The sequence below is a fragment of the Mobula hypostoma genome, chromosome 21, assembly GCF_963921235.1.
Source record: "Mobula hypostoma chromosome 21, sMobHyp1.1, whole genome shotgun sequence".
Classification (NCBI taxonomy): domain Eukaryota; kingdom Metazoa; phylum Chordata; class Chondrichthyes; order Myliobatiformes; family Myliobatidae; genus Mobula; species Mobula hypostoma.
The window spans coordinates 45,056,061-45,159,357 of record NC_086117.1 but is presented as its reverse complement, the minus strand read 5'-3'; the positions used below and the strand labels follow the sequence as shown (position 1 = coordinate 45,159,357).

General features: G+C 45.3%; 4 protein-coding genes across 6 annotated transcripts; 1 reads left to right on the top strand and 3 right to left on the bottom strand.

The window, feature by feature from the left end:
• The first annotated feature begins 4,018 nt into the window (after nt 1-4,018).
• Nucleotides 4,019-28,121, top strand: trub2 (TruB pseudouridine (psi) synthase family member 2). Of its 2 annotated transcripts, XM_063073890.1 has the most exons (8): nt 4,019-4,181; nt 12,796-12,927; nt 14,248-14,322; nt 18,819-18,880; nt 19,662-19,743; nt 22,569-22,641; nt 25,860-25,996; nt 27,823-28,121. In XM_063073890.1, exons 1-8 carry the CDS (start codon nt 4,046-4,048, stop codon nt 28,113-28,115), a joined length of 990 nt encoding a protein of 329 aa, XP_062929960.1. In that variant the 5' UTR covers nt 4,019-4,045; the 3' UTR covers nt 28,116-28,121. The 2 variants fall into 2 exon arrangements, with proteins under 2 accessions (XP_062929960.1, XP_062929961.1); XM_063073891.1 differs by lacking the exons at nt 18,819-18,880; nt 19,662-19,743.
• A 30-nt stretch (nt 28,122-28,151) lies between these two features.
• coq4 (coenzyme Q4 homolog (S. cerevisiae)) lies at nt 28,152-49,829 on the bottom strand. Of its 2 annotated transcripts, none has more exons than XM_063073892.1 (7): nt 49,681-49,829; nt 48,108-48,278; nt 46,425-46,521; nt 39,793-39,898; nt 34,942-35,071; nt 31,970-32,063; nt 28,152-28,761 (listed from the first exon to the last, which is right to left on the bottom strand). In XM_063073892.1, the coding sequence occupies exons 1-7, from the start codon at nt 49,769-49,771 to the stop codon at nt 28,584-28,586; spliced, it is 867 nt and encodes a 288-aa protein (XP_062929962.1). In that variant the 5' UTR covers nt 49,772-49,829; the 3' UTR covers nt 28,152-28,583. The 2 variants fall into 2 exon arrangements, with proteins under 2 accessions (XP_062929962.1, XP_062929963.1); XM_063073893.1 differs by having other exon boundaries at nt 39,793-39,895.
• Nucleotides 49,830-51,333: 1,504 nt separating this feature from the next.
• zgc:101858 (uncharacterized protein LOC449555 homolog) lies at nt 51,334-88,124 on the bottom strand. The gene is made up of 8 exons (XM_063073888.1): nt 88,007-88,124; nt 86,368-86,538; nt 78,172-78,350; nt 76,121-76,214; nt 63,712-63,781; nt 58,832-58,868; nt 58,060-58,123; nt 51,334-51,714 (listed from the first exon to the last, which is right to left on the bottom strand). The coding sequence occupies exons 1-8, from the start codon at nt 88,034-88,036 to the stop codon at nt 51,556-51,558; spliced, it is 804 nt and encodes a 267-aa protein (XP_062929958.1). The 5' UTR covers nt 88,037-88,124; the 3' UTR covers nt 51,334-51,555.
• A 3,630-nt stretch (nt 88,125-91,754) lies between these two features.
• ppil3 (peptidylprolyl isomerase (cyclophilin)-like 3) lies at nt 91,755-102,488 on the bottom strand. Its single transcript, XM_063073887.1, has 6 exons — nt 102,433-102,488; nt 102,259-102,333; nt 96,903-96,996; nt 94,026-94,093; nt 93,811-93,929; nt 91,755-92,702 (listed from the first exon to the last, which is right to left on the bottom strand). Exons 1-6 carry the CDS (start codon nt 102,433-102,435, stop codon nt 92,576-92,578), a joined length of 486 nt encoding a protein of 161 aa, XP_062929957.1. The 5' UTR covers nt 102,436-102,488; the 3' UTR covers nt 91,755-92,575.
• Nucleotides 102,489-103,297: the final 809 nt, after the last annotated feature.

Below are 103,297 nucleotides of genomic sequence, written 5' to 3'. Positions count from 1 at the left end.
ACACATTTTAATTCCACGTCCCATTCCCATTCTGATATGTCTATCCACGGCCTCCTCTACTGTAAAGATGAAGCCACACTCAGGTTGGAGGAACAACACCTTATATTCCGTCTGGGTAGCCTCCAACCTGATGGCATGAACATCGACTTCTCCAACTTCCGCTAATGCCCCACCTCCCCCTCATACCCCATCCGTTATTTATTTATATACACACATTCTTTTTCTCTCTCTCCTTTTTCTCCCTCTGTTCCTCTCACTATACCCCTTGCCCACCCTCTGGGCTTCCCCCTCCCCATTTTCTTTCTCCCTAGGCCTCCCATCCCATGATCCTCTCATATCCCTTTTGCCAATCAACTGTCCAGCTCTTGGCTTCATTCCTCCCCCTCCTGTCTTCTCCTATCATTTCGGATCTCCCCCTCCCGCTCCCACTTTCAAATCTCTTACCAACTCTTCTTTCAGTTAGTCCTGACGAAGGGTCTCGGCCCAAAACGTCGACTGTACCCCTTCCTATAGATGCTGCCCGGCCTGCTGCATTCACCAGCTATACTGCATGACTGTGTTTAGAGGAGCACAAGGCCACACTCATGCCACATAATTCTGCAGCTGCACCTGCAGTGTTGCTCGCTGGCCCGTGCACAGCAAGTGCAGTGTTTTATGCAGCTTTCCACACTGGGCTATGCAGTGTGGTGCTGCAGGAGGGATTAAATGTCTGTCGGCGTGTTGGAGGGTGATAGAACTGCTGGGGGCGTGCGCTCTCTGAATCAGGATTTTGGAGCTGGCAATGTCCGTTCAATATCTCACACACTCTCTGTGTCTCTGTGCAGTCCCTGCTGAGCGTGTCTTCTTTGAGCTCTGAGTCTATTTACCAGTCAGGCGATGGTGCTGGAACAATATCTACTGCTGTGGAATGAAAGGCTGAAGTTTACTCTGCACTGTCCCATCACTCACTTCAAGGTCAGGGACAACAGAGTTACACACAGAGTAAAGATCTGTCCACAACATCTTGAATTACATTCCCAAGCTGATCAGCACAGGTTCAGATGGTGGGCCATTGTCTGGGCCAGCTGCTTCCATCCCCACTTCTGAAACCATATCCATGCCTGGCTGATTCAGGAGAGGGAACACACAGTGTCCACTGGCTTCCTTAGAGCCCTCTGGGCTCTGGTGGGCATTACACAGGCTGTAGTGCATCCTGCACAGTGAGAATCACAGCATAATTAAATAATAATGAGTTTTGTAATTTTTAAAATTTATTCCTTTGCGGATGTGGGCGTCGCCAGCTAAGCCAGCATTCATTGCCCATCCCCAGTTGCTCTTGGCAAGACCATAATATCACAAGACATAGGAGCAGAAGGTGGTGATGAGCTGCCTTCTTGAACCGCTGCAGTCCCCGAGGTGTGGGTACACCCACAGTGCTGTTAGGGAGGGAATTCCATGATTTCGACCCAGCAACAATGAAGGATTGGTGATATGTTTCCAAGTCAGGATGCTGAGTGACTTGGAGAGGGATTTCCAAGTGGTGGTGTTCACACGTATCTGCTGTTCTTGTCCTCTTAGATCAGGGGTCCCCAACCTTTTTTGCACCACGGACCGGTTTAATATTAACGATATTCTTGTGGACCGGCCAATGACGGCCGGCGGGGGGGGGGCGGGGGGGTGGTGGTGTTCAAGTTCACAGAGGAAAGGTGCAGCTGACTCATATCATTTCATATTGTTTCCTCGCGGCCTGGTAGCACATGCTTTGCAGCCCAGCACCGGTCCACGGCCCGGTGGTTGCGGACCACTGTTTTAGATGGCAGCGGTTGTGGGTCTGGAAGGTGCTGCCTTAGGAGCTTTGGGGTGTTGTTGCAGTGCACCTTGTCGATAGTACACACTGCTGCAACTGTTCATTGATGGTGGAGGGATTGGATGCTTGTGGAAGGGGCACCAATCACGTGGGCTGCCTCGTACTCGATGGTGTTGAGCTTCTTAGGTGTTGATGGAGCTGCACTCATCCCGGTGAGTAGCGAGTATTCCATTACACTCCTGACCCGAGCCTTGTAGATGGTGGACAGGCTTTGGGGAGTCAGGAGGTGAGTTATATGTCACAGGATTCCTAGCCTTTGTCCTGCTCTGGTAGCCATGGTGTTTATATGGCTAGACCAGTTCAGTTGTTGTCAATGGTAACCCCCAGGATGTTGATAGTAAGGGATTCAGTGATGGTGATGCCACTGAATGTCAAGGGACGATGGTTAGATCCTCTCTTGTTGGAGATGGTCATTGCCTGGCACTTATATACAAGTGCCTGGCACAAATATATAAATCAAGTTACTTAAACATGATGGAACAGAGTAAGACTGCCTATGACACAGTACTGGGTCGGGTACAGCACTAGCTGAGTGTGAGGCTGAGACACTGACTACAATGAGTGTGGACCATCTCCTGCACAGCTGTGTGGGAGAGTGCGGAGCTGGGAGTTATGAGAGTTGGCTTGAGAGAGAAAACGAGAAATGAATTCACTTTCCAGCTATTCTTGCTGTTAGGAAGAGGAGAAGGAGGAAGTTTTGCAAGATTAATGAAGGAAGAGAAACATTTGCAGTATTGTGTGCAGTTTTGGTCACCTACCTACAGGAAAGATGTAAATAAGGTTGAAAGAGTACAGAGAAAATTTACAAGGATGTTGCTGGGTCTGGAGCACCTGAGTAATAGGGAAAGATTGAATAGTTAGGACTTTATTCCTTGGAACATAGAAGATCGAGAGGAGATTTGATAGAGGTATACAGATGCAAGCAGGCTTTTTCCACTGTAGTTGGGTGGGCTAGAGGTCCTGGGTTATGGATAAAAGGTGAAACGTTTAAGGGGAACATGAGGAGAAACATCTTCACTCACGAGGATTGTGAGAGTGTGGAATGAGCTGCCAGCCAAAATGGTGCTTGCAAGTTCAATTTCAAAGTTTGACATGTTTGAATAGGTACAAGGATGGTAGGGGTATGGAGGGCTATGGTCCCATTGGGAGTGGGCAGTTTAAATGGTTCGGCATGGACACAGTCGGTTTCTGTGCTGTACTTTTTTTATGCCTCTATGACTATCTATGGTGACTGCAGCAGACTGTTGGTGGAGGAAGAGGAGGCTGTTTATTCCCATCCATTAATGCTGCCTGACCTGCTGAGTTCCGGCAGCTGCAGAATCGCTTGTGTCTAGATTTGATAAAAGATCCCTTAGAAAGTAGTATGGTCAAATATTGTAATATGTTTGAAAGCAAGTTACTTGGTTTGGAAGCAGCTATGAACACCACCCCGTGGAGAACAAGGCTGGAGAAATAGATGTGGGGAACAAAGAGATGACAGAGGAGTTGAATAAATATTTTGCATATCTTCACCTCATGGGATGAGATATGATGCACATCCCATTTACTCTATGACTCCGAATCTGAAAAATATCAAGGAAGAACTAAATAAAATCACAATTACGAGGGAATTAGTATTTGGTAAAACCAGTATGACAAACAGTAAATCTCCTGGCTTGATGGCGTTCACCTGACGAATTGGTTACCAAAACAGCAGGTGCATTAGCTGTAATTTTCAGAAAATCCTTGAATTCTGAAGGCATCAGGAGGAAATTGGATAGGAGCTCCCTTCTTAGGCTGTAAGTATGTGAACCCACTCAACAAATGTCAGTCAACAAAACATTTTCTGTTCTTCCATTAGCTTATGACGTTGTTTCATCCTATTCCCAATTTGTTTTTTGTTTTCCAATTAATTTCTCTCGGAATGAAAACTAACACTGCCTCACGTTGGGTCAGCGCATGATTTGAACAGAACTTCTGACAAACGTTGCTATGTCTGCGCGTTTCTGCATCTACTGATGCGAGCAGCACTCAAGGAAATTTCCGTCTTCCACCCACTTCAGCAGCCGGGGTGGTACCAACCTGCAGAGGCCGCTGCCGCCGGAGGCCAAACCATTATGCTGACTGACAGGGAGAGCGATCCAATCAGCAAGAGACGCTTCCCCGCCGACCAATGGGTGATGGGGGCGGGACTCCCGGCGGAAAGGGGCAGCGAAGAAGATGGCGAGGAGTGGGCTGCTCCGGCGGGAGGGGATGAGGGCCGTGCGGGCGCTGAACGGCCTTTTCGCCCTCTACAAGCCCCCTGGTGTCCACTGGAAGCAAGTCCGGGACACCGTCGAGGCTAACTTGTTGAAAGGTGAGGATCCCCGGGCTTTAAACGTAGACACTGAGCCGTTGATTGCCCACCTATTAAACCGACTCTGGCGAGTCCCATTCACTGCTAGTAACCCCAATAGAGAACACGTCCCGTGCCCCTGGCTTGTGTCCTTTGACATTCTACTGTGCATCCCCGTCAGTTTTTGACCCCCTGACACTAACACCACACACACACACACACTGCAGATTCAGCCATTTCCATTACAGGCACAACCCTCCCTCACCACTGAGGACATTCGTCACTAGGGACCCTCTTCTCATCTCTACCATCAGGGAGGAGGTATAGGAACGCGAAGACGCACACTCAACGTTTTCGGAACAGTATCTTCCCCTCTGCCTTCAAATTTCTGAACGGTCCATGAACTCATTAACACTATTTCATTATTCCTCTTTTGCACTTTTTTTTTGTAACCGATAGTATTTTTTTCTCTTACACTGTGCTGCTGTCGTAAAACAACAAATTCCATGGCGTATGCCCATGATAATAAACTTGATTCTGACTATAATGGCAAGTTGGTCTCTCACAGAGTTCTGCTACTTTCCAATGTTGGTGCATCGAGTATTAAAGGATATTTGTGTGTTCTGAGGTTCTCACTTGCTGTAGTAAGCATGCCGCGGCACAGAAGCGATGCCATCTCTTTGTAGATAAAATGAGGCTTTTGAGAGTGAAATGTAGAGTTCTTGTACAGCCTGGTCCTGTTAGCGTGAAGGACAAGGCTGGCGTGATTTGGGGAATGCTGGTTGACAAAGTATATTGAGGCTCTGGTCAGGAAATAGATTTGTGATAGGTATAAATCGACACACACAGAATGCTGGAGGAACTCAGCGGGTCGGGCAGCATCTATGGAAATGAATAGACAGTCGATGCTTCGGAAGTTTCTTGGACCGAAATGTCGAAATGCTGCCTGATCTGCTGAGTTCTTCCACAAGGGATGAGGGTGATTTTGACCATAGATATAGGAGCAGAATTAGGCTATTTGGCCCATTGAGGCCACTGCTGCATAATGATTAGTCCATTTTCCCTCTCAGCTCCAATCTACTGCCTTCTCCCTGTATCCCTTCATGCCCTGACTAATCAGAAATCTGCCAGCCTCTGCCTTAGATATACCCAATGACTTGGCCTCCACTGCCGTCTATGGCAATGAATTCCATAGCATCCTCCCCTCTAGTTAAAGAAATTTCTCCTCATCTCTGTTCTAAAAGGACGTCCCTCTATTTGAGGCTGTGCCCTCTGGTCTTGGACTCTCCCATCATTGGAAATATCCGCTACACATTAACTCTATTGAGGTCTTTCAACATTCGATAGGTTTCATTTAAGTCACCCCTCATTCTTCTGAATTCCAGTGAGTAGAGGCTCAGAGCCATCAAACGTCCCTCGTATGACAAGCCTTTCAATCCTGTAATCATTTTAGTGAATCTTCTTTGAACCCTCTCCAATGTCACATACCTTTTCTTAGATAGAGGGCCTAAAACTGTTCAAAATACTCCCAAGTGAGGCCTTGCCTGTACCTTATAAAGCCTCAACATAACATCCTTACTGTTATATTCTAGTCCTCTTGGGAAGAATGCTAACATTGCATTCCTCATCACCGACTCAACCTGCAATTAACTTTTAGGGAGTCCTGTATGTGAACTCCCAGGTCCCTTTGCACCTTGAATATTTGAATTTTCTGCTTGTTTAGATAGGTTAGGAACCGTTCGGCCACAGTCTCCTGTACCAATTAAACGGCGTACTGTCCAAATAAATGAAGGGAATCCAACCTATTTTCTCAATTTAGTTTTTGTTCTTTAAGTTGAATAAGTATTGAGTACAGGAGTTGGGATGTTATGTTGAAGTTGTATAAGACTCTGGCGAGGCTAAATTTGGAATATTGTGTGCCCCTACCTACAGAAAAGATACCAATAAGAGTTTAGTGAAAATGTACAAAGATGATGCTGGGACTTGAGGACCTGAGTTCTAGGGAAAGAATGAATAGGTTAGGGCTTTATTCCTTAGAGTGTACAAGAACGGGAGGAGTTTTGATAAAGGTGTACAAAATTATGATAGGGTAAAGGAAAGCAGGCATATTCCCCTGAGGTTGGGTAAGACTGGAACTAGAGGTCATGGGTTAAGGGTGAAAGGTGAAATATTTAAGGGGAACCTGAGGGGGAACTTCTTCACTCAGAAGCTGGTGAGAATGTCGAATGAGTTGCCAGCAGAAGTGATGGATGTGGGTTTGATTACAACTTTCAAGAGATATTTGAGTAATATAGGAGGGCTGTGGTCCAGGTGCAGGCTGATGGGATCAGGCAGAATAAGCTTAGCACAGTCTAGCGAAGCTCCTGTTTCTGTACTGTACTATATCGATTCACTGAGGTGTCACACGATAAGTTCAGGGTTGGGGATAATATATTGACATGGATAGGGGAGTGGCTGAGGAACAGAGAGTTAGGATAAATAAGCCATTTTTGAATTGGCAGTCAGTAACCAGTGATGTGTCACAGGCATCAGTGCTGGCGTCTCAACTGTTACAGTCTGTATTAATAACCTGGATGAAGGGGCTCTGTAGGCAAATTTGCTGATGGTGGGTTAGTAAGTTGCAAGGAGTACGTAAAGGGAATTGGAAAGTGAGTGGGCTGGCAGTTGGAATATAATGTGAGGAAATTTGAGGTGATTTACTTCAGAAGGTCAAATGGAAATACAAATTACTATTTAAACAGAGCAAGGTTTTAAAATGTAGTGAAAAGTGGTCTGGGTATACCACTGCATAAAGCGTAAAAGGTTAGCTAGCAGGTAAATGGGAAAACTGATGGCTATTTGCAAGGGATAAGGAAAATATCAGTAGGGAAGATTTGTTGAACTTCACAGGGCCTTGGAGAGTCTGTACCTAGAGTACTGTGTAGTTTTGTCTCTGTATTTAACTTGTGTTGGAGATGTTGCAGCAGCAGTTGACCCCTGGGACGAAGGGTTTGACTATGAAGAGAGAAGGGATTATCTTCTGAGCTAGGTTTGAATGGGTTAGGTAAATTCTGTGTGGATTTAGAAGGATAAGAGGTGATCTTATTGACACATACAAGATTCTGGGTGGTGGGGATACAGGGAGCATGCTGAGAGGGGTATCTCGTTTCAGAGTAAGGGCTGTCCCTGTAAGACTGAGATGAGGAGAAATATCGTCTGAGGGTCATGATCTTTGGAGTTCTGCGGAGGTGGAACTAATGAATCAGCATCAAAATCAGGTTTATTATCATGGCCCTGTATTACGTGAAATTTGTTGTTTTGCAGCAGCAGTACATCATAAAGACATAAGATTACGACAGATTACTAAATAAATAGTGCAAAAAAAGGAACAGTGAAGTAGTGTTCATGGACGATTCAGAGGGGAAGCTGAATCATTGAGTGTGGGTCTTCAGGGTCCTGTACCTCCTCCCTGATGGTAGTAACAAGAAGAAAACATATCCCAGCTGATGAGGGTCTTTGGTCATGGACGCCGCCTTCGTGAGGCACCCAGTCTCAAAGCTGCCCTCAAAGGCAGAGAGGGTAGGGCCCATGATGGAGTTGGTTGAGTCGGCAGCCTCTTGTGATCTTGTGCATTGGAGGCTTCATACTAGGTGGCGTTGCAGCCAGTTAGAATACTCTCCGTAGTACATCTGTAGAAATTTGCAGGTGTCTTTGGTGACATACCAAGTCTTCTCAAACTGTGAGTGAAGTAGACCAGCCAGTGTGCCATTTTCATGGTTGCATTTAAGTGTGGGGTCCAAGTGAGATCCTCCGAGAGTATAGGCATGGCTGAGACTGATGGACATCCAAACTGCAGAGCTTTCAAGGGACTTTGGGAAGTGGTGATGGTGTCAAGATTGGATCAGCTGTGATCTTGCTCAACGATGGAACAGAATTGAGATGCTGAGTGACCTGCTGCTGCCTCTGGTGTTCTGGTGCCACATTGTTTGCAGTCCTGACACCAAGCTTTGAAATCAGAGCAAGTGATTGCCAGGTTGATGGAGAATGTTCTCAAATATTCTCTGAAAATGTGTAATATCCACACTGGATTGTACAAATCCCAGGGTTTATTTCCAGAGTGATAGAATTGAAAAGTCACGTATCAAATTTTGGGTTGACAACAAACAGTAACTTGTGGTCTTAATATTACAAGAGTCTTGGTAGAGACCTGAGGGTGAAGTTTTTCTACGAATGGTGAGGAATATCTGGAAGAGCAGGTAGTGGTGACAAATACAATATGTTAATTGCATTTGGGTGGGTACGTTGGAAAGACTTGGAGCAAGGTGGGCCTATGGAAGACGTCATGGTCTGCTTGGATAAGGTGACCACAAGGACATGTTTCTATGTTGAATGTTTCTGTGATTCTAAGAAAGGTATAGATAGACTGCAGGGAACGATGATTTACCAGGGTGACACTGGATCTGTGAAGAGTAGACATACAGGCTAGGTCTCTTTAAAAAGAAGTCTGAGTGGTGATCCAGTAGAGTTCATTGAAATAAGAAGTTTATTGATGAGGAGAGAGGTTCCCAGTTGTGAGGAGGAGCAGAGGTGGTGCCTGGAAATCCAACAGAGGGAGTGCAGATATCACTTCAGCAGAGGTCCACGGGGCGGCACTGAGAACTCAACAATGTGGAACAGTACAGCACAGGAACAGGCCCTTCGGCCCACACCATTGTACTGAACTAAATCAGTAATCAAATGTCCCACTAACCCCTTCAGCCTACACAATGTCCATGTCCTTCCATTTCCTGCACATTCAGATGTCTATCCTATACAGGCATTTAAGAGGAGCGACGCTCACAAAATGCTGGAGCAATTCAGCAGGTCAGGCAGGATCTATGGAAATGAATAAACATTCAGGCCGAGGCCCTTCTTCAGGACCGGAAGGGAAGGGGGAAGATGTCAGAATAGAGATGAGGGGTGGGGGTGGGAGAGGAAAGCTAGAAGGTGGTAAGTAAAGCCAGGTCGGTGGAAAGGTAAATGGCTGGAGAGGAAGGAATCTGAGTGCAGTCGACCATGGGAGAAAGAGAAGAAGGAGAGGCACCAGAGGAGGTGATAAGCACGTGAGGAGAAGAGACCAGAGTGGGAAATAGAAGAGTGAAGGGGGAGAGGAAAAATTACTGGAAAGAGAAATCAATGTTCATGCCATCAGATGGAGTACGAGTTGCCTCATCGTAGCATGGAGCAGCGTCGGAATGGGAATAGGGATAGGAATTAAAATGGTTGGCAGCCAGGAAATTCTGCTTTTGGAGAAAGCGGGCCCCAATTTATGTTGGGTCTCACCAGTGTAGAGAAGGCTGCATCGGGAGCACCAGATACAATAGACGATCCCAACAGATTTGCAGGTAAAGTGTTACCTCCCCTGGATGAACAGTTTGCGGCCCTGATCGGAGGTGAAAGGGCAACTGTAGCATTTCTGTCTCTTGCAGGGATATGTGCCAGGAGGACTATTAGTAGGGAGGGATGAATGGAGAAGGAAATCGTGGAGGGAGCATCCCTGCATAAAACAGAGAAGTGGAGGGGGTGAGCAGGGAAAGATGTGGTAGCATTCTGTTGAAGATGGTGAAAGTTGTGGAAAATGAAATGTTGGATGTGGAGGCTTATGAGGGTAGTAGGTGAGGACAAGAGGAACTCTATCCCTGTTAAGGAAGGTGGGGTGAGTGGGGATGTCTGGGAAATGGAGGTGATGCAGGTGAGGGCTGCAACAATGGTGCAAAGGGAAACCCCATCCTTTGAAGAAGGAGGACATCTCTGATGTCCTGAAAGGGAAAGCCTCATCCTGGGAACTGAGAAAAGGGAATATAATTTTTACGAAAGACAGGGTGAAGAGATTATGTCAAGATTGCCGTGGGAATATAAAAGATGTCAGTAGACAGTTTGTTTCCAGAGATGGAGACAGAAAAATCGAGAAAGTGGAGAGAGCCGTCAGAAGTGGACCAAGTGAACTTAAAGGCAGGCTGGAAGTTGGATGCAAAGTTGATGAAATTGATGAGCTCAGCATGGGTGCATGAAGCAGCGCCAATGCAGTCATCAATGTAGTGCAGGAAGAGTTGGGGAGCATTACCAGGGAAGGTTTGGAACATGGACTGTTTTATGCAGGCATAGCTGGGACCCTTGGTTACCCGTTGAGTTTGAAGAAAGTGGGAGAAGCTGTTAAGGGTGAGGACCATTTCTACCAGAGGGAGAAACGTGGTGGTGGAGGGAGAGTGGTTGGGGTCTTTTGAAAAAGAAGCAGAGAGCTTTAGGGCCTTGGTGAGGGTTAGAAGTGTATATCGACTGGACATCCATGGTGAAAATGAGGCAGTCAGGGAATTGAGAGTTGTTGAGGTCAAGAGCATGTGAAGTGTTGCGGATATAGGTGAAAAGGGACTGAACCAAGGGAGATAGAATGGAGTCAAAGTGTGCTGACATGAGTTCAGTGGGGCAGGAGGAGGCAAAGACAGTGGGCTTATTTGGACAGCCAGGTTTTTGGATCTTGGGTAGGAGTAGAAGTGAGCAGTGCGGAGTAACGGAAGAATGAGTTTAGTGGCAGTGGATGGGAGATCTCCAGAGTTGATGAGATTGTTGATGGGGTTGGAGGCAGGAGAAGGGGTTGTCAGTGCAGAGAGAGGAATCCTTGCCAAAGAAGTAGGCTCGGAGACACAGGCGTCATGGCAGGCAAATGGGGACAAAGCTAAGACTTGGTGAGGACAAAATGTTCCACCTCAGAGAGGGGAAGGTTGGAAAGAATGGCGAAGGCTTGACAGGGATTAGAGCTGTGATCAAAGGGGGGGGGGAGGGTTAGTGTGATCAGAAAACTGAGAGGAAGATGGAGGACCCAAGAGGTCATGGGGACCTCTGAGAGTCCCAGGGATGGAGAGTGATGGTGGGGAAGGGGTGCCAGAGGCCCAGTAGCAGCGAGGAAGTTCTCAGCCTCGATGTGGTGGCAGCCGAGCTAATTCACAGTCGGTAGTTGTCCGAGGTTGTTGGAGCTGGAGTTGGCGGCAGTTAGATCCGTGGTCTGGAGGTGTCTAGGGCCGTCGGAACCGAAGTTGGAACTGGGATTAAGAAGAGGATGGCAGATGAAGGTGAAGATAAGGCTAGCTAGGAAGAGGCCCAAGTGCAGTGTAAGTGCTACCGTCGACTAGATGAACTGAATGGCCTAGATCTGTGCTGTATTTCCTGTGTAATTATTTTTACTTGTGTTCTGATTAGAGGGGAGGGATGTCTTAGTTTGGGTACAGAACATTCTGAAGGGGGAGGAAGAACAGCCAGAGGCCGTAGTACACATTTATATAGTTCATGTAGGTGGAAAGTGAGATGTCCTGCATAGCGTTGAGGGAGTTTTGCAGAAGGTTAAAAGGCAGGGCCTCTAGAAGGAGGAGGAGGACAGGTCAGATGAACTCGTAGCTAAAGCACTGAAGAAGGGGATGAAGATTTAGGTAGTTAGATTACTGGGAAGGCTTCTGGTCCAAGTGGGAGCTGTGCAGAAGCGAGGTGACACCTAAATTGGAAGCATAAGAGAGACCTGGCAGAAGTAGATTAAGAGTGGATGCTTGTGGTCTGACAAGTTAAAGTCTTTTAAAAGAAAGTTCATAAGAGTTCAAGCTAGTATGTTCCATTGAGGGTGAAAGACAAAGATGGCAAGATTAAGGAACCTTGGATGATGAAGGGTATTGCAGTGTTGATCGGTACAAAGGGCAGCATGTGTCAGGTAGAGGTAACTACAATCACATGTGTTCCTTAAGGAAAAGAGAAGGTGTAAGCAAAAGCTTAAGAAAGAAGTTAAGAGGACTAAAATGGGAATGATACCCTTTGCAAGTAGGATTAAGAAGAATCCCAGGAGATTCTCTAAGTATATTGGGAGTAAGGGGGTAACCAAGGGAAAAAGTCCCCTTAGTGACAAAAGGGGTAATGTATGTGTTGAGCCAGGGAATGTGGGTAGGTTCCTTAATCTGTATTCTGCAAGGAGAAGGATGTGGAAGATAGGGGAGCAGTACATTCATGGTCTAGAGCACGTTGGTATTAAGTAGGGGGAGGTGGTAGATGTCATGGAACACATAGGGGCTGATAAATCCCCACAGTTAGATGAGACCTACACCAGGGTACTCTGGGAAGCAAGGGAGGAGATGGCTGGGGCCCTGATAGAGATTTTGGTGGCTTCATTAATCACAGGAGGATTGTTCCTTCATTTACGAAGGGCAGCAAGAATAAGCCAAGTAACTTCGGGCCATTGAGCCTTACATAAGTGGTGGGAAATTATTGGAGAAATAGGGACAGGGTTTATGTACCTTTGGAAAGGCAGGGACTGATCGTGAGGGAAATTGAGGAGGTAACTACGATTGATGAAGGCAGGATGGTAGATGTTATCCATGGACTTGAGTAAGGCAAAGAGTGTTGATGGTCAGAGAGACCTTGTCCAGTTTCCTGAAAGTGGTACTATGGGTCAATAAGGTAGTGAAGAAGGTCTGTAGCAAGCTTGCCTTCATGTGCAGAAGAGCTGAACGCTCACCCATTTTCATCACAAAGCCCTGTCCCTGTCACTGCCCACACTCCTATCACTCCTGTGAATATGGGGGGCTGCTGGTGTGGCCGGTGGGAACCGATAACAACTCTGATCATTCCATTTCATTAACAGATCTTAATTCTGCAGAATGTCCTCGTCCCGAATACCAAGTCCGCTTTCTACCGAGTGTTACCCAGGGTGTTAATGGCACTGAAACCAACCTGACTGTGGCACAGCTGCCAGTCCTGGCCAATCATCCACGAGGTAAAGGGCAAAGGAGGGTTGGAAGGACATGAAGGCTGGCAGTAGTGGTGGATTAACGTTGATGTTGAGAGGTTTAAAATGGGGCTGCTGAAGCACAACAATGACTTTCTGGCAGCAAGCAAAACTATAAATTACTGTATTAATCACACATTTTCTTGGAAATGCAAGCAATAACCCGTAACTTCCCTCTTGGAGTTGAACTTTTGAACTGCCTGTACAACCTGGCATTTTTGGGGTTTGAACTGAAGTCTCGAAGGTGCAGGATGGTTGTGGCGGGTATGGGCCAATTCGAGGCTACGGGGACCGGCCCAAGAGCGGAGAATGAACAAATGTCTGGCCATTGCTGGAGCAGACTTGGAGGCAATTCGATACGGCAGAGTTGAGGTGGCAGGGCAGGGGTCCAGGAGTGAGGAATGAGCTGAGGTTGGGCCAATTTAAGTGCCAGACCACAGTGGGAAGGTCCGGTAGGGGCGGAATTGAGGTGGTGGGGCCTGGTCCGAGAGCAAGAACGACCCAAGGGTTAGCCAATTTAAGCACTGGGTGAGATTGAAAAGGGCAGGGTTTCGCGGCCAAAGGGGAGCAATGGGCCGATGTTCACCTTGCTGCTTTGTGAGATTTACTCATCTCTGCACTGAACCGAAGCTGTGGCTGCAACTGATGGGCTCCCGAATCAGCTGCTGTGATGCCTGGCTTCGTGTCTGTGGGGTCACTTTCGTGAACTTCAGTTCTGAATATTACTTTTATAGTTTAAACAATTTGTTTTTTTACTGCACATTGGGTATTTGGTCTTTTTTTAATGGGTTCTACTTGGTCTGTTTTGTGGCTGCCTGTAAGACAAATCTCAAGGTTGCATATGGTATACATGCTTTGATAATAAATGTACTTTGAGCTTCGAAATCTATTGCAGCAGAGGTTCTTTTAATGCTGGGTGTGGGTATCTGCAGTATTGGAGCGTTTATGGCTGGATATGGTGTGTCTGCAGTATTGAAGTGTTTATCTCTGGGTGTTGTGTGTCTGCTGTATTGGAGTGTTTAACGCTGGGTGTGGGTGTCTGCGGTATTGAAGTGTTTATCTCTGGGTGTTGTGTGTCTGCTGTATTGGAGTGTTTAACGCTGGGTGTGGGTGTCTGCGGTATTGAAGTGTTTATCTCTGGGTGTTGTGTGTCTGCTGTATTGGAGTGTTTAACGCTGGGTGTGGGTGTCTGCGGTATTGGAGTGTTTATCTCTGGGTGTGGGTTTCTGCGGTACTGGAGTGCTTTTCACTGGATTTGGACTTTGTGTAATTTTGTTATTTTTAATGATTTCATGTTCTGTGTCACAGTTAGAGGTCCTAAGTTTTCTCATTTGAAAGTGGGAGCTGGTGACCGTTTGGACTACCGCTCATCTGGGGTCTTTGGTGAGTACGCTGTTGATTCTGTTTCTGTTCAGTGTTTTGATATGTTTAAACTCGGTATGTTTGATTACTCAATCACATCTGCATCTTAGCTATGAAGTAACCTGACTGAATATTGCAAATATTAACCCTGAAAAGTATTGGCTGTCAGATCAATTCATGTTTAGTGGATTATACTCTTGGTACTAATCATGTATATTATGGTTCCTGTTTGCAGAATAATTTGCCCAATGTGAAGTGTTGCAAATAACCACCAGTGCTCCATCAGGTTTTTTGAATGTCCTGGCTTTTCACTGTTCACAGTTTGTTTGTTTTCAGAAACTGTTGCCGTTTCAGCTTTCAGAGTCTGTCAGCTGTGAAATAACACTGAGAGGGACTTGGCCTAGTTATCAACCTGACAATATGGAAAGTCGGGTTCAGAATTAATCAGATCAGAGTTAGTGGAGTCCAACAGCTGGGATCCAGCTCCTCGGGAAAAGACTGCGTGGCTAGTACACTGTCCATACCGTTGCAGTGTGTATGTTCTTACCTGCTAGTACTGGCGACAGGCAGCCACTGTCCATACAGTTGTAATGTGTATGTTCTTACCTGCTTGTCTTTGCTCTCCCTGTCTTTCCGGAGAAGGCCATTCAGCCCCTCTAGCTTTTTGCATACCAACAGCAGTGTGCTCAGGCTGCCCTTCAAAGCACAGAAACAAAGACCTTTGAAGCATGTAGTTTGAAGAAGTATTAGCCCCTACCAGCTCCTTGATGCTCTATCACAGGCTTTTGGGAAGAGATTTACCTTAAAGTCGTGAAGTGCTTTTCTTAATGTTTTGCCCAAACCCTCAGATTTTTCCCTTTTTGTTCTCTCCATATCACATCTTTTAAACATCACAACAGGTAACAAAGTAGTCAAAAATACAAAAAAAAACTGCAGGTTTGGGAATCTGGAATAAAAGCAGGAAATGTTGAAAAGAAAAACAGAGATAAGGTTTCATAATGTAGACTCTTCATCTGAACAGGTGTACTTCATTTGAGTACTGGAGTTGGATGTTATGTTGAAGTTTATAAGACCTAATTTGGAATATTGTGTGCTGTCCTAGTGACCTACCTACACTAAAGATATCAGTAAGGTTGAAAAAGTACAGGGAAAATTACAAACGTGTAGGCTGGACATGAGGACCTGAATTACAGGGAAGGGTTAAACATAGAAACATAGAAAATAGGTGCAGGAGTAGGCCATTCAGCCCTTCGAGCCTGCACCGCCATTTATTATGATCATGGCTGATCATCCAACTCAGAACCCCGCCCTAGCCTTCCCTCCATACCCCCTGACCCCCGTAGCCACAAGGGCCATATCTAACTCCCTCTTAAATATAGCCAATGAACTGGCCTCAACTGTTTCCTGTGGCAGAGAATTCCACAGATTCACCACTCTCTGTGTGAAGAAGTTTTTCCTAATCTCGGTCCTAAAAGGCTTCCCCTCTATCCTCAAACTGTGGCCCCTCGTTCTGGACTTCCCCAACATCGGGAACAATCTTCCTGCATCTAGCCTGTCCAATCCCTTTAGGATTTTATACGTTTCAATCAGATCCTCCCTCAATCTTCTAAATTACAATGAGTACAAGCCCAGTTCATCCAGTCTTTCTTCATATGAAAGTCCTGCCATCCCAGGAATCAATCTGGTGAACCTTCTTTGTACTCCCTCTATGGCAAGGATGTCTTTCCTCAGATTAGGGGACCAAAACTGCACACAATACTCCAGGTGTGGTCTCATCAAGGCCTTGTACAACTGCAGTAGTACCTCCCTGCTCCTGTACTCGAATCCTCTCGCTATAAATGCCAGCATACCATTCGCCTTTTTCACCGCCTGCTGTACCTGCATGCCCACTTTCAATGACTGGTGTATAATGACACCCAGGTCTCGTTTCACCTCCCCTTTTCCTAATCGGCCATCATTCAGATAATAATCTGTTTTCCTATTTTTGCCACCAAAGTGGATAACTTCACATTTATCCACATTAAATTGCATCTGCCATGAGTTTGCCCACTCACCCAACCTATCCAAGTCACCCTGCATCCTCTTAGCATCCTCCTCACAGCTAACGCTGCCACCCAGCTTCGTGTCATCCGCAAACTTGGAGATGCTGCATTTAATTCCCTCATCCAAGTCATTAATATATATTGTAAACAACTGGGGTCCCAGCACTGAGCCTTGTGGTACCCCACTAGTCACCGCCTGCCATTCTGAAAAGGTCCCGTTTATTCCCACTCTTTGCTTCCTGTCTGCTAACCAATTCTCCACCCACACCAATACCTTACCCCCAATACCATGTGCTTTAAGTTTGCACACTAATCTCCTGTGTGGGACCTTGTCAAAAGCCTTTTGAAAATCCAAATATACCACATCCACTGGTTCTCCCCTATCCACTCTACTAGTTACATCCTCAAAAAATTCTATGAGATTAGTCAGACATGATTTTCCTTTCACAAATCCATGCTGACTTTGTCCAATGATTTCACCACTTTCCAAATGTGCTGTTATCACATCCTTGATAACTGACTCCAGCAGTTTCCCCACCACCGACGTTAGGCTAACCGGTCTATAATTCCCCGGTTTCTCTCTCCCTCCTTTTTTAAAAAGTGGAGTTACATTAGCCACCCTCCAATCCTCAGGAACTAGTCCAGAATCTAACGAGTTTTGAAAAATTATCACTAATGCATCCACTATTTCTTGGGCTACTTCCTTAAGCACTCTGGGATGCAGACCATCTGGCCCTGGGGATTTATCTGCCTTCAATCCCTTCAATTTACCTAACACCACTTCCCTACTAACATGTATTTCGCTCAGTTCCTCCGTCTCACTGGACCCTCTGTCCCCTACTATTTCTGGAAGATTATTTATGTCCTCCTTAGTGAAGACAGAACCAAAGTAATTATTCAATTGGTCTGCCATGTCCTTGCTCCCCATAATCAATCCACCTGTTTCTGTCTGCAGGGGACCTACATTTGTCTTTACCAGTCTTTTCCTTTTTACATATCTATAAAAGCTTTTACAGTCCGTTTTTATGTTCCCTGCCAGTTTTCTCTCATAATCTTTTTTCCTCTTCCTAATTAAGCCCTTTGTCCTCCTCTGCTGAACTCTGAATTTCTCCCAGTCCTCAGGTGAGCCACTTTCTCTGGCTAATTTGTATGCTTCTTCTTTGGAATTGATACTATCCCTAATTTCTCTTGTCAGCCACGGGTGCACTACCTTCCTTGATTTATTCTTTTGCCAAACTGGGATGAACAATTGTTGTAGTTCATCCATGCAACCTTTAAATGCTTGCCATTGCATATCCACCGTCAATCCTTTAAGTGTCATTTGCCAGTCTATCTTAGCTAATTCACGTCTCATACCTTCAAAGTTACCCCTCTTTAAGTTCAGAACCTTTGTTTCTGAATTAACTATGTCACTCTCCATCTTAATGAAGAATTCCACCATATTATGGTCACTCTTACCCAAGGGGCCTCTCACGACAAGATTGCTAATTAACCCTTCCTCATTGCTCAAAACCCAGTCCAGAATAGCCTGCTCTCTAGTTGGTTCCTCGACAATGGTTGAATGGGTTAGGGCTTTATTCCTTTGAGTGCAGGAGAACGAGGGGAGATCTTCAGATTTATGCAAAATTATGAATGGTAGGATAAATGAATGCAGGCTTTTCCTACTGAGGTTGGGTGAGACTAGAACTCGAGGTCATGGGTGAAATATTTAAAGAGAGTATAAGGGAAAAATTCTTCTCTCAGAGGGCGGTGAGATTGTGGAACAAGCTACCGCGGGAGTGATGGATGTGGGTTTGATTTCAACATGTAAGAGGAATTTGGGTAAGTACATGGATGAGAGGGTGCAGGTTCAGGTCAGTGGCATTAGTCAGAATAGTTGGGCACGAACTAGATGGGCCAAAGGGCCTGATCTTGTGCTTTAGTGCTCTTTGACTCTGAATAAACTGATTGTAATGGAGTAGAATCAAATCCAGCGCAGGTTGAATTCTCACAACACTTTACAAGCAGGCAGCATCTACACAGAGGGTTAATATTTTGGGGGTGGTGGATTGGAAATGTTAATTCTTTCTTCAGAGGCCACCTCACCTGCTGAGTTTTTCTGCGATTTCCTGTTTTGGGTTCTGAATGATCGGTGAAAGCTTCTCAAAGAAAGAAGTGCTTGTTATCTTCACGTGCAGCAGGAAAGAAAGGTGGGAGCAGAAACAGTGTTCTGATGGGCATCGGAGATTTGAGCATTTTGTAAGGGTGATGAAGATGAGCACAGGTGCCTCCCCAGCCTATACACTGTGGAAGTTGCACATCAGTTAAAGTTGGATGAGGAGTATTCTCCCAGTGTTTTACCTCTTGGGTTCCAGTACATCTCCAAGAAGACAACCATTTTGTATCACACAGATTATTGTATTGGTGTATTTGAGGTGTTGTCCCCAGTGTGGAGGTCAGAGTTCTAATAAATTTCGCACCATTGCGTTTCCACAGTGCTTGCAGTTGGCAGTGGCAACAAGCAATTATCTTACCTCCATGACTGTCATCTGACCAAGGTAAGGCTGCAGGGGAGCTGATGACCCTCAGTAAACAAGCATTCCAGTCGTGATCCTTGACAAAGGCTACCTGAGGTGCTTCATTTAGACTAAGTGTTGACATGTCAGTGTGTTGAGATCACTATTGGTGTGTATTTACACGGGGGTGCATTAGATACGAGATGGTCTGAATGGTATCAGAATTATTTGTTGTCTGTGGGAAGGCAGAGCGACTCTCCCTCACCAAGGAGATGGTATTTAGTACTGGGGCAGCACCACACTGCAGGCATTGTGGTACTGGGGGAATGCTGCACTGCTGCGGGGAAGAAGCAGATCGCTCTGTTTGATTGGAGTGTTAAGCCAGTGCTCTGTACTCTCTTTGGTTCTGTGTGATTGAAGTACTGGAATTTTCCAAGTGTCCGAGTCTGTATCCCCACCTGTGCAATGACTGGTTATTCTCTGAGCTTGCTTTGCAATTGGTGTCTTCTGTATTACATAAAGGTAACCAAAGGACCAAGAAATGCATAGCTACAGGTGTTGTGGTTCAAAGTACTGGAAAGGTACTTTAGAGCGTGAATTTCAAGTGAGAGGGGAGGATGGGATTCAGCTGTGAAAGTATGCTCAGTCTGAACCAGTCAAGTTCGCTGGACCGAGAGCAGGAGCAGTAAGCGTTGATTGAGTCCTTTTGCGCACTCGTCCAAGGGCACAATAACCTTGTTTATTTCTGTGCAGGCTTATTACCAAAGCTTCTGCTCCTTTGGCACTCAAAATTGTGTGAATGTCTTGTGCTCTGGCTTCCCAGGAATACACTGTAAAAGGCAGCTTTGGAATGGCAACAGAGGATTTTACAGACACGGGCCGACTGATTGAGAAAACAACTTATGGTGGGTGTATTCTGCAGGACAGATCTCACACAGAGCAACTCATCAGCAAGGTGATGGGTGATAGACCGTAAAACATAGGAACAGAATCAGGCCATTTGGCCCATCTAGTCTGCTCTGCTATACCATCATGGCTGATTTATTCTCTTTCTCAAAACCATTTCCTGCCTTCTCCCCATAACTCTTGATTCCTTACTCATCAAGAACCTATCAATATTCTGCCTTAAATATACCCACTGACTTGGCCTCCACAGCTGTCTGTGTCAATGAATTCCATAGATTCACCACCCTCTGGCTAAAGAAATTCCTCTTCATCTCTGTTCCGGTCCTAGACTACCCCCCACTAAGGGAAGTATCCTCCATGTCCACTCTATCTGGGCATTTCACTATTTGATAGGTTTTAATGAGATCCCCAATCATTTTAAATTTCAATGCGTACAGGCCCAGAGCCATTAACTCATACATTAACCCATTCATTCCTGAGAGTCTCGTGAAACTTAACTGGACCAATGCCAGTACACCCTTTCTTAGATAAGGGGCCCAAAACTGCTCACAATACTCCGTGCAGTCTGACCAATGCCTTATAAAGCCTCAGCATTGCATCCTTGCTTTTATATTCTAGTCCTCTGGAAATGAATGCTAACATTACATTTGCCTTCCTTTCTACTGACTCTGCCTGCAAGTTAACCTTTAGAGTAAAGAAGTGGTCCCAACACCAACCACTATGGAACACCACTAATCACTGGCAGCCAACCCGAAAAGGTCCCCTTTATTCCCACTCTTAGCCTCCTGCCAGTCATTCAGTCAATCCCACATCAATCCACAATGGATGGAGATCATTACCAGATGCCACAGTTTTAAATAAGGGGAAACAAAACAATCTGCTGGAGGTAGTCAGCACGACAAACAGTATATGTAGGGGTGGGGGAGGAATGTTAACTTTTTGGGTTGAGACTCCACCAGAGTGAGAGGTGGTCAGTACAAAGAGGAGGGGGAAGACGGGTCATATGTGATAGGTGAACTGAGAAAGGGTGAGGTGTGACGGGCATCTGAAGCCAAATAGAGGAGGGGGAGGGGTGGAGTTGGAAGACAGAGGCAGGTGGTGATGGGTGGGGCAGCCACAGAGAAAGGCAAATGGAACCAGCTGGAGAGAGTGAAAGTGGAGACAGAGGCTTAGGGGTGATGCGGGAATGCAAAGGCTACCAGTGCTGTAGTCTGATAGTCAGGAAGGTGATAATGAGGACCATTGGGGGAGAGGTGAAGAACAGGTAGAAGCAGAGTCAATGAGGCAGAGACAAATTGGTGAGTGGTGTGTGGTTAGCAGGTGGATGGAACCAGGGTGGACAAAAATGAGTGGTGTGAAGCTGAAGAGAGGCTATGTGAATGGGGACGAAAATGAGAGAATTGGAGTTGAATCAGAATTTGGTGCAACCCAGTACAGAAATATTACGTAAAATTAGAAAATTCCAATGTTCATTCCATTGGGTTGTAAACTCCCCAAGTGGATGATCTACAGCCCACACATAGACTATCCACATGGTTAGCTTTCCCCGGCAGTGTAAGAGTCTGAGGATGAACGGGTTAGAATGTGATTTGGAAGGGGAACTGAAATGGCATGATTGCCATGGTAGACAGAGTGTGGAACCTGCCTGTGCTTGGTCTCACTGATGTAGAGGAGTACCAGGGAGTAGATGAGGTTCTTTTATTTTCATTTAGAGATTTAGTGCAGAACAAGCCCTTCCAGCCCAATGAGCCGTACCACCACCCATCTATTTAACAGTAGCCCAATCACAGGACAATTTACAATGACCAATTAACCTTCTAATGGGTATGTCTTTGCATTGCGGGAGGAAACCAGAGCACCCTGAGGAATGCATGTGGTTATGGTCTCTCTACTGCCCATTATACTGCTGACGTTTGGGGCAGCAATGAAGGTTCCTCCTTCTCTGGCGGTTATCACGTTAATAGCTCGGTTTTCTCTTCTGTCAGTCGTGCAAGTCTGGGAGGAGACTCAGGAATACAGTCGCAATCATATATAGAAGGATTCTTCATTGCTGTTTCTGTAACAGTTTTATTTTACCAGTCAGGGTTGTTAGCCCTGAGCTGAACCTCCGGACCTGGAGGATCGGTGGACCACTGATCTCTAGCCTTTGACCTGTTTGGCATCGGCGACCCTACCAAGGGCCTGCATAGCTCTCCTGGTCATTGAGACACACAAACCTTCAACCTACAACAAGGTTATGGTCCTTTTGGGGGATGCACTCCTTACAGATGGCACTGGAATTGAACTCTGAACTCCAATACACCAAGCGGTAATAGCATCGCACTATAGCTGTGGTTGGAGGAGGTGTATGTGACTCTGTCTGATCCGGAAGAGCTGTTACGTTCCCTGAATGATGGTGATGGGGGAGGTATAGGAACAAGCATTAGATAATGAAAGGAGCAGTTAAAAATGCATCCTCTTGCCCTCTGGCCCCAGCTGACCCATCCTCACAGCACCCCCGAACCTCACTCTTTTGTCTATTAAGCTACACCCTCTTCAGAAACATTGCCCCATGATTATTCTGGCTTGTCACTTTTCTGTCTGTTACCTCTGTGCTGAAAAATGTTGAGCACACCTTCCTTCTCATTCAGATTAGGATTCTGTCACTAGATTTATGTTTGATTCTGTTCAGTCTGATGTACTTAGTGCTTGCTGCCTGTTCTTTGGTGTCTGAAGGGTTCAGTTGCTTCAGTGCTCTGCTCTAACACTGCATGAACCCAGTGCACTAGGGTTATTAAGTTGGTACTGGCAAGGTCTTTACTGATACAGTGATATGTTGTTGCAGATCACATCACTCGGGACAAATTGGAGCGCATCATTGCTGTGATCCAGGGCAGCCACCAGAAAGCTCTGATAATGTAGGTTTCCGGACAAGGAGGTACTTTTTTTGGAAGCTCAGGTGATGGTGGATTCCTAGAGTACAGAGAGAGGGAGGAGGAAAATTGTAACTGGAACAGACTATTGCAATATAATTTATAGAATCAGATTTTGTAATGGAGGCCATTAGGCCCATTATCCTGGTACTATATTTTTGTTAGACTTACTCCTGCTTTTTACCTTAGCCTTAGAATGTTTTATTTCTTTTCACATTTATATCCTATTCTTAATGAATTTACTTCTACTTTTTAAGGAACTGTATCTCAACCTGTGTCAAAAAACTCTCATGGTCCGAGTTCCAATTCCCAGATCCCTGTCTGGTTGTTGATTTCCTACTGGTGATACCATTTGTCTTTGTTATTGAAATTCATGTTTTATTCCAAACACCTCAACCTAATCTCTCTGTAGGGAGAATAAACACACAGCAGACTTTCCACATAACTGAGCCCTGTCCCAATGAAGCAAGAATGGAGAGTGTAATGGCAACAGTTTCACTACCAAGTTCTTTAATTTGGAGCAAGGATTAAAGAGGAGGAAGTACTGGCGCTTTTAAGGAATATAAAAGTGGATAAGTCTCCAGGTCCTGACAGGATATTCCCTAGGACCTTGAGGGAAGTTAATGTAGAAATAGCAGGGGCTCTGACAGAAATATTTCAAATGTCATTAGAAATGGGGATGGTGCCGGAGGATTGGCGTATTGCTCATGTTGTTCCATTATTTAAAAAGGGTTCTAAGAGTAAACCTAGTAATTATCGGCCTGTAAGTTTGACGTCAGTGGTGGGTAAATTAATGGAAAGTATTCTTAAGAGATCGTATATGTAATTATCTGGATAGACAGGGTCTGATTAGGAACAGTCAACATGGATTTGTGCGTGGAAGGTCATGTTTGACAAATCTTATTGAATTTTTTGAAGAGGTTACTAGGAAAATTGACGACGGTAAAGTGGTGGATGTTGTCTATATGGACTTCAGTAAGGCCTTTGACAAGGTTCCACACGGAAGGTTCATTAGGTATTAATATTGAAGTAGTAAAATGGATTCAACGATGGCTGGATGGGAGCTGCCAGAGAGTAGTGGTGGATAACTGTTTGTCAGGTTGGAGGCCGGTGACTAGTGGTGTGCCTCAAGGATCTGTACTGGGTCCAATGTTGTTTGTCATATACATTAATGATCTGGATGATGGGGTGGTAAATTGGATTAGTAAGTATGCAGATGATACTAAGATAGGTGGAGTTGTGGATAATGAAGCAGGTTTTCAAAGCTTGCAGAGATTTAGGCCAGTTAGAAGAGTGGGCTGAAAGATGGCAGATGGAGTTTAATGCTGATAAGTGTGAGGTGCTACATTTTGGTAGGACTAATCAAAATAGGACATACATGGTAAATGGTAGGGCATTGAAGAATGCAGTAGAACAGAGTGATCCAGGAATAATGGTGCATAGTTCCCTGAAGGTGGAATCTCATGTGGATAGGGTGGTGAAGAAAGCTTTTGGTATGCTGGCCTTTATGAATCAGAGCATTGAGTATAGGAGTTGGGATGTAATGTTAAAATTGTACAAGGCATTGGTAAGGCCAAATTTGGAGTATTGTGTACAGCTCTGGTCACTGAATTATAGGAAAGATGTCAACAAAATAGAGTACAGAGATTTACTAGAACGTTACCTGGGTTTCAGCACCTGAGTTACAGAGAAAGGTTGAACAAGTTAGGTCTTTATTCTTTGGAGTGTAGAAGTTTGAGGGGGGACTTGATAGAGGTATTTAAAATTATGAGGGGGATAGATAGAGTTGACGTGGATAGGCTTTTTCCATTGAGAGTAGAGGAGATTCAAACAAGAGGACATGAGTTGAGAGTTAGGGGGTAACACGAGGGGGAACTACTTTACTCAGAGAGTGGTGGCTGTATGGAATGAGCTTCCAGTAGAAGTGGTAGAGGCAGGTTCGATATTGTCATTTAAGAAAAATTGGATAGCTATATGGACAGGAAAGGAATGGAGGGTTATGGGCTGAGTGCAGGTCGGTGGAACCAGGTGAGAGTAAGCGTTCAGCAGGGGCTAGAAGGACCGAGATGGCCTGTTTCCGTGCAGTAATTGTTATATGGTTATATATGATTGTGGCTAACCTCCATCTTCATCATGTTATTCATTACCCAAGTTCCCTCACCTACCATTAGGAGCAGAGCAGGTCTCTCTCAATTGCAACATGAGAAGTGGGCATCACTCAGCAAGAGCAGGGATGCCTGTGCCAACTGTCTTACTATCCAAGGCGTGAAGTGATATGAAGAGACTTTGAACTATTAACAATGACCAGTTTCCAAGTCAGTTTGTTTGGTGGCTTGGAGTCTTGATTAATTCTGCCTTATATTTTGTATACACTGCAGATATTGAGAGGTGGGGAATTGTTTAAAATAGGAATTTTAATCGCAGTCAAACGGCCTGTTCTGTTTTGGGTGGTGGCAATTCTCTTGAGCGTTGTTGGTACTGCACTGCTTCTTGGCATATTGAGAATATTCCATCATATGCCTTGTAGATGGTGGAAATGCCCTAGGGTGTTAAAAGACAAATCGATTGCTGTCGAATACACATCCAAATATCTGCTCTTGAAGCCACAGTGCTTATATGGCTGGTCAACTGTGAAGTACCCCACCCTCCCAGAATGTTGAGGATTTTGGAGATGGGAACATCATTGAATGTTAAAGGCGAGCTATGAAACCCTTGGATAGAATGGAAACTCCACTTCCAGCCAGAATGTCATCTGGGTCCTTCTGTGGTGTGGAGTTGTGGATGCACATGCTTTGACATTATGATGGAAGAAATGTGAAGTAGCTGAATGTGGCTGGGACTAGGACACTGCTCTAAGGAACTCCTGAAGCAATATGCAGGAGCTGGGATAACTGACCTCCAACAACCATGATCATCTATTTTGTTCTAAGAGAGTGCAGAGGGAGATCCCACTACCCACTGTGTTTACTGGGTTTGTTTTTCCTTGTGCTTCATTTGTGCAGAAAGTTTACCGTTTGGACATTTTTTAGTCCACACATGGACCAAGCTTGTAATGAGCTGATGTAGCACATTCCAAGGACTGCAAAATATGCCCAAAGTACACAGTCAGCAAATATAAATGGGCACAAAGAAGGGTCCATATATTGTGGGTCCTGAGCTTGGGGGTGTGATGCTTTGTAACTGCTTTAACTCTCCTACCCTAGGTATTCTGGCATTGATTTGCAAAGCCAAGAAGCGTACGAGCTTGCATGTCGGGGAATGTTACGTCCAATGAACAAATCCCCTCCCATCATCACTGGCATTCGCTGTATAGAGTTCTGCCTTCCGAATTTCATTCTGGGTATGTTGATAGAAGATGGTTGGTTCATATCCATTCCTCACTGTAGATTTAGTTTTGTTTGTTGCTAAGAGTTTGATTCCTCCTGTTGTGAAGGTGCTGACCACTCAAGATTATTTTAGTATCAATGTGGGTGTTAGCATACTAATCTCTGATCTCCTGTGGTACAGTACAGCAAAACTGTCATGCTTGGCATTTTGGCATCAGACCCACCTTTAATTCATAAGACCATAAGGGGTAGGAGCAGAATTAGGCCATTTGGCACATCAAGTCTGCTTCACCATTTTCATCATGGCTGATTCATTTTCCCTTTCAACCCCTGATTAATCAAGAACCTATCAAGCTCTGCCTTAAATACACCAAATGACCTGGCCTGTACAGCCACCGTGGAAATGAATTTCATAGACTCACTCCCCTCTAGTTAAAGACATTCTTCCTCATCTCTGTTCTAAATGGATATCCCTCAAAACTGAGGCTGTACCCTCTGGTCCTAAATTTCCCCACCATAGGAAACATCCTCTACACATCCACTCACTCTATACAGGCCTTTCAATATTCAATAGGTTGCAATGATATCCTCTCCTATTCTTCTAAATTCCAGCGAGAATAGGCCCCAGACCATCAAACGCTTCTCGTACGATAACCCTTTTGTTCCCAGAATCACTTACGTGAACCTCCTCTGAACTCTCTCCAGTATCAGCACATCCTTTTTAAGATAAAGCGCCCAAAACTGCTCACGATACTCCAAGTGAGGCCTCAGCATTACATCATTGCTTTTGTATTCTAGTATTCTCGATATGAATGTTAACATTGCCCTCGCCTTCCTCGCCACCGACTCAGCCTGCAAGTTAACTTCAGACTCCCAAGTCCCTTTGCACCTTGGATTTTTGAGCTTTCTGCCCATTTAGAAAATAGTCTGTGCTTTTGTTCCTTCTACCAAAGTGCATGACCATACACTTCCCATCACAGTATTCCATCTGCCATTTTTTTACCCATTCTCCTAATCTGTCCAAGCCCTTCTGCAATCTCCCTGCTTCCTTAACACACCTGCCCTTCCGTCTGTCTTCATATCGTCTGCAAACTTGGCCACCATGCCATTAATTCTGTCATCCAAATCATTGACATTAAAAGAAGCAGTCCCAACACCAACAACTGGGGAACACCACTAGTCGCCAGCAGCCGACCAGAAAAGGCTCCTTTTATACCCAATTTTTGCCTCCTGCCAATCAACCAATCCTCTATCTGTACTAGTATCTTTCAAGTAATACCATGTGCTCTCATCTTGCTAAGCAGTTTTATGTGCAGCACCTTGTCAAAGGCCTTTGAAAATCCAAATACAACATCCACCAATTCTCCTTTGTCTATGCTGCTTGTTATTTCCTCAAATAATTCCAACAGATTTGCCAGGCAAAATTTTCCCTCAAGGAAACTATGCCCTATTTTATCATGTGCTCCAAGTACCTGAGACCTCATCCTTAACAATTGACTCCAACATCTTCCCAGCCACTGAAGTCTGGCTAACTGGCCTATACTTTCCCATCTTCTGCCCCCCCCATCCTTGAAGAATGGAGTGACATTTACAATTTTCCTTTCCTCCAGAATCGAGTGATTCAACTTTTTAAGACGATATAAGATTGTATTAAACCCACAGGAGTTTGGGAACCAACAGATGCCTTGTCCTGATAATTATTTGTGTGATTGGCCCAGTTAGCTTATTCTTCTCCAATGTCATTTAGTTATTGGCACTTCACTGATGGTGTTTAACTTGGCCAGTCCCACCTGATCAGGTGTTTACCTTCCTCACTTTGAATGTTTCCCTTTCCCCTCAGAGGTCCAATGTGTACATGAGACCCAGCAGTACCTGCGTAAGATTGTCCACGAGATAGGTCTGGAGCTGAAATCTTCAGCAGTTTGCACCAGCGTGCGACGTACACGTGATGGGATTTTCACACTGGACGATGCATTAATCAGAACAAACTGGAAATTACAGAGCATATCCACAGCAATCCAACGCAACCAGCCTAGAGTGGAAGCTGCTCTCCTTAAGGACAGCTGGAGACACAGTGACATTTCTGGGGAAGACATGCCTGCTGGAGTACTACAGAGGTTTCCAGTGCCCTAAGTGGCTAGGAACTGATTGGCTGCACTATGCGCACACCTATGGTTACAAGATTTTGATTAGCTCCATCTGTGTTTACTGATCAAGAGCGAAATATATTTTTTGTTTCTACAAGGAAATCTACATTAGACAGCAGTCAATGCCAGTATGGTCCTTTCATGTGCAGTACTGTGGAACTCGTGATTTGGATCAGTAAATGTTTCTAAACCAAAGACATCGGGCAAGCAGGCTAAACTGAGTAATACATGTCAGATAATTCTGCAAAAGCCCAACTGGAGACCAGATTAAAATGAAACTCAGTGATTTTACTGTGGTAGCCAGTATGAACAGATGTGTTGAGAGGATCTGTTTTACTTCCCATACACGTAAGACTGACAACTCCAGAACAACTTCTGCTTGCAGTCACATTTCTTTAGCTGTGATATTATAACTCTTATTTGATGACTTTGACAAACCTCACCATCATTACCCCTATTTTATGCCCTGATTAGATAACGAAGAGGGAAACGGTAGGATCCCAATCTCCTCCCGCAGTGACTGTAAGTTCTGCTCCCATCGATTCTCATAGTAGATGTTCAGTACACAATGAGCGGCTCTGCCACATCGTACAGCCCATGGTATCAGGTCTGTTGTTAAAATTTGGATCTTCCTGTGTTAGGGAGACACAAGAATGAGTTAGCCCTACATAAGAGTCTCATATCTATACTCAGACGTCACTCTCCCAGTGACGTTGTGTTGGGGAACAACTATTCAACATTTGTTATGGATTAATTCAGAACAATTAATATGGAAATAACACATCTATCAGCTCAAGGCAGTGGAGGAAAAAGAAAGCAATCCCGAGTCCACAACCGGGAGAACTCAGCCTTGCTCTCATTTGTGGACGTAATTTGGAGAAGGTTCACTGGGTTGATTTCAGGGAGGGAAGGATTGCCTGGAAAGATTCCCTCAGAATTTAGAAGAATAAAAATAATCTTGCAAAATTCTGAGGGAACTTAACAGGGAATATGCTCAGACAAATTTCATTCTAGCGAGGGAATCTAAAGCTAGAGACCCTTACTAAAGGTAGTGGTGTGGAGGGATATTGTAAATTGAAAGTATGGCTGAGATAGATTTGGGGAACAGTGGTATGGAGAACAGATGAGAAACTGGTGCATTGGATCGTGCTCTTGTTCATTTTTAGATTCTTTTGATGCAGTGGCCTGCACCTTGTTTGAAACAGATTGGTTTGAATAAATATGGGAAAAGCCTGAATGGGGTTCGTATGGTCACAGCAACAAGACATTGGATTCACTCTCAGAACTTAAAACCCATTTTTAAAAATCTCAGAATAAACATGTTTCTCCATTTAACCTAATAAGGCTGGTGGATTGTTGTAAACCACTTACTGAGTCATTCATGTTCTTAATCTGGTCCCACCCCACCCAGGATCATTAACTCTGGCCAGATCCAGGGGACCTGCTTTATTCCATTCATTAACACCATAATGTCTAACATTGGCAACAAAGTTTGGATAAACAACAAGAGTAATATGTAGAACATCAAGCAGTATGTGACAGACTCAGACACACAGTAGCCTCCTGTTACGTAGCAGAGCCACTGGCCACACTACTCTTGTAACCTGTCAAGGCGGTAAGTCAATTCTTCAAACCACTGCAAGCCAGAATGCAACTACATCAAGGCAGTGAGATGGGTGGAGACCAGAACTGTAACCACCTCCATCAGCCCATTTGATAAACACTGCGCTGAAGGAGGTTGTGAAGCAGCCCTTTCCCACCACCAACTCAAGAGCCCGCAGAGGTGAAAGCTGACTCAGTGGTGGATGGTCAATGAGGGAGCGGAGGGAAAAAAAACCTCAGGTGTTAAGGTGTTAGTCAGTAGGAGTTGCTGGAGTCCCCAGTGGGCAACAGTGGCCTCTTCCCTGCTAAGGTCAGAAGTAATATAACCTTTGCACCCCGCACAAAGGCAAGTGTGCCAAAACAGGGAACAAAATGCTGAATGCAACAGCACCGATACTCCCCAACCTCAGGAAACAGAGCAGCACACTGACTCTGAAAAAACAATAGTGTAGCATCTAAGAACAACGGCAGTTAGAATTGAATCTTGAACTAACAAGTGACATCCAAGAATGACAGGGTATACACTCATTGCCCATTTTATTAGGTACACCTCGTTAATGCAAATATCTAGTCAGCCAATCATATGGCAGCAACTGAATACATAGAGGCATGCACACACGGTCAAGAGGTTTAGTTGTTCAGACCGAACATCAAAATGGGGAAGAAATGTGAAGTGACAGATTGTGGAATGTTTGGGGTGCCAGATGGGGTGGTTTGAGTATCTCAGTAACTGCTGATCTCCTGGGATTGTGGAGGAGAAAAAACACCTAGTCAACAGCACCTTGGGTGAAAACACTTTGTTAACGAGAGAGGTCAGAGGAGAATGCCCAAACTGGTTCAAGTTGACAAGAAGGCGACAGTAACTCAGATAACTATGTGTTAGAACAATGGTGAGCAGAAGACATCAAACCTTGAAGTGGATGGGCTACAGCAGCAGCAGACCATGAGCATACACTCAGTGGCCACTTTATTAGGTACAGGAGGTACCTAATGAAGTGCCCACTGATTCTACAGTACTGCACACAAGTTTTAGCCACATATAATTATAGCTAGCATGCCTAAGACTTTCTCGCAGTACTGTATTTGTCAATGTGAAGTGGAGAACGAATTTGTAAATCTAGTGGGAGCAAAGGATATTGAGAATGGTGTGAGTGTGGACTGCTGTGAGACAAGTGGCAGAGGAGTGTGAGGGATGGTGTGGGTGTAGACATACCCAACCCCGAGATACCAAGCAAGGTCATTTGATTCTAAACAACTAGTTTATTGATCAATACAGAATGTCTCTCTGGTGCTTAACACTCCCTCCCCTCTTCCCATCTGTGATTCCCCGTTCCAGCTCTGTCCACCATAGAGACCCATATCAGAATCAGGTTTATCATCACTCAAGTCATTAAATTCACTTTTATTTTGTGGCAGCAGTACAGTGCAATACACAAAATTAATATAGTACTCTGCAAAAGCCTTAAGCACTCTAGCTACATATACCTTCCTAAGACTTTTGCACAGTACTGTATATTGTCAATGATAGGGACCTATGGAGCATTGAGAAATAAAGGGTGTACAAGTCCAAAGTTTCTTAACGGTGGCCAGACAGGTAAATAGGGTGTGAAGCAGCATACAGGATGCTTGCCTTCATTAGCCAGGGAAAAGACCAAAAGGACAGGTTACAAACATTGATTAGACTACTGCTGGAGTATTGTATATAATTCTGGTCACAGTACTAGAGGAAGAATTTGATTTCACTGGACAGAGTACAGAAACAACTAGAATAGAGCTCTTAAAATTTGATGAGAAACTGAACTGGCTGGGTTTGTTTTACTCGGAGTGGGGGCGGCCAAAGGGAACATGATAAAGATATGCAAAATTACGAGGGGTATAGAAAAAGTAGAAACTTTCCCCAAAGCAGATGTGTCTTAAGATTTAAGAGATATGGAAAAGATCAGAATTAGAATTTTTTCACATGAAGGGTGGTAACATGAGGAACGTAATGCCTAAATGAGTGATGGAGGGGGAGCAACTCCCACACATTTAAGTATGTGGATGAAGACCTGAGTTACAAAGACACAATAGACCAACAGTTGTTAAATAGGATTGGTATAAAGAAGAACTTGGTCATTGGCATAGATGTGGTGAGCTGAAGGGCCTTTTTATGTGCCATATGACTACAAGCCAGCTTAAGATTCTGGGCATAGTACCAAATTCAAAACCAATTCAGAGAGGGGCAAGAGAAACTTTTACCTGGCAGATATGCGGAGAGGGCCAAACACAGCTCCCAGAATGCACATGGGCAGACCAGTCTGTACTGCCTCAAACCACTTGACAGCAACCTCACCTGTTCAGTACAGAGAAACAACTGTGTTAGGGGCAATAGTCAGCTGATTTCCATCACCCATCTGGCAGCCCACATCAAGCAGAGCTTTATGCTCTTCCCTATGAGGTAAACAAAACTGAATTTCAGAACATTCACAGCACTTCAGTCAATCATTACACATTACTCATAGTCAATCATTCACTAACAAACTTCCAGATGAGTCAAAACAATGTCCCTCAATATGAACTTTATAGCAACATTATAAATGCAGTAATTTCCTCCAATTTCCCAAACTAGAGTTGGTTTACATGCTGAACTGGAGACAATTTTGTCAACTGGATTAGGATTGTCCGATACATGAGAAATTCTGCATATGCTGGAAATCCAAAGCAACACAGAAGAAATTCTGGAGGAACTCAGCAGGTTGGACAGCATCCATGGAAATGAATAAACAGTCGATGTTTCAGACCGAGACCCTTCTTTAGGACTGGAAAGGAAGGGGGAAGAGACACCAGAATAAAAAGGTGGGGGGGGGGAAGGGAAAGGGGGACAGCTGGAAAGTGACAGATGAATCCAGGTGGGTAAGAAAGATAAAGGGCTGGACAGGAAGGAAACTGATAGAAGAGTGGACCATAGGAGAAAGGGAAGGAGGAGGGGATGTGATAGGTTAAGAGGTAAGTGGCCAGAGTGGAGAATAAAGTAAGGTGGGGGGGGGGGAAGAAGAGGAGGGAATTTTTTTTTACCGGAAGGAGAAACCGATACTCATGCCATCAGGTTGGAGGCTACCTAGATGTAATATAAGGTGTTGCTCCTCCACCCTGAGGGTGACTTCATCATGGCACAAGAGGGGTTCATGGACTGACATATTGGAACAAAAATGGGAACTGGAATTAAAATGTTTGGTCACCAGGAGGTTCTGCTTTTGGGAGATGAAGCGGTCTCACCAATATAGAGGAAGCCGTATTGGGAGCACCATACACAATAGACGACGCCAGAAGATTCGCAGGTGAAGTGTTGCCTTACCCGGTTTAGGGCCCTGAATGAATTGGGGGAGGAGGGGATTTGGCAGGTGTAACACTTGGGCCGCGTCAGGAATAAGTGCCAGGAAGGAGATTAGTGGGGAGGAACAAATGGACAAGGAAATCATGGAGGGAGCGATCCCTGTGGAAAGTAGAGGGAGGTGGCGAGAGGTAAAGATCCCTTTGGAGATGGCGGAAGTTGTGGAGAATAATGTGTTGGATGGGGTGGTAGGTAAGGTCAAGAGGAACTCTATCACTATTAAGGTGGCAGGAAGATGGGGTAAGCATGGATGTTCGGGATGGAGGAGAAGAGGGTGAGGGCAGCATCAATGCTGGAGGAAGGGAAACCTCGTTCTTTGAAAAAGGATGACATCTCTAATGTTCTGGAAAGGAAAGCTGGATCTTATGAACAGATACAGCAGAGACGAAGAAATTGAGAAAAGGTATTTTTACAGGAGACAGGGTGGGAAGAGGTATAGTATAGTCAAGATAGGTGTGGGAGTTGGTAAGTTTATAAAAGATATCAGTAGACAGTCTGTCTCCAGAGATGAAGACAGAGATTGAGAAAGGGAAGAGAAGTGTTAGAAATATACCAGGTGAATTTAAGGGCAGTGTGGAAGTTGGAGGCAAAGTTGATGAAATTGACGAGCTCAGCATGGGTGCATGAAGCAGCACCAATGCAGTCGTCAATATAGTAGCTCTGCAGTTTGTGAATGTGTTGAATGCTGAAGAAATTGAATAACTGCAAATATTTTAATCTGATCAAGGTGTACACTGGCCCTAAATTTTCCTTTCTTAGCCACAATCTTGCTTAAATATAATGCCTACCATTCTGTCTACTCATGTATTTTAGGCATTTTTTCTGCAGTTTTAGATCCTAACTTCAAGCTTTTCCCAGTTTTTAAACATGGTGACCAGTTTGTTTTGCGTTTGATTGCAACTCACTGGTGTGGCATAGATACGCTTTCGCCCCAGTCATTCTTCAAGTCTGATGCGTTTGCTGCTTCTCGTGACTCTCAGCCACAAATCAACGTCATTTAACTACCTTTTTTAAAAATCAGTTAATCTATACTGCTGTTATCTTTATATTTTCTCACTCCCTTCCTTCTTATAAGGCATATCATTTACCCTTCTAATTCAAGAGAGTATGTTTACAACAGGAATTCTGCAGATGCTGGAAATTCAAGCAACACACATCAAAGTTGCTGGTGAATGCAGCAGGCCAGGCAGCATCTGTAGGAAGAGGTGCAGTCGACGTTTCAGGCCGAGACCCTTCGTCAGGAGAGTATGTTTACCTTGGCTTCCTTTAGACCTTGAACACTGATTCAGTTTTCATTTCAGATTTGCTGTAGCTTCATTGTCAGTTGCTGCTGCTCCTGTGCCAGGTAACTTCCTCAGAAAGACTTAAGTGCCTCCAATTCACCCCCCACCCTTTACATCTTTCATCAATTGGGACAAATCTCATCTATCCCTGACTATTTATATCTACAGTAACTTGGCTGGAACTGATCCCATTGTTTTAGATATGGTTAGCTTAACTTTGACGATGTTACTCACCTTCTCTGTGAATGCATAGAACAGGTGGGATCATCAGAACATTTAGTGCCAGTGACTAATCTTGCTTTTGGATTCTATTTCAATCCACTTTTGCTTTGTCTGACCCCCTCTTTGTGACAGGCTGCAAAGCAAGTGATCCTGTGTTCATCTTTCTAAGATCCCTTTACCCTCTTTTGTGTTTCAGTATTTTCCCAAAGAACATTCTGAGGGTAATACATTCCAATTAAATGGCAAGAAAAGGTAGCCAGGTATACATTGGCAAATACCCTCAAATTACCTCAAAAGATCAACACACAAAACCCAGCCCAAGTGAAATGTCTTACCAAGCATGTTAGTGGGCATGCCCAGCAACGTGTGCATGAAGTCGTGCACTTCACGGTAACGCTGGATCACATACGCAAGCTCCTCGTCATCAACAAACTTCACAGGCATCCGACTGTCAGGAGTAACTCGCTGCAAACAGAAGGGACTGACTGAGCTCGTGCCTTTTTAAGAGCCACATGTGTCAAGACAGCATGCCAGTCACAAACACTAATCTCTGGATTCCCAAGTGAGATTTGCCACAGGATAATTAATGAGACAATCCCTTTGAGCCATTGTAATTCATAATTGCATCTTAATATAGATGCTGATATAACCCTTGGTTTCACTGTGTAATTGTTTCAATGATTAACCCAGTTAATGACACTGGGTTGCAGGAGTGGCAGGACTGGCAGTTCAATGTTCCGGGTTTCCTATGTTTTAGACGTAATAAATGGGAAGGTATTAAAGGGGGAGGGGCGGCACTATTCATTAGGGAAAATGTCGCGGCAGTGCTCAGAGAAGACATACTGTTTACTTATCTACTTGGCAATATGGGTGGAACTGAGGAATAAAGAAAAAAGGCTGGCCATGTTAATAGGACTATAATAGGCCTTCAAATAATCAGTGGGATTTAGGGGAACAAATATGTAGAGAGATAGCAGACAGTTGTAAGAAATACAAGGTTGTGATAATAACTATTTTTAATGTTCTGCATATTGACTTAGACTCCTAAACTACAAAAGATTCGATGGGAAAGAGTTTGTCAAATGTTTTCAGAAAGTCTCCTTAACCAATATGGTCCTGACTAGAGAGTATGATGCTCGATCTTCTCTTAAGGAATGAGACAGAGCCACCCTAGTGACCTTAATAATGTTAGTTTCAAGATAATTATGGAGAAGGATAGCTCGGGTCCTTGGATTGAGATTCTAAATTGGAGTAATGCCAATTTTGATGGCATCAAATGGGAACTAGCGGGCATGGATTTGGATGGGAAGCTTTCAAAAGTGAAATACTGAGAATACAGAATCTGTCTGTTCCTGAGAGAATAAAAGGCACGGCTAACAGTTCAGGGGAATCTTGGTTATTAAAGGAATATTGAGGCACTGGTAAAGAAAAAGGAGGTGGTGTATATCAGGTATGGGCAATTAGGATCAAATCAAGCACTTGAGTATAAGAAATGCAGAACACAAGACAGAAATCAGGAGAGCTAAAAGAAGACGAGGTTGCTCTGGCAGACACTGAAGGAGAATCCAAAAGTTTCTATGGATATATATTAAGAGCAAAAGGATAGCAAGGGACAAAATTAGTCCTCGTGAAGATCAGCATGGTCATCTATCCATGGAGCTGGAAGAGATTAGAGAGAGATGTTTATTTTTTTTCCACCTGTAAGACAGACACAGAGACTACAGAACTGAGGCAAAAGAATAGTGAGGCCATGGACTGTTTTGAATTAAAGAAGAGGAGGTACTGGCTGTCTTGCATCGAATTAGAGTGGATAAATACCCAGGATCTGACAAGGTGTCTCCTTGAACCTTGTGGGAGTCTGGTGCAGAAATTGGAGGGGCTCTGGCAGAGATATTTGAAACATCCTTAGCCAGGGCTGAAAAGCTGTATGATAGCTGATGTTGTTCAGGAAAGGCTCCAAGAACAAGCCAGGAAATTATGGACTTGTGAATCAGATGCTGGTCGTGCATAAATTATTGGAAGGTATTCTAAGGGACAGGATATATAAGCATTTGGATAGATAGAGCCTAATTAGGGATAGTCAACATGGCGGGTCATACCTAACCAATCTTATTGGTGTTTTTTTTTAAAAGGAGGTTACCAAGAAGATTCATGATGAAGGTAGTGGTGGATGTTTTCTACATGGAATTCAGCAAGGCTTCTGACAAACTCCTGCATGGGGAGCTGGTTCAGAATGTTAAGCTGCTTAGCATTCAAGATGAAGTAGTCAATTTAATCTGACATTACCTTAGCGCAAGAAACCACAGAGTGGTAGTAAATAGCTATATCTCTGTCTGGAGGCCTGGGACTAGTGGCGTGCCACAGTGATTATTGCTGGATTCATTTTGTAAATCAGCTAATGATTTCAATTATAATGTCGTAAACTAGAACAGCAAATCTGTGGATGACACCACAGTGGACAGCAAGGAAGGCCACTAAATCTTCAGCTAAAAAATGGCAGATGGAATTTAATGCAGACAAGTGAGGTAATGCCATTTGGAAGAGCAAACCAAGGTAAGACTTACACAATAAAGGGTAGGACTCTGAAGTGTGCAGTAGAAAAAAGGGGAAAATACAGTGCACATCAGTAATTCCTTGAAAGTGGCATTACGGCCAGATAGGGTAGTAAAGAGAGCTTTTAGCACATTGGCCTTCATAAATCAGGACATGGAATACAGGAGTTAGGATGTCATGTTGAAGTTGGAAAGATATCAAGCTTGAAAGAATGCAGAGAAAATTTACAAGTATGTTGCTAGGACTTGAGGATCTGAGTTGTAAGGAAAGGTTGAATAGGTTAGGACTTTATTCCTTGGAGTACAGGAGAATGAGGGAAAATCTGACACAGTTATATAAAACTATGAAGGATATATTTAGGGTGAAAGCAAGCGGGCTCTTTCACCTCAGTTTGGGTGAGGTTAGAACTAGAGATAATTGGTATAGGGTGAAATATTTAAGGGAAATCAGAGGGGAAACTCCTTTACTCAGAGGGTTGTGCAAGTGGGAATTGAGCTGCCAGCAGAAATGGGGGGGGGGGGAGAATTGAGTTCAAGAGTCACAAGGTAATAACGCAGCTCTAAAACACCATACCATTTACAGTATTACATAGTTCCTTGTCATGTCTGTCCTCCAAAAATGCATTATTTTGTACTATTATGGATTGAATTCCATCCTCACACATCTCTAAATTGAAACCCATGACGCTCTTTACCCTTCACAATGCTATTCAACATGATATGTTCAATGCCTCATTACCATGGAATTATTATACTTTTCTGTAATTTATGTTGTTTCTCTCCACTATCACCAGAGCCATTGACACAGGAGCACTCTCTGCTGAATCAGTACTACAGAAGTGGAGATCCACAGTATCGTTCTACTGTGTTTTCCTAAACTCATAAGACCATAAGACAGAGGAGCAGAATTAGGCCATTCAGCCCATCGAATCTACTCTGCCATTTCATCATGGCTTATCCCAGATCGCATTCAACCTCATACACCTGCCCTCTCACCATATCCCTTGATGCCCAATCAATCAGGTACCTATCAACTTCCGCTTTAATTATACCCACGGACTTTGCCTCTACCGCAGTCTATGACAGAGCACTCCACAGATTCACCACTCTGGCTAAAGAAATTCTTCCCTACTTCTGTTCTAAAAGGTAACCTCTCAATTTTGAGGCTGTGCCCTCTAGTTCTGGATACTCCCACCAGAGGAAATACCCTCTCCACATCCACCTTATCTAGTTCTTTCAACATTCAGTAGGATTCAATAAGATCCCCACGCATTCTTCTAAATTCCAGTGAGTACAGGCCCAAAGCTGCCAAACGCTCCTCATATGTTAACCTCTTCATTCCTGGAATCATCGTCGTGAATCTCCTCTGGACTCTCTCCAATAATAGATCCTTTCTGAGATAAGGGGCCCAAAACTGTTGACAATACTCCAAGTGTGGCCTGACTAGTGTCTTATGGACATTGAGAAATGACTGAGACAAGTTCTCATTTGTCCGCTGCCCCATTCCTATTGTTTGGAATAAATTACTCTTGTTATTAATTGTTTGCCCTGACACTCTGAGCTTTGTTTCTCTATATTAGTGTTTCAACATCAACACTACCCCCCAGCTTTCTACTTACACTTTGACAATGGATGTAAGCCTTCCCCTAGACATTCTTAAGCTTAAGTGATTGGATTTAGAGATGCAACACAAAATTACTTGTTGGACTGTTTCAAAGACGAGACAATTTCTTTTCTTTGGTGAAGGAGCCAAATACAGATAAAATGGTTATTATCACACTGACATTTATAGGAGTTCACACTGACATTTATAGGAGTTCACACTGACATTTATAGGAGTTTATAACACCAACTATTCTTCAGATGTTCTGTACAGGAAAGATGTAAATAAGGTTGAAAGAGTAGAGGAAACTTACAAGGATGTTGCCGGGTCTGGAGGGCCTGTGTTATAAGGAAAGAGTGAATAGGTTGGAACTTTATTCCTTTGAATGTGGAAGACTGAGAGGAGATTTGACAGGTGTTCAAAATTAGGGGTATAGAAAGGGTAAATGCAAGCAGGCTTTTTCCACCGAGGTTGGGTGGGACTACAACTAGTGGTCATGAATTAAGGGTGAAAGGTGAAAATTTTAAGGGGACCATGAGGGGAATCTTCTTAACTCAGAGGGTTGTGAAAGTGTGGAATGAGCTGCCAGCATAAGTGGTGGATGCAAGCTCTATTACAACATTTAAGAGAAGTTGGATATGTACATGGATGGTAGGGGTATGGAGGGCTATGGTCCCAGTGCAGGTCAATGGGAGTAGGCAGTTTAAATGGTTCAGCATGGACTAGATGGGTCAAAGGGCCTGTTTCTGTGCTGTACTTTTCTATGACTCTATGACTATGTCAAAAGCATTTTGGGATATGCTTTCTGAATGCAAAACTTACTTCTGGACAATATACTTCACTGAGACGCTGCCTGTGGTAGAAGCACAACAATGTTCAGGTGAAAGTAAACCTATATCTATATTCTACAGCGAGCCAGGATTCGAACTCTGGATACACACCAAGTTCTCAACGATAAGAATCTGTTCCCATTTCAATAGGCTTGCTGCATTAGGGAAGACTGAGGTAGGTCAGAAAAGCATCAAACTCACATTAACATCAAGAAAGCGGGCATATTCTTTGCCAAATGTTCCTTCGGGCAATTCCTGCAGGCTGGTTAGATCCAGCGTAGATGTGTTGATCCGAGGTCTTTCCCTCCAAACAGAAACATCAGGAACACAATCAAATCCTGATCTCAGGAGTGGGTGAACAGCAGAATTCTGGCAGAGGGGTTACACCTAAACCCAAAGTGGACCAATATTGTTGCAGGCAGGTTTGTTAGAACTATTGGGGAGGGTTTAAACTAATTTGGCAGGGGGGGATTAAGCAGATGGGAACAGGAGTGATAGGGATGAGGACAGAGCAGTTGGTTTACAACTAGATGTAGTGTGTAGGGAGACTATGAGGAAGCACAGGTAAATGATAGGGAAAAATTGCAGTCAGTGGGATGAGTTGAAGTGTAACATGGGGGCAAAAATCAAAAAGTGTGATGAGTACAGGACTGAGATGTTATACTTGAATGCACGCAGTATACAGAACAAGGCAGGTGATCTTGTAGCGCAGTTCGAGAATGGCAGGTATGATGTTTTGAGCATCACTGAGTTGTGGCTGAAGGACGATAGGGAGCCTAACATCCAAGGACACATATTGAAAGGACAAGCAGGTAGGCAGAGGAGGTGGGTGGATCTGTTGGTAAAAAATGAAATCAAATCCTTGGAAAGAGATGGCATATGATCAGAAGATGTAGAATCTTTGTGGGCAGAGTTAAGAAACTGCAAGGGTAAAAAGACCCTGATGGGACTTGCATACAGGCCTCCAAACTGTATGCTGCTCGAAACAGCAACCTGGACATGGAATACAATATATATTAACGATTTAGACGAGGGAATTAAATGCAGCATCTCCAAGTTTGCGGATGACACGAAGCTGGGCGGCAGTGTTAGCTGTGAGGAGGATGCTAAGAGGATGCAGGGTGACTTGGATAGGTTAGGTGAGTGGGCAAATTCATGGCAGATGCAATTTAATGTGGATAAATGTGAGGTTATCCACTTTGGTGGCAAGAACAGGAAAACAGATTACTATCTGATTAGGAAAAGGGGAGGCGCAACGAGAGCTGGGTGTCATTGTACACCAGTCATTGAAAGTGGGCATGCAGGTACAGCAGGCGGTGAAAAAGGCGAACAGTATGTTGGCATTCATAGCAAGAGGATTCGAGTACAGGAGCAGGGAGGTACTACTGCAGTTGTACAAGGCCTTGGTGAGACCACACCTGGAGTACTGCATGCAGTTTTGGTCCCCTAATCTGAGGAAAGACATTCTTGCCATAGAAGGAGTACAAATAAGGTTCACCAGATTGATTCTTGGGATGGCAGGACTTTCATATGAAGAAAGACTGGATCGACTAGGCTTATACCAGCGGGAATTTAGAAGATTGATGGGGGGGGATCTTACCATAGAAACCATAGAAACTACAGCACAGAAACAGGCCCTTTGGCCCTTCTTGGCTGTGCCAAACCATTTTCTGCCTAGTCCCACTGACCTGCACACGGACCATATCCCTCCATACACCTCCCATCCATGTATCTGTCCAATTTATTCTTAAATGTTAAAAAAGAACCCGCATTTACCACCTCGTCTGGCAGCTCATTCCATACTCCCACCACTCTGTGTGAAGAAGCCCCCCCTAATGTTCCCTTTAAACTTTTCCCCCCTCACCCTAAACCCATGTCCTCTGGTTTTTTTCTCCCCTTGCCTCAGTGGAAAAAGCCTGCTTGCATTCACTCTATCTATACCCATCATAATTTTATATACCTCTATCAAATCTCCCCTCATTCTTCTACGCTCCAGGGAATAAAGTCCCAACCCATTCAACCTTTCTCTGTAACTGAGTTTCTCAAGTCCCGGCAACATCCTTGTACACCTTCTCTGCATTCTTTCAACATTATTTATATCCTTCCTGTAATTTGGTGACCAAAACTGAACACAATACTCCAGATTCGGCCTCACCAATGCCTTATACAACCTCATCATAACATTCCAGCTCTTATACTCAATACTTTTATTAATAAAGACCAATATACCAAAAGCTCTCTTTACGACCCTATCTACCTGTGACGCCACTTTTAGGGAATTTTGTATCTGTATTCCCAGATCCCTCTGTTCCACTGCACTCCTCAGTGCCTTACCATTAACCCTGTATGTTCTACATTGGTTTGTCCTTCCAACGTGCAATACCTCACACTTGTCAGTATTAATCTCCATCTGCCATTTTTTAGCCCATTTTTCCAGCTGGTCCAAGTCCCTCTGCAGGCTCTGAAAACCTTCCTCACTGTCTACTACACCTCCAATCTTTGTATCATCAGAAACTTGCTGATCCAATTTACCACATTATCATCCAGATCATTGATATAGATGACAAATAACAATGGACCCAGCACTGATCCCCGTGGCACACCACTAGTCACAGGCCTCCACTCAGAGAAGCAATTCTCTACCACCACTCTCTGGCTTCTTCCATCGAGCCAATGTCTAATCCAATTTACCACCTCTCCATGTATACCTAGTGACTGAATTTTCCTAACTAACCTCCCATGCGGGACCTTGTCAAAGGCCTTACTCAAGTCCATGTAGACAATATCCACTGCCTTCCCTTCATCCACTTTCCTGGTAACCTCCTCGAAAAACTCCAATAGATTGGTCAAACATGACCTACCACGCACAAAGCCATGTTGACTCTCCCTAATAAGTCCCAGTCTATCCAAATGCTTGTAGATTCTGTCTCTTAGTACTCCCTCCAATAACTTACCTACTACCGACGTTAAACTTACTGGCCTATAATTTCCCGGATTACTTTTCGATCCTTTTTTAAACAACGGAACAACATGAGCCACTCTCCAATCCTCCGGCACCTCAACTGTAGACAGCGACATTTTAAATATTTCAGCCAGGGCCCCTGCAATTTCAACACTAGTCTCCTTCAAGGTCCGAGGGAACACTCTGTCAGGTCCCAGGGATTTATCCACTTTAATTTCCCTCAAGACAGCAAGGACCTCCTCCTTTTCGATCTGTACAGTTTCCATGATCTCACTACTTATTTCCCTTAATTCCATAGACATCATGACAGTTTCCTTAGTAAACACAGACGCAAAAAACCTATTTAAGATCTCCCCCATATCCTTTGGTTCCGCACATAGCCTTTGGTTCCGCACATAGCCGACCACTCTGATCTTCAAGAGGGCCAATTTTATCCCTTACAATCCTTTTGCTCTTAATATACCTGTAAAAGCTCTTTGGATTATCCTTCACTTTGACTGCCAAGGCAACCTCATGTCTTCTTTTAGCCCTCCTGATTTCTTTCTTAAGTATTTTCTTGCACTTCTTATACTCCTCAAGCACCTTATTTACTCCCTGCTTCCTATACACGTCATACAACTCCCTCTTCTTATCAGAGTTGCAATATCCCTTGAGAACCAAGGTTCCTTATTCCTATTCACCTTGCCTTTAATCCTGACAGGAACATACAAATTCTGCACTCTCAAAATTTCTGCTTTAAAGGCTTCCCACCTACCGATCACATTCATGCCAGAGAACAACCTGTCCCAATCCACGCTTTTTAGATCCTTTCTCATTTCTTCAAATTTGGCCTTCTTCCAGTTAAGAACCTCAACCCTAGGACCAGATCTATCCTTGTCCATGATCAAGTTGAAACTAATGGTGTTATGATCACTGGAACCAAAGTGCTCCCCTACACAGACTTCTGTCACTTGTCCTAACTCGTTTCCTAACAGGAGATCCAATATTGCATCCCCTCTAGCTGGTCCCTCTATATATTGATTTAGAAAACTTTCCTGAACACATTTTACAAACTCTAAACCATCTAGACCCCTAACAGTATGGGAGACCCAATCAATATATGGAAAATTAAAATCCCCTACCACCACAACTTTATGTTTCCTGCAGTTGCCTGCTATCTCTCTGCAGATTGCACTTCCAATTCTCTTTGACTCTTGGGTGGTCTGCAATACAATCCCACTAATGTGGCCATACCTTTCCTGTTTCTCAGCTCCACCCACAAGGACTCAGTAGACAAGCCCTCTAATCTGTCCTGCCTGAGCACTGCTGTAATATTTTCCCTAACAAGCAATGCTACTCCCCCACCTTTCATTCCTCTGCCTCGATCACATCTGAAACATCGGAACCCTGGAATATTAAGCTGCCAGTCCTGCCCCTCCTGTAGCCAAGTTTCACTAATTGCTACAACGTCATAATTCCACGTGTCAATCCACGCCCTCAACTCATCCGCCTTCCTCGCAATACTCCTAGCATTGAAGTATATACACCTCAGAAGATTTTTACCACCACTCACAATCTTTCTATTAGTGGATTTGCTTGAACTTTTAACATCATTTATTTTCACCCCAGCCACACTGTCAGCTCTGGCACTCTGGTTCCCATCCCCCTGAAAATCTAGTTTAAAGCCCCCCCAATAGCATTAACAAACCTCCCTGAAAGGATATTGGTCCCCCTGTAGTTCAAGTGTAACCCGTCTCTCTTGTACAGGTCCCACCTGCCCCAGAAGAGGTCCCAATTATCCTGAAATCTGAAACCCTGCTCCTTACACCAGTTCCTCAGCCACTTGTTCATCCTCCAGAGCATCCTATTCCTACCCTCACTGGCATGGAGCACAGGTAGCAATCCTGAGATTACCACCCTTGAGGTCCTGCTTTTCAACTTCCTACCAAGCTCTCTATACTCACTCTCCAGGACCTCCTCACTCTTCCTTGCTATGTCATTGGTACCGATGTACACCACGACATCTGGCTGATCACCCTCCCACTTCAGAATGTCATGCAATCGATCAGAGACATCCTTGACCCTGGCACCTGGGAGGCAACAAACCATCCTGGATTCTCTGTCACGACCACAGAACCTCCTATCTGCACCTCTAACTATCGAGTCCCCTATCACTACCACTCTCCTCTTTCCCCCCTCCCTTCTGCACTGCAGAGCCAGACCCAGTGCCAGAGATCCGGCTACTGCAGCTTGTCCCAGGTAATTCATCCCCCCCAACAGCATCCAATGCGGTATACTTGTTGTTGAGGGGAATGGCCACAGGGGAACCCTGCTCTGCCTGCCCTTTCCCCTTCCCCTTCCCTCGCCTGACAGTGACCCAATTTCCTGTCCTCTGCTCCTTTGGTGTAACTACCTCCCTTTAGCTACTATCTATAATCTCCTCATTCTCCCGAATGATCCACAGGTCATCCAGCTCCTGCTCCAGTTCCTTAACGCGGTTTGTCAGGAGCTGCAGCTGGATGCACTTCCTGCAAGTGTCGTTGTCATGGACACTGGAGGGCTCCCTGACTTCCCACATCCTGCAAGAGGAGCATTCCAACATCCTGCCTGGCATTCTCTCTACTCTAAACAATCTGAACAAAATCTTATTGAAACGTATAAAATTCTAAAGGGATTGGACAGGCTAGATGCAGGAAGATTGTTCCGGATGTTGGGGATGTCCAGAATGAGGGGTCACAGTTTAAGGATAAAGGGGAAGCCTTTTAGGACCAAGATGAGGAAAAACTTCTTCACACAGAGAGTGGTGAATCTGTGGAATTCTCTGCCACAGGAAACAATTGAGGCCAGTTCATTGGCTATATTTAAGAGGGAGTTAGATAAGGCCCTTGTGGCTAAAGGGATCAGGGAGTATGGAGAGAAAGCAGGTACAGGGTTCTGAGTTGGATGATCAGCCATGATCATACTGAATGGTGGTGCAGGCTCAAAGGGCCGAATGGCCTACTCCTGCACCTATTTTCTATGTTTCTATGTTACAACAGGAGATAGATATGGCATGCAAAAAGGGCAATGTTACAATAGTCATGTGGCAGTTCAATATATAGGTAGATTGGGAAAATTACAAAGGGGATCAATACTTTTTTAGCCTCACAATTTTGTTTAGTTAATTGTTGACAGGTTTTGAATTTTTTTTTTGACTGGACATGAGGCACAATATTTTGTTGATTAGCTCAGAAAATCCTACAATATATTTTAAATTCAGAAAATGAGACAAAATGTGAAAATATTTGTGGGGCTGAATACTTTCTCAAGGTACTGTACTGGGCTTTTTTAAAAAACTGGGATTATTTCATCCATCTACTTCACATTGCTCTGCTATCAGTAGTGGGCTTAAACTCCCAATTCTGGATCTTTAGTCTAGACCTAACTTTTTGATGATCATTTATCACTGGCTGTAACACCTCACTCTTCCTCATCCTCTGCTCCTCTCCTTCACTCTGCTGGGTCCTGCCTTTCATCTTATATATTCTGCCCTCTGACCCTTCTTCAGGTTTACAAGCTCTGCTTTTAGTTTACTAAAATTCATTTTGCAGATGTCAGATTTCCTCATAATGGAAGTCAATCCCATCCAGTTCATGCCAACTCTCACAGCAATCCCATTCACTAAGTTAATTCCCTGTAACTCATTGTCTTGCACATGCTCATCACCCACCTACACAGAGGACAATTTATATCAGACAATTTCCCAACCAACTGGCTGGCAAGGGCACCTTCTATTGTCCTTGAGGTCCTGTTAAAGGGACACCACCTGAGACAGCTGGATCATTCCGACGAAGGTATGAATTGTTTTTTACTTGGGCTCTGCAGCCTAGGTGCACTCCATCGCCACACTTACTGCAGAATCCGATATCCCTCCGCATCGTTTCTCATCTTGTCTCTGAGTTTGCGGATTGCTGACTGTCCTGTAGTTTCAGATAGAACAGCCACCATATCTACAGCACAATGAAAACAGATAAAGCTTAATGAGATGCATTTAATCAGAAAATGGGATTCGACAACTCTGCTGCACAGGGTGCGGTGTAGTTACTTATTTGACCCAAGTCAGTTTGTATTGGCAAAATCTCCTCCACATTTTACGCTAACAGCAATGTGGCTAAGCACAGCACAGCTCCAATGCCATATTCAAGTTGCTGATTAAAAATCTGAGAGTGGTGTCATAACAACAACCTCTCAATGTCAGCAAGACTGAGGAGCTAATTATAGACTTCAGGAGAAGGAACCCAGAGGTCCATGAGCCAATCCTCATCAAAGGATCAGAGGTGGAGAGGGTTGGCAAATTTAAATTCCTAGGTGCTATTATTTTGGAGAACCAGTCCTATGCCCAGCACATAACTTCAATAATGAACAAAGCACAGCATACCTCTACTTTTTTAGAAGTTTGCAGAGATTCAGCATGACCTCTCAAACTTTGACAAGACTTCTATAGATGTGTAGTGGAGAGTATACTGACTGGCTGCATCACAGCCTGGTATGGAAACACCAATACCTTTGAATGGATTATCCTACAAAAAGAAATGGATATAGCCCAGTCCATCATGAGTAAAGCCCTCCCAGCCACTGAGCACATTTACACAAAGCGTTGTTGCAGGAAAGCAGCAGCCATCATCAGGGACCCCCGCCACCCAGGACATGCTCTCTTCTCACAGCTGCCACCAGGAAGAAGGTATGAGCGCCTCAAGACGCACACCACCAGTTTCAGGAACAGTTACTACCCCTCAACTATCAGGCTTTTCAACCAAAGGGGATAACCTCACTCAACAGATATTACCCCTCAACTGTTCCCACAACCTATGGACTCACTTTCAAGGACTCAAGTTCTTAATACTTATCACTTATTTGTTGTATTTTTGTATCTGGTTGAATGCCATAGATGGACAATCTTTCATCGATTCTGCTATAATTATTCTACAGATTTGTTGAATATGCCCACAAGAAAATGAATTTCAGGGTTATATATGGTGACGTATATGTATTTTGACAATAAAATTTACTTCAAACTTTTTTTAGGGGATGTGGACAGTCCTGGCAGCATTCATATTTATTCATTAATTGCCCTTGAGAAATTGGTGGTGAGCCACTGCAGTCCTTCTGATGAAGGTGTTTCATGATTGAGGCGGGGGGGGTGTGGGGAGGACAGTCTCAGGGTTCAGACCCAGTGACAATGAAGGACCAGCAGTATTAGGATCATGTGAGACTTGGAAGTGACACTGCAGGAAGGAGTGGTGGCGAGCTGCAGTGAGGGATTGCCACAAGGAGAAGCTGCTGTTCTCCCAGCTCCTTGGTTTCTCGAAAAGGCACAATGCGAATTCAATGGCATTGCTAGCACCATTCAGTGACTTTCTGGTCAAAGCCAAATTGTTAATACAGTGGCTGATATTAGGGTATCTCCTCCTGCAAATATTGTGTAATTGAAACACAAACACTCTGTAATACAGGCATTGTACGATGCGTTCTTGACGGGTTATGCGGGCTGTGATCAGGGCACGGTCACACGCCACTGAGAGAAGGAGATACTCACCGTGGCGGTACGGATCATACAGAGACATGAAGGCAGAGCCGGCGGCCAGCAGCATTTTTTGCAGCGTGTTGGTGGGGATGTGTGTTTGGTACAGGCTGTAATATCTGTCTTCATCAAATGTGTCTGCACTCACCGCTCGAACTGAATGCAGCAGCAGTGGATTATGGGTGCCTGTCATTAGATAACAGCAAATTCAGAAACCAACATCAAACGTAGAGGGTGGGGGAAGAGAGTTGGAGAAGGGAGAGATGAGGGTGTGAAACAAAAAAAAGTAGGTGGCGGCCATTCAGCCCCTCATGCCACATCCTCAATAGGATCCTGGCTTATCTTTTACCTCAGCACAACTTTCCCACACCACTTGATGCCCTTAATACATAAAAGCCTCTATCTCTGGCTATTGTCAGTGATCACGCCGCTAGAGCCACCTAGCACTTTGTCAGCCTGCATCATCATCATCAGGTGCCGTGCCCAGTTTGAGCTTTGACTGCCATGGCCCACACACTCCTGTTTCGGGTCAAGTGGATCAATTCATTGGTATTCATTTCCGATTCTCTGGCTGCTGTCTCCATCATTTGTCTTTGTCTTCCTCTTGCTTTCTTCCCTTCAACCTTTTCCATAATTACCATGCATTCTAACTCCTCTTTCCTAATCACATGTCCAATGAAGTTAAATTGTCCTTTCATGATCTCATACATTATTTCTCTTTGTGCTTGCTCTGTTCATGACATCCTCGTTAGATATTCGTTTCGTCCATGATATTCTTTGCATCCTCCTCAAAAACCAAACCTCTGCTGCTTCAATTTGTTTCCTCATGTTACTGGATATTGTCCAATATTGAGCCAAATAACATAACTGGATAAATGTAACATTTCAGTACTCTGAGGCGGGTTGTCATGCCTAGTTTGGTAAAGCTGTCTTTTGTCACCCCTATTGTTCTTTTCATGTCCATGTCGCACCTGCCATCTGATGTCAGCCAGCTTTCTAAGTAGCAAAAGTTCTGTACTTGTTTTATGTCTTCCCCATTTATTTTCAGCCTGCAGATAGGATTCTCCTTCTTTTTGGATATCACCATACACTGTCTTTTTGCAATTGATAGATAGACCCATTTTTCCAATTTCTTCAACAATTATATCAATTAAGTTTTGTAGTTCTTCCTCTGTACTTGCAATTAACACAGTGTCATCTGCATATCTGAAATTATTGATGTTTTCACCACCAACTTTGATTCCCAAGACGTCTCTTATTTTTTGTAGTATTGTTTCACTGTACACATTAAATGTCAGCCTGCAGAGAGGCCAAATAGCAGTGGAGTGAAGGAGTGCGGGAGAGGTGAGTTGAGGGGTGGGGGTGAAAGGAAAGAGGGCGAACAGCTGAGGGTGAAGTTTGGGGTGATGGGCGAAGGGACAGGAGTGTTGGTGAGGTAGAGGAGGTGAAGATGGTGGGGAAAGGATAGGTGGAGTGTTGTGTGGTCAGAGGTGACACTGGTTAAGCTAATAGGGAAAGGTGGAGACTGAGGTGGTGGTGCCGTTGACCCGCTGCCTGTACACCAGAGTTCCCAACCCAGCATGTTTACCTGCTCGGATGCCAGGCCTGGGGTGGGCCAGGCAGAGACGGCAGCCGCCGATTCCCAACGCCCGGGTCGCCCTCTGCAAGGCGGTCGCCATGGCGTCCGCGCCACCGTCTCCCCACGCCGCCAAACGTGTGACGTCAACGCGCAGCCGCTTCGCACGTCTCCACGCCCACAGTTCGAAACCCCACCCACACTTACCCGATGCTCCACCTCCCGGAAGCGCCGGCCAGTCAACACGAGTTGCTACAGAGAGAGCGGCCGCTTTCAATATTCCTGCATTCTCGCTACCCTAACCCGGGAAAATATAAGCACAAACTTGCATCGGGCAAGTCCTGAGGCCCTGGTGCAACGGTTTCTGTGGACTGCGAATTGAAGCCACGTCCCCGGCACTAGCCGCAGAGACAAAAACATCTTCGGAGCCTATATAGGAGAGATAATGAAACAAGGCTGTTCCGCACCAATGTGATATTTTAGCAACATATATATATTTTTAATCTTACACCGTTGTGATAATGATAATACAATGCATTTAGTTCATCCACTCTAAATGAAAATCAACGGTTATGGTAACCTGAAATAAAAACATGTTGCAAACTCACGTCACGCAGCATCTATGGAGAAAATGAGTTTGCAGATCGTCGGAACAAAGATTAACACCCACAAAATGTTGGAGGAACTGACAAGCCAGGTAGAGTCTATGGAAATGAATAAACAGTCGGCGTTTCGGCCGAGACACAGACGGTCCCCACCCACCCCCCCAGATGCTGTCTGACCTGCTAAGGGCAGCATGTTTTGTTCTTCCACGGATCCTGTATCTTTGTGAAATTCCAGCTATAATTATTTCCTGCGGATATTCTCTGCATCCCTTGCCCATTCGGTGCCTTTTTGCGCCACTCTTGTCCTGGGGGAGTAGCAGTCTGGTAATTACTTCTATTATTCAGTTCTTTATCTTCATCTCCTCTCTTATAACATCTCACCCCGATGTTTCCTTTGTTATGTCCTGGTAATATGTTCTTCCGCGGGATCATTTCCTTAACGGAGAACGCCCTTTGTAATTTTGTTTAACGTGGGGAGGCTGAGGCACGCGAAGCCACACACTCTCCAATATTTTCTTTTTTTTCGGATTTCTGGCATCTAGTTTTTTTTTATTTTATACACGCTCGTTCGTTATGTACTGTATGGTATGATGTTCCTGGCAAATTTTTCTACAGAATTGGTTTGCTATTGCCTTCTTCCGGGACAGTGTTGTTACAAGACGGGTGACCCCAGTCACGATCAACATTCTTCACAGATTGTCTGCTTAGCGCCAGAGGTCGCGTCGTGTAACCAGGACTTGAGATGTGCGCTATATATATGTCTTATTGTAATTTATAGCTTTTTAAATGTATTGCAATGGCGTGCTGCAGTAAACAACAAATTTCCCGACATGTGCCAACCCGGCTCTAATTCTGATTCGGTAACAATTGTGCAGAATTACACACTGCCAACTGGTGGTAGTGGCAGCCGGACCAGACTTCCTGAGTGGTCCCGGTCCGAATCCAGCCGGCTCCTCGCTGGCTTGAGCGCCGAGCTAGCAACTCAAGCCTTGTTAACAAAAACCAGACAAAAATGCTCAAGAAATGTTGCTGCCCGATGAGGCACACCACCAGAGTTATACTGCAGTGTAAAAAATGAGACAGCTTGAGAGCAGAAATCATGTCATGTTTATTTGATGTTGATCCCCAGAATGCTTTGACAGTGGTTCTGGCTAAGTACGTGGAATCTGCAGCCCAGTGACAGTATTCCCAATGGATCCTGCTGGGATTATTCGGGGAGCAATCTCCAACGGCCTCCTCTGGGAGCCTCTGCACTGCCAACCCGAGGCAGGGACTTGCACACTCACCGTGGACACATGGCGTGGCGCCCACCATCCACGGGCAAGGTGACACCAGTGATGAAGGACGCTGCGTCAGACGCGAGGAAGGCGATGGCCTGGGCCACTTCATCCACCTGCCCAGGCCGTCCGAGGGCATGGGTCACCTTGCATTTGTTCAGGAACTGAAAGGAAAAGGAGGGAAGTGGTCAGCCACCACTGCATTCCCCACACACCTCCTGAAACCATCTGCTCCCCCCTTCCCCACACTGGATACTCCAGCCCACACATCGCCCAAAACCAGCTATTCTGCTATTCCACAATGACAGGCCCTTCCGGCCCAATGAGCCCACGCCGCCCAATGTCACCAATGCGACCAATTCACCTGCTAACCCGTACACCGGAAACCGCAGCAGCCAGAAGAAACCATTTGGTCACAGGGAGAACATACAGTTTATTTGTTTGTAACTTATAGTAATTTTTATGTCTTACAGTGTACTGCTGCCACAAAACAACAAGTTTCGCAACGTGTCAGTGACCTTCTACAGACGTACCGTGGAGTACATTCTGACGGGCTGCATCGCTGTCCGGGTATGGGGGGGGGGGCGCTATCGCACAAGACTGAAGCAAGTTGCTGAAACTTGTAAAATGAGTCAGCTCCGTCATGGGCACTAGCCTCTTCATGGAGCGGTGTCTCAGAAAGGTGGCACCCAGTATTAAGCACATCACCCATCACCCAGGACATGCCCATTCTCATTGTTACCGTCTAGAAGGAGGTACAGAAGCCTGAAGGCACACATTTAGAGATTTAGAAACAGCTTCTTCCCCTCTGCCATCTGATTTCTAACTTAACATTGAACTCATGAATACTACCTCACTACTTTTTTATTGCTGTTTTTTGTACATTTTAACTTGATAGACATATATCCTTACAGTAATTCACTTCTGTCTCTCTAGATTTATTTATCATGAATTGCATTGTACTGCTGCCGTAAAGTTGATAAATTTCACAACATATGCCGGTGATATTAAACCTGATTCTGATCTCAATGAAGGGTTCTTCAGCCTGGCCTCCGATAATCTACAACATTCAACTCAGAAAGAATGTCGTACCATCCATCCCCTGAACGGTGCTTCTATGGCAGCAAACCCAACACAAAGCAGTACTGTCCTTGAGCATCACTGGACTTGGAGTTGGTACCCAGCCTCCTCACCTCTGGTACAACCTGCACCATTTCCACGATGCTCTGTGCCCAACGACTTCCAGTGCTCAGACAGCAACGTCAGGGGAACGATGCGTAACACACAACCCCGACTGGGAGAGCTATCAACTGTTCCTTTGTCACATATAGAACAATACCACAGCCAGCAGCACTGTAGGAGCACCATTCTTACACCATCTGTGTGGTTCAGGAAATCTCACCAAGCAGAAGGTGAGGTACGAGTGCTGGTGTCAGCCAGGAGAGTGGTGTAATAGGAATAAAAACACTCAAGTCCACAGGTATTTGGATACGCGGAAAGACTGATTAAGGATAGTCAGCATGGCTTTATGTGTAGTAGGTCACGTCTAACCAACCTTGTAGAGCTTTTAGAGGAAGTTACTAGGAAAGTTGGTAAAGGCAAGGCAGTGGGTATTGCCTACAGAAGCATTTGACAAGTCCTGCATGGGAGGTTGGTCAAAAAGGTTCAATCGCTCGGCATTCAAGACGAGGTGGTAAATTGGATTAGACTTTGGCTTTGAGGGAGAAGCCAGAGAGTGGTAGATGGTTTGCTCTCTGATTGGAGGCCTGTGACTAGCGGAGTGCCAGAGAGATCGGTGCCGGGTCCTTTGTTGTTTGTCATCTACACCGACAATCTGGATGATAATGTGGTTAGCTGGATAGGCAAATTTGCAGGTGGCAGCAAGATTGGGGGTATAGTGGACAGTGAGGAAGACTTTCATAGCTTGCAAAGGGATCTAGACCAGTTGGAAAAAGATGGAATGTAATGCATTTGCTCTTCCAAAGGACCAACCAGGGTAGGGGTGTAGTAGAACAAGAGATCTGGAAATACAGGTCCTTAATCATTGAAAGTGGCATCAAAGGTAGATAGGGTCATAAAAAAGGATTTTGGCACATTGGCTTCATTAATCAAAGTACTGAGTACAGGTGATGGGATGTTATGTTGAAGTTGTACAAGACATTGGTGAGGCCTAATTTGGAGTATTGTGTGCAGTTTTGGTCACCTACCTACAAGAAAGGTGTAAATAAGATTTAAAGAGTAGAGAGAACATTTATAAGGATTTTGCCAGGTCTGGAAGATCTGAGTTAAAAGCAGAGATTGAATAGGTTCAGACTTTATTCCTTGGAATGTAGAAGATTGAGAACAGATTTAATAGAGGCATACAAAATTATGAGTGGTATAGATCAGGTAAATGCAAGCATTCCTTTTTCCTCTGGTGGGACTACAACTAGAGGTCATGGGTTAAAGGTGAAAGGTAAAAGTTTAATGGAAACATGAGGGGAAACTTCTTCACTCAGAGGGTGCTGAGAGTGTGGAATGAGTTGCGAGCACAAGTGGCGTAAGCAAGCTTGATTTAAGAAAAGGTTCAAAGATTCATTTTATTATCAAAGTATGTATGCAGAATACAGCTCTGAGATTTGTCTTTTCCAGATAGCCAGAAAATACAAAAGAACCATGGAAGTCATTGAGGCCCTCCTCCCAAATGAAAAAGAAAAAGAAAGAAAACTCAAAAAATCTACCCCCTCCCTCCACAACCTCTCCCTTACACAAAAACTAACAGGTCGTCTCCCCAAACAGGGCAGCTCCAATATCAAACTCCTAAACCCACCTACCTCTCCCTTGCATAAAAACTAACAGATCACCCACCCGGACACAGACATGGCAGCTCAAACATCAAACCCTAAACCCCCAACCTCTCCTTTGCACAAAACTAAAAGATCACCCACCTGGGCACAGACATGGCAGCTCAAACATCAAACCCTAAATCCCCAAGCTTCTCCCACACAAAAAAAACAGGGGCAATAACATTAAACCACCAACCCGTCCTTACCTAAAATAGTAGCGTATCCCCCACTGACTAATCAGCAACAGTGAAAACACTGAAAAGCCAAAGGAGACCAGCATAAATTACATTCCACACTAATACTCACATAGGTCTCAGAATTTCGAAAACATGCTCTATCAGCATCGAGCAGAGCAACAGCTCGATCTTAGGGTTCAATGGTTAAGAGAAGTTTGGATAGGTATATGGATGCTAGGAGTATGGAGGGCTATGGTCCCAGTGCAGGTCGATGCGAGTCGGCAGATTAAATGGTTTGGTATGGACTAGATGGACCAAAGGGCCTGTTTCTGTGCTGTACTTGTCTACGACTCTGAAGAGCCCAGTGCAAGAATTAGAAGATGGATTGAAGGAAGGCAAGAACTATGCACCATGAACAGAATTAGGAATGATTTTCAGCATCAGAGGCCTCAACAGCACTGAGCAGACGTGGGGTAAGATCCCTTCCCCAGGAGAATAGCCCAATCCGAACTGACTTAACCTATCCCTAACCCACAAACAGACCGCAGTCAGACAACAAAACTAGGTCCAGTGTGAACCTTTATCAATTAAAAATAACATGCACACCTAAAGTAAACCCATGCAAATGTTTTGAGCAACACACATCAAAGTTGCTGGTGAACGCAGCAGGCCAAGCAGCATCTGTAGGAAGAGGTGCAGTGGACGCTTCAGGCCGAGACCCTTCGTCAGGACTAACTGAAGGAAGAGTGAGTAAGGGATTTGAAAGTTGGAGGGGGAGGGGGAGATCCAAAATGATAGAAGACAGGAGGGGGAGGGATAGAGCCAAGAGCTGGATAGGTGATAGGCAAAAGGGGATACGAGAGGATCATGGGACAGGAGGTCCGGGAAGAAAGACAGGGGGGGGGGACCCAGAGAATGGGCAAGAGGTATATTCAGAGGGACAGAGGGAGAAAAAGGAGAGTGAGAGAAAGAATGTGTGCATAAAAATAAGTAACAGATGGGGTACGAGGGGGAGGTTGGGCCTAGCGGAAGTTAGAGAAGTCGATGTTCATGCCATCAGGTTGGAGGCTACCCAGACGGAATATAAGGTGTTGTTCCTCCAACCTGAGTGTGGCTTCATCTTTACAGTAGAGGAGGCCGTGGATAGACATGTCAGAATGGGAATGGGATGTGGAATTAAAATGTGTGGCCACTGGGAGATCCTGCTTTCTCTGGTGGACAGAGCGTAGATGTTCAGCAAAGTGGTCTCCCAGTCTGCGTCGGGTCTCACCAATATATAAAAGGCCACATCGGGAGCACCGGACGCAGTATATCACCCCAGTCGACTCACAGGTGAAGTGTTGCCTCACCTGGAAGGACTGTTTGGGGCCCTGAATGGTGGTAAGGGAGGAAGTGTAAGGGCGTGTGTAGCACTTGTTCTGCTTACACAGATAAGTGCCAGGAGGGAGATCAGTGGGGAGGGATGGCGGGGATGAATGGACAAGGGAGTCGCGTAGGGAGCGATCCCTGCGGAATGCAGAGAGAGGCGGGGAGGGAAAGATGTGCTTAGTGGTGGGATCCCTGTGAAGGTGTCCATGCTCATTGCTGGAGTCCGGGTTTTGAATATGCCTGAGGTGTTGGAGCCGCCAAGATCAATGGCAGGGGCCGCAATCTGAAGTTCATGCCTGCTAGCGTCGGGGCCGGCAGACTCTGGAGTCCGTAGATGTAGGATCTTGCGATCTTTGCCTAACATGACAAAGTCAAAAAAATGGCGATTGCAGGTGTGAATATGACGGAGGATGAAATAATGGGTAGGCGCAATCTGAAGTTCATGCCTGCTAGTGTCGGGGGTTTTGAGTCTATGATTTAGTGTAGGCTCCCAACCAGCCCCTAATGTCAGCTTCCTCAACAACATTAACCTTTTCTGAAGAACACTGGTGCACCTCAGGGGTGTGTGCTTAGCCCACTGCTCTACTCTCTATATACACATGACTGTGTGGCTAGGCATAGCTTGATTACCATCTATAAATTTGCTGACGCACAACCATTATTGGTAGAATCTCAGCTGGTGACGAGAGGGCGTACAGGAGTGAGATATGTCAACTAGTGGAATGGTGCCGCAGCAACAACCTGGCACTCAGTGTCAGTAAGACGAAAGAGCTGATTGTGGACTTCAGGAAGAGTAAGATGAAGGAACACATACCAATCCTCATAGAGGGATCAGAAGTGGAGAGAGTGAGCAGCTTCAAGTTCCTGGGTGTCAAGATCTCTGAAGATCTAACCTGGTCCCAACATATCGATGCAGTTATAAAGAAGGCAAGACAGTGGCTATACTTTATTAGGAGTTTGAAGAGATTTGGCGTGTCAACAAATACACTCAAAAACTTCTGTAGTTGTACTGTGGAGAGCATTCTGACAGGCTGCATCACTGTCTGGTATGGGGGGGCTGAAAGAAGCTGCATAGTTTGTAAATCTAGTCAGCTCCATCTTGGGTACCAGCCTACAAAGGACCCAGGATATCTTCAGGGAGCGGTGTCTCAGAAAGGCACTGTCCATTATTAAGGACCTCCAGCACCCAGGGCATGCCCTTTTCTCACTGTTACCATCAGGTAGGAGATACAGAAGCCTGAAGGCACACACTCAGCAATTCAGGAACAGCTTCTTCCCCTCTGCCATCCGATTCCTAAATGGACATTGAATCGTTGGACACTACCTCACTTTTTAAAAAATATACAGTATTTCTGTTTTTGCATGTTTTTTAAAAAATCTATTCGATATACATAAATGATTTATTTATTTACTTATTGTTTTCTCTTTTTTTTCTCTGCTAGATTATGCATTGTATTGAGCTGCTGCTGCTAAGTTAACGAATTTCACATCACATGCCGATGATAATAAACCTGATTCTGATTCTGAACATAAACATTTAGCCGATACCTTCTAGTGTAAGCACAGCCGTAGGATAAAGGGAATCAAGTTCCGGGCAAGGTTATGTGGTGGTTCCCAGTGACATTGGTAATCTCAGATGCTAAGCATTAACAAACACAAGGCAGATGAAACGGAGACACCTCTTTTTCTCTTATTAGGGAAGAGAGAGAGAGCCTGTGGTATGTCGAATTACTGGGTGAACGAGTATTCCTTGGGGTACTGCTAGTCTGCGTCTTTATTGATGCTTTGCTGCACGCTTGAGTGCTCGGTGGGGGGCGCCGATGCTTTTTTGGTTGGTGGGGGAGGAGGGATCGTCACTTTGCTGCTGTTTATGTGTGGGAGGAGGGAGGGGGGGGCTTTGTGTTTCTAACATTTAACTGTCATTCATTCTTTGGGGCACTCCTCTGTTTTCATGGATGTTTGCGAAGAAAAAGCATTCCAGGATGTATATTGTATACATTTCTCTGACATTAAATGTACCTATTGAAGAGGTAATCACTCCCCCCACCCCACCTTACTGCCCACAAACAGATGCCCCTTCCCTTGATCAGGGGAGGCCTGACAGTAGCAGGACCCAGCCCCAGCCACTGCTGCCACTTACCTCAGCGTAGGCCCCCTCGGTCAGACCAGCTCTCTTGTGGATATCCGTAACGATTACTCCAGGACTGGAAAAGAGCAGAGAGTGACAGAAAGGTGGGAAGGGGTGCCGGGGACCGCGAGGCAGAGGGATGCCGGGGACCGCGAGGCAGAGGGATGCTGGGGACCGCGAGGCAGAGGGGTGCCGGGGACTGAGACACAGACGGGTGCCGGAGACTGAGACACAGACGGGTGCTGGGGACTGAGACACAGACAGGTGCTGGGGACCGCGAGGCAGAGGGGTGCCGGGGACTGAGACACAGACGGGTGCTGGGGACTGCGAGGCAGAGGGGTGCCGGGGACTGAGACACAGACGGGTGCTGGGGACTGAGACACAGAGGGGTGGCGAGGTACAGAATGAGCAGGCTGAGGCAATGCCATGAAGCTGAATTTGCTTCGTGTTGTTTCAGTTGGTGAGCTGGGGCACAAGGCAACGTCCCTGGCCTCTGCATCTGGATTCAGCTCGTCTCCTGCTCAGGAGCCATGTATGTGACCACGTTGGGCAGGCAGCACCCGGGTCAGCTGTGATGCCCTCAGGAGTCAAATATCCTGAGGGTTCACTGTTAGGGATCACACACTTGAAAGGCCACAAGAGGCTGAGGGGAAGTACGTTACTGAGACTGCACTTTCGTTGAGATGTGTTGTTGGAAAAGGAAGGACGCAATAAAGCAACATGGGAAACATAAATGCCAAAAGCAGGGAGGAATTGGACAGACAGGTTTTCCTGCATTACTCACCTCACAGCATTCACCCGAACGTTCTTGAGGGCCAGATCTGAGGGGATGAGGCAGACAGTTAGTCACTGCCACTGTCTTCCATCCTGATCCAAGATCCCAAAACAACTGTGCATTCTGGCATAAAGAGGGGTGTGAGATGAGAGGAGAGGAGCCCCATGGAGCTGGTATACCTTACCTGAACCACAGTGTGGCCGAAGATGTCAGTTATAGTCTCGTCACATAGTATAGCTCTCTGGTGTCACAGAGCATCATCACGGGGACGAGGTAACGAGGAGGATTGATGGGGGTGGTATGTTTTTAACAAAGTCCATGTAGCCGCAGGAGTAGTAGCAGAAGATTGGAGAGTAGCAAGTGTTACTTCTTTGTAGGTAGGCACATGGATGAAAGAGAAATGAAGGGCTATGTGGGAGGGAAGGGTCAGATTGATCTTAGAGTAGGTTAAAGGTCAGCACAACACCATGGGCCGAAGGGTTTGTACTGTGCTGTAGTGTTTTATGTTCTAAGTTCACTGGAAAGGGATCAGAGGAGATTTGAGGATGAAGTCAGAAGTGGTAAATTGTAGCTAAGGAAATAGGCGGGCTGGGCTAGTTTCTTTTGGAAGAGGACACTGACGGGAGGCCTAACCAAGGTTAACATTACGAGTAAGGACTCAGTTCCTTTAGCAGCAGGGGGCATGGGTTTAAAGTAATTGGCAGAAGGATTAGAGACAGACAGACTACGTGTGGTATAGAACTCACTTCCTGAAGAGGTTGCGGGGATAGAAACCCTTATCACATTGAGCTGGGAAGTGCAGTTGAAGATCTCCTTCAACAGGTACAGGCATAATGGGCCGAATGTCCTCCCTGTATGTTATGCATTGTTTGTGATTCAAACTGAGGCCCAGAGGCAGGCACTGGTGCAGTGACCGAGTCTTACTGTCCCTTCAGAACAGAAAGCAGCTACATGCAGATACACAGTCACCCTGAACACACATGAACACCTACGTCCCCCTCATACCCACACACCTAACCTCCCATCTGCACACCCTGTAGGGTTTATTCCAACAGATGCATCCTTAAATAAACATTGATGTAGTCTCTCACAACAACAGCATTAAAACCGTGTCTTCCTGTCTGCTCAACCGATCAACGTCGGGAGAGTTTAAGTCTGCGGTTGCGTGGTGGGTAAGGCAGCCCGCATGCCAAGGCGAAGCTCAAAATCTTAAGTTGTCTAAGTTAATAAAATTCAAGGGAGAATATCCCCTGAATAATAAGTTTATCGTCCTGGATACTGTTGGCGGGGACGGCCGACCAGGTGTGAGCCATGGTGGCAGGGCCTCCGGCACTGAGTCTGACCCTGTGGTGCAGAAGGGTGGGACGGAGAAGAGGAGAGCTATTGTCATTGGAGACTCTATAGTCAGGGGAGCAGATAGGAGATTTTGTGGACGTGAGAAGGACACCCGCATGGTTTGTTGCCTCCCGGGTGCCAGGGTCCGGGATGTCTCTGACCGGGTGCACGACATCCTGGTACAAGAGGGAAAGCAACCAGAAGTCGTGATACATATTGGGACCAACGACACAGGCAGGAAGAGGGATGAGGTCCTGAAGTGTGAGTTTCGGGAATTAGGCAGAAGGCTGAAGAATAGGACCTCAAGGGTGACGTTCTCAGGATTGCTGCCAGTGCTTCATGACAGTGATGGTAAGAATTGGAGGAGATGGCAGTTGAATGCGTGGCTGAGGAGTTGGTGCAGGGAGCATGGTTTTAGATTTTTGGATCATTGGGATCTCTTCTGGGGAAGGTGGGACCTGTACAGATTGGATGGGTTGCACCTGAACTCGAGGGGGAGCAATATCCTTCCAGGTAGGTTTGCTAGCATGGTTCGGGAGGGTTTAAACTAATTTGCAAGGGGGATGGGACCCGGAGCGATAGAGCAGTGAAAGAAGTGCATGTAGTAAAGCCAGATCTAACATATAGAGAGGCTTTGAGGAAAGAGAAGCAGAATAACCGGTGTAAAGACAGTAAGGTAGAAGGGCTGAAATGTGTGTACCTCAATGCAAGAAGCATCAGGAACAAAGGTGATGAACTGAGACCTTGGATACATACATGGAATTATGATGTAGTGGCCATTACAGAGACTTGGCTGGCACCAGAGCAGGAACGGATTCTCAATATTCCTGGATTTCAGAGCCTTAAAAGGGATAGAGAGGGCGGAAAAAGGGGAGGAGGGGTAGCATTACTGGTCAGGGATACTATTACAGCTACAGAAAGGGTGGGTAATATAGCAGGATCCTCTTTTGAGTCAGTATGGGTGGAAGTCAGGAACAGGAAGGGAGCAGTTACTCTATTGGGGGTATTCTATAGGCCCCCTCGTAGCAGCAGAGATACAGAGGAGCAGATTGGGAGGCAGATTTTGGAAAGGTGCAAAAGTAACAGGGTTGTTATCATGGGTGACTTTAACTTCCCCAATATTGATTGGCACCTGATTAGTTCCAAGGGTTTAGATGGAGCAGAGTTTGTTAAGTGTGTCCAGGACAGATTCCTGTCACAGTATGTGGACAGGCCGACTAGGGGGAATGCCATACTAGATCTAGTACTAGGTAATGAACCGGGTCAGGTCACAGATCTCTCAGTGGGTGAGCATCTGAGGGACAGTGACCACCGCTCCCTGGTCTTTCATGGAAAAGGACAGAATCAGGGAGGACAGGAAAATTTTTAATTGGGGAAAGGCAAATTATGAGGCTATAAGGCTAGAACTTGCGGGTGTAAATTGGGATGATGTTTTTGTAGGGAAATGTACTATGGACATGTGGTCGATGTTTAGAGATCTCTTGCAGCATGTTAGGGATAAATTTGTCCTGCTGAGGAAGATAAAGAATGGTAGGGTGAAGGAACCATGGGTGACAAGTGAGGTGGAAAATCTAGTCAGGTGGAAGAAAGCAGCATACATGAGGTTTAGGAAGCAGGGATCAGGTGGGTATACTGAGGAATATAGGGAAGCAAGAAAGGAGCTTAAGAAGGGGCTGAGAAGAGCAAGAAGGGGGCATGATAAGGCCTTGGCGAGTAGGGTAGAGGAAAACCCCAAGGCATTCTTCAATTATGTGAAGAACAAAAGGATGACAGGAGTGAAGGTAGGACCGATTAGAGATAAAGTTGGGAAGATGTGCCTGGAGGCTGTGGAAGTGAGCGAGGTCCTCAATGAATACTTCTTTTCGGTATTCACCAATGAGAGGGAACTTGATGACGGTGAGGACAATATGAGTGAGGTTGATGTTCTGGAGCATGTTGATATTAAGGGTGAGGAGGTGTTGGAGTTGTTAAAATACATTAGGACGGATAAGTCCCCGGGGTCTGACGGAATATTCCCCAGGCTGCTCCATGAGGCGAGGGAAGAGATTGCTGAGCCTCTGGCTAGGATCTTTATATCCTCGTTGTCCATGGGAATGGTACCAGAGGATTGGAGGGAGGCAAATGTTGTCCTCTTGTTCAAAAAAGGTAGTAGGGATAGTCCGGGTAATTATAGACCAGTGAGCCTTACGTCTGTGGTGGGAAAGCTGTTGGAAAAGATTCTTAGAGATAGGATCTGTGGGCATTTAGAGAATCATGGTCTGATCAGGGACAGTCAGCATGGCCTTGTGAAGGGCAGATCGTGTCTAACAAGCCTGATAGAGTTCTTTGAGGAGGTGACCAAGCATATAGATGAGGGTAGTGCAGTGGATGTGATCTATATGGATTTTCGTAAGGCATTTGACAAGGTTTCACACGGTAGGCTTATTCAGAAAGTCAGAAGGCATGGGATCCAGGGAAGTTTGGCCAGGTGGATTCAGAATTGGCTTGCCTGCAGAAGCCAGAGGGTCGTGGTGGAGGGAGTACATTCAGATTGGAGGATTGTGACTAGTGGTGTCCCACAAGGATCTGTTCTGGGACCTCCACTTTTCATGATTTTTATTAACGACCTGGATGTGGGGGTAGAAGGGTGAGTTGGCAAGTTTGCAGACGACACAAAGGTTGGTGGTGTTGTAGATAGTGTAAAGGATTGTCAAAGATTGCAGAGAGATATTGATAGGATGCAGAAGTGGGCTGAGAAGTGGCAGATGGAGTTCAACCCGGAGAAGTGTGAGGTGGTATACTTTGGAAGGACAAACTCCAAGGCAGAGTACAAAGTAAATGGCAGGATACTTGGTAGTGTGGAGGAGCAGAAGGATCTGGGGGTACATGTCCACAGATCCCTGAAAGTTGCCTCACAGGTGGATAGGGTAGTTAAGAAAGCTTATGGGGTGTTAGCTTTCATAAGTCGAGGGATAGAGTTTAAGAGTCGCGATGTAATGATGCAACTCTATAAAACTCTGGTTAGGTCACACTTGGAGTACTGTGTCCAGTTCTGGTCACCTCACTATAGGAAGGATGTGGAAGCATTGGAAAGGGTACAGAGGAGATTTACCAGGGTGCTGCCTGGTTTAGAGAGTATGCATTATGATCAGAGATTAAGGGAGCTAGGGCTTTACTCTTTGGAGAGGTGAATGAGAGGAGACATGATAGAGGTGTACAAGATAATAAGAGGAATAGATAGAGTAGATAGCCAGCGCCTCTTCCCCAGGGTACCACTGCTCAATACAAGAGGACATGGCTTTAAGGTAAGGGGTGGGAAGTTCAAGGGGGATATTAGAAGGTTTTTTACTCAGAGAGTGGTTGGTGCGTGGAATGCCGTGCCTGAGTCAGTGGTGGAGGCAGATACACTAGTGAAGTTTAAGAGACTACTAGACAGGTATATGGAGGAATTTAAGGTGGGGGCTTATATGGGAGGCAGGGTTTGAGGGTCGGCACAACATTGTGGGCCGAAAGGCCTGTACTGTGCTGTACTATTCTATGTTCTATGTTTAATATTCAGTAAGGGCTGCTCTCACCCAGAGCCATACACCGAGTGAACTGGTCCAGGGCTGACTTCGACATACAGTAAGCCACAACTCCGGGGAACTGTGGGAACACAAGAAGAAAACAGTGGGTGTGTATCCTGGGTGAATAGGTCACCAAGCTTCCATCACCATGCTCTGCATTCCGTAAGGGTCACTGTCTCCCAGAATTCATTTACACGGCACCGTCACTGTAATGTTTGAACACTGTATTTATGTTTCTGCATCTGGATATTTTGCAGCTCAAATGAAGGATGGGCTGAGTCAGCACTTGAAAGGCAATTTCTGGAGAAACCTACTGGCTGTTGATGGAGTAGCAGCGTTTTTATAGTTGCTCCTACTCTACTTAATTTACTATTTCCAACTTGTTTTGAAAACTTACTTTTGAATGCAATATTGTTTTACGACGAGTCATACCAAAGCTACTAAAAAAGAAGTGGACCCTCCTGTAACTTTGGAATCTATTATGGAGACACTTCGGAAGCATAAAAATGAACTCGCGGAAGAGTTCCAGCAGAAATTCCGGCAACTCAGCGCTGAATTTAAGCGAACGGATGTAAAATTGGATTGTATTTTGGCTAATTTATTTCCGAATATTTTTAAATCTGCACCTAAAATAGACCGAACTCATAGATCGCCAGTACCAAGATCTCCTCCAGGAGCATGACCCTGTTCAGTGATAATTTGTCTTCACGACTTTCAAACAAAGGAACTTCTAATTCATGAATCTCGTCAGAAAGGTATGATTGATTATGAAGACCAGAAGATCAGAATTGTGGAAGATTTTTCACCCGAGGTGTTGAATGAATGCTTCAAGTTTAAAAAGGTTTTGTCGGAGTTGTACAATAAAGGTTTTGAACCCTCTCTTCGTTACCACGCTCGTCTTAGAATAATTTTGAAAAATGGTTCCGTTCGACTCAAGAGGTGCAGTATTTCTTAATTTCTGAATCAGTATCAGAAGTTTAACTGTTCAGTAATTCCCTACATAAATCTATGTTGCGTCTGCCTGATGGATCCTTTTTTTTAGAATCAGCAGTCTAACTGTTCATTACTTTCTTTTATGAACAATTGTTTTTTTTTACTTTTGGTATACCTTCATATCTAATTTTTTTGTACTTTTATTTCTTTGCTCAGAAAATTAAGGACTTAACATTAGTAAGTTTTCATTGAGTTAATACTTTCCAAGTTAATATGTTTTGAATTTTCTTAGTTCTTTTTAATATCTTATACTATATTTTTCATGAGGTTTTTTTTTAATAAGGTTAATTTTGCTCTGTTTTTTGTTGTGTCTTGTTGGAATGCAGTTTGCCTTGAAAAGTTTTTGGAGCTCAGCCAGTAGATTGTTTTGGGAGGATAATGTTGGTACGTTTAGCTGTCGACTGCCCTTTGGTCCACTTTCTCTCTTTGGGTGGGAGGTGGGTTTCTTCTTTTCTATCAGCTGTTTGGTTCTCTTAGCATCATTTGTTGCTTGGTTACTTTATCTTAAAGCTCATTGTTTGGATTTAATATTCATTCTAGCGGTTTTTATTCTAACCTCTCTTTTAAGCAATATTTTAAATGGACCATACTATTAATTTACTTAGTTTTAATGTGAAAGGATTAAACCATCCTGTGAAACGTAATAAGATATTTAATTATATTAAGAAACTGAATGTCTCAATTTTTTTTTACAAGAAACACGTGTTTGTAATGTGATAATTTACGTCTTTTCAGCCATTGGAAGGGTTTATGTTTCATCCCTCCTTTGAGGCTAACGCTGGAGGAGTTTCCATTCTTATAGACAATTCAGTTTCTTTCATTCAACATAATGTAGTGTCTGATACCAATGGGCGTTTTGTTATAGTGTCAGGGAAATTAGATAATAAATTAATAGTTTTTGCTAATTTGTATGCCCTGAATATAGATGATCCAGGTTTTTTTCAACACTTTTTTTTCCACTGTTACCAGATTTAAGTCTGTATTCTCTGGTTTTAGGAGAAGACGTCAACTGTTGTTTAGACCCCGTTTTAGTTCGCTCATCTTTTAAACGATTGACTTTTAGTATATCTGCCTCCTTTATCCAATCTTTTTTAATGAAATGTGATATTGTTGATATTTGACGCTTTTTGCATCCAACAGATAAAGAGTACTCATTTTTTTCTCATGTTCATCATATGTATTCCAGGATTGATTATTTTTTTGATTCCAGCATTTTAATCCAACTCTGTTATCTGATAAGAATTTTTAAAAATTTTTGGAGAGACACATTACTCTTTTTTTTAAGAGAATATGCTAGAAGAGACTTCTAGTCTTATTTTATGGGATGCTTTTAAGGTTTATATTAGAGGATAAATTATTTCTTTTACTGCAAGTGTTAAGAAAAAAGCTAATAAGGAGAGAATTGAATTAGCCAATCAGTTGAAACAATTAGACCAAAAATATGCTTCGACTCCAGATCCTGATTTATATAAAAGATGTGTTGAAATTAAAACTAAATACGATCTGCGTTTAACTTATCTAATTGAAATTCAACTTTTAAAAGATAAAAGTCAGTTTTATGTTCATGGTGATAAAACGGGCAACCTATTGGCTAACCAATTAAAGACCTTTATAGTTAAATGCCAAATTAAAGAAATTTGTAAAGCTAATGGTGATAAAACGTCTGATCATTTAGAAATAAATGATACTTTTAGAGAATTTTATTCTAAACTTTGTAGTTCTGGTCCTCCTAAATACTGTAATAAATAATTTTTTAAATTGATTAAACATTCCTACACTTTCTGATGATAATCGAAAATTGCTGGATCAAACCATTTCTTATGGGGAAATTGCCGAGGTTGTTCACTCTGCATTCGGGGAAGGCTCTGTGTCCTGATGGATTTTCTGGAGAGTTTTATAAGGCTTTTTCTCCTTTGCTTATACCTCACTTATATTCAGTCCTTTCAGACTCTTTTAAGTTAGGTAGGTTGCCACAATCTTTTTATGAAGCCTCTATTTCACTTATTCTTAAAAAGAATAAGGATCCAACTGAACGTTCTCCTTATAGACCAATTTCTTTACTTAATGTTGATACTAAAGTTGTATCTAAACTTTTGGCTCATAGAATTGAAAATATTTTGCCATCTATTATTTCTCATGATCAGACTGGATTTATCAAAAATCGATCTTCCCACTGAATATTCATCGTTTATTGAATGTTATTTATTCTCCTTCTAAAGAGATATCGGAATGTGTGATATCCTTAGATGCTGAGAAAGCCTTTGATCGGGTTGAATGGAATTATTTATTTAAAACTTTAGAAAAATTTAACTTTGGGCTTGATTTTATTCAATGGATTAAATTACTTTATTTATCTCCCTCCACTCAGATTCTTACTAACTCTCAGAATTCTTAACCATTTAAACTTCAAAGTGGAACGAGACAAGGTTGTCCTGTTGAGTCCTTTGCTTTTTGATTTGGTCTTAGAACCCTTAGCTATTGCTTTCCCAGAATCAAATGATAACACTGGTATTTTAAGGAGGGGTATTACTCATAAAGTGTCGCTTTATTCTGATGACCTTTTGCTCTACATTTCTAATGTGGAGTCTTCTTCACCTTTCATACTTTCTTTACTCTCCTGCTTCAGTCAATTTTCAGGATATAAACTTAACTTCCATAAGAGTGAACTTTTTCCTTCGAATAATTTGGTATTAGTTAATATTAACCTTCCTTTTAAAATTGTAAGAAATTGCAATTTACTTATTTTGGCGTAACAACTACTAGGAATTATAAATATCTTTTTAAAGAAATTTTTTTTTACATTTCTGAATTATGTTACGAAGGCACTATCAAATTGGCCACCCCTCTCTTTATCGTTGATTGGCCGAATTAATTCTATTAAAATGAATATTTTGCCTAAATTTTTATATTTATTTCAGGTCGTACCTGTTTTTATTTCTAAATCCTTTTTTGATTCTCTGGATTCTATTATACAGGTGTCCCCCGCTTTTCGAACGTTCGCTTTACGAAACCTCACTGTTACGAAAGACCTACATTAGTACCCTGTTTTCGCTAACAGAAGGTGTTTTCACTGTTACGAAAAATGCAGTGCACGAAAAAAATCAGTAAAAGGCAGCGGGCGCCCCGAGCAGCTGCTCTCCCCCGGATTCGGAACTGCATTCTCACCAGCATTGCTTAAACACCTGTCTGTGAGCAGTCGTTTGCAAGATGAGTTCTATGGTATCGGAAAAGCCTGAAGGGTGTTACATTTAGCGTAGAACTAGACATAATTAAGCGTTTTGATCGTGGTGAACGAAGTAAGGACAAAGTGAGTTTGGCTTGTGGAAGCTGATGAAGATGATGTTGAAAAGGTTTTGGAATTCCATGACCAAGAACTGATAGATGAAGAGCTGATGCAATTGGAAGAGGAAAGGATAACAATCGAAACCGAATGAGTAATGATAAAGTACAACTTTAATTTTGAAGGGATACGTTGGTTTAGGGGATATTTGCAGGATGGTTTGAGTGCTTACAAAGAACTGTATGATCTAAAAATGCGCGAGGCTCAGCAGTCAAGCAAGCCTTCCACATCAGCCACAGCAGACAATGGACCTCGATCTTCAACATCGAAGCGGGCAGTCATAGGAGAAGATGAGCTGCCTGCTCTAATGGAAACAGCCGACGAGATGACAGCCAGTGTCCCACCACCCAGGCCGCAGACAGATACCGACTCGCGGAGAATGCAGCAGTAGCTGAGAGACACACAGCACATCTTTAAGAAAAAAGCCGAAATAAACATGCTAATTAATTAGGTGCTGCCCGACACGTAATTGTCGGTCCAGATCAGAGGCGACGCAATCGGCAATGGCCTCTGATCTGGGCCAACAATTACGTGCCGGGTGGCACCTAATTAATTAGCATGTTTATTTCGGCTTTTTTCTTAAAGATGTGCTGGATGCATCCTGGCTACCGCTGTACCACTGCGTGCTTCGCGGCAATGTGTCGGTCGGTGGCCTGGAGGGTGGGGGCCACTGCACCACCCAAACTCCGACAAGTCTAACACACCATCATCAGTGTGCTCGGCGCTGTCCCAATTCCCATAAGTGATACTACACTGTACATACATTATTTCTACTTTATGTAGGCGGTGTATTTTTACGTGTTATTTGGTATGATTTGGTAGCTTCTAGCTTAAAGGTTACTGGAGAGCTCTTGTGCCGTGTTTTTGCCGATGGCACTTGCGTGAGATTTTCGCTACGGAGAACAGTTCAGGCAATGATTGTGAAAAAGTATTTCTACTTTATATAAACTGTGTATTTATCATATCATTCCTGCTTTTACTATATGTTACTGTTATTTTAGGTTTTATGTGTTATTTGGCATGATTTGGTAGGTTATTTTTGGGTCCGCGAATGCTCACAAAATTTTCCTATATAAATAAATGGTAATTGCTTCTTCGCTTTACGACATTCCGGCTTACGAACCGTTTCATAGGAACGCTCTACCTTCGGATGGCGGGGGAAACCTATATCTTCTTATATATGGAAAAATAAAATATCTTGATTAAATAAATTTTATCTTCAAAACTCTAAAAAGAATGGAGGTTTAGCCTTACCCAATTTTAGGCTTTATTACTGGGCAGTCAATATACAGAATCTTACGTTTTGGTTATATTAATCGAGAGGACTGTCCAGTCTGGGTTTCTTTAGAAGTTAATTCTATTAATAAATTTTCTATCATTTCTCTTCTTGGATCCCCAATTACTTTATCTTTAAGTAATTTAACTGATAATTTTGTAGTTAAACACACCTTGAGGATTTGGGTACAATTTAGAAAATATTTTGGTTTATTGAGTTTTTCACTTTCAAGTCCCATTTTTTCTAACTTTTTTTAAACCTTCTATGACTGATATAGTTTTTAAAGAGTGGAATAGATTGGGTATTAAATGTTTTCAGGATTTATTTGCTGGAGATAGTTTCTTCATTTGAACAACTGTCAGCTAAGTATAGCCTACCCAAAACCCACTTTTTTCGATATTTACAAATTAGAGACTTTTTTGCGTTCTCAAGTACATACATTTCCTAAAGGTCCTGATAAGAATTTACTTGATACAATTTTTAATTTGAAATCCTTCCATAATAGATCTATATCTAATATTTATGGTATGTTGTTGGGAATGAGAAATATTCCTTTAGACAAAATTAAAAATCTCTGGGAACAAGATTTACAGATTCCAATTTCTGAGGATACCTGGAATGAAATTTTTTAATTGGTTAATACCTCATCGTTATGTGCCCGTCATTCCCTTCTACAATTTAAAGTGATTCATAGGGCCCACATGACTAAAGATAAGCTCTCTCGTTTTTATTCGGATATATCTCCCTATTGTGATAGATGTAACAATGGAGAAGCTTCACTAATTCGTATGTTTTGGACTTGTCCGAGTATTGAAAAATATTGGAAGTATTCCAAACTTTTTCGGTGCTTTTTAAAGTAAATTTTAAACCTAATCCTTTGACTGCCTTATTTGGTATTGTTGGAGGAAATAATATTATTTTGGAGACACATGATCTGCATATTTTGGCCTTTATTTCTCTTATAGACAGGAGAGCATTGTTGCTTAAATGGAAGGATGCCAATCCTCCTACTCATACTCATTGGGGTGTAAGGGGTGTCAGGTAGGGGTAGCACCTTTGGTGGGGAACATGTCCCGTCCTTTTCAGGGCGGTTAGTTCACCTTTGGTCCCCACCTGGCACTCAGCTCTCACCTGTGGCGGCTCCCCGTAGCTGTTTGCATGCGACAGTGGCCACACCCCGGGCAACGGCTTCGACAAGCCAGCTAAACCAGGTGAGGGTAGCCGATGGGTCTCAAACCCTCAGTGAGATAGGGAGTTGTCTATCCCAGCATGTGAAGACAGACTCCGGCGGATTGAGCGGACGAGACCTATGGAAGGTCCAACGGTCAAGAAGGCGGTCTCTGCAAGCGTCGTGGAACATGTAGAACAGGATAAGACACAGAAGATGTCCCGGTCATCCACTGCGCCTAATCCCATCTCCAGCCGTCTAGACTCTGTCTTGCCACTGGATCCAGATGGGAATTGGGAAGAGAGAGTGAGGCTGACGCTGCGCAACTCTCCCTCACTTAAATCCAAATCATGCGCTAGTCTTAACACCATCATAATGGTGTCGAGGTCCTCATCGACGTCAACGATGGACGAACAACCAACCACTTATTGGCTAAATGATGTTATGTCATGTTTAAATTTAGAGAAGATTCGCTGTTCGATTTCTGAACCTAGACAAGATTTTTTAATGTTGTGGGGACCTTTTTTGAACTATTTTCAAAATGTTTGATTTGCTATTAAGCACAGATGTTGGCTAACAATATGTTTTATTATATGATAAGGATTTTTTCCTTTTCTTTTTTTTAAACCAAACAGCTGTTTTTTTTTCTGGTAGTGGGTTTAGATTTCTTTTGTATAATAAAATTATCTCTTTTCAATATTATGTTTAAATTTAATGTATATGGATATTGGGTAATGAGATTATGTTTGCGATTTCAATATATTGTAATCGATATATATTATATATCCTACTTAACTCTCTATTGTTTTATGTAAGAAATCAATAAAAATATTGAAAAAGAAAAGGAAGGCAATTTCTAAAATCCAAGTTCCACCCCACCAAGATGAAAGAGACCACACCCTACGTCTGACCCTTGTTCAAACCCGGTGCTCAGGTTACCAGGCAAGCAGCAACTGTGTCTCTACTAAGTCAGGGTTTCATCATCACTGCTGGAAAATGTGAGCCCCATGAATTTTACTGGAGTGGAACTAATTAGTCCTATCAACACACTTCCTGTATGATAATTCCAACACATCTCCACCTATCCTAGCAGGGATGACAGTGGAACAGCAATGACAAGTGTTTCTGGGAATAATGCAGAAGGTGCAGGATCAGTTCGTTCCAAAGAGGAAGAAAGATCCTAAGGGGAGGCCGTGGCTGACAAGGGAAGTAATGGACAGTATAAAAATAAAAGAGAAGTATAACATAGCAAAGACGAGTGGGAAGCTGGAGGATTGAGAAACTTTTAAAGAGCAACAGAAGGTAACTAAAAAGGCAATACGCGGAAAAAAAATGAGGTATGAAGGTAAACTAGCCAAGAATATAAAGGAGGATAGTAAAAGCTTCTTTAGGTATGTGAAAAGGAAAAAAAATAGTTAAGACCACAATTGGGCCCTTGAAGACAGAAGCGGGTGAATTTATTATGGGGAACAAGAGAATGGCAGACGAGTTGAACAGGTACTTTGGATCTGTCTTCACTAGGGAAGACACAAACAATCTCCCAGATGTAATAGTGGCCAAAGGACCTAGGGTAGTGGATGAATTGAAGGAAATTTATATTAGGCAGGAAATGGTGTTGGATAGGCTGTTGGGTCTGAAGGCTGGTAAGTCCCCGGGACCTGATGGTCTGCATCCCAGGGTACTTAAGGAGGTGGCTTTAGAAATTGTGGACGCATTGGTAATCATTTTCCAATGTTCTATAGATTCAGGATCAGTTCCTGTGGATTGGAGGGTAGCTAATGTTGTCCCTCTCTTCAAGAAGGGAGGAAGAGAGAAAACAGGGAATTATAGACCGGTTAGCCTGACGTCAGTGGTGGGAAAGATGCTGGAGTCAATTATAAAAGATGAAATTACGACACATCTGGATAGTAGTAACAGGATTGGTCCAAGTCAGCATGGATTTACAAAGGGGAAATCGTGCTTGACTAATCTTCTGGAATTTTTTGAGGATGTAACTATGAAAATGGACAAGGGAGAGCCAGTGAATGTAGTGTACCTGGACTTTCAGAAAGCCTTTGATAAAGTCCCACATGGGAGATTATTAGTGGGCAAAATTAGGGCACATGGTATTGGGGGCAGAGTACTGACATGGATTGAAAATTGGCTGGCTGGCAGAAAACAAAGAGTAGCGATTAATGGGTCCCTTTCGGAATGGCAGGCAGTGACCAGTGGGGTACCGCAGGGTTCAGTGCTGGGACCGCAGCTGTTTACAATATATATTAATGATTTAGATGAGGGAATTAAAAGTAACATTAGCAAATTTGCCGATGACACAAAGCTGGGAGGCAGTGTGAAATGTGAGGAGGATGTTATGAGAATGCAGGGTGACTTGGACAGGCTGGGTGAGTGGGCAGATGCATGGCAGATACAGTTTAATGTGGATAAATGTGAGGTTATCCACTTTGGTGGTAAGAATGGGAATGCAGATTATTATCTAAATGGAGTCAAGTTAGGAAAAGGGGAAGCACAACGAGATCTAGGTGTTCTTGTACATCAGTCACTGAAAGCAAGCATGCAAGTACAGCAGGCAGTGAAAAAAAGCTAATGTCATGCTGGCCTTCATAACAAGGGGAATTGAGTATAGGAGCAAAGGGGTCCTTCTGCAGCTGGACAGGGCCCTGGTGAGACCACACCTGGAGTACTGTGCGCAGTTTTGGTCTCCAAATTTGAGGAAGGACATTCTTGCCATTGAGGGAGTGCAGCGTAGGTTCACAAGGTTAATTCCCGGGATGGCAGGACTGTCGTATGTCGAAAGATTGGAGCGACTGGGCTTGTATACTCTGGAATTTAGAAGGCTGAGGGGGATCTTATTGAAACATATAAGGTTATTAAGGGATTGGACACGCTGCAGGCAGGAAGCATGTTCCCGCTGATAGGTGAGTCCAGAACCAGAGGCCACAGTTTAAGAATAAGGGGTAGGCCATTTAGAACGGAGTTGAGGAAAAACTTTTTCACCCAGAGAGTGGTGGATATATGGAATGCTCTGCCCCAGAAGGCTGTGGAGGCCAAGTCTCTGGATGCTTTCAAAAAAGAGATGGATAGAGCTCTTAAAGATAGTGGAATCAAAGGTTATGGGGATAAGGCGGGAACTGGATACTGATTGTGGATGATCAGCCATGATCACAGTGAATGGCGGTGCTAGCTCAAAGGGCCGAATGGCCTACTCCTGCACCTATTGTCTATTGTCTATCCGACTACTCATTACCTTTAGCTGGTAATGGTCCTATAGCCCTGACCTGGAAGGCACACATAATCATCTTGACTCCCCAGCCCTGCCTGAGGAAGTTTCCTGTACATGGCTACCACCTGCCTCCTACAACAAATCAGGAAAATTGTAGGGCATACAGTACACCTTTAACCCCATTCATCAAAAGAGTGAAAAAGCACGGAATCTGTGCCCCAGCTGTTCTGGGAACTACTCAGAATATCATGAGAAGAAAATTCTATCTAGAGTCTGAATCAGACAGCATGAAAACTGGCCCTTGGTATTCGATGACATTCAATATGAAGAAGATTCCATTCTGAGAGGTATGGGTCTGATGAACAGTTCTAGCCCTCTACACACTGGGACAGACACTTAGGAGAACCACCTAAGATACTGGTGATTTGGGGTTTAAAAGATAATGGAGGGGACGTAATTGGGAGAGAAGGCTTAAGCTGGGGGCAAACACAAGGCGGCTCATGTAGTTACTGCCCAGCAACATCTTATGGTTAACAAAGAAAACTTTAACTATCATCATCAACACCTAAGGCGGGTATTTTAAAGGCAACATTGCAAGTTGTAAACTGCCAGTTGTCCATGCGGACTTTCAGAAGCTCTCTGATAGAGAGAGGGATTATAAGGAATGGATGTGAGTGAGAGATTGATTCGGATGGACATGTTGGGAGTCAGGAGAAAGGCATGGCTCCTTATGTGAGGAGTGGCGCTTCCGGACACAGGTATAAGGACGTTGAAAGGGCTAGAGGGTTACACGGACACATGGGCAGCACTAGTAGAGGCGCTGCTTCATAGCTCCCGTGACCCAAGTTCACTCCTGATTTCTTACCCTGCTGTCTGTGTGGGGTTTTCACATTCTTCCTATAACCTATGTGTGCTTCCCCCAGGTGCTCCGATTTCCTCTCAAATCCCTAAAAAGTGCCTGAAAGATTTGCTGACCGTGTGCAGGTGAGGGGTGGAATCTGGTGGCAGTTGATGAGAGTGTGGAGAGAACAAAAAAATGGGATTAACAAGGATTAGGTGATTGATGGTCGGTGTGGATTCAGTGGGCCAGGGGGCCATTTCACGTTCGATCCATTTATGACACAAGACAGCAAGAAAGAAGGCAGTTACCATAGTTGTACTGAAAGGTGCATTAGATTATCAAGACACACAAAATAAGCAATTAGGCACAACTGTGGTAAATGACATACGATATGAAGAGATGTGGATCAAGGAAAGACAAACTCAACTACTTTCAGAGAGATTTGTTTGTATTTTCATACAAAAAAAATCTAAAAAGTTAACAAGCACCAAAACTTATCTTGGGAACACTGAAAATTACTCCAAGGCAAATGGAGCATTAGAGGGAAGCTATGTGCTGAAGTTGTACTTAGCTACAGTATTGTGCAAAAGCCTTAGGGAAATGTATATAGATAGGATACCTAAGGCTTTTGCATAATGCTGTAGTAATTTTATGTATTGCATTGTACAGCTGCTGCAAAAATAGAAACAAATTTCATGACATGTGTGAGTGATGATAAACCTGATTCTGATATGGGTCTCTAACGTGGACCGTGAGTGGGAAGGAGGCAGTGAGAGGGGAATCATAGTTGGGAAAAGGATGGGGAGCAGGAAGCACCAGAGTGACATTCTGTAATGCACTATGATTCATTTATTTGGAATCGTATGGACTTGCCTGGTGTCTCAGGGCTGGGTGTGTCTTCCTGCACCACCCCTCCGCCCCTGGCGCTCTTTCTCTGTCACTTGGCCCACACCCCTCCTGTGGCCCTCCACCTTCACCATTCCCAACTTCCTTTGCTCCTACCAGACTTACAAACTCGCTCTGCGCTCCACGTTGACAAATACAGCACAGTGCCAGCCTCTTAGCCCTAGTAATGTATATGTAGCTGCCTAAGATTTTTGCACAGTACGGTATATCAGACTCCTGACTGTTGCCACAAACCAGCACTGGGTTTCGTACCTCAGGATGGAGAGGTGAGCAGAAAGTAGAATGTAGAGGAACAGAGAAAAAGCAGAAACAATCTTAAAAAGACAGAGCTTGGCTGTTGAGCTGGAAACCAGGCAGGCCCTCAAATTGAGACAGCTTAAGTGTGGAGCTACCCCTGTTCATTGCCACTTCTAGGGGGAATTGTTGTGAACACGTGAGCAGATCAGGGAAGCCTTGATAACTGAAGGAGTGGAGAAATCAAGGGGGCAGGGAAAATGAGGTACAAGGTTCTATCCGAGGCCCTACAGAGGGACTACAGAGACAGTAACTGTCTGGGCCCTCACTTTGCTAAGGAATACTGCACTTCCAGCCAACAAGCATAACCTTGGGATGAGGACAGCTAAAAATAGGATGTAGTTAACTAAAAATGAACATTTCATCATCTCCACACTCACTGATCGCTGGCCGTTAACACTGGATACGTTGACAATGCAGCCTTTGGTTTTGATGAGGTGAGGGACAGCCAGTCGTGTGAGATGGTACACAGACCTGTCGAAGATATCACCAAGAAAAATATTTAAATTAACGTCTGAAAACACTTTCTATTTGCACGTGGTCACACTGCATCTTCACCTGTGAAGAGTTAATTTTTATTACAGCATACCTACAAAATTAAATCATAATTTTAATTAGATCCATGAAATGAGTTAGATACAGACCTAAACTTATATCAGTTTGAAACCATGAAAAGATTAGTAACTTGATGGTGGGTGCATGGAACGCACTGGCAACGAAGGTAGTAGAGGCGGGTACAATAGGGTCTTTTAGGAGTCTCTTAGATAGGTACAAGGAGCTTAGAACAATAGAGGGCTATGCAGTGGGGAAATTCTAGGCAGTTTCTAGAGTAGGTTACATGGCTGGCACAACATTGTTGGCTGAAGGGCCTGTAATGTTCTGTAGATTTCTATGTTTTTATGATTTAGAGAAGCTTGTAAAGTTAATAATGGTCAGGCTTCAATCGTGTTCCTTTCATTCCCTCCCAGAGAGAACACATAGTATTGGGACATCAAAAATTCAGTGCACCTCTACCCAAATATTAGCAATGGGGGGGGGAGGGGTATATAAAGGAAAACAAGCCGAGAGCATGTTGTGACTTTGAACTGAGTCTTCAGAGAGAGACGCTGAAGCTGGTTAATATTAAGAAGTTTTTAGTCATCTCAACAAGCTGACTTTCTCTTAAAGATCCTCTAAAGTTTAGAGTCCGAATTCAAAGTATATCATGTTTTTATATTAACAAGAAAGAGAATGAGCAGGTGATTCAATACAATTACAATAGCTACAATAACAGTGTTTACTTCGATACTGAGAGTCTGGCAAATGGTTCAATTGAATTCCATATTTACAGTGGGAACACACACAAAATGCTGGTGAACGCAGCAGGCCAGGCAGCATCTCTGGGAAGAGGTACAGTCAACGTTTCGGGCCGAGACCCTTCGTCAGGACTAACTGAAGGAAGAGCTAGTAAGAGAGTTGAAAGTGGGAGGGGGAGGGGGAGATCCAAAATGATAGGGGAAGACAGGAGGGGGAGGGATGGAGCTAAGAGCTGGAAAGTTGATTGGCAAAAGGAATACGAGGTTGGGAGAAGGGAGAGGATCATGGGACAGGAGGCCTAGGGAGAAAGAAAGGGGGAGGGGAGCCCAGAGGAAGATAGAGAGCAGGCAAGGAGTTATAGTGAGAGGGAGAAAGGAGGGAAAAAATTAAAACGTTCTTAGCTCCATCCCTCCCCCTCCTGTCTTCTCCTATCATTTCGAATCTCCCCCTCCCATTTTCAAATCTCTTACTATCTCTTCTTTCAGTTAGTCCTGACGAAGGGTCTTGGCCCAAAATGTCGACTGAACCTCTTCCTATAGATGCTGCCTGGCCTGCTGCGTTCCACCAGCATTTTGTGTGTGTCGCCTGAATTTTCAGCATCTGCAGATTGCCTTGTGTTTACAATGGGAGCATGCTCTAACTGACAAGATGCTGCTGAATGTTCAAACACCTTTGCTGGGAGAGAGGGATCCAATATGGATGGTCTTAAAGCTTCTGAGGTCAGAAAGCCCTGGTACCCAAAATTAATGTTATGAGGGCTAACTCTCTGGGTACCCAATTAATGACACAGCAAAAATTCCTAGGACTGTGTTTGATGTGCTAGTTGACAACTTGGCCAGTGCCTGTTACCTGGTTTGATGCAGGCTATTTAATGTACTCCATTGTCTGATGAATAGGAGAACATCTCTCAGTCATGTCAGTTTGCAAACCATATCTCTGAGCAGCCTGATTGTTTGCAAAGCTGCCCTTTTCATTGCAGACTGATTACTACTTGCAATTTTGCATTACGACTGAAGACCAGTTTTTGTTTGAATTCACTTCTACCAAGTTCACATAGGTAATTCCATAACTCCTGAATCCCTAACAGAGTACATCAAACCTCACTGAGAGTGAGATGCCCAAAGGGAATTCATACCTGACGTTAATATTCATAATGTGATCGAACTGCTCCATGCTTGTGGTTTCAATGGTTCCCAAGAGCAGGATCCCCGCGCTGTTCACCAGCACATCCAGCTGTCCATAGAAACTCACTGTTTTCTCCATCACCTGGTTCACACTCGCCTCATCTGTTAGGTCACCGGGTAACAGCAGGGGCTGATGAAGCACAGAGTAAAATGCTCAGTAACCACACACCTTCCCACACTGGGTGACAGATTACCTTGTGGATGAAAAAAGTTGCCCTTCAGGTTCCTATTAAATCTTTGCCCTCTCACCTTAAACCCCTGTTCTTGATTCCCTAACTCTAGGGAGTTTGCCTATCGCGACAATAGGTCAACAACAGATGCAATCTCAATGGCTCTTCACACAGCCTGAGACCACCTGGAGAATAAAAACACCTATGTCAGGATGCTGCTTATCGACTATAGCTCAGCATTTAACACCATCGTTCCCAGAAGTTACAGAACCTGGGCCTCTGTACCTCTCTCTGCAATTGGATCCTCGGCTTCCCAACCAAAAGACCACAATCTGTGCGGATTGATGATAACATTCCTCTTCGCTGACGATCAACACTGGTGCACCTCAGGGGTGTGTGCTTAGCCCACTGCTCTACCCTCTATATACACATGACTGTGTGGCTAGGCATAGCTCAAATACCATCTGTAAATTTGCTGACGATACAACCATTGTTGGTAGAATCTCAGGTGGTGACGAAAGAGAGCGTACAGGAGTGAGATATGTCAACTTGTGGAATGGTGCCGCAGTAACAACCTGGCACTTAACGTCAGTAAGATGAAAGAGCTGATTGTGACTTCTGGTAGGGTAAGAGGAAGGAGCACATACCAATCCTCATAGAGGGATCAGAAGTGAAGAAAGTGAGCAGTTTCAAGTTCCTGGGTGTCAAGATCCCTGAGGATCTAAACTGATCCCAACATATTGATGCAGTTATAAAGAAGGCAACACAGTGGTAATACTTTATTAGGAGTTTGAAGAGATTTGGCATGTCAACAAATACACTCAAAAACTTCTATAGTTGTACCATGGAGAGCATTCTGACAGGCTGCATCACTGTCTGGTATGGAGGGGCTACTGCACAAGACCGAAAGAAGCTGCAGGGGGTTGTAAATTTAGTCAGCTCCATCTTGGGTACCGGCCTACAAAGTACTAAGGATATCTTCAGGAAGCGGTGTCTCAGAAAGGCAGCGTCCACTATTAAAGACCTCCAGCATCCAGGGCATGCCCTTTTCTCACAGTTACGTCAGGTAGGAGGTACAGAAGCCTGAAGGCACACACTCAGCGATTCAGGAACAGCTTCTTCCCCTCTGCCATCTGATTCCAAAATGGACTTTGAACCCTTGGACACTACATCACTTTTTAAATATATATTATTTGTATTTTGCATGATTTTTAATCTATTCAATATACATATACTGCAATTGATTTACTTATTTATTTATTATTATTATTTGTTTTTCTTCTATATTATGTATTGCTTTGAACTGCTGCTGCTAGGTTAACAAATTCCACAACACATGCCGGTGATAATAAACCTGATTCTGGTTCTAAAGAAACAACTGTGTGCACTCATCTTATCTACCCCCTTCATGGTTTTATACATCTTTATACTATCACTCCTCGTTCTCCTCTACTCCAAAGAAAAAAGACCCAACCTGCTCAAACTCTCTCCACAAGTCAGTCCTTCCAGTTTCAGCAACATCCTCGTAAATCTTCTCGGAGCTCTGTCCAGATTAATGACATCTCTCCTACAGCAGCGTGACCAAAACTGAACACAATATTCCAAACTTGGCCTCACCGATGTCTTGTGTAACTGCAACATAACATCCCAACTTCTATACTCAAGACCTGACTGATAAAGGCCAGCATGCCAAAAAAAAACCTCCATTTTCAGGGAACCATGTACTTGTACTCCTAGGTGCCTCCTGTTCTACAACTTTCCCCACAGCCCTAACTAAATCTCTGATAATCGTAAATACTCCTGTCAAGTTACCCCTCAACCTCCTTTGTTTCAGCAAAAACAAACCCTGCCCATCCAATTTCTTCCCCCACTCCCTCCAGCATGATCACATCCTTGCTATTGTGTGAACACACTTCTGATGTGACCTAACCACTGTTTTGTAAAATTGCTCGATAACACCCCATCTCTTATATTCTGTGCTCTGGCCTAGTAAGCTGTCTTCACCATTATTTCTTGATACCCCATCACTACTGTACGTTCCTATCCCTATCTGACTTCTCAAAGTGCATCACCTGGCACTTGTCAGTATTAAATTCTGTCTGCCAACAATCCTCCCAACGTTTCATCTCATGTATATCCTGCTGGACCCTTTGACAACTTCCATCGCTATCCACCACAACACCAATTTTTGTGTCATGCTACCACGGATCAGGACAAAATCCAATGATTAAAGCACAGTTCACCTTAGACACAAACATCTGTAGGCATCATCTGGTCCACAGGACTCTCAGTTCAGAGTAACCTCAAATCCAAGTCTATTCTTAGCAAAGCTGGGGGGGGGCGGAAATCAAGGATTTTGCGATCCACATCCATAGATCCCTCGAAGTTGCTGCACAAATTGATAGGACGGTTAACAAGGCCTTCATTAGTCCAGAGACGGAGCTCAAGAGTCACATTTCATAGTTCTATAAAAGTCTATTTAGACTGCACTTGGAGTTCTGTGTTCAGTTCTGGTTATGTCATTATAGGAAGAACGTGGATATTTCAGAGAAAGTGCAGAGGAGATTTACCAAAGCGTTGCCTGGATTGGAATAGACTGAACAAGTTAGGACTTTTCTAACCCAAAGGACATATGCTTAAAATCAGTGGAGGAAAGTTTAGGGGAGATGCCAGAAGTTTTTTTTTGACATAGTACTGAACCAGTGCCGGACTTCGGAGCGAAGGCACCCGAGTTCGAATCCAGCCGGCTCCCTTACACGCTTTCCATCCGTGCTGGGTTGAGCATCGAGCTAGCAACTCGGCCTCGTAAAAGTAAGAAAGCCTTCTAAAAAAACGCCATCATGACGACGTCCCGATGACTCCACTCGGAGTTAAGGACTTTCTTCTTCTTCTTCATTGACAGGTACCTGGAATGCACTGCTGGGGGTGGTGGTAGTGGTAGAGGGTGATACAATAGAAACCATTTAAGAGTCTCTTAGGTAGGCTCATGGATGTAAGAAAATGTGGAGTTATGGGCTATGTAGGAGGGAAGGGTTCAATTGATCGTGGAGCAAGTTATACCGATCAGCACAAAATCATGGGCTGAAGGGCCTTTACTGTGCCATACTGTTTTATGTTCTCAGCTGGCACCCCACAGTCACATTCAGACATTACTGCAGGACGTTGCTGCTCTAGAACTAGACAGTCTGCGTACCACAGTCCTGTGGGTTCTTGTTGTAGGGGAAAAGAGCTACTGTGTTTTGAAGGAAGTTTTCCCTGCTGTCCTGGGCAGATCATCTGTTTGCAGTTCGTACATTCATAAGACATAGGAGCAGAATGTGGCCATTCGACCCATTGGGTCTGCTCTGCCATTCCATCCTGGCTGACTTATTATCACTCTTAACCCTATTCGCCTGCCTTCTCCCCATAACCTTTGATGCTCTGATTAATCAAGAACCTATCAACTTCTGCCTTAAATATTCCCAATGAACTGGCCTGCACAGCTGTCTGTGGCAATGACTCCACAGTTTCATCACTCTTTTCCCTCAGCTCTATTCTAAATGGAAGTCCCTCAATTCTGAGGCTGTGCTGTCTGGTCCTAAGCTTCCCCACTATGGAAAACATCCTCTCCACATCCACTCTATCTAGGCCTTTCAATGTTTAATAGGTTTCAAAGAGATCCCCGCCCCCCATTCTTCTAAACTCCAGCGACTAAAGGCCCAGAGCCATCAAACACACCTCATGTTAACCCTCTCATTCATGGGGTCAGAATCCTGAATCTCCTCTGGACCCTCTTGAATGCTAGCATATCTTTTCTTCGATAAGGGGCCCAAAATTGTTCATAATACTCCAAATGCAGCCTGACTTACAAAGTCTTAGCATTATATCCTTGTGGTATTCTAGGTCCTTACAAAATGAAAGCTAAAATTGCATTTATGTTCCTTACCGCCATCTCAACCTGCAAGTTTAGAAACATAGAAAACCTACAGCACAATACAGGCCCTTCGGCCCACAAAGCTGTGCCGAACATGTCCTTACCTGAGAAATTACCTAGGGCTACTGACAGCCCTCTATGTATTTTTCTGAGCTCCATGTACCTATCCAGGAGTCTCTTAAAAGACCCTATTGTAGCCGCCTCCACCATCGTCGCCAGGAGTCCATTCCACGCACTGAACACTCTCTGCATAAAAAACTTACCCCTGACATCTCCCCTGTATCTACTTCCAAGCACCTTAAAACTGTGCCCTCTCGTGCTAGCCATTTCAGCCCTGGGAAAAAGCCTCTGACTATCCACACGATCAATGCCTCTCATCATCTTGTACACCTCTATCAGGTCACCTCACAGCCTCTGTCGCTCCAAGGAAAAAAGGCTGAGTTCACTCAACCTATTCCCATACAACATGCTCCCCAATCCAGGCAACATCCTTGTAAATCTCCTCTGCACCCTTTCTATGGTTTCCACATCCTTCCTATAGAGAGATGACCAGAAAGAACTGAGCATAGTACTTCAAGTGGGGTCTGACCAGGGTCCTATACAGCTGCAACATTACCTCTCGGCTCCTAAACTCAATCCCACGATTGATGAAGGTAAATGCACTGTATGCCTTCTTAACCACAGAGTCAATCTGCGTAGCAGCTTTGAGTGTCCTATGGACTTGGACACCAAGATCCCTCTGATCCTCCACACAGCCAAGTGTCTTACCATTAATACTATATTCTGCCATCATATTTGACCTACCAAAATGAACCACCTCTCACTTACCTGGGTTGAACTCCATCTGCCACTTCTCAGCCCAGTCTTACATCCTATCAATGTCCCGCTGTATCATCTGACAGCCCTCCACACTATCCACAACACCTTCAACCTTTGTGTCATCAGCAAATTTACTAACCCATCCCTCAACTTCCTCATCCAGATCATTTATAAAAATCACAAAGAGTAGGGGTCCCAGAACAAATCCTTGAGGCACACCACTGGTCACTGACCTCCATGCAGAATATGACCCGTCTACAACCACTCTTTGCCTTCTCTGGGCAAGCCAGTTCTGCAATGTCCCCTTGGATCCCATGCCTCCTTACTTTCTCAAAAAGCCCTGCATGGTGTACCTTGTCAAACGCCTTGCTGAAATCCACATACACCACATCTACTGCTCTACCTTCATCAATGTTTTTAGTCACATCCTCAAAAAATTCAAACAGGCTCGTAAGGCACGACCTGCCTTTGACAAAGCCATGCTGACTATTCCTAATCATATTATGCCTCTCCAAATGTTCATAAATCCTGCCTCTCAGGATGTTCTCCATCAACTTACCAATCACTGAAGTAAGACTCACTGGTCTATAATTTCCTGGGCTATCTCTACTCCCTTTCTTGAATAATGGAACAACATCCACAACCCTCCAATCCTCTGGAACCTCTCCCGTCCCCACTGATGATGCAAAGATCATCACCAGAGGCTCAGCAATCGCCTCCCACAGTAGCCTGGGGTACATCTCGTCCGGTCCCAGTGACTTATCCAACTTGATGCTTTCCAAAAGCTCCAGCACATCCTCTTTCTTAATATCCCTACATGCTCAAGTTTTTCAGTCTGCTGCAAGTCATCCCTACAATCGCCAAGATCCTTTTCCATAGTGAATACTGAAGCAAAGTACTCATTAAGTACCTCTGCTATCTCCTCCGGTTCTATACACACTGTCACACTTGATTGGTCCTATTCTCTCACGTCTTATCCTCTTGCTCACATATTTGTAGAATGCTTTGGGGTTTTCCTTAATCATGTCTGCCAAGGCCCCTTCTGGCTCTCCTAATTTCTTTAAGCTCCTTCCTGCTAGCCTTATAATCTTCTAGATCTCTATCATTACTTAGGTTTTTGAACCTTTCATAAGCTCTTTTCTTCTTCTTGACTAGATTTACAACAGCCTTTGTACACCATGGTTCCTGTACCCTACCATCCCTTCCGTCTCATTGGAACGTACCTATGCAGAACCTCACGCAAATATCCCCTGAACATTTGCCATATTTCTTCCATATGTTTCCACGAGAACATCTGTTCCCAATTTATGCTTCCATGTTCTTGCCTGATAGCCTCATATTTCCCCTTACTCCAATTAAATGTTTCCTAACTTGTCTGTTCCTATCCCTCTCCAATGCTATGGTAAAGGAGATAGAATTGTGATCACTATCTCCAAAATGCTCTCCCACTGAGAGATCTGACACCTGACCAGGTTCATTTCCCAATACCAGATCAAGTACAGCCTCTCCTCTTGTAGGCTTATCTACATATCGTGTCAAGAAACCTTCTTCAGCACACCTAACAAACTCCACCCCATGTAAACCACTTGCTCTAGGGACATGCCAATCGATATTTGGGAAATTAAAATCTCCCACCATGACAACTCTGTTATTATTACACCTTTCCAGAATCTGTCTCCCTATCTACTCCTTCATGTTCTTGTTACTATTGAGTGGTCTATAAAAAACACCCAGTAGAGTTATTGACCCCTTCTTGTTCCTAACTTCCACCCACAGAGACTCCGTAGACAATCCCTCCATGACTTCCTCCTATTCTGCAGCCATGACACTATCTCTGATCAGCAGTGCCACACCCCCACCTCTTTTGCCTCCCTCCCTGTCCTTTCTGAAACATCTAAAGCCTGGCACTCTAAGTAACCATTCCTCCCCCTGAGCCATCCAAGTCTCTGTAATGGTCACACCATCATAACTCCAAGCACTGATCCACACTCTAAGCTCATCCGCTTTGTTCATAATATGCCTTGTATTAACATAAACACACCTCAAAGCATTGGTCTGAGCGCATCCCTTCTCTATCACCTGCCTCTCATCCCTCTCGCACTGTCTCCAAGCTTTCTCAATTTGTGAGCCAACCGCCTCTTCCTGTCTCTTCAGTTCGGTTCCCACCCCCCAGCAATCCTAGTTTAAACTCTCCCCAATAACCTTAGCAATCCTCCCCCATCAGGATACTGGTCCCCTGGGATTCAAGTGCAACCCGTCCTTTTTGTGCAGGTCACACCTGCCCCAAAAGAGGTCCTAATGATCTAGAAATCTGAATCCCTGCCCCCTGCTCCAATCCCTCAGCCACGCATTTATCCTCCACCTCATTCTATTCCTATACTCACTGTCACAAGGCACAGGCAGTAATCCCGAGATTACTACCTTTGAGGTTCTGCTTCTCAATTTCCTTCCTAACTCCCTGTAGTCTGTTTTCAGGACCTCCTCCCTTTTCCTGCCTATGTCGTTGGTACCAATATGTACCATGACCTCTGTCGGTTCTCCTTCCCATATTGTGGACGTGATCAGAAACATCCCAGACCCTGGCACCTGGGAGGGAAACCACCATCTGAGTTTCTTTCCTGCGCCCACAGAATCACCTGTCTGACCCCCTAACTTTAGAGTCCCCTATCCCTGCTGCTATTCTCTTCCTTTCCCTACCCTCTGAGCCACAGGGCCAGACGCTGTGCCAGAGGCGTGGCCATTGTTGCTTCCCTCAGGTAGGCCGTCCCCCCCAACAGTACTCAAGCAGGAGTACTGATTGTTTGTGGGACCTTGCTGGGCCAAACTGGCGGCTGCATTAAGTCCACCACACAACTCCAGCTCCAACAACAATCCAATGGGAGGGGCTTTGTCAACCCATCTCCCTTTGGTCTGGTCCTATACTGAACAGGAGCTGAGCAAGCTTCAACAAAAATGGGGTGGCCCACATCCCGAAGACATGAGGACTGGCAGATTAACCGGCTACTATAAATTACCCTTCGTGTGTAGGTCAGCGGTAGAATCTGGGGATACTGAAGGAATAAATATGGAAATAGTGTAATTGGGTGGTTGAAAGTCAGCATGGACTTGATGGGCTGAAGGGCCTGTTTCGTGCTGTATCTCTCTATGACTCTGACAATGGTTAAAAGTGTTCACGCTGTACTGATTACCAGCCAACATTTATCCCCCTACCAGTCCTCCCTGACTCCAGCTCCAGCCCCACTTACCGTGTTCGACCCGACCTCCTCACATTCTTTGCACACTTTATTCAGGTTTTCCATGTTCCGTCCGTTCAGTGCCAGTTTGGCTCCTAGCCTGGCGAACAGGATGGCTGTCCCAGCTCCAATTCCTGAACTTGCACCGGTGATCAGAGCCACCTTCCCACTGAGTGACAAACGCTGCAACAGTGAGTCAGACAGCACAAGGTCAGTGCCCCAGATACAGGACAGGCAGACATTAGATGGCACAGGGTCAGTGTCCAAAATATGGGACAGGCAGACGTCAGACAGCACAGGGTCAGTGCCTGAGATACAGGACAACAGGCAGAAATGAGAGACAGCACAGGGTCAGTGCCCAATACAGGACCGACAAACATCAGTCAGTGCCCCAGGCAAAGGACAGGCAGAAACAAGACAGTCAGCACAGGATCAGTGCCCAAGATACAGTCAGGCAGACATCAGAATGTCACACAGCAGAGGATATTTGGGCACTAGGTGTGGAGGGGTGGGAGATGAGTCAGTCAGAGGACCTCCTCTTCTGTCTGCTCCTGGGTTCAGCCAGGGTGAGCATTCACAGATCCAGGTCAGCAAAGCATCAGTCTGAGCCTCCTGCCTCCCCTCCTCCAGGAATACAGTAGAGCAGTGAGCAGGGCTGCAGGCTGTGTTAAGCCTGCATGGGTTTCCTCCAGTGCTCTGGTTTCCGAACGCCATGACCGTTGGTACTTTAGTGGGCCACTGTAAGTCGCCCCTATTGTGTCGGTGAGCAGTACAAACTGGGGGCAGCTGAGATGGCTAGCACATACTGAATGGGCCAAAAGGCCTGGTTCCAGTTCCCTGTTGTACACAGGACTCTCCAATTTGTGAGTCCGATTCCTCTGGCTCTCCGGAGGCCATCCCGAACCGATGGGGTCCCCAGCGACTAGAGGGCATTCTGGACAGCGAGGATCATATTTTAACCTAAAACCGTGGTGAATATTGTAAATGTGTTTTTAAATATATTATTTTAGGAAAAGTGTCGACACTCAGTTTACGGGTCAGATGGAGAATGGCACAGGGAAGGTCGAGACCACCCCCCACCCCCCACAGGGAGTATCGGGAACATAGCGCTCCAGTGGCGGAGCAATAGGGGAGAACGGGGGGTGGGGGCGGGAGGGAGAACGGGGGGTGGGGGCGGGAGGGAGAACAGGGGAGTCAGGGGCAACAGTGGGCAGACAAGGGACGCAGGAGGGTACAGGAGGGTTGGGGGGTGGGGGCAGGAGGGAGAACGTGGGGGGTGGGTGGGGGCGGGAGGGAGAACAGGGGGGGTGGGGGCGGGAGGGAGAACGGGGGAGTCAGGGGCAACAGTGGACAGACAAGGGACGCAGGAGGGTACAGGAGGGTTGGGGGGTGGGGGCGGGAGGGAGAACGTGGGGGGTGGGTGGGGGCGGGAGGGAGAACGGGGGAGTCAGGGGCAACAGTGGGCAGACAAGGGACGCAGGAGGGTACAGGAGGGTTGGGGGGTAGGGGGCGGTTGACAGGGAGGAAGGAAAGAGGTGGGTCGGGCTCTCGCTCTCCTTTCCACAGAGGGGAGATGAACGGGAGGGAAGGGGAGTGTAAGGAGTGGCTGAGGCGGAAGGGAGAAGGTGTCGGTCAGTCTCTTCTCTGTCACCTGCGTAACTTCTCCCACGTGAGCCGCCATGTTAATTAAAGGCGCAGCTGCTTCTGATCTGAAGGCGCCGGTCGGCGCTTGCCTCCCTCACTATCGTTCCGGCTCCGGCGGGGCAATTCAGTGAGCACACACACAGGCCCTTCAGCCCCTCTTCTCCTTACTGGAGACAGAGTACACCGATTCCCTTTACCAGCCCGTAGCTATGCCCCCCGTTCGGCAATCCGGTGTCATCCCGACTACTTTGAATTTATTCACCTTGAATTCATCAAAAGATGTAAAACAATGTTCCACAAAGCAAGGCTTGGTTAAAGGCAGCGCTGGAAACTGATACATTTAAGTGCATCACAAAAATATAAAGCAGGCCCTTCAGCCTGTGGAACATCAATCTCTAATTTCAACTAATCCTAATCCCATTTTTAAATATTTCCCCCATATTTCCATCAACTTCCTCCCGTCACACACACTGAGGATAATTTACAGTGAACGAAACCCCCATCAACTCCCGCGTCTGTGGGTTGTGGGGGAAAGCTGGCGCACCCAGAAGTCACTTTATGGGAGAACACGCAAACTGCATCCGACACTGATGAACCCGGGTCTCTGGCACTGCGAACCAGTAGCTCTTCAAACTGATAAGAGTCCTAGTGTTGAAAAGTTGACTCGTTTTCTTTCCACAAACACTGCACCAGCTGCAAAGTGTTTCCAGCAAGCTTTTCTTTACAGATTTCCAGCATTCACATGTTATTTTGCGTTGATTGTATCGTAGCAATCCTGCTCTTACATTCTTCGCCTCAGTTTAGTACAGCTAGGCATGGTGTACCCCCTAACCGCATTAGTCCTCCAAATATGGGCAAACTTCCATTTTTTTCAGTAAAATTTAACATTTTAGTTTTTAATTTTGGAATTTAAAGTTCCATCCATCACCAACTCATCAATGTCATTTTCTAGCCTCCCCACCCTCTCCTCTGCTTCCGATGTACAAACAGCACATCCGGTTCATTAAAGTATAGGGAGCTCTCTCCTATCCATCACTACACACCCATCATGGGCTTTTAATCACAGAAGTAATCCTCCATCATCACTCTCTGTCCTCTGTTACTAGTCCAAGTTTGGATCCAATTTGCTAACTTGTCTTGCGTCTTGTAGGAAATAACAGTTTGAACAGTTCGCCGAGACACTGTCAACGCGTTAATGAAGTTTATGTGTAGATTGCATCAGCTATGGTACCCTTCCCTATTATACACATAACCACATCCTTTAAGAGATGTTTTTCTCCTAAAGCTACCCTCAATTAATCCCTGTTGCTCCAAGTCCAGTATCCTTTTCTCGACTAAAATTTCAGCTGCCACATTAAGACAATTACAAAGCCAACCCACTACCATCTATAAAAAATAGCGAGAGTTAAAGGGCTTATGTCTCAGCAAGAGCTAGACAATATCGCCTATGCATTTATTTTTACTGGGCTGGACTATTGTAACAGCGTTAACAAGTCCCTCAGACAGCTGTAGCTCATTGAAAACGCTGCTGCTAGAGTCCTTACTAAGACCGAGAAAGTGGAACACATCACTCCAGTTCTCAGATCAATACACTGGCTTCCTGTCCATTAGAAGATTGACTTTAAAATATTACCACTGGTTTATAAAGCACTGAATGAACTAGGGCCGAAATACATTTCCGTTCTGCATTATGCTTCCTGAGCGCTCAGGTCATCTGGGGCGGGTCTGTTTACCGTCCCCAAGGTACAAACTAAACATGGTGAAGCAGCTTTTAATGACTATGCTCCACGTATCTGGAATAACCTTCCAGAAGATCTGATGTCGGCCCCAAGTTTAAGCTCCTTTAAGTCGAGGCTTAAAACTTTTCTTTTCGCTCCATTTTTTAATTAGAATCTCCTGCACTATAACTTCTATTTACCTTGTCTATTTTGGTGTGATTTTACTCTCTTATATATTGTCTGAAATTTGATGTTTGATTTTTATATCTTGTTCTCTGTAAAGCACTTCGAACTGCCTTGCGTTTGAAAAACAAATAGACTCACTTGCCTTTAATTACCTGACCTATCCCTAATGCGCCCCTTGAATAAAGGTACCACACTCTAACATCCGTGGCCAAAGAGGTAAATATTTATCAGAAACCAGGCAATTGCTTCCCTTTCAAGCAACACACATAAAAGTGGCCAGGCAGCATCTCTAGGAAGAAGTGCAGTCGACGTTTCAGGCCGAGACCCTGCCTGGCCTGCTGCGTTCACCAGCAACTTTTATGTGTGTTGCTTGAATTTCCAGCATCTGCAGAATTCCTGTTAATTGCTTCCTATAGTACCCTAGGATACAACTTTCCAGATTCTGAGGATATATCCACCAAGATACCTAATACCTCCCTTTCATTATGTTCTAGAATTCCACATTCCCCTCCTCAAGTGTGGGCACGTGGCCAAGTGGTTAAGGCGTTCGTCTGGTGATCTGAAGGTCACAAGTTCGAGCCTCAGCTGTGGCAGCATGTTTGTGTCCTTGAGCAAGGCATTTAATCACACATTGCTGTAGTGTCTGTGCGAGGAATGGCGCCCCACACAGACTTTCAATCTGCGCCTTGTAAGGCATGAAAATACCCGACACAGGCCTCTCATGGTCTGAGTCGACGTTCCCTTCCCCTCCTCATGAATACAAACAAGTACTCATTAAACACCTCATCACTATCCTTTGGTCCCCAACGAGCCCTTCTCTCTCTGGTTATCCCCTTGTCCTTAGTTCATCAATTGCTTTGGAATTTTCCTCATCCTTGCCTGCCAATGATATTTCATATCACTCGTCACTGTTATTACTTTAAGAATCCCCAATTCCTACAAGGTTATTCCTGGTTTAGTTCTTTAAACCTGCCATAAGCTGGCACTTCTTCATCCTGCCCTTGATATCCAGGGTTCCTGGACTTGTTGGCCTTACCTCTCACCATACATTGATCCCACTAATTGGATGTAGACTACAAGAACATGCTGCCAGTTCCTGCCTTAGAATAGTGACATTCCACAACTCAGGGCCTTAATTTTTGACCTATTCTTCTCCTTCCCTATACCAGCATTAACATTTTGGATTCTATCTCACGCAGACATTCCACATCACTGGTTCCGTTCTCCAACATTAGGTCCATCACCGCCACTTCTCTTGCTCTTTCGAGAACATGCACATGGTGGTGCAAAGTTCTCCTGGATGCACTTTGGAATTTTTTTTCCCCCTTTGATGCCTTTCACATTGAGGCGATCCATGTTAATATTGGAGTTGAAATCTCTTTCGACAGTGACACCAATATTTATATATTTCTGAGATCTCCCAACACAGCTGCTTCCTGCTAGTTGGAAGGCTGTAGTACCCCCACTCCTTTGTAATTAAGCTCCACCTACATGGCCTTATTTCAAGAACTTTTTAGAATATCCTCCCACCTTATTGCATTAATGGATAATTAATTTTGCAGTTCCCTTCCCTGTGGATTCTGTCCTTGGATGCCAGGTACGTACCGTATGTTGTCCATAATGCTGTGACCACAATGTTAACCTGTTTGTCCCCCTCCCTCATGGTAGGGTCTGGCTCATCACCTGTCACTTGCACAACTTCCGATCTGTCAGGTGGTAACGTGTACAACCAGGGCTGTAGTTTGGCCAATGTTACTGGGCCAGAGACTGCTAACAGCAATCACCACACCCAGGTCGGCATTATAATCACTTCTGAGAATAAGTCTGCAACCTCACAACGAGCTGCTCTGGAACAAGGTTTATTTCAATTTACATATTAAAACAATCTGTCTAACTGACAGCAGTTTTGAGACCAGCTGCTGTGCTTAAAATTAAAAGCACTTTGTGTGAATGCTCAATGCTTTTACACAAGGGCCATAAAATGTTGATGTTCCACCAAGGCTTTTCAAACCCTGCTCTGCGTTGTGTTAAGGTCGGGAGGAGGGGCCGGTTGGCACAGGGAGAGGCATGCAAGACAGACAGGGGCACACCTATAATCTTCACGTCATTCTCTGATTCCAGGGCAACACAAGGCCATATTAAAGCTCAGCCAACACCCGTGAGAAGGCCTCATGTTTCATGTTAGTAATTTTCACTTGAGCCCCACAGAGCAGCACATACCCGACGATGAAACCGAAAACTGGCTTAAGGAGGGAAGACCTCGCAGTCAGCAGCTGGCACCGAATGCAGCTGGCACAGAATGCCTTTTCTTGCTGCCAATGGAATTTTGCCTTCAGCTTGAACAGACAAGCAACTCCACTTTTCTTTCCCAGAACCTGGGTGAACCCAAACACCCCCAGGTATGTCAAGAGGGAAAGGCTACAAGACAGAGAAAAAAAAAGTAGCAAAGGGGAGAGAACAGAAGGAAAAAGGAATAGAGGGAGATCAAGAGAGGACGAGGATTGATATAACTGCCCAGCATCCCCACTGTCCCCAGTCCATGCAGATCTGTTTGAAGATGGAGGTCTGTTGGCGAATCATGGTTGGCACCAGTATCTCTGACCCAACGTTCACTCTCCTCTGAGGCAGCCCCACCATCCTGCTCAGCTCCAGCCTGCTGGCCCAGCCAGAGATCAGAATGCCAGAGGGTTGGCGTGAATAACAATGTCTTTGATGCGTACGTCAGTCAGAGGACGAAACGTCTTCTCATTTACAGGAAGCTTCTCCAGCTCATCCAGTGTTTCCAGCCCATCGATCACCCTGGATGAGAAGCAGACATGTCAGTTCAAATCAATACCTGGACCCCAAAACTCACGTTATGAGCAGAAATCAATCAAATCTGGTCCCAAAACAAAAAAAAAACCTTCTTTGTGCAAATCCTGCCCCCGTCACTGTCCTATACATTATGGTACTTCAAACAATTATCAGGGTACTTCCTGTTTCCACTCACCTTTTAGGCAGTTCACCCCAGAGTCGAAAGCCAAGATAAACCATTTTCCTCAAAACCCCTCCAAGCCTTCTACCCATTAACCAAATTAGTGTTGCACGGTTAATGACCTCCTCACTCACACTCACCTTACCCATTTCAACTCAATCTCCCAATCTCCTCTATTCCAAAAGCTACACCCTGATCTGGTCAGCTTCTCCTCATGGCATCACTCCACATACCTTGATCCTCCTGAACCATGAAGTCTATAAGGTCACCTTTCCTTATAACTTATGTCATATAGAAAAGGACAGCAAAGAAACAGGCCCTTCAGCCCATCCAGTCCATGCTGACCCATTTAAACTGCCTACTCCCATCAACCTGCACCGGGACCACAGCCCTCCATACCCCTACCATTCGTGTACCTATCCAAACTTCTCTGAAACGTTGAAATCGAGCTTGCATGCACCACTTGTGCTGGCAGCTTGTTCTACATTCTCACAATCCTCTGAGTGAAGAAGCTTCCCCTCATGTTCCCCTTAAACTTTTCACCTATCACCCTTAACCCAGAACCTCTCGTTGTAGTCCCATCCAACCTCAGTGGAAAAAGCCTATCTACAAGTCTGATAGTACACACACAACACGCTGGAGGAACTCAGCAGGTCGGGCAGCATCCGCGGAAAACATCAGTCAACGTTTCGGGCCGGAACCCTTCGTCAGGAATGTTCTGGCCCGAAACGTTGACTGATCGTTTCCATGGATGCTGCCCGGCCTGCTGAGTTCCTCCAGGGTGTTGTGAGTGTTGCTTTGACCCCAGCATCTGCAGAGCATTTTGTGTTTACTGATAGTACACGGAGGGTAGGATTTTTGGACTTCCGACTCTTCCTTTGTTCTCTTTCCTTTCCTGTTGAAGGAACAGGGGACATGGATCAACAAACCTACTTGCCAAACACTGTGTACTTCATGTCCAGGTGAGGCTGTTTCCCATATGTGAAGAAAAACTGAGAGGCATTGGTGTTGGGACCATTGTTGGCCATGGAAACCACTCCTCGAACGTTGTGCTGAAACAGAGCATGAGTGGGTAGATAAAGTCACAAATCAGCACCAGTCAATGGGAGATCCTCTCACGAGTTTGGAAGCTTCAAGTGTTTACTCACCTTGAGGTGTTCACTGATCTCATCTTCAAACTTCCTGCCCCAGATGCTGGATCCTCCTTTGCCTGTGCCTGTATGGAAGGACAAACACTGCCAGATGATAACAATGTAATAAGCACATTGCAGCTCCGTCATCAAACACCAAGCCTCGAGAGAAGTGCCCAGTCTGATGTCTAGAAGCTCACTCAAACATAGGTAGGTTTCAAAAGAATCTTAGAGGAGGAGCAGTGAGAGTTAGGAGGGGAAGACCCATTAGGCTCTACACAGAAGAAATAAGACAAAGATAATGAACTCATTAGATGGATACAGGATCACAGCTCCAACAGGGAATTTTTAAAAATTTATACCCAGATAATTTCAAAGTTCAAGGTACATTATCAAGGTATGTATGCATTATATAACCTGGAAATTCATCTCCTAACAAGACAGCCACAAAAGAAAGAAACTCAAAAGAACACATTAAAAAAAAGTCAAACACCCAATGTGCAGAGAAAGAAAACTTGCTCCCTCTCTGTCTCCATTCTGCTTTTTTTGCCCTTCTCCACCCAATCTATCTGCCCATCCGGCCCTGCGCTTAAATCGATATCCAAACATTGGGCCTGCCACTTTGTCACACACTGGGGCCTGGACCCCACTGCCTCAATTTTGCTATAAGAGGCGGCCCTTTGGCCCAACAAGACATTGTTGGACCACATTTGGAGTACTATATACAGGTTTGGTCACCCTGTTGTAGGAAGGGCATTATTGAACGAGAAAGAGTTCAAAGAGGTTTTACAAATGTGCTGTCATGACTTCAGAGACTAAGTTATAAGAAGTTGGACAGGCAAGGGCTTTATTCATCAGAATGTAGGAGTCTGAAGAGTGAACTTACAGATGTGTATAAAATCGTGAGGGGCATAAAAAGGGTGAATGCACAGTCTTTTTTTTCCCAGGGTAAGGAAACTAAAAACTAGAGGGCATTGATTTAAGGTGCGAGGGGAAAGATTTAAAAGGGACCCGAGGGGCAAGTTCTTCACGCGGAGGGTGATGTGTGTATGGAAAGAGCTACCATAAAAGTGAGAATATTTAAAAGACAAGTACATGGATAGGAAGGGTTTAGAGGGATATGGGCAAGATGCAAACAAATGGACTGGCTTGGTTAGCACGGACAGGTTAGGCCGAAGGGTCTGTTTCTATGCTAAATTGATGTATGAGTAACTCCTAATCACATTGGCAAAACCTCTTTTTTCTCTCTCTCTCTCACACACAGGATTCTCGGAGTATGACGGAATGTTTTTATTTTGGTCTCCTCTGGATGCTGTACTTTCTCTTTGTTCTTCACTCTCCTGTCAATGGAGGATTGGCCCGCTGACAGAAAAACGGGTCACTGTCCAATTGGCAAACACTAATTACTTGTGGACATCAGCTCTGGGGCCTTCACCATTTACAATCTACGTGAACTCGTCAGATAAAGGGACCGGGTATAGTGTAATCACACTTACTGATGTTACGATGATCAGTGAGAAAGTAAGATGGGTGGCGGACAGAGGTTGAGCGGACAAAGATTTGGCAAATGGTGCATAAAATGCAAAAAAAAAATGAGGTGATCTGCTTTGGAAAAAGAAAATCAGAATGGAAGGAGACAACAGAACACAGCTGGATGCAGGGATTTGGGTTATAGAGTCAAAGTTATACAGTATAGAAATGGACCCTCCAGCCCACCACATCTATCCATCCTTCTGTCCTTCCACACTAATCCCACCTGCCCACAATCCTTCAATGCCTTGCCTAACTCGTGTCTGACCGAATGCCCCACAACACATTAATTGCATCTCATTCCACCACTTCTGACAGCACATTCCAGGTATCAAGCAAAAAAACCTCAGGTCCCCTTTAAAATTCTTTCCTATCACCTTAGATCTATGCCCTCGTTTTCAATACCCATACCATGGGAGAAAGATATTCACCATCTACCCTACCTATGCCTCTTACAATTATGTATACTCATCACACTCCTCCATTTCAGAGAAAATAAGCCCAACCTATCCAATCTCTCCCCATAGCTAAAGTCCTTCAATCGAGGCAACACCCTAGTGAAATTCCTCTGCACCCTCTCCACCACACCCTATCCTTTCTACACTATGGTAACCAGTACTGCTCACACGTCAAGTCTAACCAGTGTTCTGTAACACTGCAACATAATGCACCAACACTTTGATTGTACGCCTCAGCTTCAGAAGGCAAGCACACCATTCATCTTCTCCACCACCCTGTCTGTCTGCGTGGCCACTTTCAGAGAACTGAAGCCCCAGGGTTCTTCATTACCAGCATTAGTTATCATTTAACTGAGCATGTCCTGCTCATAATTAACTTACCAAAATACATCACCTCACAATTGTTGTGATCAAATTCCATCAGCCAATACCCAACCCAACTTCCCAACTCATCCATATCCAACTTCCCAACTCATCCATATCCAACCCCAGCCTTAGAAAATCCCTCACTATCCACACCACCAGCAAACTTGTTGGCGTTTATCCGGGTGGGCGATCTGCAAGCTTTTTGTGTGTGAGAGAGAGAGAGGGGGTTGGGGGTTTCATGTTATTGTCACACAAAGACCTGCTGTAAGCTTGAGTATCATCAAAAACAACCTCTTCCAGATCAGGAGAAATACAAGAGAGGCTGCAGTGACTGGGGGAAAAAAAACTGGTGTCCAAATTCCTGATCTTCAAGGTTCGGCAACCAAGGTGGCTCACGGGAAACAGACAGGCACTGGTGTCCAGAAGCTTGGGCCAAAGTGATACCCCTTAACAAGCATCTTAAAGTGGAAGAGAACAAGAAGGAAATAAGAAACGAGGACACTGGCAAAATCTCAGGTTGTAGGAGCCGTGGGAAGATTACCTGTGGGGTCTCCGGTCTGTACAATAAAGCCTTTGATATTGCGATGGAAAATGCATCCATTGTAGTAATCACTGGCACACAAGGCCAGGAAGTTCTGTAAAGAGAGAAACACAAGAACAATCAGTCTTGCTGCAAAGGGCCACCATGCTCCCCACCAATGTGCCCAGGATAAAATACACTACATCACTGTCAGAATAACAGCCATCGCCCACCAGTGTAGTATCAGACCATACACACTGGTACTGTACCTGGAAGTTACAGGAAAAAGGACCCAGTCAAATAAGATCAAGAACAGAGACCATTCAACTCTGCCAAATCCACTCCACCATTCAATTAGATCAGATCCATGTCTGCTCTGACCAATACAATTATCTGATTTTACTCCATACCCCTTAAAACTCTCTTAAAAAGTTATCAGTTTTAGACATAACAGTAATTGAACAGAGTCAGGGAAGGATGTTTTTGAGTGTCGCTACCAGGGCGGAAAAGGTGTGACTGATTGTATTCCTGCATGGTTTAGATCTAATAACAAACATTCTCATTAGAGAATGATGACAACCCAGAGGCAGAGATGGCCACAAATCCCTGGACAATAGACAATAGGTGCTGGAGTAGGCCATTTGGCCCTTCGAGCCAGCACTGCCATTCACTGTGATCATGGCTGATCATCCACAATCAGTATCCAGATCCTGCCTTATCCCCATAACCTTTGATTCCGCTATCTTTAAGAGCTCTATCCATCTCTTTCTTGAAAGCATCCAGAGACTTGGCCTCCACAGCCTTCTGGGGCACAGCATTCCATATATCCACCACTCTCTGGGTGAAAAAGTTTTTCCTCAACTCCGTTCTAAATGGCCTACCCCTTATTCTTAAACTGTGGCCTCTGGTTCTGGACTCGCCCATCAGCGGGAACATGCTTCCTGCCTCCAGCATGTCCAATCCCTTAATAATCTTATATGTTTCAATAAGATCCCCTCTCAGCCTTCTAAATTCCAGAGTATACAAGCCCAGTCGCTCCAATCTTTCGACATATGACAGTCCCGCCATCCCGGGAATTAACCTTGTAAACCTACGCTGCACTCCCTCAATAGCAAGAATGTCCTTCCTCAAATTTGGAGACCAAAACTGCACATAGTACTCCAGGTGTGGTCTCACCAGGGCCCTGTCCAGCTGCAGAAGGACCTCTTCGCTCCTATACTCAATTCCCCTCAATATCTGTGCTATCTGTTTTCCAATAATCCTTCCAACCACTTCTCCTCCTGGGTGACAAAATGTCTCTCTTATACTCAGTTTCCTATAGAATCCAATTTCACAGTCCCGTAGGATAATTTTGTCCCAAGCATTTACTCTGGAGTTTACAAAGAATGGTGCCAAAAACAAATAAAAATCCAGCGAGTGGATTTAACACGATGTTTTCGCTCACAGAACAGCCACTTGCTGGATTTTTTTTTGTTTTCAGCACCATTTTTTGTAAACTCCAGAGTATGTTGTGCGTAAAAATCCCAGATCAGCAGTTTCTGAGAGACTCAAATCACCTTGGGCGGCACCTAATTAATTAGCTTGTTTATTTCGGTTTTTTTCTTAGAGGTGCCGAATGCGTTTCAGAGAGCTGCAGCTACCACTGCACCCCTGCCGTTATGTCTCCTGAGTGCACCTGTGATATTGTCCCTGATTAGTGCAACTCCACCCACCACCTCTTTACCTCTTCTGTCTTTTCTAAAACACCCATTCCTGCCCCTCTCTCAACCGTGTCTCTGTAATGGCCACAACATCATAATTCGCTGTACTGATTCATCCTCTAAGTTCATCACCTTTACCCATAATACTCCCAGCATTAAAATATACACTCTGATGGGTAATTCCACACGCCCCCCCCCCCCGCCCAGCAGTATCCAAAGAGAAATACTTGTTGCTGAGGGGAACCACATACTTGTTGACCACAGGGAAACCCTGCACTGACTGCTTACTCCCTTTACCTCTCCTGGTGGTCTCCCATCTACTGTCTGAAGCCTGAACTCTGGGTGTGACCGCCTCTTCAAAAGTCTCATCTATAATGTCTTCAGCCTCCTGGATGATCGTGGAGCTGGAATTGGATGTACCAATTCTGGAGTTGGTACACCCAATTCCAGCTCCAACTCCTTGACCAGGTCAGTCAGGAGCTGAAGTTGGGCGCATTTCCTCCAGATGTAGTCATAAGAGAAACCGGCAGGTATCTGATTTTCCACATCGGACAGGAGGAGCGTTCCATCCTGACGACTCTGTACTTTTAAAAAAAAGCTTACCTCTTCTTATCTGTGCTTCTGCCTGTTGTCGCTAAAGCCTGTTAGGCCTTCCCACTCCATTACCGGCACACTCCAACACTGGCAGATCCTCTTGCCCCTACCTTCCTTTTATTTGTTGCTGGGTTTAGGTCTCTGACGCCGACACTTACCGTGCCTGCGCGCCGAAAAAACACCGGCCGTATCTGAAGCTGCTGCATTTGGGCTCCCCCACTCCACCCCCGGTACAGCTCTGACACCGACGCTTACCACATTTGAGCGCCGCAGGAAACAGAGGCTGAGCAGAGATAAAGGGAGTAGAGATGGGGGCTTTGCAGGGGAGGGGACGATCGGAGAGGGAAGAAGAGATGGAGGGGGGTATCGGAGAGGGATGGAGAGATGGAGGGGGGTATCGGAGAGGGGAGGAGGGATGGAGGGGGGTATCGGGAGAGGGGAGGAGGGATGGAGGGGGGTATCGGAGAGGGGAGGAGGGATGGAGGGGGTATCGGAGAGGGGAGGAGGGATGGAGGGGGGTATCGGAGAGGGGAGGAGGGATGGAGGGGGGTATCGGAGAGGGGAGGACGGATGGAGGGGGGTATCGGAGAGGGGAGGACGGATGGAGGGGGGTATCGGAGAGGGAGGGGGGTATCGGAGAGGGAAGGAGAGATGGAGGGGGGTATCGGAGAGGGAAGGAGAGATGGAGGGGGGTATCGGAGAGGGATGGAGGGGGTATCGGAGAGGGATGGAGGGGGGGGGGTATCGGAGAGGGATGGAGGGGGGGGGGTATCGGAGAGGGATGGAGGGGGTTATCGGAGAGGGATGGAGGGATGGAGGGGGGTATCGGAGAGGGATGGAGGGGGGTGGAGAGGGATGGAGGGGGGTATCGGAGAGGGATGGAGGGGGGTGGAGAGGGATGGAGGGGGGTATCGGAGAGGGATGTGGAGGGATGGAGGGGGGTGGGAGAGGGTGGAGGGATGGAGGGGGTATGGAGAGGGATGGAGGGGGGTATCGGAGAGGGATGGAGGGGGGTATGGAGAGGGATGGAGGGGGGTATGGAGAGGGATGGAGGGGGAGGGGGATATCGGAGAGGGATGGAGGGGGGTATCGGAGAGGGATGGAGGGAGAGGGATGGAGGGGGGTAGCGGAGAGGGATGGAGGGGGGTATCGGAGAGGGATGGAGGGATGGAGGGGGTATGGGAGAGGGATGGAGGGATGGAGGGGGTATCGGAGAGGGATGGAGGGGGGTATCGGAGAGGGATGGAGGGATGGAGGGGGGTATCGGAGAGGGATGGAGGGGGGTATCGGAGAGGGATGGAGGGATGGAGGGGGTATCGGAGAGGGATGGAGGGATGGAGAGGGGTATCGGAGAGGGATGGAGGGATGGAGGGGGTATGGGAGAGGGATGGAGGGGGTATGGGAGAGGGATGGAGGGGGGTATGGGAGAGGGATGGAGGGGGGTATGGGAGAGGGATGGAGGGGGGTATGGGAGAGGGATGGAGGGGGGTATGGGAGAGGGATGGAGGGGGGTATGGGAGAGGGATGGAGGGGGGTATGGGAGAGGGATGGAGGGGGGTATGGGAGAGGGATGGAGGGGGGTATGGGAGAGGGATGGAGGGGGGTATGGGAGAGGGATGGAGGGGGGTATGGGAGAGGGATGGAGGGGGGTATGGGAGAGGGATGGAGGGGGGTATGGGAGAGGGATGGAGGGGGGTATGGGAGAGGGATGGAGGGGGGTATGGGAGAGGGATGGAGGGGGGTATGGGAGAGGGATGGAGGGGGGTATGGGAGAGGGATGGAGGGGGGTATGGGAGAGGGATGGAGGGGGGTATGGGAGAGGGATGGAGGGGGGTATGGGAGAGGGATGGAGGGGGGTATGGGAGAGGGATGGAGGGGGGTATGGGAGAGGGATGGAGGGGGGTATGGGAGAGGGATGGAGGGGGGTATGGGAGAGGGATGGAGGGGGGTATGGGAGAGGGATGGAGGGGGGTATGGGAGAGGGATGGAGGGGGGTATGGGAGAGGGATGGAGGGGGGTATGGGAGAGGGATGGAGGGGGGTATGGGAGAGGGATGGAGGGGGGTATGGGAGAGGGATGGAGGGGGGTATGGGAGAGGGATGGAGGGGGGTATGGGAGAGGGATGGAGGGGGGTATGGGAGAGGGATGGAGGGGGGTATGGGAGAGGGATGGAGGGGGGTATGGGAGAGGGATGGAGGGGGGTATGGGAGAGGGATGGAGGGGGGTATGGGAGAGGGATGGAGGGGGGTATGGGAGAGGGATGGAGGGGGGTATGGGAGAGGGATGGAGGGGGGTATGGGAGAGGGATGGAGGGGGGTATGGGAGAGGGATGGAGGGGGGTATGGGAGAGGGATGGAGGGGGGTATGGGAGAGGGATGGAGGGGGGTATCGGAGAGGGATGGAGGGGGGTATCGGAGAGGGATGGAGGGGGGTATCGGAGAGGGATGGAGGGGGGTATCGGAGAGGGATGGAGGGGGGTATCGGAGAGGGATGGAGGGGGTATCGGAGAGGGATGGGGGGGTATCGGAGAGGGATGGAGGGGGTTGGAGAGGGATGGAGGGGGGGAGAGGGATATCGGAGAGGGATGGAGGGGGGTATCGGAGAGGGATGGAGGGGGGTATCGGAGAGGGATGGAGGGGGGTATCGGAGAGGGATGGAGGGGGGTATCGGAGAGGGATGGAGGGGGGTATCGGAGAGGGATGGAGGGGGGTATCGGAGAGGGATGGAGGGGGGTATCGGAGAGGGATGGAGGGGGGTATCGGAGAGGGATGGGGGGGTATCGGAGAGGGATGGAGGGGGGTATGGAGAGGGATGGAGGGGGGTATCGGAGAGGGATGGAGGGGGGTATCGGAGAGGGATGGAGGGGGGGGGTATCGGAGAGGGATGGAGGGGGGTATCGAGAGGGATGGAGGGGGGTATCGGAGAGGGATGGAGGGATGGAGGGGGTATCGGGGAGGGATGGAGGGTGGTAGCGGACAGGGATGGAGGGATAGAAGGGGTATCGGAAAGGGAAGGAGGAGGGAATCGGAGAGTGAGTGGTGGGTCGGAGAGGAAGGAGGAATGGCGAAGGGGGTCACCACTACCTCGCAGGAGCGGGGCGCCCGCTCACAGAACAGCTCGATCTTGATGTCTCCGAGATCAGTGCGGATGGTCAGGGCCTGAAACACAAGAAATCCTGTGAGCGCCCGTCCTCCCCTCTCAGCAACCCGGCACCTCCCTCTCCCGTGTCCCGACCCCCTCCCATCTCAGCCCCTCACCATCTCGGCCAGTCCAACTGCCCGCAGCTGCTTCCGGTCCGTCCGGTAACGATCCCGGCTGCTCCCCTGAGCCCCTCGTCCCGTTCCGCCGCGCTCCGGTCGGAAACCGGAGCGGGAGACCACGCTGCGGCTCGATCTTGCTCCTGTACAGCAGGTCACCTCAGCTCCACTCTGCTGTCTCCTCCCGGTAAGTAAGTGCACCCTTTTGCTAATCAAGCCTCCAACTAACCCTGGCTTAAAATATTCAGGGACCACTGCGCTTTCACTGCCCTTGGAGGAAAGGGTGGACACCCTCGGGGTAAAACGGCAGCATCTCTGTTTTACGTGGGTGGCTCTGTCGTTTATAAACTGTCACACCTGTTCTAGTTTATCCTCTCCAGTTGCAACCTCGTTTCAATCGTCCCGTCTCTCACCCTCCCAGGTTTAAGCTGATACATACCTAGCCTGTATGACCTCTCCTCATACAGATAACCTACCCATCCAGGTATTAATCCCAGACATCCCACTCCGCAAAAACTCATTTCAGGGAGGGAGCAACATCAATTTCCGGGAGAGGTGGGATGTCTGCAATAGAGTTGCTCCTTAGCAGCTAGCCAGCTAGTTTAAATAACGTTAGCTATGCTAATGAACGAATGACACCTGTTAAACTCACCTCAACATGTCTTTTACAGTCTTAACCCACCATGGGCAATAGAAAAGTCACTGTTGCAAACAGTGCAGCGAGCAACACTGTCATTATTTTTGACCCCTATTAGGCAGGGGTACACTTTAGTGTAGTCTGGGGTGACTTACCTTTTATATTTTCTTTTTTTGAACACTCTGCCATGGTTCTCTCTCTCTCTCTATCTCTATCTCTCTCCCTCGC

Excerpts from the sequence above, each read along its gene's own strand:
- ppil3 (XM_063073887.1), bottom strand. Across the intron at positions 96,997-102,258 it reads GGGCGCCCCGCTCCTGCGAG|AACTTCCTGGCCTTGTGTGC; the intron begins GTAGTGGTGACC and ends CTCTCTTTACAG. Across the intron at positions 93,930-94,025 it reads AGATCAGTGAACACCTCAAG|CACAACGTTCGAGGAGTGGT; the intron begins GTGAGTAAACAC and ends GCTCTGTTTCAG.
- zgc:101858 (XM_063073888.1), bottom strand. The coding sequence starts at position 88,036 with ATGGCGGCTCACGTGGGAGAAGTTACGCAG. Across the intron at positions 78,351-86,367 it reads AGGAGGTCGGGTCGAACACG|CCCCTGCTGTTACCCGGTGA; the intron begins GTAAGTGGGGCT and ends GTGCTTCATCAG. Across the intron at positions 58,124-58,831 it reads GTTCGGGTGAATGCTGTGAG|TCCTGGAGTAATCGTTACGG; the intron begins GTGAGTAATGCA and ends GCTCTTTTCCAG.
- trub2 (XM_063073890.1), top strand. The coding sequence starts at position 4,046 with ATGGCGAGGAGTGGGCTGCTCCGGCGGGAGGGGATGAGGGCCGTGCGG. Across the intron at positions 12,928-14,247 it reads CCTGGCCAATCATCCACGAG|TTAGAGGTCCTAAGTTTTCT; the intron begins GTAAAGGGCAAA and ends TCTGTGTCACAG. Across the intron at positions 14,323-18,818 it reads CCGCTCATCTGGGGTCTTTG|TGCTTGCAGTTGGCAGTGGC; the intron begins GTGAGTACGCTG and ends GCGTTTCCACAG.
- coq4 (XM_063073892.1), bottom strand. The coding sequence starts at position 49,771 with ATGGCGACCGCCTTGCAGAGGGCGACCCGGGCGTTGGGAATCGGCGGC. Across the intron at positions 39,899-46,424 it reads GAGGGATATCGGATTCTGCA|GAGGGAAAGACCTCGGATCA; the intron begins GTAAGTGTGGCG and ends TGTTTCTGTTTG. Across the intron at positions 28,762-31,969 it reads CCTCTCCGCATATCTGCCAG|GAAGATCCAAATTTTAACAA; the intron begins GTAAAAGTTTCT and ends TCCCTAACACAG.